The 144,179-nt window shown below is 44.6% G+C and overlaps 1 protein-coding gene across 1 annotated transcript; it reads left to right on the forward strand.

Annotated features, from left to right (window-relative positions):
• Positions 1 to 9,587: 9,587 nt before the first annotated feature.
• On the forward strand, positions 9,588 to 74,237 carry PHAX (phosphorylated adaptor for RNA export). Its single transcript, XM_069753864.1, has 5 exons — positions 9,588 to 9,727; positions 28,903 to 29,495; positions 48,453 to 48,573; positions 49,946 to 50,029; positions 71,936 to 74,237. The coding sequence occupies exons 1-5, from the start codon at positions 9,611 to 9,613 to the stop codon at positions 72,194 to 72,196; spliced, it is 1,176 nt and encodes a 391-aa protein (XP_069609965.1). The 5' UTR covers positions 9,588 to 9,610; the 3' UTR covers positions 72,197 to 74,237.
• Positions 74,238 to 144,179: the final 69,942 nt, after the last annotated feature.

Genomic DNA, 144,179 nt, shown 5'->3' on the forward strand with positions numbered 1-144,179 from the left:
TTTAAGATGGAATCCATTAGATCCACTTTAAAACTCCTCTTTCCAAAACTGTATGATGGGGGGCATTGATTTAAAAGATGCTTATTATCATCTCCCTATCCATGACAGATACCAAAAATTCCTCAGAGTAGCAGTGACAATCAACAACGAGATGTGTCATTTCCAGTACGCGGCCATGCCCTTCGGCCTTTCAACAGCGCCAAGGATCTTCACCAAGATAATGCTAGAGGTGATGGCCTACCTTCGCCAAAAGGAAACCTTAATTGTTCCCTATCTGGATGACTTTTTGGTCATAGGAAATTCAGTTACTCAATGTGCTGATCGTTTGGCTCACGCAATTTCCTCTCTACAGGATCTAGGCTGGATAATCAATACCAACAAATCCAGACTCACTCCGCTTTCCTGTCAGGCGTTCTTGGGGTTCCATCTAGACTCCATATCTCAAAAGTGTCTTCTGCCTCAGGTAAAAATACTACTGATCAAACACAAAGTCCTAGCTGCAATAGATAATCCACGTATATCCCTAAGACAAGCTATGTCCTTACTAGGATCCCTTATCTCTTGTATACCTGCAGTAAAATGGGCTCAACATCATACCCGTACACTGCAACGCCAGATTTTACAAGAAGATAGACGGTTATTTGGTCACCTAAATGCAAAAATAACCTTATCACAGGAAGTTTTAACTTCCTTAACGTGGTGGCTGAATTCAGACCATTTGATGTGTGGTGTTCCATGGGTAATAGCGCCATCTCATACCATAACCACTGACGCCAGTCCTAATGGATGGGGCGCTCATATGGGGAATGATTTTTGCCAAGGGTTATGGAACATGGAGGAAAGCTGCAACTCCTCTAACGTTAAAGAATTAAATGCAGTAAAATACGCCCTATACCATTTTCTCCCACAGCTTTGAGGGAAAGACGTCAGAATCCTTTCCGACAACACCACCACAGTGGCATATCTAAACAGGCAAGGAGGCACGCGATCAGAGACTCTGATGTCTTCTGCTACAGAAATTTTGAATCTATCAGAAAGTCACCTAACATCCCTTACTGCACTGCACATAAGAGGAGAAAACAACCAGCAGGCAGACTTCTTAAGTCGACACACCTTGAAACAGGGGGAGTGGTGCCTAAACCAGCAGATTTTTCAGGGCATAGTATCCCTATGGGGTCGTCCTCAAGTAGATCTCTACACCACAAGAAGAAACAAAAAAGTCCGGAGATTTGCCTCCCTATCTCCAGCGGATCATCCGGACATTCTGGACGCTCTCCAAGCCCCTTGGCAGTTCAGTCTGGCATACGCTTTTCTGCCGATCATATTACTACCCCAAGTCACACGCAAAATCAGAGACGAAGGAGCGAGAGTGATACTGATAGCTCCATTTTGGCCCAAGAGACCATGGTTCTCGTGGCTGCAAACCATGTCGGTCTCAGATCCTTGGGTCCTCCCCTCAACACCCAATCTTCTCTTCCAGGGTCCGTTTTTCCACCCTCAAGTGGACAATCTACATCTGACGGCCTGGAATTTGAGAGGCAGATGCTAAAATCAAGGGGGTTCTCGGAGGGATTGATAAACACACTCCTCCAGAGTAGAAAACCTTCCACTACAAAAATTTATACAAGAATATGGAAGAAATTCCTACAATTCCATACATCTTCAAACACGTCAGAAATTCCAATACAATCTATCCTGGAATTTCTTCAAAAAGGGAGAGAACTTGGTTTAACTGTAAACACCTTAAAAGTTCATGTTTCAGCACTAGGAGCCCTCTATGGCCATAGCATTGCGGGGGATAGATGGGTATCCCGATTTATTACAGCCTGCGAACGGATAAATCCAGTTAATATACCTAGAGTTCCTCCCTGGGATCTAAATTTAGTTTTACAAGCCCTAACAGATTCTCCATTCGAACCAATAGATTCAATACCAATCAAAAGCCTATCACTAAAAACGGCCCTCTTGGTAGCACGGACTTCAGCCAGAAGAATCAGTGACATCCAAGCACGCTCTATAGATCCACCTTTCCTGCTAACTTTTCAGGATAAGTTGATCCTTAAACCAGACCCTTCCTACCTTCCCAAAGTAGCAAAGAAATTCCATAGGTCTCAGGAAATAATCTTGCCCACTTTCTTCAGTGATCCTTCCACTCCTGAAGAACAGAAGTACCACACTCTAGATGTTAAAAGAGTAGTGTTAAAATACATTGAAAGAACCAATAGCTGGCGACAGTGTAGGGCTCTGTTTATTTCCTTCCAGGGTCACAAGAAGGGTCATGGAGTAACAAAAAGCACCTTATCCCGGTGGATCAGAGAGTCTATCAGACTGGCCTATTCCGCGAGTAAAGAAAACCCTCCGGAAGGCATAACAGCGCACTCTACCAGAGCTATGGCATCCTCCTGGGCAGAAAGGGGAGAGGTCCCAATTGAGACTATATGTAAGGCCGCAACTTGGTCAAATCCCTCTACCTTCTATAATCACTATAGGCTTGACCCATCGTCAACTTCTGACCTAGACTTTGGCAGGACTGTCCTCAGCACGGTGGTCCCCCCCTAGGTGATGGTCTCTGAAAGATCTCCAGTGGGGTGCTGTCGTGGCGAAAGGGAAAAAGCCGGATTACTTACCGGTAATACTCTTTTAGTGAGTCCACGACAGCACCCTCTTACATCCCTCCCTAGATTAATATAGTACTTACTATTGAGTAAAATTCTTTTAATCATACATAAGCAAATAAGTTTTAAGAAATGAAATAAATGATATTTGCCTAATACTGGCGGTCCTCCGGGTACTCTGAAATCAAAACTGAGAAGCGGACCGCCCCCTTTTATTTCTCGGTAGGTTTCCTGTTCCTGCGGTGCGGATCCCTCTCTCCAGTGGGGTGCTGTCATGGACTCACTAAAAGAGTATTACCGGTAAGTAACCTGGCTTATTATACTCACCGGCAGGGCGGTCCGGTTTGGGGGTATCTCTATTCTTGATCCAGCACCTCCCTGGAAAGGTCAGAGAGGCCCAGCGGCTGCGCACTGCAGGACTTTACTCTGCCCTCAACAGGACAGATAAGTACGCCTGCGCAAGAGTGTGAGGCCAAGCAGACTGTGGATGATGCAGGGATGCGTCATCCACACAAAGCAAGCAGCAGGACGGCATCGCAAGAAGAGCGACACCCCTTGGACTGAAACGCCTGCCGGTGAGTATAATAAAAGTTATTTTTCCTCTCTTACAAGTCGGGTTGGGAGCAGATATACAGCATTATACACTGCTCAAAAAAAAGGAGTGGTTCGGCAGGTGCGGACCACAGACCACATCCCAGTACCAATGCTTTCTGGCTGATGATTTGGTCACTTTTGAATGTTGGTTGTGCTTTCACTCTCGTGGTAGCATGAGATGGACTCTACAACCCACACAAGTGGCTCAGGTAGTGCAGCTCATCCAGGATGGCACATCAATGCGAGCTGTGGCAAGAAGGTTTGCTGTCTGTCAGCGTAGTGTCCAGAGACTGGAGGCGCTACAAGTAGACAGGCCAGTACACCAGGAGATGTGGAGGGGCCGTAGAAGGACAACAAGCCCTTTCCATTTCCTGCCACCTTCAACTCAAAAATATTTTACAAATCTGTACATTCCTAAACCAAGAATCTGAAAAAAGCCTAGTCCATGCCCTCATCATCTCCCGCCTCGACTACTGTAACCTCCTGCTCTGTGGCCTCCCCTCTAACACTCTCGCACCCCTCCAATCTATTCTAAACTCAGCTGCCCGACTAATCCACCTGACACCCCCGCTATTCCCCGGCCTCCCCTCTGTCAATGCCTTCATTGGCTCCCCATTGCCCAGAGACTCCAGTACAAAAGCCTAACCATGACATACAAGGCCATCCACCACCTGTTTCCTTCATACATCTGTGACCTCGTCTCCCGGTAATTTCCTGCACGCAAGCTCCGATCATCACAAGATCTCCTTCTCTACTCCCCTCTTATCTCCTCTTCCCACAATCACATACAAGATTTCTCTCGCGCATCACCCCTACTCTGAAACTCTCTACCACAACATATCAGACTTTCACCTACCATCGAAACCTTCAAAAAGAACCTGAAGACCTACCTCTTCCGGCAAGCCTACAACCTGCAGTAACCACCGATCCACCAAACCGCTGCACGACCAGCTCTATCCTCACCTACTGTATCCTCACCCATCCCTTGTAGATTGTGAGCCCCCGCGGTCAGGGTCCTGTACCAGCTGTGACTTGTATTGTTCAAGATTATTGTACTTGTTTTTATTATGTATACCCCTCCTCACATGTAAAGCGCTATGGAATAAATGGTGCTAGAATAATAAATAATAATAATAATAACCCAGCAGCAGGACCGCTACCTCAGCCTTTGTGCAAGGAGGAACAGGAGGAGCACTGCCAGAGCCCTGCAAAATGACCTCCAGCAGGCCACAAATGTGCATGTGTCTGCACAAATGGTTAGAAACCAACTCCATGAGGATGGTCTGAGTGCCCAATGTCCACAGATGGGGGTTGTGCTCACAGCCCAACACCGTGCAGGACGCTTTCCATTTGCCACAGAACACCAGGATTGGCAAATTGGCCACTGGCGCCCTGTGCTGTTCATCTGAAAGCAGGTTCACACTGAGCACATGTGGCAGACGTGACAGAGTCTGGAGACACCGTGGAGAGCGATCTGCCTACAACATCCTTCAGCATGATCGGTTTGGCAGTGGGTCAGTAATGGTGTGGGGTGGCATTTCTTTGGAGGGCTGCACAGCCCTCCATGTGCTCGCCAGAGTAGCCTGACTTCCATTAGGTACCGAGATGAGATCCTCAGACCCCTTGTGAGACCATATGCTGGTGCGGTTGGCTCTGGGTTCCTCCTAATGCAAGACAATGCCAGACCTCATGTGGCTGGAGTGTGTCAGCAGTTCCTGCAGGAAGAAGGCATTGAAGCTATGGACTGGCCCGCCTGTTCCCCAGACCTGAATCCAATTAAACACGTCTGGGACATCATGTCTCGCTCCATCCACCAACGTCATGTTGCACCTGACTGTCCAGGAGTTGGTGTATGCTTTAGTCCAGGCCTGGCCGGAGATCCCTCAGGAGACCATCCGCCGCCTCATCAGGAGCATGCCCAGGCATTGTAGGGAGGTTATACAGGCACATGGAGGCCACACACACACAACTGAACATAATTTCCTTGTCTTGAGACATTTCCACTGAAGTTGGATCAGCCTGTAACTTCATTTTCCACTTTGATTTTGAGCATCATTCCAACTCCAGACCTCCGTGGGATATTAGTTGTGATTTATGTTAATCATTTTTAGGTTTAATTATTCTCAACACATTCCACTATGTAATCAATAAAGATTTCTAACTGGAATATTTCATTCAGTGATATGTAGGATGTGGGATTTTAGTGTTCCCTTTATTTTTTTGAGCAGTGTAGAATGCTGTAGATAAGCCCTGAAAGGTGATGGCCGCATCTCATATCAGCCAAACCTGGTGCCAGGTTCCCTTTAAGCTGATGTTAATGAGGCCAAAACCCCGCTCACCCATGATAGAAACTCCACCCACTTGCTTGTATCCAATAAATTGACAAGTGGGTAGAGTTTTGTTTGGGCGGTTATGTCTGCTGAACAGGATTTTACGCTCAGTGATAGTTATTCTGAGAATTTAGTGGCTCTTGCTGGAGACCACATGGGTCCACTGCATCCTGATAGTGCATTTGTTTAGAGGCCTAGGCAGGTAAGCATGTCTGCCTCGTTTTGCTGTTTTTTCTAATTTTTGGAGGATCGCTGAATCCTCTTCTTGTGCTCTTGCTGTTTAGAATTATGGCTCTTGCTGGAGAGCCAGCTCTTTGTACCGAATCATTCATGAACGACCCACCACTAATCAGCAGGAACCCAGGGCACCTGCATATGGTCGCACAATGAGGCCGAGATCACACATGCGAGAAATACCCCCGAGTCTTGCATGTTAATACCCGGCACTGCCGCCAGCACTCGGGAGCGGAGCGTGCGGCTGCATGTATTGCTATGTGGCTGCACGCTCCGCTCCTAAGTGTCGGTGGCAGTGCCAGGTATTAACATGCGAGACTCGGGGGTATTTCTCACATGTGTGATCCCGGCCTGATTCTGAGGATCTCATGTCGGTAGCTCTAGCTACAACATGGCTGGCAACCAATGTTGCTTTATATCTGGACAGCTTGATTTCACAGAAGTGTGATTGACTTATTACATTGTGTTGTTTACGTGTTCCCTGTATTTATATATACATATACAAACACCTCCCAACCGCCACGGATCCAGCGGGACTGTCCTGATTTTGACCGTCAGCCCTGCGATCCCAGGCCGGACATTAGTTGTCCCCCACTGGTTGGGAGGTATGCAATATCACCCGGTCAGCTCCCTGAGTTCCGGCACCCGCAGAGCAGCACACCACATATTGGCTGCTCTGTGTGCACAGGACCTGTGATGAGGTCACATGATGGGAGGAATCAGGGGTCACATGATCGGGAGGACCTCCGTGTACAGGACTCTGCTGGTTGCCATGGCGCCGGACGAGGGTAAGCGTATGTGTGAAGTCAGGAGGTGTTTACAGTGTGGATGTAGCAGAGCCGTGTGTGTACGAGGTGTATGGATCGGAGCAGCGTGTGAAAGGTGTATGGAGCGGAGTTGTGTGTGTAAGAAGTGTATGGACCCGTGTGCATGAGGCGTACGGAGCGGAGCAGCATGTGAAAGGTATATGGAGTGGAGTCGTGTGTGTGTGTAAGAGGTGTACGGATCCGTGTGCAGGAGGTGTACGGAGCGGAGCAGCGTGTGAAAGATGTATGGAGCAGAGTCGTGTGTGTAAGATGTGTACGGAGCCGTGTGCATGAGGTGTACAGAGCGCAGCCGCGTGTGTATGAGGTCTACGGATTGGAGCAGCATGTGAAAGGTGTACGGAGCGGAGTCGTGTGTGTAAGAGGTGTACAGAGCCATGTGGACGAGGTGTACGGAGCGTGTGAAAGGTGTATGGAGCAGAGTCGTGTGTTAGACGTGTACGGAGCGGAGCCATGTGTGTAAGAGGTGTGCGGATCGGAGCAGAGTGTGAAAGGTGTATGGAGCGGAGCCACGTGTGTACAAGGTGTACAGAGCAGAGCCATGTGTGTACGAGGTGTGCGGAGCGGAGCAGCATGTGCAATGTGTATGGTGCAGAGCCGTGTGTGTATGAGGTGTACGGAGTGGTGCCGTGTGTGTTTGAGATGTATGGAGAGGAGCCGTGTATGAAGTGTACGGAGCGGAGCAGCGTGTGCAATGTGTATGGAGCGGAGGCGTGTGGGTACGAGGCATACGGGGAGGAGGCGTGTGTGTACGGGGCGTATGGGAAGGAGGCGTGTGTGTACGGGGAGGAGGCGTGTGTACAGGGCGTACGGGGAGAAGGCGTGTGTATACGGGGCGTACAGGGAGGAGGCGTGTGTGTACGGGGCGTACGGAGCGGAGGCGTGTGTGTACGAGGCGTACGGGGAGGAGGCGTGTGTGTACGGGGAGGAGGCGTGTGTGTACGGGGCGTACGGGGAGGAGGCGTGTGTACGGAGCGGAGGCGTGTGTGTACGAGGCGTACGGGGAGGAGGCGTGTGTGTACGGGGCGTACGGGGAGGAGGCGTGTGTGTACGGGGCGTACGGGGAGGAGGCGTGTGTGTACGGGGAGGAGGCGTGTGTGTATGGGGCGTACGGGGAGGAGGCGTGTGTGTACGGGGCGTACGGGGAGGAGGCGTGTGTGTACGAGGTGTACGGAGCGGAGCCGTGTGTGTAGAGGTTTACGGAGTGGTGCCGTGTGTGTACAATCTGTATGGAGCAGAGTTGCGTGTGTACAAGGTGTACGGAGCAGACGCTGGCTGAGTCAGATCGGAGCAGATATTGTTCCTCGCTCTGACACTGACTGGCACAGGAGACACCGAGAGGTCTTTAAATATAAATAGTAAAGCCGCACCCTATAATGGCAATGTCTCTATGGACAGCAGAGTGCATGTCCTCCCCAGGGGATCCATCCCAGTAGGTAAATCCAGAAGCACATGAAGAAAAGGACAGCACCACAGCAATTGTGAAAAGACAGCTCCAAAGTTTATTCTGCCATCTGCAACGTTTCGGTCCGTGGACCTTTTTCAAGCTTGAAAAAGGTCCACGGACCGAAACGTTGCAGATGGCAGAATAAACTTTGGAGCTGTCTTTTCACAATTGCTGTGGTGCTGTCCTTTTCTTCATGTGCTACCGAGAGGTCTTTATCAGTGGCGTATGACAGCTGCAGCGACGTGAGCAATCAGCGGCGCAGCTGGATGACACCATTCAGCGCCGTGGGAGTGGAAGCTGACGGCTGCTGCGAGGGTGCGCCGTGAAAGGTGTGTGTGTGTGTAGTGATGGAGAAGGCAATGATGGGGGTGAGGTTAACCATGTTTGGCCATTATACTGTACCCAGCATTGTGTGAGGCCATTATACTGTACCCAGCATCGTGTGGTGCCATTATACTGTACAAAGCATCATGTGGGACCATTATACTGTATGGACCATCACGAGGGGGCAAATATACTGTACGCAGCATCATGTGGGGCCATTATACAGTATGGAGCATAATGTGGCCATTATGCAGTATGGAGCATTGTCTGGCCATTATACAGTATGGAGCATCATGTGGAGCCATTATACAGTATGGAGCATCATGTGTGGCCATTATACAGTATGGAGCATCATGTGTGGCCATTATACAGTATGGAGCATCATGTGGGGCCATTATACAGTATGGAGCATCATGTGGGGCCATTATACAGTATGGAGCATCATGTGTTGCCATTATACAGTATGGAGCATCATGTGGGGCCATTATACAGTATGGAGCATCATGTGTTGCCATTATATAGTATGGAGCATCATGTGGGGCCATTATACAGTATGTAGCATCATGTGGGGCCATTATACAGTATGGAGCATCATGTGGGGCCATTATACAGTATGGAGCATCATGTGTGGCCATTATACAGTATGGAGCATCATGTGTGGCCATTATACAGTATGGAGCAGTGTGGCCATATTTTTTTGTTTATAATTATTGTTTATGAAACATTGAGATCAGAAGTGCTAAATGGGTGTGGTTGGGGCGTGACTAGTTGTGAAATGGGTGTGGTCATAGGTGTGGCTTAAAATTTGCCCTCCTTCCCTTCCTCAAAAGTTGGGAGGTATGTATACATACACAATAATTTATTTTCAAGCTAAAACCCTACTGTAATATCATCATTACTACACCTCAATCTTCACTTCTGTCACTGCCCGTTCTGTAATGAGGTGACAGAATGGAGTCTATCAGGAGCTCCTGGCATCCCCTCCTGTCTAGTCCGGTCAGTGCTGAGCTCTAGACTGGAGCTGTTCCTGTGTGGACCCCTTTCCAGCAGGACCGGTCACCACTGCCCTGTCTACAGTGCAGGTGCTGGAAGGAGCCTCACAGGCGCATACGGTCTCTATACACAGCCGTGGCGGAGGGTTCCCCGCTCCTCTATGGCTGATTTCCCGCCTTTTTCTCTTCCGGAAGTGACACGTTCCCCTCCTCGCTGCAATGTGACGTCATTCCGTCTCAGCCGAGTGTCATGGCGCAGGAGAGCACTAGGGGAATGATGGAGGATGAAGAACTAGAAGACGGAGAACTCAGTGGCTCTGACACCGACATGAAGGTGTCCAAACCGGCAGAGAATGCTGCAGGGCCGGTAAGTTCCGGAGCCGTGAGGTGACATTTTGCGAGCTGCATGTATATGTACAGCACAGCGCTATCCTCTGCGGCGGAGCCGTGCTGGGACCTGTAGTGCAGCAGTGTACGGCATTGGAATCTGGTTAGAGCTCAATGGGGAGTACTGGAGCGGCCCAAGATGACCAATCAGATCTTTTGTTTCTTTTGTATTTTGCGCTCGTCCAATGAGGTGACAGATGTGGTTGCTATGGGTAGTTACTACTCTGCCTGCAGTAGTGCACGTCGTGTGAGGAGACTTGTCAGTCCTCTGCCTGTGTGCAGGTGTCCACAGTGTCCTATGTGTATATATATCCGGTCCTCTGCCTGTCTGGGCATACAGCACATGTCCACAGTGTCCTATGTGTATATATATCCGGTCCTCTGCCTGTCTGGGCATACAGCACATGTCCACAGTGTCCTATGTGTATATATCCGGTCCTCTGCCTGTCTGGGCATACAGCACATGTCCACAGTGTCCTATGTGTATATATCCGGTCCTCTGCCTGTCTGCACGTACAGCACATGTCCACAGTGTCCTGTGTATATATCCGGTCCTCTGCCTGTCTGCACGTACAGCACATGTCCACAGTGTCCTATGTGTATATATCCGGCCCTCTGCCTGTCTGCACGTACAGCACATGTCCACAGTGTCCTATGTGTATATATCTGGCCCTCTGCCTGTCTGCACGTACAGCACATGTCCACAGTGTCCTATGTGTATATATATCCGGCCCTCTGCCTGTCTGCACGTACAGCACATGTCCACAGTGTCCTATGTGTATATATCCGGCCCTCTGCCTGTCTGCACGTACAGCACATGTCCACAGTGTCCTATGTGTATATATCCGGCCCTCTGCCTGTCTGCACGTACAGCACATGTCCACAGTGTCCTATGTGTATATATCCGGCCCTCTGCCTGTCTGCACGTACAGCACATGTCCACAGTGTCCTATGTGTATATATCCGGTCCTCTGCCTGTCTGGGCATACAGCACATGTCCACAGTGTCCTATGTGTATATATCCGGTCCTCTGCCTGTCTGGGCATACAGCACATGTCCACAGTGTCCTATGTGTATATATCCGGTCCTCTGCCTGTCTGCACGTACAGCACATGTCCACAGTGTCCTATGTGTATATATCCGGCCCTCTGCCTGTCTGGGCATACAGCACATGTCCACAGTGTCCTATCTGTATATATCCGGTCCTCTGCCTGTCTGGGCATACAGCACATGTCCACAGTGTCCTATGTGTATATATCCGGTCCTCTGCCTGTCTGGGCATACAGCACATGTCCACAGTGTCCTATGTGTATATATCCGGTCCTCTGCCTGTCTGCACGTACAGCACATGTCCACAGTGTCCTATGTGTATATATCCGGTCCTCTGCCTGTCTGCACGTACAGCACATGTCCACAGTGTCCTATGTATATATATCCGGCCCTCTGCCTGTCTGCACGTACAGCACATGTCCACAGTGTCCTATGTGTATATATCCGGTCCTCTGCCTGTCTGGGCATACAGCACATGTCCACAGTGTCCTATGTGTATATATCCGGTCCTCTGCCTGTCTGGGCATACAGCACATGTCCACAGTGTCCTATGTGTATATATCCGGTCCTCTGCCTGTCTGGGCATACAGCACATGTCCACAGTGTCCTATGTGTATATATCCGGTCCTCTGCCTGTCTGGGCATACAGCACATGTCCACAGTGTCCTATGTATATATATCCGGCCCTCTGCCTGTCTGCACGTACAGCACATGTCCACAGTGTCCTATGTGTATATATCCGGCCCTCTGCCTGTCTGCACGTACAGCACATGTCCACAGTGTCCTATGTGTATATATCCGGCCCTCTGCCTGTCTGCACGTACAGCACATGTCCACAGTGTCCCATGTGTATATATCCGGTCCTCTGCCTGTCTGCACGTACAGCACATGTCCACAGTGTCCTGTGTATATATCCGGCCCTCTGCCTGTCTGCACGTACAGCACATGTCCACAGTGTCCCATGTGTATATATCCGGTCCTCTGCCTGTCTGCACGTACAGCACATGTCCACAGTGTCCTGTGTATATATCCGGTCCTCTGCCTGTCTGCACATACAGCACATGTCCACAGTGTCCCATGTGTATATATCCGGTCCTCTGCCTGTCTGCACATACCGCACATGTCCACAGTGTCCTATGTATATATATCCGGCCCTCTGCCTGTCTGCACGTACAGCACATGTCCACAGTGTCCTATGTGTATATATCCGGCCCTCTGCCTGTCTGCACGTACAGCACATGTCCACAGTGTCCTATGTGTATATATCCGGCCCTCTGCCTGTCTGCACGTACAGCACATGTCCACAGTGTCCTATGTGTATATATCCGGTCCTCTGCCTGTCTGCACGTACAGCACATGACCACGGTGCATACTAAAACCCTATGTGGCAAATTCACCTATGCCTATGGTAGATATTTTAGTCGTATTCATCTCTGCCTATTTTAGATTTTTTTTTACCGTTTCATTTTCTTAATTTAGTTTTCCTTTCCACTTCACTCCATTTGAAGCAGAGTAACCAATTTATTTACATATGTATTTATTTGACATAAAGTTGCAATACATGAATGTAGGGGTCAAATTTTTTGGAAACGGAATAACGGTTTTGAGCTCCGTTTTTTTTATTGGAATATGTTCATGTTAGTACAACAACGTTATCTTCCAAGTTTCATTATGATCTTTTTAGGGATTCAGTCGTTATGCGCCATTTTCTGCCATACCTATGCCTAGTGTGTTATCACGGTTGGAAACGGAAAAACGGTTTTGAGCTCCGTTTTTTTTATTGGAATATGTTCATATTAGTACAACAACGTTATCTTCCAAGTTTCATTAAGATCTTTTTAGGGATTCAGTCGTTATGCGCCATTTTCTGCCATACCTATGCCTACAGTGTTATCATGGTTGGAAACGGAAAAACGGTTTTGAGCTCCGTTTTTTTTATTGGAATATGTTCATATTAGTACAACAACGTTATCTTCCAAGTTTCATTAAGATCTTTTTAGGGATTCAGTCGTTATGCGCCATATTCTGCCATACCTATTCCTATGGTAGTTTTTTTTCTAAAGTTGAATTTTTTGAATCTATTTTTTCTTTCCACTTCACTATTTAAAAATAAATTAGCGGAGGTTAAACTTTAATTGCGTTTTCCACAAGGCAAACCCATACATTTCTATATAGTAACTTTACATTTGAAATAAACACTGAATCCCTAAGAAGATCTTGATGAAACTTTGAAAATAAGTTTGTCATTAATATGAACTTTTTCCAGCAAGAAAAACAAAGCTTAAAAATGTAATTCTGTTTTCAACAATGTTAATTCATACATTCCTATATAATAACTTTACATTTCAAATAAACAGTGAATCCCTAAGTATATCTTTATCGAAAATGTTTGCCTTAAGGTACCTTCACACACAACGATATCGTTAAGGATATCGTTGCAACGTCACGCTTTTTGTGACGTAACAACGATCCCGCTAACGATCTCGTTATGTGTGACAGCGACCAACGATCAGGCCCCTGCTGGGAGATCGTTGGTCGTGGGGAATGATCAGGACCTTTTTTTTGGTCGCTGATCACCCGCTGTCATCGCTGGATCGGCGTGTGTGACGCCGATCTAGCGATGTGTTCACCTGTAACCAGGGTAAATATCGGGTTACTAAGCGCAGGGCCGCTATGGGGGCCAGAAAAATACGGATTACACACAGACCAGCAGTGTGACTTGTGAGAAATACGCAGCGGTGTTCTATAGAAAAGCCGGCAATTCAGTGCGCTGTACAGTAAAATCACACTGACAGGTTAGAATAGAATAGCTAAGATAAATGTCTACACATAGTATGTGTGTGTGTATATGTGTATACACACACACACACACACACACACACACACACACACACACACACACACACACACACACACACACACACACACACACACACACACATATACACACACATATACACACACACTAGATGGTGGCCCGATTCTAACGCATCGGGTATTCTAAAATATGCATGTCCACGTAGTATATTGCCCAGCCACGTACTATATTGCCCAGCCATGTAGTATATTGCCCAGTCACGTAGTATATTGCCCAGTCACGTAGTATATTGCCCAGTCACGTAGTATATTGCCCAGTCACGTAGTATATTGCCCAGTCACGTAGTATATTGCCCAGTCACGTAGTATATTGCCCAGTCACGTAGTATATTGCCCAGTCACGTAGTATATTGCCTAGCCACGTAGTATATTGCCCAGCCAGGTTTGTCACATTTAAAAAAATAAAAATATACTCATCTTTCTGAGGGCCCCTTGTAGTCCACGGCAGCTTCCGGTCCCAGGGTTGGTATGAGCGCAGGACCTGTGATGACGTTGTGGTCACAGGCAATATACTACGTGGGCTGGGCAATATAGTAGGTGGCTGGCCAATATAGTACGTGGGCTGGCCAATATACTACGTGACTGGGCAATATACTACGTGGCTGGGCAAAATACTACGTGGCTGGGCAGTATACTACGTGGGCTGGGCAATATACTACGTGGAGACACAAAAGAGAATAGTAAAACCAAAAACACTCAGTTTGAAAAAATGTTGCAGTAATCCGCAAGTGCTAGTAAAAGATGTAAAAAACAGGGTATTTGGTTGATACGTTTTTTGCAAAAAATGTATACTAAGCTGCTCTACCAATCTTCACGGTATACCCTTATCAGAGCAGTCCTAATTAATGTATGCAATCCCTATCTGATGTATTTAAAAACCTGATCATCTGTATATAACCTGTGTGAACAGGGTTCAGAGAGGAAAAATCCATGTGTGCATACAGGGTAGAACAGCTTTTGTGCAGATAGCCCAAGAGGAGTGGTGGAACTCCCCAGTCTTGTAGACACAAGAGAACAATTATGGAAACAGGAACACATGGGCTACTTGCACAGTGAACAAGTCTGTATGATCATGTTCACACACCACCAAGAAACCTGAAGACACAAAAGAGAATAGTAAAGCCAAAAACACTCAGTTTGAAAAAATGTTGCAGTAATCCGCAAGTTAAAAACCTGATCATCTGTATATAACCTGTGTGAACAGGGTTCAGAGAGGAAAAATCCATGTGTGCATACAGGGTAGAACAGCTTTTGTTCACACAGGTTATATACAGATGATCAGGTTTTTAAATACATCAGATAGGGATTGCATACATTAGTTAGGACTGCTCTGATAAGGGTATACCGTGAAGATTGGTAGAGCAGCTTAGTATACATTTTTTGCAAAAAACGTATCAACCAAATACCCTGTTTTTTACATCTTTTACTAGCACTTGCGGATTACTGCAACATTTTTTCAAACTGAGTGTTTTTGGTTTTACTATTCTCTTTTGTGTCTTCAGGTTTCTTGGTGGTGTGTGAACATGATCATACAGACTTGTTCACTGTGCAAGTAGCCCATGTGTTCCTGTTTCCATAATTGTTCTCTTGTGTCTACAAGACTGGGGAGTTCCACCACTCCTCTTGGGCTATCTGCACAAAAGCTGTTCTACCCTGTATGCACACATGGATTTTTCCTCTCTGAACCCTGTTCACACAGGTTATATACAGATGATCAGGTTTTTAAATACATCAGATAGGGATTGCATACATTAGTTAGGACTGCTCTGATAAGGGTATACCGTGAAGATTGGTAGAGCAGCTTAGTATACATTTTTTGCAAAAAACGTATCAACCAAATACCCTGTTTTTTACATCTTTTACTAGCACTTGCGGATTACTGCAACATTTTTTCAAACTGAGTGTTTTTGGTTTTACTATTCTCTTTTGTGTCTTCAGGTTTCTTGGTGGTGTGTGAACATGATCATACAGACTTGTTCACTGTGCAAGTAGCCCATGTGTTCCTGTTTCCATAATTGTTCTCTTGTGTCTACAAGACTGGGGAGTTCCACCACTCCTCTTGGGCTATCTGCACAAAAGCTGTTCTACCCTGTATGCACACATGGATTTTTCCTCTCTGAACCCTGTTCACACAGGTTATATACAGATGATCAGGTTTTTAAATACATCAGATAGGGATTGCATACATTAGTTAGGACTGCTCTGATAAGGGTATACCGTGAAGATTGGTAGAGCAGCTTAGTATACATTTTTTGCAAAAAACGTATCAACCAAATACCCTGTTTTTTACATCTTTTACTAGCACTTGCGGATTACTGCAACATTTTTTCAAACTGAGTGTTTTTGGTTTTACTATTCTCTTTTGTGTCTTCAGGTTTCTTGGTGGTGTGTGAACATGATCATACAGACTTGTTCACTGTGCAAGTAGCCCATGTGTTCCTGTTTCCAATATACTACGTGGGCTGGCCAATATACTACGTGACTGGGCAATATACTACGTGACTGGGCAATATACTACATCGCTGGGCAATATACTACGTGAGCTGGCCAATATACTACGTGACTGGGCAAAATACTACGTGGGCTGGGCAAAATACTACGTGGGCTGGGCAATATACTACATGGCTGGGCAATATACTACGTGGGCTGGGCAATATACTACGTGGGCTGGGCAATATACTACGTGGCTGGGCAATATACTACGTGGCTGGGCAATATACTACGTGACTGGGCAATATACTACGTGGACATGCATATTCTAGAATACCCAATGCGTTAGAATCGGGCCACCATCTAGTATATCTACATATATATATATATATATATATATGCCTATTCTATGTGTACACATTTATTCCACCTATTCTACTGTAAGCTGTCAGTGTGATTTTACTGTACACCGCACTGAATTTCCGGCTTTTCTCTCTAACACCGCTGCGTATTTCTCGCAAGTCACACTGTTGGTCCGTGTGTAATCCGTATTTTTCTGGCCCCCATAGACTTTCATTAGTGGATTTTTTGCGCAATACGGTGACAAACGCAGCATACTGCAATTTTCTATGGCCGTAGAAGACCTTATAATACGGATCAGTAAAACACGGCTGATAGGAGCTGGGCCATAGAGAAGCATTGTACCGTATGCAATCCGTATTTTATGAACCACTCATACGTCCGTAAAACTCGCAGGTGTGAGGTCGGCCTTAGGCAAAAATTTTCGATAAAGATATACTTAGGGATTCAGTGTTTATTTCAAATGTAAAGTTACTATATAGCAATGTATGGGTTTGCCTTGTTGAAAACGCAATTAAAGTTTAACCTCCGCTAATTTATTTTTAAATAGTGAAGTGGAAAGAAAAAATAGATTAAAAACATTCAACTTTAGAAAAAAAACTACCATAGGCATAGGTATGGCAGAATATGGCGCATAACGACTGAATCCCTAAAAAGATCCTAATGAAACTTGGAAGATAACGTTGTTGTACTAATATGAACTAATTCCAATAAAAAAAACGGAGCTCAAAACTGTTTTTCCGTTTCCAACCGTGATAACACACTAGGCATAGGTATGACAGAAAATGGCGCATAACGACTGAATCCCTAAAAAGATCTTAATGAAACTTGGAAGATAACGTTGTTGTACTAATATGAACATATTCCAATAAAAAAAAACGGAGCTCAAAACCGTTTTTCCGTTTCCAACCGTGATAACACACTAGGCATAGGTATGGCAGAAAATGGCGCATAACGACTGAATCCCTAAAAAGATCTTAATGAAACTTGGAAGATAACGTTGTTGTACTAATATGAACATATTCCAATAAAAAAAACGGAGCTCAAAACCGTTTTTCCGTTTCCAACCGTGATAACACACTAGGCATAGGTATGGCAGAAAATGGCGCATAACGACTGAATCCCTAAAAAGATCTTAATGAAACTTGGAAGATAATGTTGTTGTACTAATATGAACTAATTCCAATAAAAAAAACGGAGCTCAAAACCGTTTTTCCGTTTCCTACCGTGATAACACACTAGGCATAGGTATGGCAGAAAATGGCGCATAAAGACTGAATCCCTAAAATGATCTTAATGAAACTTGGAAGATAACGTCATTGTATTAATATGAACTAATTCCAATAAAAAAAACGGAGCTCAAAACCGTTTTTCCGTTTCCAACCGTGATAACACACTAGGCATAGGTATGGCAGAAAATGGCGCATAACGACTGAATCCCTAAAAAGATCTTAATGAAACTTGGAAGATAATGTTGTTGTACTAATATGAACTAATTCCAATAAAAAAAACGGAGCTCAAAACCGTTTTTCCGTTTCCTACCGTGATAACACACTAGGCATAGGTATGGCAGAAAATGGCGCATAAAGACTGAATCCCTAAAATGATCTTAATGAAACTTGGAAGATAATGTCATTGTATTAATATGAACTAATTCCAATAAAAAAAACGGAGCTCAAAATCGTTTTTCCGTTTCCAACCGTGATAACACTGTAGGCATAGCAGAATATGGGGCATAAAGACTGAATCCCTAAAATGATCTTAATGAAACTTGGAAGATAACGTTGTTGTACTAATATGAACTTATTCCAATAAAAAAAACGGAGCTTAAAACCGTTATTCGTAATTCTTACCAAAGTGATGATGGGAGAGCCTGGTGTTGCAGCTTGACTTCAGTAAGGTACAGTCACACATAGCGACGCTGCAGCGATATAGACAACGAGCCGATCACTGGAGCGTCGCTGTTTGTCGCTGTAGAGACGTCAAACAGAACGATGCAGGAGCGATCCAGTGACGTAACGGCGACTCGCTTATTGTTCTCGCTCCATGTAAAACGTTGCTGGCGTAGTTGTTTTTGATGTCAAACATGACGATACGCGCCGATCTAGCGACCAAATGAAGTTCCGGACTTCTAGCTCCGACCAGCGATGGCACAGCGGGATCCAGATCACTGCTGCGTGTCAAACACAACGAGATCGCTATCCAGGACACTGCAACCTCACAGATCGCTGTCGTTCTCGTTGCAAAGTTGCTGAGTGTGACGGTACCTTAAGATATGCCCCAGCTAGCATGTCCACTTACTCTGCATTCTGTGGTTGCTGGGTACTGGATGTGTGAGAGGAGGGTTTATAAACTATCTAAAGGTAAACAATATTAGGCTAGGTTCTCATTGCGTCAGGGCAATCCGTTTAGCGCTAAGCGCTAGTGGATTGCGCTAACGCAATGTCTTTTTAGGGGTCGCGTTAAATGTCCCCGCTAGCGCTAGCTGCAAGCAGCGTCTGAGGCGCGCCACAAAAGAACGGCACATCGCTAGCGCGTGCCGAAAATGGCACGCACTAGCAATGCGCTTTAACATTGCTGGCAATGGGAGCGTTAACGGACACGTTGCACGGCGTTAATTTCGCCGTGCAACGATGTCTGTTAGCGCTCACCCGAAAACGAAATGAGAACCTAGCCTTAATATTATCTCACTCAAAACATCCCCCTCCCTCTCTCAGTTCAAGTACACAGAGAAGGGAGTTGTAAGGCTATGTGCACACGTTCCGTATTTTTCGCGGTTTTTTTCTATAAAAATGCGATAAAAACGTGAAAAAAACGCTTACATATGGTTCCCAATCATTTCAATGTAATCCGCAAAACTTGTGCAAATGTTGCGATTTTTTTTTCCGCGAAAAAAAACAAATCGCGGAAAAAAAAGCAACATGTTCATTAATTCTGCGGAATCGCTGATTTCCCGCACACTGTAAAAAATCTACCATAGGTATAGACTAATATGACTAAAAAAATCTACCTTAGGCAAAATCTACCATAGGCATAGGTATAGACAAATGACACATAGGGTTTTAGTATTTTCCCATGTCCACAGTGTCCTATGTGTATATATCCGGTCCTCTGCCTGTCTGCACGTACAGCACATGTCCACAGTGTCCTGTGTATATATCCGGTCCTCTGCCTGTCTGCACATACAGCACATGTCCACAGTGTCCTATGTGTATATATCCGGTCCTCTGCCTGTCTGCACGTACAGCACATGTCCACAGTGTCCTATGTGTATATATCCGGTCCTCTGCCTGTCTGCACGTACAGCACATGTCCACAGTGTCCTGTGTATATATCCGGTCCTCTGCCTGTCTGCACGTACAGCACATGTCCACAGTGTCCTATGTGTATATATCCGGCCCTCTGCCTGTCTGCACGTACAGCACATGTCCACAGTGTCCTATGTGTATATATCCGGTCCTCTGCCTGTCTGCACGTACAGCACATGTCCACAGTGTCCTGTGTATATATACGGTCCTCTGCCTGTCTGCACGTACAGCACATGTCCACAGTGTCCTGTGTATATATCCGGTCCTCTGCCTGTCTGCACGTACAGCACATGTCCACAGTGTCCTATGTGTATATATCCGGTCCTCTGCCTGTCTGCACGTACAGCACATGTCCACAGTGTCCTATGTGTATATATCCGGCCCTCTGCCTGTCTGCACGTACAGCACATGTCCACAGTGTCCTATGTGTATATATCCGGTCCTCTGCCTGTCTGCACGTACAGCACATGTCCACAGTGTCCTATGTGTATATATCCGGTCCTCTGCCTGTCTGCACGTACAGCACATGTCCACAGTGTCCTATGTGTATATATCCGGTCCTCTGCCTGTCTGCACGTACAGCACATGTCCACAGTGTCCTATGTGTATATATCCGGCCCTCTGCCTGTCTGCACGTACAGCACATGTCCACAGTGTCCTATGTGTATATATCCGGTCCTCTGCCTGTCTGCACGTACAGCACATGTCCACAGTGTCCTATGTGTATATATCCGGTCCTCTGCCTGTCTGCACGTACAGCACATGTCCACAGTGTCCTATGTGTATATATCCGGTCCTCTGCCTGTCTGCACGTACAGCACATGTCCACAGTGTCCTATGTGTATATATCCGGCCCTCTGCCTGTCTGCACGTACAGCACATGTCCACAGTGTCCTATGTGTATATATCCGGCCCTCTGCCTGTCTGCACGTACAGCACATGTCCACAGTGTCCTATGTGTATATATCCGGTCCTCTGCCTGTCTGCACGTACAGCACATGTCCACAGTGTCCTATGTGTATATATCCGGCCCTCTGCCTGTCTGGGCATACAGCACATGTCCACAGTGTCCTATGTGTATATATCCGGCCCTCTGCCTGTCTGCACGTACAGCACATGTCCACAGTGTCCTATGTGTATATATCCGGTCCTCTGCCTGTCTGCAGATACCGCACATGTCCACAGTGTCCTATGTGTATATATCCGGCCCTCTGCCTGTCTGCACGTACAGCACATGTCCACAGTGTCCTATGTGTATATATCCGGTCCTCTGCCTGTCTGCACGTACAGCACATGTCCACAGTGTCCTGTGTATATATCCGGTCCTCTGCCTGTCTGCACGTACAGCACATGTCCACAGTGTCCTATGTGTATATATCCGGCCCTCTGCCTGTCTGCACGTACAGCACATGTCCACAGTGTCCTATGTGTATATATCCGGTCCTCTGCCTGTCTGCACGTACAGCACATGTCCACAGTGTCCTGTGTATATATACGGTCCTCTGCCTGTCTGCACGTACAGCACATGTCCACAGTGTCCTGTGTATATATCCGGTCCTCTGCCTGTCTGCACGTACAGCACATGTCCACAGTGTCCTATGTGTATATATCCGGTCCTCTGCCTGTCTGCACGTACAGCACATGTCCACAGTGTCCTATGTGTATATATCCGGCCCTCTGCCTGTCTGCACGTACAGCACATGTCCACAGTGTCCTATGTGTATATATCCGGTCCTCTGCCTGTCTGCACGTACAGCACATGTCCACAGTGTCCTATGTGTATATATCCGGTCCTCTGCCTGTCTGCACGTACAGCACATGTCCACAGTGTCCTATGTGTATATATCCGGTCCTCTGCCTGTCTGCACGTACAGCACATGTCCACAGTGTCCTATGTGTATATATCCGGCCCTCTGCCTGTCTGCACGTACAGCACATGTCCACAGTGTCCTATGTGTATATATCCGGTCCTCTGCCTGTCTGCACGTACAGCACATGTCCACAGTGTCCTATGTGTATATATCCGGTCCTCTGCCTGTCTGCACGTACAGCACATGTCCACAGTGTCCTATGTGTATATATCCGGTCCTCTGCCTGTCTGCACGTACAGCACATGTCCACAGTGTCCTATGTGTATATATCCGGCCCTCTGCCTGTCTGCACGTACAGCACATGTCCACAGTGTCCTATGTGTATATATCCGGCCCTCTGCCTGTCTGCACGTACAGCACATGTCCACAGTGTCCTATGTGTATATATCCGGTCCTCTGCCTGTCTGCACGTACAGCACATGTCCACAGTGTCCTATGTGTATATATCCGGCCCTCTGCCTGTCTGGGCATACAGCACATGTCCACAGTGTCCTATGTGTATATATCCGGCCCTCTGCCTGTCTGCACGTACAGCACATGTCCACAGTGTCCTATGTGTATATATCCGGTCCTCTGCCTGTCTGCAGATACCGCACATGTCCACAGTGTCCTATGTGTATATATCCGGCCCTCTGCCTGTCTGCACGTACAGCACATGTCCACAGTGTCCTATGTGTATATATCCGGCCCTCTGCCTGTCTGCACGTACAGCACATGTCCACAGTGTCCTATGTGTATATATCCGGCCCTCTGCCTGTCTGCACGTACAGCACATGTCCACAGTGTCCTATGTGTATATATCCGGTCCTCTGCCTGTCTGCACGTACAGCACATGTCCACAGTGTCCTATGTGTATATATCCGGTCCTCTGCCTGTCTGCACGTACAGCACATGTCCACAGTGTCCTATGTGTATATATCCGGTCCTCTGCCTGTCTGCACGTACAGCACATGTCCACAGTGTCCTATGTGTATATATCCGGCCCTCTGCCTGTCTGCACGTACAGCACATGTCCACAGTGTCCTATGTGTATATATCCGGCCCTCTGCCTGTCTGGGCATACAGCACATGTCCACAGTGTCCTATGTGTATATATCCGGCCCTCTGCCTGTCTGCACGTACAGCACATGTCCACAGTGTCCTATGTGTATATATCCGGCCCTCTGCCTGTCTGCACGTACAGCACATGTCCACAGTGTCCTATGTGTATATATCCGGTCCTCTGCCTGTGTGCACATACCGCACATGTCCACAGTGTCCTGTGTATGTACAGTATATATATCCGGCCCTTTGCTGCACATACAGCATGATACAGCTGTATACAGTGTTAATGAGCTGTATGCTCTGGGCTCCTTCATTAATAGTTCTTATTCTCACAGCAGTGTAATATGGAGGAAACCCCACACCAGACCCATCATGAGAAATGTCAGTCTTTTCCACTCAGTGACTGTTCACCAGTGGGTACCCATGCCCTCAATTTCCCAAGACATTTTGGGATTAGTTTCCCGACAGCTTGAGAGCTAGAGATTGTATGTGGAAGCCATCACGCCGTGTTCACTATACATCGGACCCCGACATCACTCTGAGGACCCCATTAACTAGTCGCGAGGTTTGTTGCGGTTCTCGCTTTCCTGACAGGATGAAATTAGTATACAAATTTCTTCTGTTGTATAGCTGACACAATGGGCCCGATTCATCACTTGCTAAATATTGTAGTCACTTTTCTGTCTTTGTCTTGTGGGGCTCTTTGGCAATTTTTTTGCCAAATTAAAATGGGACACTTGGTCTTGGCGCCAAGTAAAAAGAAAAATACTTTTTTCCTTTTTTTTTTTTTTCAACAATTTTTTAAGACTTCTTAACATCAGAAGTAGAAAATTATTTTAAGAAGTTGCTTAACTGTACCAAAATAAAAAACTTCTTCAAAAACTTACTCGGGTGGGGGTTTGTGTGTGTGTATGCGACTGGAGTTGAGTGCGCTAAAAAAGCATTTCGGGAATCTGTCTAAAATATCTGGATAAGTAAAGCGAAATAATAAATACTTAAACAGACAACTTAAAAAGTGTAAATAAAAAGGTGCAAATACTGATAAAAAGAGCAGATTACTCCAGAAATGTGGAAAATAAGCAATCGTGAATTGGGGCCATTGCCTTTTGCTATTTTCTCCTTGATCCCTGAGCTTTAGGTCTATATAATGAAGAGAATAGATAGATATTCTTTTTATTTTACTCAGCTATATAGCACCATTAATTCCACATCGCTTTACAGACATCATTACTGTCCCCATTGGGGATCACAATATACACTTCCTATCAGTATGTCTTTGGAGTATTGGAGGAAATCTGAGAACCCAGAGGAAACCAATGCAAACACGGGGAGAACATATAAATTCCTTGAAGCTGTTGTCCTTGGTTGGATTTAAACCCGGGACCCCAGCGCTGCAAAGCAACAGTGCTAACCACTGAGCCACTGTTCCATTGCCCCAAATTCATCATTTGCAGGCTTTTTTTTTTTTTTTATAAATCACTCTTCTTGTTTCTCTTGTGGTATTAGTTTGGCGCTAAATTCATCAATATGGCAAATGCGATTCATGAATTTGGCGCAAAGTAAAAAAAAAAATTGGCTTTCTTCCTGTCTTCGTTCTGGCACATTGGTGTCAAGTAATCCAAAGGAAGATGAACAGCGCTCCAGCCGGGTGTCTTGGTATCAAAAAGGAAACTTTATTGGTCCATGTAAAAGCAACGTTTCGACCAGTATCCTGGTCTTTTTCAAGCATGTAACACAGTACAAAGTGTCGGCTTAAATGGTGTGGATACCACACAGGGCACCAATCACCAACCAGCCACTAATTACATATATAAATACAAAAAGTAACATCAATCAAACCCTATATGATTCATTAAAATAGATACATACAATGTCTGCAGCTTTAGAAACAAAGAAAATCAAAACTCAAAAGCATATAACATGATATTGCTGCATTGTTTATATTTCGTCCAGCCAATAAGGTTCAGGCATACCCGTAGTCACGGCTACAAGGCTCCAATGAAACAGTCCTTGCAGCGATCTTCTTGTCCAATCCGGATCAATTCTGCAGTGGGCGCCAAAATTCAACCAGCCTATCAAACCCCATCATGCTTCCAAGTATATCCCAGATAACCAATCAGGCAAACACTTATATCATATACCATGACTACATCACAATCCTGCGACTCACTGCGGCAAGCCACCTGGCCGCAGAGGACTCAGAAGCAACCTGGTAAGTATAACTGTGCGTCATGGCAACAGCCCGCCCACCTCACGTGATCACACAACAGGGTCCGCCCCACGGTGACGCAACCATCCCTCCCCCATGCACAGGAGAAGCCGTGGATACGCGCAGATGCAGCACCGCCGGAAACCGCCGCATCGTAAACCACGATACAAGCAGATCCAGCGGCACAGTGAGATGCCACGCCCCCCTTCAGCCCCCATGCAAGGAGGACGCCGGCGCGTCAGTCAGGACGTCCCAGATGCGACGTCACAGTCGGCTAGCCAGATGCCAATACACAGGCGCCCACAACCATTGGATCTGCGCAGCCACGGCCACAACGGGTTGCCAAGGGAACCTAAATAAATGTAAATAGATACAATTAACCATCTATAAGGTGTGACTCAAGAAAAAACATGTAAGATCTAGCTGATATAGCATAGGTACGCAATACTTTATCTAAGAAAATCACTGTCTGATTAAATAGAGAGCCCCTCCCCGACACAATAGGCCTTCCGGGGGGGTTTTCCAGATCCTTATGAATTTTCGGTAGTATATATATCACCGGTATCACTGGTGCATCAACGATCAAAAATTCTGACAACTTGTGGTCAATGAGTCCCATGGCTAGGGAGTCACTGACCACAAGTTGTAATTCCTTCTGAAAACGAGTAGTGGGATTACTTGGTAGTTTCTCATAAACACATCGATCCCCCAGTCGCCGCAAGATCTCTGCTTTGTATTTTACACTGTCCATAACGACAACCGCCCCGCCTTTATTGGCCTGTTTAATGGTCAACAAAGTATTTTCTTGACAATAAACACTGTCAATCAATTACGCTTTAGGGTAATAGATAGTGTTCCGGTTCTGAGGAGAGGTGGGGATAGATTATCGTTGCTTAGGAAGAAAGAAATGAGATGTATTTACTCATTGGGGACTTTACAACCTGGAGGCCTTAATTTAGACTTTAACTTACAGGTCTGCATTCCTAGGTAATATTTTCTTTTACATGGTTTACTGTTCTCTCTCCCCTTGGTTATGGCATTATTCATCGGTATATTGTTTTTATAGTGTTTTTGTCGTTTTTTATTGTTTTTAGCGATTGATTATACAATGTCTTTTTCCGTCCTTAGGTAGTGTTACTCTATTGATCTATTTGATCAAAATGGATGCTTCCATGTTTTTTCTTGAGTCACACCTTATAGATGGTTAATTGTATCTATTTATATTTATTTAGGTTCCCTTGGCAACCCGTTGTGGCCGTGGCTGCGCAGATCCAATGGTTGTGGGCGCCTGTGTATTGGCATCTGGCTAGCCGACTCTGTGACGTCGCATCTGGGACGTCCTGACTGTGACGCGCCGGCGTCCTCCTTGCATGGGGGCTGAAGGGGGGCGTGGCATCTCACTGTGCCGCTGGATCTGCTTGTATCGTGGTTTACGATGCGGCGGTTTCCGGCGGTGCTGCATCTGCGCGTATCCACGGCTTCTCCTGTGCATGGGGGAGGGATGGTTGCGTCACCGTGGGGCGGACCCGGTTGTGTGATCACGTGAGGTGGGCGGGCTGTTGCCATGACGCACAGTTATACTTACCAGGTTGCTTCTGAGTCCTCTGCGGCCAGGTGGCTTGCCGCAGTGAGTCGCAGGATTGTGATGTAGTCATGGTATATGATATAAGTGTTTGCCTGATTGGTTATCTGGGATATACTTGGAAGCATGATGGGGTTTGATAGGCTGGTTGAATTTTGGCGCCCACTGCAGAATTGATCCGGATTGGACAAGAAGATCGCTGCAAGGACTGTTTCATTGGAGCCTTGTAGCCGTGACTACGGGTATGCCTGAACCTTATTGGCTGGACGAAATATAAACAATGCAGCAATATCATGTTATATGCTTTTGAGTTTTGATTTTCTTTGTTTCTAAAGCTGCAGACATTGTATGTATCTATTTTAATGAATCATATAGGGTTTGATTGATGTTACTTTTTGTATTTATATATGTAATTAGTGGCTGGTTGGTGATTGGTGCCCTGTGTGGTATCCACACCATTTAAGCCGACACTTTGTACTGTGTTACATGCTTGAAAAAGACCAGGATACTGGTCGAAACGTTGCTTTTACATGGACCAATAAAGTTTCCTTTTTGATACCAAGACACCCAGCTGGAGCGCTGTTCATCTTCCTTTGGATTATTGTATATATCCAGGTGGGTTCCCTGGACAAGGAACGAGCGCCCGTTTGTGTGAGTGCTGTCAGCCCGATTTCTTTTTTTCTACTACATTGGTGTCAAGTGTCACAAAATGTGTACCAAGTTTTGTGACAATTTAAAAAGTGACAATTTAAAAAGTCACAATTGATCAGGATTAAAGATGTGGATTTTGGGGGGAAAAAAAGCAAGCACAGATACGTAAAATAGACTTGGAAAAAGCCCAAATAGAACAATGAATTTGGGTATCAAAGAGGCACAAAGGCAATGATGAATAGGGTCCTTAAAGGGCCACTGTCACCCCCCTCCAGCCGTTATAAACTAAAAGAGCCACCTTGTGCAGCAGTAATGCTGCATTCTAACAAGGTGGCTCTTTTAGTTTTGTGTTCATGTATTACTAAAATAAAGCGTTTTGAAACTTTTCAAAAATACCTGTCTTTGTCCATGGAGGCGGGTCTGAAGCCTCCTCTGTGAAGCGCCCAACTGCCGTCAGTCATCTCTTCTGGGGCGATGGTCGCCTCCCCCTGCGTGCTGTTTTCTTCTGAAATCCGGCGCCTGCGCTGTGCGTGCCTGCCTGGGGCAGGCGCAGTGAGAATTGGCCGTTATAGCTCTCAGATGCCGGGGTTCCTGGCTGTGCGGGCAGTGCGGCAACCCTGTTACTGAATCCCCGCCCCACACTGTTATGCATTATGCACAGTGCGGGGCTGGGATTCCTGGGCAGATTCCTGCACAGACCGACGCTGGAAGGCGGGGAACCCGGGGGAGCGTCTGACAAGCGCAGTGCGCATGCCCAGGAATCCCAGCCCCGCACTGTGCATAATGCATAACACAGTGCGGGGCGCGGATTCAGTAACAGGGTGGCCGCACTGCCCGCACAGGCGCAGGCAGGAACCCGGCATCTGAGATCTATGACGGCCAATTCTCACTGCGCCTGCCCCAGGCAGGCACGCACAGCACAGGCGCGGATTTCAGAAGAAAACAGCGCGCAGGGGGTGGCGACCATCGCCCCAGAAGAGATGAGTGACGGCAGTTGGGCGCTTCACAGAGGAGGCTTCAGACCCGCCTCCATGGACAAAGACCGGTATTTTTGAAAAGTATTAAAACGCTTTATTTTAGTAATACATGAACACAAAACTAAAAGAGCCACCTTGTTAGAATGCAGCATTACTGCTGCACAAGGTGGCTCTTTTAGTTTATAACAGCTGGAGGGGGGTGACAGTGGCCCTTTAAAGTCAAATCTGCTACATATTGATGCTGCTCTTATTATCCTAAACTTCAAGAGGTCATGTCACTTGTTAAGAATAAATTACTTGGATGCCTTGTAAAAATCCCTCATCTTCTCTGATTCTGCACCTTTTTTTTCCATTTTACACTTTGTCACGCCATTACAGAGATTCGCTTTTATATTTTCTGCAGCACACTATGAGAAATCTCTGCTTTGCAGCCCCACTCAGCGTTTCTTTAGTCTTCTCTGTGGTTGTGTGCTTTCACCCTTCCCTCCCAGATGCTGTTGATCTGTGATAGGCAGTGTCTGGGAGGGAGAGATAAAAAGTGAACAACCCCAGAGAAAACTGTAAAGAAATGCGTAGTTGGCCTGCAAGCAGAGATTTCACATAATGTGATCCAAAAGCAATAAATGTGCATATCTCTGCATTTGAGCATCACAGCACAAAATGGAAAGGTGTGGTGAAATCGGGAGGCAATAAGGATTTTTATAAAGTATTTAACTCAAATTTTGAGCTAAATCCTGAATTAGGCACAGTATGCACATCAACACTTATACCATAATTATTTTTTCTATTTTCACAGAAATTCAATGTTGGCAGCGATGATAAAGGTTACCGGAGCAACACGTCACTTCCAACCAGTATCCCTTATAGGAATATCAAAAACGTTGATTCTAGTGATGATAGCGTGAGTGACTCTGATGAGGATGATGGTTCTCCATGGAAACGTAAGCGCCAGAAGACTTCCAACCCTCCTCGTATTATCCCCAGACCGACACCGTTTATGTTTCCTGGTCAAAACAAGCAGCCAAAGAATAATATCTGGGGGGCAGTGCTGCAAGAACAAACCCAAGAGGCCGTGGCAAATGAACTTGGGATCATGGACATGGATGGCCTAATAGATATGAGCAGGCAGTCAGAGACTTATAATTATGTCCTCGCCAAAAAGATGATGACAAAGTCAAGTGAAGACGAAAAGTTGAGCTTGGACAAAGAATTGGAAGAGTATATGAATGAAGATAGAGAGCACGTAGCAAAGGAAGAAAATGGACACTTAAAGAGGAAGCGACCTGTGAAGGAGAGATTAGGTGAAAAGTTAGAAATGGACTACAAGGGCCGATATGAGATAACCGAGACAGATCCTCGAGACAAGGTTGCCGATGAAATCGCGTACAGGTCAGATCTCAGGATTTCATTAAAATGTTAATCCTAAATCCTTTATGAATGTGTCTGCGAAATTGGGAAATCCTTATTGTGCACATTTTCCGTGGTCTCCAAATATGAGACAATTTTATTAACACTGACAAAATGAGTGCTCTAAAGCTAGCCATTAGTGATCAGCGAAAGTGCTTGTTACTCGAGTTTGCCTAGAGTGCTCGGGTATGCGCAGAGTATTGCGGGTGTTCAAGTGGCATGTGTGAGTCCCCGCACCCGCATGTTGTGCGGTTTTAAATCGGTGCATAACATGTAGGGATTGCCTGACAAACACTGGCAATCCCCTCATTTTAGTGGCTGTCTAACGGCCGTGAAACATGTGGGCGCAGGGGACTCGAGCACTTGTGCTCATCACAACTAGTCATGCGTTGTGTTATAGTGTGTGCTCTCATCTTGGGTCAAGATGTTTTAAGGCAGTGTGCACAAATGGCTGATTTTCAGTCATTTTGGTTTTTTCTCTCATAACCCCCACGGCAGCACACCAGAGGATGTTACCACTTTCCTAATAGGGACAGGAAATACCAAAGAGGTTAAATAACTCCTCCCACATCCTCCCCTCAGTGTTCTTTCCTGTCCCTACTAGGGATCAAGAGCTCATCCGCAGTGGTATGTGCCGGCAACAGTCAGCGGGGGAAATGGAGACCAAGCCGAGCAGCAGGGGACCGAGCAGGCTTACCTCTCCTTCCCGAAGAGCTGCTCCCGTCTCCGTTCAGGATTCCCCTCCAGTCTGCACATTCGGGCAAGGTCCGGGGGTATTCTTCTGCTGCAGGCCTCTCAGAGCTCTCCAGGCAGCGTGTTGCACTTGTATGTAGACGAGAGAACTTCTGGGGTGAGGCCGGCGGCAGGAAGTGATGTCACATGCCGGCTTCAGTGTACCGGATGCAGGGATTCTTGTGTTCCACGCTGGAACACATCGGAGGTATCTGCAGATCCCAATACAGAGCAGATCGGTGTCGACCGATACACACACACACACACACACACACACACACACACACACACACACACACACACACACACACACCGAGAGGGAGAAGGTCCTCTAATGAGAGGATAAGAGCCCTGGACAAGGAAGATATCTAAGGTAGGACAAACCCTGTAACAAAGAGAAAAAGAGTTTGTAGCCAGCTCACCGGTAAATCACCGCAGGTGCACGGAACTCCGCTGCAGGAAGACGATCCAATCATCAGAGAAACAAAAAAGTTGAGTTCCAGCTCCTTAAAACATGACGTTTATTATATCCAAATATAAAATCCAAATGTCCATGGTGTGCAACCTCCCACCGGTAAGTGCCTGGGATGACAGAGATAAACGGCATAGCCATGCTGATATGTGAATAATGATAAAAGAAAAAAAGGCTCTGTATCCCTTGGCAACTAAACCGGTAATAGACAGTACATTTGTCCGCAATAACTTTATCAGGGAGTAGTACCAGGAGCACGGCAATCCAGCAATATAAATAGTAACAAAGAGAAAAAGAGTTTGTAGCCAGCTCACCGGTAAATCACCGCAGGTGCACGGAACTCCGCTGCAGGAAGACGATCCAATCATCAGAGAAACAAAAAAGTTGAGTTCCAGCTCCTTAAAACATGACGTTTATTATATCCAAATATAAAATCCAAATGTCCATGGTGTGCAACCTCCCACCGGTAAGTGCCTGGGATGACAGAGATAAACGGCATGCTCCTGGTACTACTCCCTGATAAAGTTATTGCGGACAAATGTACGGTCTATTACCGGTTTAGTTGCCAAGGGATACAGAGCCTTTTTTTCTTTTATCATTATTCACATATCAGCATGGCTATGCCGTTTATCTCTGTCATCCCAGGCACTTACCGGTGGGAGGTTGCACACCATGGACATTTGGATTTTATATTTGGATATAATAAACGTCATGTTTTAAGGAGCTGGAACTCAACTTTTTTGTTTCTCTGATGATTGGATCGTCTTCCTGCAGCGGAGTTCCGTGCACCTGCGGTGATTTACCGGTGAGCTGGTTACAAACTCTTTTTCTCTTTGTTACTATTTATATTGCTGGATTGCCGTGCTCCTGGTACTACTCCCTGATAAAGTTATTGCGGACAAATGTACTGTCTATTACCGGTTTAGTTGCCAAGGGATACAGAGCCTTTTTTTCTTTTATCATTATTCACATATCAGCATGGCTATGCCGTTTATCTCTGTCATCCCAGGCACTTACCGGTGGGAGGTTGCACACCATGGACATTTGGATTTTATATTTGGATATAATAAACGTCATGTTTTAAGGAGCTGGAACTCAACTTTTTTGTTTCTCGGACAAACCCTGTGTCGTGGTAGCATGGAGATGTCAGGTTCCTCCTGCTCTGCATCTGCAGATCCCAGCACAAGGAACTTGCACCAGGAAGCAAGTCCAAGACTTCACGGAGGTGTGAGGTCTAAACAAAAAACCTGGCCTCTTTACTTAAAGGGAACCTGTCACCTGAATTTGGCGGGACCGGTTTTCGGTCATTTGGGCGGAATTTTCGAGTGTTTGATTCAGCCTTTCCTTACCCGCTGGCTGCATGCTGGCCGCAATATTGGATTGAAGTTCATTCTATGTCCTCCGCCTGCGCAAGCAAGATTGCCAGGTAGACAGCACACTGTTCGACAATCCCTGTGTTTGTGATAGATTGCCCTATCTGTTCCCCTAATAATTGAATCTCCCACTACAGCACCTGTCTGGCCTGTCCTGCTCTCCTATTTCCCTCCTTACTGTAGCAGTCACTCCTTTGGCTTTCAGCGGACATGCCTTGCTGCAGCAGTGCTACCCCTGTACTGTCACCCCCCTCATCAGCACACTTGGCAAACTTATTGGGGTGTGCCAGATCAGGATTAGCCACTCTGGCACTCTTCCCTCTACCCGGCCTTCTGTCACCCAGCTTGCTGTTTCACTGTCCTGCAGCTCCATCTTACCATCCCCCACCCCTCTTCTATCCCATTGAGTGTCTGCTCCGTGAGCAGAAGACTCCTTTCCATATTGTCAATGGATCTCGGCGGGGTGGATTTGATTTAAATCTAACTGATTTAAATCACGATTTAAATCACAATTTAAATCACTAGTCAGTAAGGCTTGATTTAAATCAGTGATTTAAATCAAAGTTTCTACCTAACTGAATTTGACTCCGCAGAGGTCCCAGCCTCTTCTTCACGGCAAAAATGTTACAATATGAACAGAGTTGAGAAAAAGACCTTAATCCTATTGTTCTACAAACCTATGAATACAGAATCAACCCCTTCAGTGCCAAGTCCAAGAAGTTAGACAATATGTTTCTGATTGTTTGGAGTGGAATAGATCTGCACAACACAAGAAGAATGTGAATCTAAGTGTGAGGAGGAGGAAGGGCAAGCAGACAAGAAATTGAAAGTGAAACTTTGAGCACAATACTGCAGCATAGCCACAGACAGACAAGTCTGGATCTGTTTGTGTGTACGATCTGAGGTTTATTACATTCTTTCCTTATAATGGCAGCAGGCCGTAAAAGAGACCCAGTTTGGGAATATTTTAATGAAGCTCCTTCGCCTATCGGTAAGGCAGGCATGCGTGCAAAATGCAAACGATGCAACAAAGAGATGCAAGGCCTGGTGGCGCGAATGAGGCAACATCATGAGAAGTGCGGTGATGAAGATGACTCATCTGCTTGCCCTTCCTCCGCCTCACACTTAGATTCACATTCTTCTTGTGTTGTGCAGATCTATTCCACTCCAAACAATCAGAAACATATTGTCTAACTTCTTGGACTTGGCACTGAAGGGGTTGATTCTGTATTCATAGGTTTGTAGAACAATAGGATTAAGGTCTTTTTCTCAACTGTAACATTTTTGCCGTGAAGAAGAGGCTGGGACCTCTGCAGAGTCAAATTCAGTTTTGAGAACTGCGTAAGTAAAGCAAGCGTCTGTGATAATAAAGGAGAGAAACTGCCCACTAATCCTACAGAAACCTCTGGAAGAGCATGGCATTGTGAATGTTACACATATACAGCCTTTATTCTACTGAGTTAAACAACTCAGCTTTATCTCATGATGGAAGAACCTTTGGATGGTAAAATATTTTCCTCAAAAAGCAGTTTATTGAAAAAATCCGATTTAAATAAAAAAAAAAAATACGATTTTTTTTTTTTATTTAAAAAAAAACAAACATTGATTTTTATCCACCCTGGATCTCGGTGTTGCCAGACGCACATTTAGATTCAGAATCTGGGTTTCCAAATGCTCAACGTGCTCACATCTCGCACAGCAGTATGCACCCTCGACCGGCTGCTCAAGGACTGCATACATGTGGCAAGATGTGCACTGGATGGCATTAACAATAGTGGAGCACATTTCCTAATGGGGATTGCACCAGACATAAAAGTTAAATAAAAAATAAATGCAAAGTATTAAGTATTCAGTAATTCCTCCCTTGGAAACTCCCTGAATCCAAAGTCACTGATTCAGGTCACACACTTACCGCCGTTCGCACTTACGCTCAAGTCAAACTCAGCTCGTTCACACTTGCTAAGCTGAAGATTTAAAGAGATTTTTTTTTTTCTTTTTCCCCTTAGCAGCATTCCACCTTGCTGTTCAATGTACTTCCAAAAAGGGAAGACAAAGCACTAAATACTGAATGAATCAACAAGTAGCAGTTTATAAAAAAAACTAGATGGTAGCCCGATTCTAACGCATCGGGTATGCTAGAATATGTAGTTTATTTATGAAGATTTTAGAATAATACATTGAATACACAGGATTTGGCCGGCCGCGACCAATTAGCGAAGCGTGGTTCAAATCCCACGCTAATTCGCGGCCGGACTGCGCCTGTAGTATTTTGCACAGCCCACGTAGTATATTGCACAGGCCACGTAGTATATTGCACAGCGAGACCGCTACGTCATCATCTCGCGAGATCGCAGTGCATGGAGCGGTCACCGGAGCGTCGCGAGGAGCGGGAAAGGCCTGTTGTGGATCCGAGGGGCCAAAAGACGGTGAGTATATAACGATTTTTTATTTATTTTTAACATTAGATATTTTTCTATTGATGCTGCATAGGCAGCATCAATAGTAAAAAGTTGGTCACACAGGGTTAATAGCAGCATTAACGGAGTGCGTAACACCGCGGCATAATGCGGTCCGTTAGCGCTGCCATTAACCCTGTGTGAGCACCGCTGACTGGAGGGGATTATGGAGCGGGCAGTGACTGCGGGAAGAAAGGGGCGGCCATTTTGCCGCCGGACTGTGCCCGTCGCTGATTGGTCGCGGCAAAACAGCCATGACCAATCAGCGATTTGGATTTCCATGACAAAGTCCGCGACCAATGAATATCCGCGACAGACAGACAGAAGTGACCCTTAGACAATTATATAGTAGACTAGATTGTGGCCCGATTCTAACGCATCGGGTATTCTAGAATATGCATGTCCCCGTAGTATATGGACAATGATGATTCCAGAATTCGCGGCAGACTGTGCCCGTCGCTGATTGGTCGAGGCAACCTTTATGACATCATCGTCGCCATGGCAACCATTATGACATCATCGTCGCTGTGCCCGTTGCTGATTGGTCGAGGCCTGGCGGCCTCGACCAATCAGAGACGCGGGATTTCCAGGACAGACAGACAGACAGACGGGAAAACCCTTAGACAATTATATATATATATAGATGCTCTGTCATTATGTATGCATACTAAGCCGATAGAAGCAAAGAGGTAGAGGAAGGTAAAGATCAATCAAAATATAAATCCCTCTCCAAATTGATGTATAAAGTGCCTCAGTGCCTGTAAACTAATGGTGATGTGTAAAGATCAATCAACACATAACCTCTCCAAATGGATGCATAAAGGGCTTCAGTGTATATAACCTAAATAGTAATCTGGGCTAGCAGCAAAGGAAAACTACCAAATGACAATAAGAACATATTAGGCTACGTTCACATTAGCGTTGTGCGCAACGCACACAAAAATGCACCAAAACGCATGCAAAAACGCTGCGTTTTGCGACGCATGCGTCGTTTTTTGCCGAAATTTGGCCGCAAGAAAAATGCAACTTGTTGCGTTTTCTTGGTCCGACGCTTGCGGGACAAAAGACACATGCGTCGCACAACGCAACAAACAAAAACGCATGCGTCCCCCATGTTAAATATAGGGGCGCATGACGCATGCGTCGCCCGACGCAAACCCGACGCAAACTAGCATAACGCTAATGTGAACGTAGCCTTAGTCTTTTTACCTTAGTGGTAAGCAGAAGTTTGCCTTGTCTCCCACCTTGACGCACGTTTTGCCTATTCTTCTGTGGGCATGTGTAATAGGATTGGCTAGATGTCATTTAAAAAGCCCGCGGACCAAACCGGATGTTATCTATCATGTCAGGTGACCTCCTGAAAGAATGACACTGTGCCCAGTCGAAAAAAAGCCCCTAAATATCCTTATATATACAGTGATAGTTGCCGGCGAGATAACGGTGCATCCGGCACTAACGTCAATGCTCTGGAAGGACCTCTGGCCACGGTGGATCGCATGCGTTCCACCCAGCTTACTCCAGGCGGAAGTTACGGTCACACCTTTTGCCAGAAGCAGGACGGTCCAGCGTGACGACTGCAGCGCATGCGCACTTCCCAGCATACTAAGTGTAATATGTGCAACAACTCGGAAGTCCATTTGTATTAAGTTTTAACCCCTTTACCCCCAAGGGTGGTTTGCACGTTAATGACCAGGCCAATTTTTACAATTCTGTCCACTGTCCCTTTATGAGGTTATAACTCTGGAACGCTTCAACGGATCCCAGTGATTCTGACATTGTTTTCTCGGGACATATTGTACTTCATGATAGTGGTAAAAATTCTTTGATAGTACCTGCGTTTGTTTGTGAAAAAAACGGAAATTTGGCGAAAATTACCGTATATACTCGAGTATAAGCCGAGATTTTCAGCCCAAATTTTTGGGCTGAAAGTGCCCCTCTCGGCTTATACTCGAGTCAAGGTGGGTGGCAGGGTAGGCGGGTGAGGGGGAGAGGGCGCCGAGGCATACTTACCTAGTCCCGGCGATCCTGGCACTCCCCCTGCCGTCCCACGGTCTTCGGTGCTGCAGTTCTTCCCCTCTTCAGCGGTCACGTGGGACCGCTCATTAGAAAAATGAATAGGCGGCTCCACCTCCCATAGGGGTGGAGCCGCGTATTCATTTCTCTAATCAGCGGTGCTGGTGACCGCTGATAGAGAAAGAGGCTGCGGCACCGAAGACGGCTGTGACAGGCAGAGGGAGCCGGACGTCGGGACCAGGTAAGTATGTCATATTCACCTGTCCGCGTTCCAGCCGCCGGGCACCGCTCCATCTTCCCGGCGCCTCCATCTTCCCGGCGTCTCCATCTTCCCGGCGTCTGCGCTCTGACTGTTCAGGTCAGAGGGCGCGATGACGCATATAGTGTGCGCGGCGCCCTCTGCCTGATCAGTCAGAGCAGAGACACCGGGAAGATGGAGGCGCCGGAACGAGACGCCGGGAGCTGCAAGCAAGAGAGGTGAGTATGTGTTTTTTTTGTTTTTTTTTATTGCAGCAGCAGCGGCACAGATTTATGTGGAGCATCTATGGGGCAGTATGAACGGTGCAGAGCACTATATGGGGCACAGCTATGGGGCACAATGAACGGTGCAGAGCACTGTATATGGGGCACAGCTATGGGGCACAATGAACGGTGCAGAGCACTGTATATGGGGCACAGCTATGGGGCACAATGAACGGTGCAGAGCACTGTATATGGGGCACAGCTATGGGGCACAATGAACGGTGCAGAGCACTGTATATGGGGCACAGCTATGGGGCACAATGAACGGTGCAGAGCACTGTATGGGGCACAGCTATGGGACAAAATGAACGGTGCAGAGCACTATATGGGGCACAGCTATGGGACAAAATGAACGGTGCAGAGCACTATATGGGGCACAGCTATGGGGAAATATGAACGGTGCAGAGCACTATATGGCACAGCTATGGGGAAATAATGATCTATTTTTATTTTTGAAATTCACCGGTAAATGCTGCATTTCCACCCTAGGCTTATACTCGAGTCAATAAGTTTTCCCAGTTTTTTGTGGCAAAATTAGGGGGGTCGGCTTATACTCGGGTCTGCTTATACTCGAGTATATACGGTATGAAAATTTTGCAATTTTACAACTTTGATTTTTTTATACAATTAAATCACAGAGATATGTCACACAAAATACTTAATAAGTAACATTTCCCACATGTCTACTTTACATCAGCACAATTTTGGAACCAATTTTTTTTTTTTTGTTAGGGAGTTCTAAGGGTTAAAAGTTGACCAGCAATTTCTCATTTCTACAACACCATTTTTTTTTTTAGGGACCACATCTCATTTGAAGTCATTTTGAGGGGTCTATATGATAGAAAATACCCAAGTGTGACACCATTCTAAAAACTGCACCCCTCAAGGTGCTCAAAACCATATTCAAGAAGTTTATTAACCCTTCTGGTGCTTCACAGGAATTTTTGGAATGTTTAAATAAAAATGAACATTTAACTTTTTTTCACAAAAAATTTACTTCAGCTCCAATTTTTTATTTTACCAAGGGTAACAGGAGAAAATGGACCCCAAAAGTTGTTGTACAATTTGTCCTGAGTACACCGATACCCCATATGTGGGGGTAAACCACTGTTTGGGCGAATGGGAGAGCTCGGAAGGGAAGGAGCGCCGTTTGACTTTTCAATGCAAAATTGGCAGGAATTGAGATGGGATGCCATGTTGCGTTTGGAGAGCCACTGATGTGCCTAAACATTGAAACCCCCCACAAGTGACACCATTTTGGAAAGTAGACCCCCTAAGGAACTTATCTAGAGGTGTGGTGAGCACTTTGACCCACCAAGTGCTTCACAGAAGTTTATAATGCAGAGCCGTAAAAATAAAAAAATTTTTCCCACAAAAATTTTTTAGCCCCCAGTTTTGTATTTTCCCAAGGGTAACAGGAGAAATTGGACCCCAAAATTTGTTGTACAATTTGTCCTGAGTGCGCTGATACCCCATATGTGGAGGGGAACCACTGTTTGGCCGCATGGGAGGGCTCGGAAGGGAAGGAGCGCCATTTGGAATGCAGACTTAGATGGAATGGTCTGGAGGTGTCACATTGCGTTTGCAGAGCCCCTAAAGTACCTAAACAGTAGAAACCCCCCCACAAGTGACCCCATATTGGAAACTAGACCCCCCAGGGAACTCATCTAGATGTGTTGTGAGAACTTTGAACCCCTAAGTGTTTCACTACAGTTTATAACGCAGAGCCGTGAAAATAAAAAATCTTTTTTTTTCACACAAAAATAATTTTTTAGCCCCCAGTTTTGTATTTTCCCAAGGGTAACAGGAGAAATTGGACCCCAAAAGTTGTTGTCCTATTTGTCCTGAGTACGCTGATACCCCATATGTTTTTTTTTATTATTATTTAGATAAAGAAATGTATTTATGGGAATAATATTTTTTTTTTTTTTCATTATTTAGGAATATTTTTTTTTATTTTTTTTTACACATTTGGAAATTATTTTTTTTTTACTTTGTCCAAGGTGGGGACATCACAGATCGGTGATCTGACAGTTTGCATAGCACTCTGTCAGATCACCGATCTCACTTAGAGCACCGCAGACTTCACAGTGCGTGCTCTGAGCAGGCTCTGTGAAGCCACCTCCCTCCCTGCAGGACCCGGATGCTGCGGCCATCTTGGATCCGGGGACTGCAGCGAGGAAGGAGGTAGGAGACCCTCGCAGCAACGCGATCACATCGCGTTGCTGCGGGGGGCTCAGGGAAGCCCGCAGGGAGCCCCCTCCCTGCGCGATGCTTCCCTATACCGCCAGCACATCGCGATCATGTTTGATCGTTGTGTGCCGGGGGTTAATGTGCCGGGGGTGGTCCGTGACCGCTCCTGGCACATAGTGCCGGATGTCAGCTGCAGTAGGCAGCTGACACTCGGCCGCGATCGGCCGTGCTCCCCCCGTGAGCGCTGCCGATCGCATATGACGTACTATCCCGTCGAGGGTCAGATAGGCCCAGGGCACCTCGACGGGATAGTACGTCTAAGGTCAGAAAGGGGTTAATGAGTCATAACATTATTAAGTAAATAGAATCAACCACCCATATGTATACATGGTGATGTGTTAAAATGCTTGAATGTGTATGTGAATAAATGATGGAGATGTGAATTGATGATGAGAAAATGTATATCCATCACAAAGTGAATATAATGTGAAACAACAATTGAATGAGTGAGTGGAAGCAAGGTGAAAAATAAAAAAAATGAAACTAAAAATAAATATAAACAAAATGATAAATGAATGCAATACCTGCTATGACAAAAAATTAAAGGGGCAACCAATCTGTCTATTCAAAGTGATAAAGATGAAAAAAGAAAATAAAGTGATAAAGATATCAAAATGAGGTCTCATATTTTATATAAATACATATATGTATATACACACATGTGCAGTTGTGGCCAAAAGTATTGACACCCCTGCAATTCTGTAAGATAATACTCCGTTTCTTCCTGAAAATGATTGCAAACACAAATTCTTTATTATCTTCATTTAATTTGTCTTAAATGAAAAAACACAAAAAGAATTGCCCTAAAGCCAAATTGGATATGATTCCACACCAAACATAAAAAGGGGGTGGACAAAAGTATTGGCAATGTTCGAAAAATCATGTGATGCTTCTCTAATTTGTGTAATTAACAGCACCTGTAACTTACCTGTGGCACCTAACAGGTGTTGGCAATAACTAAATCACACTTGCAGCCAGTTGACATGGATTAAAGTTGACTCAACCTCTGTCCTGTGTCCTTGTGTGTACCACATTTAGCATGGAGAAAAGAAAGAAGACCAAAGAACTGTCTGAGGACTTGAGAAACCAAATTGTGAGGAAGCATGAGCAATCTCAAGGCTACAAGTCCATCTCCAAAGACCTGAATGTTCCTGTGTCTACCGTGCGCAGTGTCATCAAGAAGTTTAAGGCCCATGGCACTGTGGCTAACCTCCCTAGATGTGGACGGAAAAGAAAAATTGACACGAGATTTCAACGCAAGATTGTGCGGATGTTGGATAAAGAACCTTGACTAACATCCAAACAAGTTCAAGCTGCCCTGCAGTCCGAGGGTACAACAGTGTCAACCCGTATTATCCGTCGGCGTCTGAATTAAAAGGGACTGTATGGTAGGAGACCCAGGAAGACCCCACTTCTTACCCAGAGACATAAAAAAGCCAGGCTTGAGTTTGCCAATACTTACCTAAAAAGCCTAAAACGTTTGGAAGAATGTTCTCTGGTCAGATGAGACAAAAGTAGAGCTTTTTGGGCAAAGGCATCAACATAGAGTTTACAGGAGAAAAAAAAAGGCATTCAAAGAAAAGAACACGGTCCCTAGAGTCAAACATGGCGGAGGTTCCCTGATGTTTTGGGGTTGCTTTGCTGCCTCTGGCACTGGACTGCTTGACCGTGTGCATGGCATTATGAGGTCTGAAGACTACCAACAAATTTTGCAGCATAATGTAGAGCCCAGTGTGAGAAAGCCGGGTCTCCCTCAGAGGTCATGGGTCTTCCAGCAGGACAATGACCCAAAGCACACTTCAAAAAGCACTAGAAAATGGTTTGAGAGAAAGCACTGGAGACTTCTTAGGTGGCCAGCATTGAGTCCAGACCTGATTCCCATAGAACACCTGTGGAGAGATCTAAAAGTGGCAGTAGGGAGAAGGAACCCTTCAAATATCAGGGACCTGGAGCAGTTTGCCAAAGAAGAATGGTCTAAAATTCCAGCAGAGCATTGTAAGAAACTCATTGATAGTTACCGGAAGCGGTTGGTCGCAGTTATTTTGGCTAACGGTTGTGCAACCAAGTATAGGCTGAGGGTGCCAATACTTTTGTCTGGCCCATTTTTGGAGTTTTGTGTGAAATGATCAATGTTTTACTTCATTCTCTTTTGTGTTTTTTCACTTAAGACAAATTAAATGAAGATAATACCAAAGAATTTGTTTGCAATAATTTTCAGGAAGAACCTGAGTATTCTGACAGAATTGCAGGGGTGTCAATACTTTTGGCCACAACTGTATATAAATACTAGATAGGAACATATACATAAGTGCAACAAAAGTAAATCAGTCCTTATACATAAAAATAGGTCCATAATCATATCAAGTTCAAACCCAGAAAATGTCCTTTTTGACAAGGTGTAAGGGTACCGTTACACACTGCCATTTCGATCGCTACGACGGTACGATTCGTGACGTTCCAGCGATATCGTTACGATATCGCTGTGTCTGACACGCAGCAGCGATCAGGGATCCTGCTGAGAATCGTACGTCGTAGCAGATCGTTTGGAACTTTGTTTCATCGCTGGATCTCCCGCTGTCATCGCTAGATGGGTGTGTGACACACCGATCTAGCGATGCGATCCAGCGATGCGTTCGCTTGTAACCAGGGTAAACATCGGGTTACTAAGCGCAGGGCTGTGACTGCCAGCCGTAAAGTGAAAGCAGAGCACAGCGGTGACGTGCTTTCACTTTACGGCCGGCAGTCAGTGAGTGCGGGAAGCAGACGGCAAGGGACCTGACGGACACCAGAATGTAAGTATGTGCTGTTTGTTTTTTTTTTAGTTTTACGCTTGTAACCAGGGTAAACATCGGGTTACTAAGCGCGGTCCTGCGCTTAGTACCCGATGTTTACCCTGGTTACCCGGGGACCTCGGCATCGTTGGTCGCTGGAGAGCTGTCTGTGTGACAGCTCCCCAGCGACCACACTACGATTTACCTACGATCACGGCCAGGTCGTATCGCTGGTCGTGATCGTAGGTAAATCGTATAGTGTGACGGTACCCTTACAGTGTTAAAGGAAACCTGTCTCCCCCAAAATGGAAATTGAGCTAAACCCACCGGCATCAGGGGCTTATCTACAGCATTCTGGAATGCTGTAGAGAAGCCCCCGATGTAACCTGAATGATGAGAAAAAGAGGTTAGATTATACTCACCTGTGCGGGCGGTCTGATCCGATGGGCGTCACGGTCCGGGGCTTCCCATCTTCTTACTATAACGTCCTCTTCTTGTCTTCACGCTGCGGCTCCGGTGCAGGCGTACTTTGTCTGCCCTGTTGAGGGCAGAGCAAAGTACTGCAGTGCGCAGGCGCCGGGAAAGGTCAGAGAGGCCTGGCGCCTGCGCACTGCAGTACTTTGCTCTGCCCTCAACAGAGCAGACAAAGTACGCCTGCAGCAGAGCTGCAGCGTGAAGACAAGAAGATGACGTCATCCTATGAAGATGGCAGGCCCCGGACCGCGACACCCATCGGACAGGACCGCCCCTGGGTGAGTAGAATCTAACCTCTTTTTCTCATCTTTTATGATACCTCGGGGGCTTATCTACAGCATTCCAGAATGCTGTAGCTAAGCCCCTGATTCCGGTGGGCTTAGCTCAACTTCCATTTTGGGGGTGAAAGGTTCCCATTAAATAAAGAGGTAACCCATCGGGGTGAGGGGGATTAGGAACCTGTTTGGTTCACTGTCCATAAATCTTCCAGGATTCCCAAAAATTCCTGATGACAAAGGAAGGTGGAGGCAACAAAGATGTGATGGTCAGATCCATACAAAAAGGCGGCACAAGACATCTGCATAAAGAAAAAATAATTATTAGACAAAAAATAAACACAATTAAAAACACCCTCACCCATAAAAACAGTTACACCAGAGATTGAAAAAATGCTATGTTAATCCAAAAACAAATATTCTCGTCCGAAGAACACCTCTCCCCGTCTGCTCTACACTTACAGGGTGCAGTATTTTCTGAACCGAACAGAAATCCTTCCAGGGGAATGGAGTCTAAACCTCGAGGTCTTTCAGAAACTGACCAGAAGATGGGGCCATCCAGAGGTTGATCTCTTCACAAGTGGGCAGAACGCAAAGACGGATCAATATTATTCAATAAATCCAGCTGATCCTTGCTTGGGCGTAGATGCTTTAGCCCACCCATGGAAATTCAGACTGGTGTATGCCTTCCCTCCAATACCAATCCTACCAAGAGGTCTAGAGAAAATAAGATTAGAAAGGGTCAAGATAATCCTGGTAGCACCATTCTGGCCCAAAAGAAGCTGGTCTGGTACTCTGTCCAACTTGAGTATAGAGGGACCGGTAGCACTACCCCCAGTCAGAAACTTCCACCAGGGACAAATCTTCCGTCCGGATCCCAAAAGTTGCCTGGCTTCTGAGTTCACAATCCTGAAGACCAGAGGATTGTCAGAAAGGTTCATTGTGACGCTACAGAAAAGCAGTAGCAAATTCTATATACCAGAAGATATGGAAGACCTTCATCTCATGGAGTGGACCCAAACAGCCTGACCTGCACCAACCAAACATGGCACGGATCCTGGTTTTTCAGCAAGAAGGACTAGAAAAGGGGTCTCGGACCTAGTACACTCCAAGTCCAGGTGACGTCTCTAAATTCTTACTTTGACCAGACGTTAGCTGACCACCGATGGATCAAAAGATTTATGACAGCAGCATTTCACGTTTGTCCAAGAGCTACAAATTTAGTACCTTCCTTGGATCTCAATGTTGTCCTAAAAGGGCTCACACTACCACCCTTTGAGCCCTTGTCATCTATAGACAGACCAACTCTCCTGGAAGACAGCCTTCCTGAAGGCAATAACTAGTGCCAGGAGAGTGGGTGAGTTACAGGTGCTTTCAATCAACGAACCCTACATGAGAATCTTACAGGACCGACTTATTCTGCAACTGGACCCGTCATTCCTTCCTAAAGTGGTCTCAAAATTACACAGGTCCCAGGAGATATTTCATGGGCCTTGATAGAAGGAAGAACTATGAAAAGTTCCACACTCTGGTCGTTTGGAGAACGGTGCTCCACTATCTAAAGGAGATGGAAAAAGGAAGGACCAAAACCTGTTTGTTCACCTTCGAAGACAGAATATGGGGAAGAAAACTTCAGATCCACAATCGCCAACTGGATCAAGAGAGCAATTTCTGAGACGTATCACATCCAGGACCTTCTACCACCAGAGAAATTTACGGCTCACTCTACTAGAGCAATGTCTTTCTCCTGGGCCAAGAAAGCCAGTACTTCCATCAAGCAGATATGCAGAGCTGCTACCTGGTCCTCAGTCCATACTTTTTCCAAGCATTACAGGCTAGACATGATGCCTGTCAAAGACTTGGCCTCCGGGAGAAAAGTCCTCCAAGCTATAGTCCACCCCAACCCCCCCCCCCCCCCCCCCACACACACACACGCACACACACACACACACACGCAGAGCATTTACAGAACACATGTAGATTTTAGGTGATTTCTGTGTGTCCACTCAACCTAACACTGTTTATGTTACAATTGGCAGCACACCTCTTCACAAAGGTAATCTGACTTGGCATGTATCCCTGGTCATGTTACAAGTCTCCTTAAATGGACAAGTCTTGACTTAAAGGAATCCTACTTCTCTGAGGTTGTTACTGTGTAAAAGAGTCTCTTGTACTGCAAAAGGACTAATTTGCGTACTTTCTCCAATGGAGCATTGGCTGTAACATTCCATATGCAGCCATCTTTTTAATAAGAATCAGTATTTCCCCAGTGAGTATTGAGCACAGGTCCTATTATTTAGAATACTAACTCTCACCAAGTGTGAAATTGTTCCCCTCGTAAACGGTTATTTTATTATGCTTATTATTTTGCTTGTAGTGCCATTAATTTCACATCACGTTACATACATTATCATCACTGTCCCCATTGGGACTCACAATCTATATTTCCTATCAGTATGTCTGTCACGGAGTCCTTCTCCGGCACCACACAATCAACAGAGCTAGAGTATATTAAACAATTCCATGACCTTTATTTAGACAAAAATACGAAAAGGTCCATACACGATCCATCACACAAAGGATAAAATAGTCCAGAACACGAATGCAGTTCAGTAACAGGATAAAAGTCCAACAATCCAGCAGACAGAGGATGGCATAGTCCATATACTCTTCTTTCTCTCTGAGATGCTGTGAACACATCATCATTCCACACTGGACTGTTCTGTGTCTCACCTCCCTGATATTTACAAGTCTTTCTCCTCATTCACAGGTCAGGAGGGGGGAAGGTCACAGGGGCTCATTGTTTCAACAAGCTAGGTCAGTATGTCATTAGCATATTAACAAACAATACTGTGGGGGCTGATATCAGATGGCAGCAACAGCCATTCATCAATTAGCAAACAACTCACCCTACAAGAGAACACCATGAAAACAAGTAAAATAGAAATATACAGAAAAATGATACTCGCATAGCATATCACACCATCACAACCTCTCCCCCCTCTGGTGGGGGTGGTGGTAGCGCTTCCTCAGGCGGTATGGAGTGCACAAGATGTACTGGACGAGGTGGGGCTCCCTCCGAATCCTGGAGGGACAGCCAGACTGCAAATGTCCAGGTTGCCCACACCCATAACATCTCCTCTCTGTAATACCCCCAGGTCATGGTCGGAATTGTTAAGGCCCAGGATTGTGAGGTGTGATTTGTCATCGGCTTGCAACTAGGTGGAAGGACAGATATAATCGGAGGGGGACGGGGTGCAGGAGCAGCCTGTGGTTCATTGTGCAGAAGCCTCTTCCATTGCGGTCGGATAGTAAGGGCTTCATCAGCCCGGGCTGCAGCTCTATCCACGGTGCACAGCGTGCGCTCCCGGACCCATTCCCGTACCTCTGCTTGGCACTTGGCAAGAAATTGTTCTATAATGAACGCCTGTATAGCATCTTCCACAGTAAAGGAGTTTTCTGCTTCCAGCCATCTCCTACATGCCTGGGAAATCTTATGTGCATACATCCTAATCGTTTCCCCCCGTAGTGCAGGATGTCTCGGAACTTGGCCCTATACGAGTCTGGGGTGATAGCATGGTAATCCAGGATAGTCTGCTTTACAATGTTATAATCCCGATTCCGCTGTGAGTCAATGGTTCGGTAAGCCTCCGCCAGGCTACCGTTCAGGAGTCCCACTAGCAAACGCATCTAGCCAGAGTGGGGCACCTCCATCACAGGACACTGCTGCTCAAAGTCCTTGAAGAACCCCTCCACATCTCCAGAAGCCTCATCAAATGGCTTAAACACTGTCCGGGTGATCCGTACAGGCTCCCGGATCGTTGGGTTTACATTCCACATTGCATTACTCCCTCTTTCAAGCTCCATTGCTTCTTGTCTCCGCTGTGCCCGGCGGGCAGCCTCCTCCTTGTACTCCTGAGAGACGCCTGGGCCCAGAACCGCCATCTCTTCTTCGTACCACACCACCCACTGGCTTTTTGGGGTGGGGTCCTCGTCTCCAGTGCTCGTCCTTCAGACATATGGGAGGAGGTGGCCGGGCTGGCACCCACCAGTAGGTCAATTAAGGCCTCTTTAGTCAGTCCCTGGTTGTTCAGGCCCAGGTCTCTGGCTCTCTCCTGTAAACTGGATACAGTCCAATTTCTGTACTCTGTAGGTGGTTCTCCATTAGGTTACGCTCTGTTGCTCCCACTGCTTGTCACCAGTTGTCACAGAGTCCTTCTCCGGTACTACACAATCAACAGAGCTAGAGTATAGTAAACATTTCCATGACCTTTATTTAGGCAAAAATATGAAAGGTCCATATATGAACCACCACACAAAGGATAAAATAGTCCAGAACACGAATGCAGTTCAGTAACAGGATAAAAGTCCAACAATCCAGCAGACGGAGAGGATAGCATAGTCCATATACTCTCTCTCTGAGATGCTGTGAACACATCATCATTCCACACTGGACTACTCTGTCTCACCTCCCTGATAATATACAAGTCCCTCTCCTCATTCACAGGTCAGGAGGGGAAGGTCACAGGGGCTCATTGTTTCAACAAGCTAGGTCAATATGTCATTAGCATATTAGCAAACAATACTGTGGGGGCTGATATCAGATGGCAGCAACAGCCATTCATCAATTAGCAAACAACTCACCCTACAAGAGAACACCATGAAAACAAGTAAAATAGAAATATACAGAAAAATGATACCCATATAGCATATCACACCATCACAATGTTTTTGGAGTAATGTGAGAGTAAACCCATGCAAATACTGGGAGAACATGCAGATTCCTTGCAGATGTTGTCCTTGGTGAGATTTGAATCCAGGACCTCAGTGCTGCAAAGAAACCATGTGAATTACTGAGCCACCGTGCTGCTCGAGATCTACCCTTCAGCATGCAGTAGTCTTTCCACACTTTCTGATCTTGAAGTAGAAGTCCAGCAATGGGAGGAGACCCATAAAAACTTCCAAGTTTTATTAAAAAAAAATCTACAAATCAATAAAATTCTCTATGGTAATGAACCACTGCAGACAAGTTTCAGATGTAGTCCTTATTCATTGCTCATACAGGTTTTTATGGAATTTGTAATTTTTTTTTTTTTTCAATAAAACTTGAAGTTTTTATGGAACTCTTCCCTTTGCTGTTTTTTCTTTCTTCTTCTGCTAATTTCCCTTTGATGCACTGCAAGGTTCCGTGCATTGAGAATCCTGCCCTGGATGTGCTGACGTTGTCTCTGTTTCCTCTCTAGATTTTAACTATGGTACTTCCGTTTCTTGTCTCCACCTAGAGCAATTTTCCAAGTAAGCAGTCCACTGTAAACTGACCATTATAAGTTGAGACCTCAGTGTTATTTTGCTTGCCGCGATACTAGAGTGTAGAATTTTTATTGTAAACTTTTATGGGTTTGGGCAGAATTTATTTTTTTTTTTTTAAATATCACAGCCATGGGATAAAATCCAATATAAAGGGACTGCTAAATTCATTTCTAAAAGTTGGGTAAACTGTTTAAGGTTTTTTAGTTGCCTAAGCACCTAGCAATCCTATATTTTTTACGGGACTAAATAGGACCATTTTGATTTGTTGTGTTTCTCAATCTTGTGTAGACTCCAAGAGCCAAAGAAAGATCTGATTGAGCGAGTTGTAAAAACTATTGGCACAAAGAAGGCAATAGAGCTACTTATGGAAACGGCAGATGTGGAACAAAACGGTGGACTTTTTATCCTGGTAAGTATTTTATTTTCAGCTAATGTCTTCATGTTCTCGGGGCCTTTCAAGTCAAGTGTTTTCTGTGCTTCCCCCTTCCTGACCTCCGCCATACTATTAGGCTGCTGTCACACTAGCAGTATTTGGTCAGTATTTTACATCAGTATTTGTAAGCCAAAACCAGGAGTGGGTGATAGATGCAGAAGTGGTGCATATGTTTCTATTATACTTTTCCTCTACTTGTTCCTCTCCTGGTTTTGGCAAAGTATGGAATTTTTTTTACCACTTAGATAAAACGTAACCTAGACATGTTTGGTGTCTATGAACTCGTAATAACCTGGAGAATCAAAATGGCAGGTCAGTTTTAACATTTAGTGAACCTAGCAAAAAAGCCAAACAAAAAACAAGTGTGGGATTGCACATTTTTTTGCAATTTCACCGCACTTGAATTTTTTTTCCTGTTTTCTATTACACGACATGCTAAAACCAATGATGTAGTTGAAAAGTGCAACTTGTCCCGCAAAAAACAAGCCCCCTCATGGCCATATTGACGGAAAAATAAAAAAGTTACGGCTCTGGGAAGGAGGGTAGCGAAAAATGGAAAAGGGCAAGGTCGTGAAGGGGTTAAATTTATTTCCATTCCTTGTAGGAAGATATTAAAATGGATTTCACATTTCTTAGTATACCAACGAGCATTGTTGAATCTGTTACTGGTTACATACCCGATTCTACCCTAAACTTAGGACATAACCTCACAACATAAACTTAGGACATCACACTCTGAGCTTTCCTCTACTAATACTTTTGTAATACCCAACGGTATGTTTGATTTTTTCAGTATAGTTTCATCATAAATCTGTTTAAACTCCAGCTTTAGAGGCTTGTATACACTCCAGCTAAACTCATCAGGTTGTTCCAAAGTTTTGACTTCCTAGTACTTCTTTATAGCAACGAGCTCTCCACATCACCCTGAATGAGCATAATAAACATAGATGTACAGCCCTGCAAGTAATTCTGAAGGTCCATTTATGTACAAGAGGTAAATGTGGCACTAGCAGTTATGACAGTACGATTGGAACTTGTATTCACCTGAACAAAAACCAAAGTTTATTTTCTGAATGTGAGCTTTTACTAAGTTGAAGAAAAGTTCTACCCTAACTTTAGCCATAACAGACTCCTGTGGTCTTTTTCACCCATCAAACAGGTGAATATAATATAACATATTGGCTTCTTGAAGCCATCACTAGTAGAAGGTGATAACTTGGTGCAGGCAAACAGCATGTTATTTTTCACATCTTTCTGGTATAGATATCCATATCTGCTGCATGGACAAGCAGCGCGCGCCAACTTTTGTATCTACATTTCCTTCTAAATTCAATTGTTTGACTTGCAGAATGGAACCAGGAGGAGGACTCCCGGAGGTGTTTATTTAAATCTCCTGAAAAGCACGCCAAGTATTACGTCTGATCAAGTGAAGGTACGTGCTATGAATATAGTGGTGGTGGAAGCCATAGAATTTATAACTAGTTGTTGCTTTTCCCCATCATAATGCACTGAAAACAGAAAAAAATAATTTTAGCTTGGTTGAGACTCATAGCATTGGATTATGAATTTAGTTGCTACGGCATTCATCATAAGGTAAAAATAATATTAATCTTCAAAATCTATTATACACAAGTGGGTGCAGAAGTTATCAACTGGTCATGTTTTTCCACTGCCACAGCCTCTGTCCCCGACACTGAAACGAAGCATCATCAGTGACCTCCATTTCCGGAGCTGGGTTAGTCAGTACTGTACAGAGCATGCATGGGTAGTCAATTCTGATGTATGCTCAGTACGAGCATCCTTACAATATTCTACTCCATGCACTGTGACAGTGTTCTCCCTTGCTGACTCTTATTAGAATCGATAAGCTGGCAACAGAGCGCACTGTCTGTGCGCATTGTAAAGCGAGAAAGTGGCGTGCAGAGACCAGCCCTGTCCAAGTGATGTCTGTTTCGGGTGCGGAGCTAGTCTCCGCTTGCCGGATTATCTCTTTACAGTGCGCACTGACAGCTTGTTCTGTTGCCACCTCATCACTTCTAATTATCCCAGCGTGCACTGGTTATTCTCAAACTAATTGTCATTGGAACATAAATATGTAAAAAATACAATAAAGCAGTTAGATTAGAAAAGGAAGAGTAGAGCCTTTAATTTAACCATATTAGAAAAACCAATTAACTTATATACTCGAATATAAGCGGACCCGAATAAGACAAGTCACCTAATTTTACCACAAAAAACTTGGAAAACTTATGGAGTTGAGTATAAGCCTGGTATGCATGGCCCCCCTCATCCCTATCTTGGTGTGCGAGGCCCCCTCGTCCCCATCTTGCTTACATTCCCAACGTGCCCTCGCAGTGTCATGTTCTGATGCCAGCAGCTGATATATGCTTGTAAGCAGTACATGGCAGTAAGGTCATGTGCTGCTTACAAGCAGAGGACAGCTGCCGGAATACTCGCTGCTCTCCACACCGGGACTATGTGCGTGGAGAGCAAAGAGTATTCATAACTCTTTAGCAGCGGGCACAGTAGCAGCAGCCGCCAGCTTCCTGCAGCTGTCGGGCGATCACATGTGCCTGCTACAGACCTCCACGCCCATGGGAGTGGAGGGCAGTAAATATTCACTTATGTAGCAGCCACACATGATCACCCGGCCGCAACTTTGCACGCTATTAAAGAGAAATTAATTTCTTTCTCGCCTCATTGGGGGACACAGGTAACCATGGGGGACACAGGTAACCATGGGTGTATGCTGCTGTCACTAGGAGGCTGACAGTATGCAAATAAAGAAGTATCTCCTCCCCGGCAGTATACACCCTCCGACAGGCACCAGGCAACTCAGTTTTTGCTTTAGTGTCTGTAGGAGGCGGACCTGGATCTAACACCAGATCCGCATTTCTTTTACAGGGATTTGTTGTTTGTTATTAATCATTTCCCCTTTCTTTTTCAGATATTTTCCTTCAGGGTAACAGGGTGCAGTTTTTCTCACCCTGTTTTCCCCACTTTGAGCGACCGAGAGAGCAGTGTGGTATCACCCACATCGCACCCTCTCGGACCCGCTGGGCAGGACTTGTCCCCTGTCACCCATTCGGGTGTTCAGGGTGACCTTCTTCTCGGTGGCCAGTCCTGCCCGTTTTCCCCTCCTCATCCATCTCCTCGGAGTGGGCTGAGAGGAAGACGGCGGTCACTTCCAGTGACCCTCTCCCCCTAGTTAGGGGTCGACGCCGTCTTCTGCGCCGGAGTTCGTGGCGCGGGAAGGAGGACTTCTTCCAGGACCCTCTACTCCACCAGGGATCCTGATGTTTCCTCATCTTCAGGTAGGGGATCTTCAATCAACAAACCCCCTTCCCCCTCCCTCCCCTCCCCTCCCCTCCACCACCTGCCCAGCAGTGATCGACTCTTACCACCTTCCTTCTGATAGGGGGACCGAGGAGGGAGAGGGCCGCATTCTCAGCGCTGGGACGCGCTATAGCCGCAGGAAGGGGAGCAGAAACGCTGGCATCTTTTTCCCCCTCTGTATTCAAACGCGCCCGCCATTTCTCCCTGACTCCCGGTCTTTTTCTTTCTTTTTGGCGCTTGAGTACCCTCTTGTGGCAGCCGGCGGTATTGCGGCCGGGACGTTCTCAGCGTCTTAGGGGGCGTTCCTTTCTATCTCCCCTCCAGTGTCTGTGCACGCCCACGGCGTCACACTGTCCCCGCGCTCTTTTCTCCTGCTTCCTGCTCCCTGTCAGCGTCTGCTCACCGTGTGGGACACAGGATTTTCTCTGGGAACACAGGCACCTGCGGCTACCTCTGTTGCTGTCCGTCAGCAGGCTCAGCGCTACTAGTACTCCACCTGGCAGTATTTCTCCGTGGACAAGGTAATATCCACCTATGTCCGACCCCACCCCGGCCTTTGCCCCCTCGGCCATCCATTACGCCTGCGCTCACTGTAAGAAAAAGTGGGCCTCAGGTCAGCCTTCACCCTTCTGCCCGTCCTGCGTTCCTCCCATCATGTCCGCCCCTCAGGAAGCTCCTAGGTCCCGGGATGAGTGCACCCCCCCTCCCCCGGACTGGGCTGTTGCTATGTCTCAATCAGTGTCTGACCTGACTAAGGTGTCTCAGTCCCTGGTCCAGGCACTTGAACGTATCCCGCTTCCCTCTAATGCCACCAGTGCCACGAACGCTTCACACGGCGATTCGCTCGCACCTGTCCTGGACCCTCACAGAGGCAGACCGGACAAAAGAGACAGAAAACGGACCTTATCTAGATCCTCGTCCAGTTCCCTGGACGGGATTCCCCTATCTGCCTGTTCCCCCTCCTCGCAGGCGGACGTCGGGTCTGTCGTAACCTCTCAGTCGGAATCTGACTCTGATGCAGATCAGACTTCCGGAACACAGGAGATGGTTGATAGCCTTATTTCGGCTATCATTCAGACCCTGGTTGATAGCCTTATTTCGGCTATCATTCAGACGCTTAATCTTAAGGAGGATGAAGCGAGCTCTCAGGACGTCTCCGTTGCGTTTAAACAGATTAAACGTTCCCCTAGGGTTTTTCCTAATAACAGGGAGTTTGACAACACTACCTCTACACACTGGGAAAACCCTGGCAAGCGTTTCCCTGGCAGGAAACGGCTTGACGTATTATACCCTTTTCACTCTGACCTTGTCTCCAAATGGTCCGAGTCTCCTAAGGTCGACCCACCGGTGTCCAGGCTATCCTTTCAGACAGTTCTGTCTATCCCGGACGTGGCTTCCCTTAAGGACCCCACGGACAGACAGATCGAGGCACTAGCAAAATCAGCATTTGAGGCTTCTGGAGCCTCCCTTTGCCCTAGTTTCGCCTCGTCATGGGTAGCCAAGGCTGTGTCAGCCTGGGCCAAGACCCTGCGCAGGGGCATTTTAGCTTCTTCTCCTGCTGAGGAACTGTCCGAATTAGCGGATCAGATTTCGCTGGCAGGAAAATACCTCATGAATGCCTCCCTTGATGCAGCGGCCTGCTCTACCAGGGCTAACGGCAATATTGTCGCCATTCGCCGGATTCTTTGGCTGAAGGCGTGGAACGCTGACCCCGCTTCTAAGAAATCGCTCACTGGTCTACCTTTCCAGTGTTCCAGACTCTTTGGCACACAACTAGATCAACTGATTTCGGACGCTACGGGTGGTAAGAGCACCTCTTTACCCCAGTCCAAGCCGAAACGTCCCTTCAACAGGAGGGGCCCTCAGTCTTTTCGTACCTTTCGGTCCTTTGCCTCTTCTGGAAATCCCACCCAGGACCGTTCCTCGTCACAAGGGGACAGAAGAAAACCTTCTTTCAGGCCTCCACCACGTTGAAGAGCCACCCCGCAAAACAATCAGGATCTCGGGGCCACAGGTTTTCTAATAAATGACGGGTCGCCCCCACCTGGAACTCCTTCCAGGGTGGGAGGCCGCCTTCTTCTGTTCTCAGAAGTTTGGCTTTCAGTAGTCGACGACGCCTGGGTCAGGGAGATCGTCACGTCAGGCTACAAAATAGAATTTTCTTTGCCCCCAGGAAGCCGTTTCATGCTCTCTCGTCCTCCCATACAGCCCTCTCATCTCCAAGGGCTTCTCCAGGCCGTCGAGTCACTCCTCACCTCAGGAGTCGTAGTACCTGTGCCTTCTTGCGAACGATTTTCGGGTTTTTACTCAAACCTGTTTGTGGTTCCAAAAAAGGACGGCTCTCTACGTCCGATTTTGGATCTCAAGCGATTGAACCGCCATCTTCGGATTCGGCACTTCAAAATGGAATCTCTGCGCTCAGTCATCGCGTCCATGGAGCCGGGAGAGTTTCTGTGCTCAGTGGACATTCGGGATGCGTACCTTCACGTTCCGATTTGCGTACAGCATCAGAGGTTCCTCCGGTTCGCGATCCACGAGCATCATTACCAGTTCACGGCCCTCCCTTTCGGGCTGGCGTCTGCTCCCAGGGTCTTCACGAAGGTCATGGCAGCTGTCATGGCCATTCTGCGCTCAAAGGGGATCCTAGTAATCCCATACCTCGACGACCTCTTGATCAAGGGCTCGTCTCATCGGGATTGCAGCCAGAGCCTCCAGCTTACTCTGGACTCGCTAGTTCGCCTCGGCTAGTTAATCAACTACCAGAAGTCTTCCTTGATTCCAACCCAGCGTCTGGAGTTCCTGGGCATGGAATTCGACACCTCTCAGGCTCAGGTCTACCTCCCCAAGGGGAAGTTCCTTTCTCTTCGTCGGGGTGTCAAAGCACTAAAGGGCCCGAATCCTCCGTCTCTCCGCCTCGCTATGAGGGTTCTGGGGGAAATGGTCGCTTCTATCGAGGCGATCCCCTATGCCCAGTTCCACTCTCGTCCCCTCCAGCTGGCCCTTCTATCTGCCTGGGACAGGAATCCATTTTCCCTGGACCGTCCTTTTCGCCTCTCTTACAAGGTGAGGCAGTCCCTCTCTTGGTGGACGCTGTCCACCTCCATTCTGCGCGGGAGGTCATTCCTCCCTCCCCACTGGCAGGTGATTACCACCGACGCCAGTCTCCAGGGTTGGGGCGCGGTCTTTCTCCACCTCACAGCCCAAGGCCGCTGGACGGCTCGGGAGGCGCGCCTCCCTATCAACCTTTTGGAAATCAGAGCCATCTTCCTAGCCCTCATCCGCTGGGAGCCCCTCCTCTCTGGAAAGCCGGTCCGCATTCAGTTGGACAACGCCACGGCCGTGGCATACATAAACCACCAGGGAGGGACTCGCAGCAGTCATGACGGAAGTCCCCTCTCTGTCAGCCGTCCACATTCCAGGGGTGGACAATTGGAGGCCGACTTTCTAAGTCGCCAGGGCATCGTTGCGGGCGAGTGGTCTCTTCTTCCCGCAATCTTCAGCCAGATTTGCCAGCGGTGGGGCGTTCCAGACGTAGACTTGATGGCCTCCCGGGCAAACCACAAGGTTCCCCAGTACGTCTCCAGATCTCGGGATCCGAGGGCCGTCGGATGCGACGCTCTCGTGATTTCATGGGTCCAGTTCCGGATGCCCTATCCCCGCCTCTCCCCTTGATCCCAAGGGTAGTAGAAAAGATCAAGACAGAAGGAGTCCCCGTACTCTTGGTAGCGCCAGATTGGCCTCGCAGGGCCTGGTACGCGGAACTGGCGAACATGCTATCGGACGTTCCGTGGAGGCTTCCGGATCTTCAGGACCTTCTTTCGCCAGGGGCCTCTCTCCCACCCGAATTCTCGGTCTCTGAATTTAACGGTATGGCCGTTGAGGCCGCGGTCCTGAAGAACGCGGGTTTTTCGCATAGCGTCATCCAGACTATGATAAGGGCGAGGAAACCGGCTTCCTCAGATGTTGGAAGGCCTTTTTCCGGTGGTGCCAGGAAAGCAATCTGTTTCCTATGACCTTTTCCCTTCCTTCCCTTCTCAGCTTCCTTCAAACGGGTCTAGATGCGGGTCTTTCCCTTAGCACCTTGAAGGGTCAGATTTCTGCTCTATCCATTCTTTTTCAAAGAGACCTAGCTTCTCTACCTCAGGTGAGGACCTTCATCCAGGGGGTTGCTCATATAGCTCCCCCTTACCGTTCTCCTGTCAACCCTTGGGATCTCAATCTCGTCTTAGACGCCCTCCAGCGGGCGCCCTTTGAACCGCTTCAGGACGTTTCCTTCTCGCTTCTATCCTGGAAGGTAGCCTTTTTGGTCGCCATCACCTCCATCAGAAGGGTGTCAGAGCTGGCGGCATTATCCTGTCGTTCTCCCTTTCTAGTCCTGCATCAGGACAAGGTGGTTCTTCGTCCGGTTCCTTCCTTCTTACCGAAGGTAGTCTCATCCTTTCACATCAACGAGGACATTGTCCTCCCTTCCTTTTGCCCTTCCCCGGTTCATCCCTTGGAGAAATCGCTTCACAAGTTGGATGTGGTCAGGGCTATCCGGATTTACCTCGCCAGAACTGCCTCTTTTCGTCAGGCCGATCCTCTGTTCGTCGTCTAAGATGGGCGTCGAAAGGGACTTCCCGCCTCCAAGTCCATGATTGCTCGTTGGATCTGTTCGGCGGTTCTGGAGGCATACCGTGCCCAGGACAAACAGCCTCCTTCGGGGGTGAGGGCTCGCTCTACCCGGGCAGTGGGAGCTTCCTGGGCAGTTTGTCACCAAGCTTCGGCCTCGCAGGTTTGCAAGGCCGCTACTTGGTCATCCATGCACACCTTTGTTAAATTCTACGGGGTGCATACTCAGGCTTCCGCGGACGCGAGCCTGGGTAGGAGGATACTGCAGGCAGCAGTTTCTCACCGGCCGACCTAACTCCTCCTTTCTCAGTCGCCCATGACAGCACTACCAGAGAGAGGGGATCCGCCCTTCAGGGACATGAAACCTACAGGATAAAAGGGCGGTACCTCTCCCCTGCATCAGTTTGGTTTCCTGTCCCTGACGGGGAACCTTCTCGGACGGTACCTGTACATGAACGACCGGAAGACTAACCTGGCGAAGATCCGGAACCGGCCAGTCCGAGTTCTGGCGGCGGGGAGGCCCCTGCCACGGCTGATCCGGTATCCGAGGCCACCACGACTTCGACCGAGGGGTCTGGAAGCGTGAGCGGGGGGAAGCGCCGCCGCCACTCCGGATAGGAGTTGGAGCGCTCCAGCACACTGCCGCAGGACGCCAGGATCCAAGATGGCGCCGCACCGGAAGTAGTGGAGGGACTTCCGGTTCGGGGGCAGTGAGGTGAATGGCTACACCAAGATGGCGCTGCCCCGGAACCGGAATCCATCATTTCCGGGTCGTCTAGCTGCGCGCGCATGCGCAGTGGCTAGAAATGAAAAAAAAAAAAAAAGCGCTTCCCCCAAACAGTGCAGCCACGGGGGTAGGGGGCCAAGCGCCACCCTTTAAAAGAAGGTGCGCTTGACAGACCCTTGCTGCATGCTGTTCCAAGATGGAAGACAGCGATCAGCAGCTCCAGCCACCGCAGCAGCAGCAGCGCCATCGTCAGCGCCAGAAACCAGATGCCCAGGGGAAGAGAACTTCTGCAAGTAACCGAAGTTCCCGATCCAGTAGCCATTCCACACCATGTAGTTCCAGTGTGGTAAACCTGCGGCCGGCCACGGATCATACGCCTCAGGATCCTACCCCTCCTCCAGAACCGGTACCTGTGGCTGCGTCAGATTGGTGAGTGATCTTCGTGAAAGCTCATTTTTTGTAATTGGGGTTCCCCTTCTCCCTTATCTAGGCAAGGAAGAGAACGGGGAAGATGAAAAATAGAACATGCCCCTTATGTGAGAAAGCATTACCACAGTCCTGGGAGAAGAAATTATGCGACTCCTGTATTGAGCGAGTCCTCTGTGAGGAGACCCCGAACTTCGCCTCTGAGTTACGCTCTGTAATTAAAGCGGAGGTTGAGACGGTGTTTAACTCCCTTAAAAGCGACAGGAGATCTACTAAGAAATCAGTTCCTGATAGAAATTCCGACTCTTCTAGCTCCGAGAGTAAAAACTCGGATACGCAAGATTCATCCCTCTCCTCTTCAGACAGTGAAAGTGGGGGTCGTCATTGCTTCCCCCTAGATGAGGTTGACGGCCTTGTAAAGGCTGTAAGATCGACGATGGGGGTGTTAGATCCTCGTCCTGATAAAACGGTACAGGACATTATGTTTGGTGGTCTTTCCCAAAAAAAGCGTAAGGTGTTTCCCCTTAATGAAAATATTCAAACGTTAATTAAGAAGGAGTGGGAGAAACCTGAGAGGAGAAATGCATCGGTTCCCTCTATTAAAAGGAAATACCCCTTTGAAGAAGAAGCTTCGGTCTCGTGCGATAAAGCCCCCAAACTCGACGTTGCGGTAGCTAAGGCCTCGAAAAAGTTCGCATTACCATTCGAGGATATGGGAACCTTGAAAGACCCTCTTGACAAAAGAGCAGATACCTTTCTTAAAGGGGCCTGGGAGTCAGCCGGAGGATGCTTAAGGCCAACTATAGCAGCGGCATGTACGTCACGTTCCTTAATGATTTGGGTCGACAACTTAGAGAAACAGATTAGAGATGGGGTCCCTAGGAATAAAATTTTAGAGTCCATCCCTATGATTAGAGGAGCCGCGGCATTCTTGGCAGACTCTTTGGCCGACTCCATCAAATTAACATCTAAATCAGCAGCTCTCTCAAATGCGGCACGTAGAACCCTATGGTTAAAAAGCTGGCCGGGGGATTTACAAACTAAACACAAACTGTGTTCAATCCCCTGTGAAGGTAAATTCCTCTTTGGAGAGACTTTGGACGACATCCTGCAAAAAGCAGGTGATAAAAAGAAAGGTTTTCCCATCCTGGCCCCAACATATAATAAACGGCCCTTTCGGAACAGAAAATTTTTTAGAAGGAGACCACCGAAGGAGCAAAACCGATGGGATGACGGAAGAAGGAAAGACAGAGGTTTCCTCTTTGGTAACTCCCCTCGAGATAGAAAACCCCCCCCAAGTGACGTCTTCCCCAGGGTGGGAGGGAGATTGACTCAATTCCTCCCGGCCTGGGAGAAAATTTCGACCAGCCCTTGGATATTGAAATTAATAGGAGAAGGGCTTCGCATAGAATTTTTATCCCTACCCCCACGGAATTATGTGGTAACACCGCTGAGATCATCTCAACAACAAGAAGCTCTAGAACTAGAAATTGTAAAACTAGTAAACAAGGCTGTCATCCAAGAAGTCCCCCCTCTGGAGAGAGGGAAGGGATTCTACTCTCCATTGTTCCTGGTTCCCAAACCGGACGGAACCTTCTGAACTATAATAAACTTACGGAAGTTGAATACCTGTGTAAAAAACTACAGATTCAAAATGGAGTCAATAAAATCAACGATAAAAAAATCTGTTTCCCAACTGTTTTATGATAGTTCTAGATCTCAGCGACGCATATTATCACGTCCCCATCCACAAGACCTCTCAGAAATTCCTCAGACTGGCAGTAGTCATAAAAGGACAGACCAGGGAATACCAATACAGGGCTCTTCCCTTTGGCATATCAATTGCTCCCCGCATCTTCACAAAGTTGATAGCGGAGATGATGGCACATCTGAGAGAGGAAGACGTCTTGATTATTCCATATCTAGACGATTTTCTGATTGTGAGCAACTCGGCCGAACTCTGCCGTCAACAATGCGACAGAGTCATAGACACCTTAACAAAATTGGGCTGGCTGGTGAACCTCCAAAAATCAAAACTGGAACCAACCAAGGTTCAAGAATTCTTGGGTCTCATCCTGGACTCAAGTTCTCAGGTTTGTTACCTACCAGACAAGAAAAAACAAAACATAATCCACCTAGTGTCACAAGCGCGTGCAAACCCTACCATGACTCTAAGAAAGGCAATGTCATTACTGGGATCCCTCTCTGCCTGTCTCCCAGCGATTCAGTGGGCACAGCTCCACACAAGGACACTTCAGTGGGATATTTTAAGGAACCAAAAAATACTAGGAGGACGGTTAGAAAATCGAATGACTCTAAGTTTACCCACTATTCATTCCCTGGGCTGGTGGCTGAATCCCAACAACTTATCAAAAGGGATTCCCTGGGTAATAGAGGCATCTCAGATAGTTACCACAGACGCAAGTCCTACAGGGTGGGGGGCTCACCTAGACGACAGAGTCACTCAGGGGATATGGATAATTCAAGAGCTCAGATCTTCCTCAAATCAAAAAGAGTTGAGGGCCGTGAATCATGCACTACTGTACTTCCTAGACCAACTGCAAGGCCATCATGTCCGAGTATTCTCGGACAACAAAGTAGTAGTAGCTTACTTAAACCACCAGGGGGGAACCAGGTCTCAATCATTAATGGAAACCACCTTCGAAATTTTCAGCCTGGTACAAAACAACTTCCTGTCCCTATCAGCCCTACATATAAAGGGGGTGGAAAACCAAAAAGCGGACTTTGAGTCGTACCCAACTAAAGCAGGGGGAGTGGTCTCTAAATCAGGGCATATTCAACAAAATTACAGATCTATGGGGGATCCCTGTAATAGACCTCTTTGCCAATATGCACAACAAGAAAGTGGAAACTTTCTGTTCCCTAGATCCCAGGGGGAATCCTCAGGCCGTGGATGCATTCACAATACCCTGGACACAGACCCTAACATATGCATTTCCCCCTACTATTCTCATTCCAGCAGTTCTGAGAAAGATCAGGCAGGACAAATCCAGACTCATCTTGATAGCCCCCTTCTGGCCCAAGAGAGCCTGGTTTTCATGGCTGAGGATGTTATCAATCACCGATCCCTGGGTGCTTCCGGATCTTCCGGACCTCCTGTCTCAGGGACCGGTGTTCCACCCTCAATCAGAAAATCTCCATCTGACAGCGTGGCTTTTGAGAGGTCACTATTGAGGAAAAGAGGGTTTTCTGACAAACTAGTGTCTACACTAATGAAAAGTAGAAAACCTGTGACCACAAAAATATACGGTAAAACATGGAAAAAAATTTTGTCCTCCTCTGGGGTAAAATTGCAAGATGGTGTTCCAGTGTCTGAAATACTAGAATTTCTACAGAAGGGCATAGACTTAGGCCTTTCGGTAAGTACCTTAAAGGTACAGATAGCAGCTCTAGGAGCTTTATACTGTGAGAACATAGCAGCCAACCCTTGGGTTATACGGTTTATCAGAGCAGCCGCAAGGTCTAAACCGCTAACTATAAGTAGATTACCAACCTGGGATCTGAACTTAGTTCTGTCAGCCTTAACAGACTCCCCGTTTGAGCCCATAGAATCGGTACCCCTTAAAATTCTTTCTCTTAAAACGGCCCTCCTAATAGCCCTGACTTCGGCCCGTAGGATAAGTGATCTCCAAGCCCTGTCTGTAAACCCTCCATTTTACCCAAATTCTGGATGATAAAGTTATATTAAAAACAGACCCTTCCTATCTACCGAAAGTTGCGTCAACATTCCATAGATCCCAAGAAATAATCCTTCCTTCTTTCTGTCAAAACCCTAAAAATAAGAAGGAAGAGAAATTCCATACACTAGACGTTAAAAGGTGCCTGGTCCAATACATAAAAATCACCCAGCAGTATAGGAAGGAATGGTCTCTTTTTATCTGCTTCCAGGGACCCAGGAAAGGACTCAAAGCTTCTAAGGGCACTATAGCTCGATGGGTCACAGACGCAATAGCTTTGGCGTACTCCTCCTCCGGGAACGCCATTCCGCAAGGACTGAAGGCACATTCTACAAGGGCTATGGCGACCTCCTGGGCCGAAAGGTCAGAGGTACCATTAGATCAGATCTGTAAGGCGGCCACCTGGTCATCACCTTCAACCTTTTTCAGACACTACCGCTTAGACCTAGCCTCTTCGTCTGACCTAACCTTCGGGAGAAGGGTTCTGCAGGCTGTGGTCCCTCCCTAAGCAATGATCTCTGTAATTCTCTCTGGTAGTGCTGTCATGGGCGATTGAGAAAAGTGTAGTTACTCACCGATAACGGTGTTTCTCAGAGCCCATGACAGCACCTGCTTATTCCCCCCCCTCATCACGTGTGCGGTGAGCACATTATTTGTGTGAAGTGGTTTTTTACATATAGACACAGTGTTCACTGTTAAGCATTATGATTAAATTGCGTATTTTTTGTGTTGTTGTGACTAACCTGGAGGACCTCCGATGCTCTGTAAACAAAACTGATGCAGGGGAGAGGTACCGCCCTTTTATCCTGTAGGTTTCCTGTCCCTGAAGGGCGGATCCCCTCTCTCTGGTAGTGCTGTCATGGGCTCTGAGAAACACCGTTATCGGTGAGTAACTACACTTTTTCTCCAGAATATCCCGCCCTAGGGACTGCTTTTGGACGTCCCATGGTTACCTGTCCCCCCCAATGAGGCGAGAAAGAAATGGATTTTTGGTTCTTGCCGTAAAATCTTTCTTGGAGCCTTCATTGGGGGACACAGCACCCTCCCTTGAAGTTGTACCGTGTTGGCTAACGTGCCGTTGTTGTGGGTTGGTACATAGGTTGAGTTTTATATTACCTGTTCCTACTACTGCTTTTGCACCAACTGAGTTGCCTGGTGCCTGTCGAAGGGTGTATACTGCCGGGGAGGAGTTACTTCTTTATTTGCATAGTGTCAGCCTCCTAGTGACAGCAGCATACACCCATGGTTACCTGTGTCCCCCATGGTTACCTGTGTCCCCCAATGAAGGCTCCAAGAAAGAGATTTTACGGTAAGAACCAAAAATCCCTCTTTTCACTGCCAGCGCAGTGAATAGTCATTTCTCTTGAGCAGCGGGCACAGGCGTTAACTGCAGCAGCTGGCTCCTGCTTCCTGTGACCTGCAGCTCCCCCTCCATCTTGTGGGACCCTCACTCGAGTATAAGCCGAGAGGGGCTTTTTCAGCATTAAAAAAATGCTGAAAAACTCGGCTTATACTAGAGGAGTATATACTGTATAGTGTTAAAGTAAATAGACATTAGGATAAAAATGAATATTTGTTTCAGACCATAATTTTGAGTTGTAGTGTTTTTATTTTCCTACTGATGGAGCTGAGTGAGGGCTGTTTTTTTTTGTTTGTTTTTTTTTTGTTTTTTGCGCAATTCGTTATAATATGTATTGGAACCAATTTGAAGTTCAGAATATTTTTTGATCGCTTTTTATTCTGAAGTTTTGAGAAGTCAGAATGAACCCAAGACAGCATATCAAAAATTGTTTAGATTTTTTTTTTTTTCCCCCTGATGTTCAGCATACAATAAGTAATAAGGCCACTGTTGTTCTGGTTATCATTTTTATATCAGATTTATATAGTGCTTTATTTGTTTTGCTACTACTTCAGCACATTAAATAGCACTTTTTTGTAATTTGTTATTGCACAGTCATATTCTGTTTTTTATTTTCCATTGAGTGCCATTTGAGGGCTTGATTTTAGCAGGACGAGATTACTTTTTCAGTGATGCCATATTTGAACCAATTGTGAAACCATATGAATATAATCTTCTAAAATATATTACTGTAAATCATTTAATAAATGTACATTGTATCATTCCTGTAATTTAAACCATTTGGTTGATTAGTTTACTTCAGCTCTCTGGTGTTAAGATTTTTATGTCACTCTCCTCTTTCGGGTCTTTTGACTAACATAAGTTTAGACTTTTAACCCCTTAGTGACGGAGCCAATTTGGTACTTAACCACCAAGCAATTTTTACAATTCTGACCACTGTCACGTTGAGGTTATAGCTCTAGAACGCTTCAACATATCCCACTGATTCTGAGACTGTTTTTTCGTGGCATATTGTACTTCATGTTAGTGGTAAAATTTAATCTATATGACTTGAGTTTATTTATGAAAAAAACGGAAATTTGGCAAGTTTTGCAATTTTCATACTTTTAATTTTTGTACCCTTAACCCATTTCTGGGGTTAAGGGTACTATCCCGTCGAGGTGGGGTGGGCCCGTATGACCACCGATGGGATAGTACGTCATAGCGATCGGCCGCGCTCACGGGGGGAGCGCGGCCGGGTGTCAGCTGACTGTCGCAGCTGACATCCGGCACAATGTGCCAGGAGCGGTCACGGACCGTTCCCGGCACATTAACCCCCGGCACACCGCGATCAAACATGATCCCTGCGGGCTTCCCTGAGACCCCCACAGCAACGTGATGTGATTGCTTTGCTGCGAGGGTCTCTTACCTCCTCCTTCTCCTTGCAGGCCCAGATCCAAGATGGCCGCGGCATCCGTGTCCTGCATGGAGGGAGGTGGCGTCACAGCGCCTGCTCAGCAAAGTGCACAGCGAAGTGTCAGATCAGCGATCTTATACTATAACATGATGTTATAGTGTTAAAAATATATATATATATATATATATATATATATATATATATATATATATATATATATATATATATATATATATATATATATATATATATATATATATATATATATATATTTACATGTGTAAGAAAAAATTTTTAAAAAAATACCCCCCAAAATCTCCCCCCCCCCCCCCCCCCCCAAAAAAAAAAAAATGTTCCTATAAATACATTTCTTTAAATGGAAAAAAAAAAATAAAAGTACACACATTTAGTATCGCCACGTCTGTAACGACCCCACCTATAAAATTGTCCCGCTAGTTAACCTCTTCAGTGAACGCGGTAAAAAGAGGCAAAAAACAATGCTTTATCATACTGCCAAAAAAAAGTGGAATAACACGTGATCAAAAAGACCGAAATTAATAACCATGGTACCGCTGAAAGCGTCATCTTGTCCCGCAAAAAACGAGCCGCCACACAGCATCATCAGCGAAAAAATAAAGTTATAGTCCTCAGAATAAAGCGATGCAAAAATAATAATTTTTTCTGTAAAATAGTTTTTATCGTATAAAAGCGCCAAAACATAAAAAATGATATAAATGAGGTATCGCTGTAATCGTACTGACCCGAAGAATAAAACTGCTTTATCAATTTTACCAAACGTGGAACGGTATAAACGCCTCCCCCAAAAGAAATTCATGAATAGCTGGTTTTTGGTCATTCTGCCTCACAAAAATCGGAATAAAAAGCGATCAAAAAATGTCACGTGCCCGAAAATGTTACCAATAAAAACGTCAACTCGTCCCGCAAAAAACAAGACCTCACATGACTCTGTGGACTGAAATATAGAAAAATTATAGCTCTCAAAATGTGGTTACGCAAAAAATATTTTTTGCAATAAAAAGCGTCTTTCAGTGTGTGATGGCTGCCAGTCATAAAAAGCCGCTAAATAACCCGCTATAAAAGTAAATCAAACCCCCCTTCATCACCCCCTTAGATAGGGAAAAATTAAAAATTTTTAAAAAATTTATTTATTTCCATTTTCCCATTAGGGATAGGGCTAGGGTTAGGGTTGGGGCTAAAGTTAGGGTTTGGATTACATTTACGGTTGGGATTAGGGTTAGGGGTGTGTTTAGGGTTACCGTTGAGATTAGGGTTAGGGGTGTGTTTGGATTAGGGTTTCAGTCCTAATTGGGGGGTTTCCACTGTTTAGGCACATCAGGGGCTCTCCAAACGCGACATGGCGTCCGATCTCAATTTCAGCTAAATCTGCGTTGAAAAAGTAAAACAGTGCTCCTTCCCTTCCGAGCTCTTCCGTATGCCCACACAGGGGTTTACCCCAACATATGGGGTATCAGCGTACTCGGGACACATTGGACAACAACTTTTGGGGTCCTATTTCTCCTGTTACCCTTGGGAAAATACAAAACTGCGGGCTAAAAAATAATTTTTGTGGGAAAAAAAAAGATTTTTTTTATTTTCACGGCTCTGCGTTATAAACTGTAGTGAAACACTTGGGGGTTCAAAGTTCTCATAACACACCTAGATGAGTTCCTTTGGGGGTCTACTTTACAAAATGGTGTCACTTGTGGGGGGTTTCAATGTTTAGGCACATCAGTGGCTCTCCAAACGCAACATGGCGTCCCATCTCAATTCCAGTCAATTTTGCATTGAAAAGTCAAATGGCGCTCCTTCCCTTCCCAGCTCTGCCATGCGCCCAAACAGTAGTTTACCCCCACATATGGGGTATCGGCCTACTCAGGACAAATTTTACAACAACGTTTGGGGTCCAATTTCTTCTCTTACCCATGGGAAAATAAAAAAATTGGGAGCGAAAAGATCATTTTTGTGAAAAAATATGATTTTTTATTTTTACGGCTCTGCATTATAAACTTCTGTGAAGCACTTGGTGGGTCAAAGTGCTCGCCACACATCTAGACAAGTTCCTTAGGGGGTCTACTTTCCAAAATGGTGTCACTTGTGGGGGGTTTCAATGTTTAGGCACATCAGGGGCGCTCCAAACGCAACATGGCGTCCCATCTCAATTCCAATTTTGCATTGAAAAGTCAAATGGCGCTCCTTCGCTTCCGAGCTCTGCCATGCGCCCAAACAGTGGTTTAACCCCAAACGTGGGGTATGGGTGTACTCAGGACAAATTATACAACAACCTTTGGGGTCCATTTTCTCCTGTTACCCTTGGTAAATTAAAACAAATTGGAGCTGAATAAAAATTTTTGTGAAAAAAAGTTAAATCTTCATTTTTATTTAAACATTCCAATAATTCTTGTAAAACACCTGAAAGGTTAATAAACTTCTTGAATGTGGTTTTGAGCACCTTGAGGGGTGCAGTTTTAAGAATGGTGTTACACTTGGTTATTTTATATCATATAGACCTCACAAATTGACTTCAAATGAGATGTGGCCCCTAAAAAAAAAATGGTGTTGTAAAAATGAGAAATTGCTGATAAACTTTTAACCCTTATAACTCCCTAACAAAAAAAAAATTTGGTTCCAAAATTGTGCTGATGTAAAGTAGACATGTGGGAAATGTTACTTAAGTATTTTGTGTGACATAGCTCTGTGATTTAATTGCATAAAAATTCAAAGTTGGAAAATTGCGAAATTTTCAAAATTTTCACCAAATTTCCGTTTGTTTTTTTTTTCATAAAATTTTTTTTATAATAAAATATCAAAGAAATTTTACGACTATCATGAAGTACAATATGTCACGAGAAAACAATGTCTGAATCACCGGGATCGGTTGAAGCGTTCCAGAGTTATAATCTCATAAAGGGACAGTGGTCAGAATTGTAAAAATTGGCCCGTTCATTAAAGGGAAGGTACCGCGTTTGTAGGTCATTAATAAATCACTGTAATGTAGCATAACATGCTGCTATAAGCAAGTTTGAAATGCATGTGAAACAGATTTCATGTGTTATATGAGTTTACAGAATGCACTGGGGGCTGATATCTTGGTTTTGCAGCAGTAGCAGGGCACTATCAGTGTCAGATTACGGCACCCCATGGAAATAGGAGATAATAGACCGGCGCTGACCCTATCTGTAACATTGCAGCAGCATTAGCAGTGAGCTGGGCACGCCATTGTGGGCTGCACAACTCACTGCTGTAGGTGTGAGTGGCTGCCATTTTATTATAGCCCTGTGCTATCTGCCGAGCTCCACTAAAGGTACCTTCACACTAAACGATATCGCTAGCAATCCGTGACGTTGCAGCGTCCTCGCTAGCGATATCGTTTAGTTTGACACGCAGCAGCGATCAGGATCCTGCTGTGATGTCGTTAGTCGGGGCTAGAGGGCCAGACCTTTCTTTGGTCGCTGGCTCTCCCGCTGACATCGCTGAATCGGTGTGTGTGACACCGATTCAGCGATGTCTTCGCTGGTAACCAGGGTAAACATCTGGTTACTAAGCGCAGGGCCGCGCTTAGTAACCCGATGTTTACCCTGGTTACCATCCTAAAAGTAAAAAAAAACAAACGCTACATACTTACCTACTGCTGTCTGTCCCCGGCGCTGTGCTTTCCTGCACTCACTGTGAGCACAGCGGCCGGAAAGCAGAGCGATGACGTCACCACTCTGCTTTCCGGCTGCCCGGCGCTCACAGCCAGAGCAGAGAAGCAAAGCGCCGGGCACAGACAGCGGTAGGTAAGTATGTAGCGTTTGTTTTTTTTACTTTTAGGATGGTAACCAGGGTAAACATCGGGTTACTAAGCGCGGCCCTGCGCTTAGTAACCCGATGTTTACCCTGGTTACCGGCATCGTTGGTCGCTAGAGAGCGGTCTGTGTGACAGCTCTCCAGCGACCAAACAGCGACGCTGCAGCGATCCGGATCGTTGTCTGGATCGCTGCAGCGTCGTTTAGTGTGAAGGTACCTTTACTCTTTCGCAGGACAGAAGAAGCCCTCACTGCTCCTCTGTACTCCAAGCAGGCACGTCCTCTGCTCCTCACACGCTGCCCTGTGTGCTTCTCCTGCTGTGTCTCCCCCTCACGCACAGTCCCTGTGATCTCCGGTAAGCTGCACTCACAGCCTGCAGAGAGGGAGGTGACACCTGGAGAGAGAGCAGGGCAGCTGACAGGACAGGGATTAAGGTGGGGGAAGCGGGATGGCAAGAATGTTATTCACAAAAAATGCTGCTGAGTCCACTGTGTTCTGCTCCTCTGTAAACAAGCTGTGCCTCTGATGCAGTAACTGCTGGTGATAGCAGGTCACAGGGCAGTCACACACAAAATGGCTCTGCCCTGTGATGCTGCTCTTCATTCTGCCCCAGGGATATTAGACCACCCAAAAGGGGAGGGAAATGGTGATGTCAGCAGCTACTGCCCCAATTTTGCTGCTGGTAAATCTTACTATAGCTGCTTGAGGTCTAAAACGGAAAATGCTCCCCCTAGTGGTAAATATGTATATAAAATATATAATATTTAGAAATCGTGCAAACATTGCATTAATACATTTTAATTACTATTTTAAGCTTAATTTCACAAAAAAACAACATACAAGAAAACTGGTGGCACCTTCCCTTTAACGTGCAAACCACCCTTGGGGGTAAAGGGGTTAAAGACTTCTGTAAAAAGGTTTATCAGTGGTATTAATGGATCAATTAATCCAAAAGGCGCAACTTTTCAATAGGTCAAGATCAAAAAATATTTTGTGCCTATAGCTGCGGTTAACCCTGTGTAGTCTGATTCTGCAGCCGTACAGTTCTGTCGCTCCCATTCTTAATATAAATATAGGTTAGCTGAAAGACCAGAACTGACTACTCGGGGGTTTGTTTGTTGTCTGTAACCATGAAGACAGATATTTCTAAATAGCAGGTAGGTGTGGGCAACTATTGGGTAACTTTCAGGGAATATTCAGATGTCATTTTTTTCACGTACAAGTGATAGGTGATTAGCACAGGCAAATTGCCACTTCTGAGAAGAAGAGGACTAGAACTCTAGTGCCACCTATTTGAAATAGCAATCCTAATAGAAAGGGGTTAAAAGATATGGACTGACATCAGGCATAATAGTACGCCAATGTCGGACTCCCCTTTCTGGGCACATGTCAGCTGATATACAGCTGACGAGTCCGCAACAGCAGCAGGCTGCATTTAACTGGTTAAATTCTGCTTTCAATTTCCAACAGCGGCATGTAACTCGTGCTTACAGGGAGCTCGTCACTAATCCCATCCATTGGTGTCCCCATCACATGATCGCTGGTCACAGTGGGTCGGCATGACAACCAGAGGTCTTCAGCAGACCTCTATGGTTGTCATAGCCGGATTGCTATGAGCGCCGCCTGGTGGTTGGCACTCATAGCAAGTGAGCATTTCTGCTACACACAGGTGATCTGATCATCAAAGTAGTGCAGCTTCTAGTCTCCCATGGAGACTATTGAAGCATGTAAAAATAAAAAAAGAATACGTTATAACCCCTTACTGACATCGGACGTATTAGTACGCCGATGTCAGTATCCCCTGCTTTGATGCAGGCTTCGGCGGTGAGCCCACATCTTTACGGAGACATGTCAGCTATTTTGAACGGCTGACTTGTTCCCGCAAAAGCTGCGGGTGGAATCACGATCCACTTGCGGCTATTAACTAGTTAAATGCAGATGTTAAACTCTGACAGCGGCATTTAAATCGCGCTTCCAGCCATCGGGCCGGAAATACGTGCATTGGTGTCCCCGCGTCACGTGATCGGGGGGTCATCGGTTCGTTGGCAAGACAACCAGAGGTCTCCTTGAGACTTCTATGGTTTTCAGTGCCGGATTGCTGTGAGTGCCACCCAGTGGTCGGCGCTCATAGCAACTCAGCAATTCTACTACATAAGAGCGATCTGATAATCGCCTCTATGTAGCAGAGCCAATAGTTGTGCCAGCTTCCAGCCTCCTATGGAGACTATTGAAGCATGGCAAAAGTAAACAAAAAAAAGTGTTTAAAAAAAAATTTGAAATCACCCCCCTTTCGCCCCATTCAGAATAAAACAATAAAAAAAAATCAAACCTACACATATTTGATATCGCCGCGTTCAGAATCACCCGACCTAGCAATAAAAAGGGATTAACCCGATCGCTAAACGGCGTAGCAATAAAAAAAAAAAGGAAAAATGCCAGAATTATGGTTTTTTTTTTTTTTGGTCGTTGCTACATTGCAATAAAATGCAATGGCGGCTGATCAAAAGACTGTATCTACACGAAAATGGTATAAATAAAAACGTCAGCTCGGCACGCCAAAAATAAGCCCTCACTCAGCCCCAGATCACAAAGAAATGGAGACTCTACAGGTCTCAGAAAATGGCTCCATTGTTTCTTTTTCTTTTATGAAACTTTGGATTATTTTTTCACCACTTAAATAAAAAAGGAACCTAGACGTGTTTGCTGTCTATGAACTCTTAATGACCTGGAGAATCATAATGGCAAGTCAGTTTTAGCATTTAGTGAACATGGAAAAAGAACACCTGTGGAATTGCACTTGTTTTTGCAATTTCACCGGACAAGCAATTTTTTTCCCCCCATTTTCCAGTACACTACAGTATTTATTAAAACCAATGGTGTCTTTCAGAAGTACAACTCGTCCCGCAAAAAACAAGCTCTCACATGGCCATATTGACTGGAAAATATAAAGTTATAGCTCTGGGAAGAAGAGGAGCAAAAAATGAAAGCGCAAAAACCAAAAGACCTCTAGTCGTGAAGGCGTTAATGAGCCTTGCCATATGATTTAAGATAATGGCCAAACCATCAACACAGATGGCACTTGTGCACCTATGCTAGTCAGTGGGGATGTTCATTTGTACATGATGTTTTGGAGAGCAATTGATTTGAGTGTCAGATCGAACTCTTCAATACAAATCTCTTGGTTCATGAAAAAAATCGGACTGCACTTTATTGATGCAATTTACCGACCATTAGGTAGGAGAAGCTAGAGAAACTTTTCTACAGACGAGAAAAACTGATGAAAATCAGATTAAACTCTGATGATACTCACTAATTAAAACTTGGTCCCTTTTTCTTGTACGTGAAGAAAATCTGTATTTTCACGTTGCTACCTAATCAAGACCTAAAACATGGACGTACTCTAATAAATCTGATTGTAAGCTTTATCAGAAATGGGAATAACTTTTTATTTTTAGCCTAAAAAATAAAAATTGTATGTCTAAGGCTGCCGTCACACTAGCAGTATTTGGTCAGTATTTTACATCAGTATTTGTAAGCCAAAACCAGGAGTGGGTGATAAATGCAGAAGTGGTGCATATGTTTCTATTATACTTTTCCTCTAATTGTTCCACTCCTGGTTTTAGCTTACAAATACTGATGTAAAATACTGACTAAATACTGCTATTGTGACGACAGCCTTAGAATTAGGATGTGGGTAGGTTCTGGTAAATAGGTTAATTTTAAGGGCCTTGGTTTCCATAGAAATGAATGGTTTTAACCAATCTGTATAGTACAGCTGTTGAGAAGGCTAAGATGGGAATAAGTTGTGGTGTTGGTGCACACCATGATCTGTTTCCTCAGACTGTAGAACACTGTGGCTGACTTGCATTGTTAATTCTTGTCCTTGTATTCACCGTGTGTATATGAACAGTCAAAATGTTTCCATTCACGGACAAGAAACGCATGATACTGACAAAGTATATTCTTTTATCTTTAAGGAAATATTTTATGTGGAAAACCAGAAAGAATATGAGAGTAAAAAAGCTGCAAAAAAGAGAAGACGTCACTTACTTGGGAAGAAGATGAAAGAAGCCATCAAAGGTCTTAATTTTCAAGAACACGATGACACGTCAAGAGAAACCTTTGCTAGCGACACAAACGAAGCGTTAGCATCCTTAGATGAAGAAAACACTGAAATGAAAACCGAAACGGAGGATGCCTTTGAGATTGACAATTCCCATGATCTAGAAACCTTTTAACTGGAATAAGGCTAGAACAAAGCAGACGTTTAGGCCGTATATTAGTTTTTTGGGGTTTTTTTCTGGGAGCAGGATACACCAGAAAAAAATGTAGAGCAAAGCGTGTGATGACATTGCTTATTAAATGCACTTCAGTTTTTTTGAGGGACAGTTTGGATTTTGTATTTTTCATGTTGTTCATCTGCCTTATACATTTTTTTTTTTGTTTGTTTTAAATTACATATCAAGGTCATCATAATGCTGCTTTTGTGATATATTGCTGTACTGCACGTAACAAACTTATACAAGCTCCCTGTCTGCCAAGCTGTAAGATACTTAGGTAATTTCTTGTGCATCTACTACGTTCTTGAAGGCCATGCTTCTTTTTGACAATTCATCTTGCTTAACGAGCATCTCTATATGTCAACTTTATTTACGCTTAATAAGTAAAGTATTATAGCCCTGATTCATCAAGGTCAGTGATGAGCGAATAGCATGCTCGGGTGGTCTCCCGAGTATTTGTTAGTGCTCGGAGATTTAGTTTTTGTCAGTGCAGCTGCATGATTTATGGCTGCTAGACAGGCTGAATATGTGAGGATTCTCTAGCAACCGGGCAACCCCCACATGTACTTAGGCTGGCTAGCAGCGGTAAATCATTCAGCTGAGGCGACAAAAACTAAATCTCTGAGCACTAACAAATACTCAGAGACCACCTGAGCAACGAGTATACTCGCTCATCTCTACTCAAGGTGATTACACCAGGTTTAGGAAAAGTTTTTTGTGCAACAGGAGGTTGCAACAAATTTTGACACGGTTTTCACAAGTGTCAGTGTGGCAATGTCCACACAACACAGATTGGTGGCGTTCCTTACACCATAAATTTTTCTCCTGTCCTTGATTGGATTAAAATTTTTGGTGCTTGTGCACGTCAGTGATAAGATGCTTCAAACGCAAATGGCATGTGCCTGTCAATTAGGCTCAATCCTATTCCTGCACACTGATTATTAAGATGTTTCCGTCTTAATGAATCGGACTATGTCATCTTTTGAAATCTTGAAAAGCAACATGGCACCAGAAAAAAACTATTAACCTGCCTATATGGGGTTAATCTGCAGGTTAAGAGTAGTGATAAGCGAATATACTCGTTACTCGAGATTTCCGAGTATTTTTTAGTGTTCGGACATTTCGTTTTTCTTGCCTCAGCTGAATGATTTACATCTGTTAGCCAGCATAAGTACATGTGGGGGTTGCCTAGTTGCTAGGGAACCCCCACATGTACCTATGCTGGCTAAAAGATGTAAATCATTCAGCTGCGGCAAGAAAAACTAAATCTCCGAGCACTTACAAATACTAGGAGGTCACCCGAGTGTGCTCGGGAAATCTCGAGTAACGAGCATATTCGCTCATCACTACTTAAGAGCATTATTACTCGGCCAAACGCTGTGGGAAGAAAAAGAACTTTATTCTCCCCAGCAGCATTCTGGCTTGTCACGTGGGCAGCGCAGGTTTAGTCCCCGCTCTGAGTATGCGGAGCAGCAGCTGTAACCGTGCCCCTGGCTCTGACTGACACTGATTCTGCACTAGGGCCATTTTTCAGGCGGTCTCTGGTACACGGATGGAGACATTAATGCTTATGGTCCCAGTGAGGACCACTGGGATAATGGCAATAGAATGGCAAGGTATGCAAAATGTAAGTAGTTTTCTTTATTTCCATCATAATGAACATGCACTGGATGTAATGTAACCAACAATCACTTTTAGCTGACATACTGTTTTTCCCTGGAAAGAAGTTGCCCCCATTAGAATTTCCATTGGATGGTCTGATGAAAGATCCCTCAAAGGTGAGCCATGTTTCCTGGAAAGAAACTTCCCAGCAAGATCCTTCACCCGGTGTTATTCTACATATGGACGGAAATGTGCAGGACTTTGTTGGAGATGGAATTTTTAGATGGACTCTCTAAACCTTTAACGTATTGTAAATTCACATCTTACAGCCTTTATTTTCTTCATCGATTGTTTAAAAATGTTGAATTTCGCAATTTAAACAATTTGTTTTTCTTGCCCTTTGTGTTTTTGACTTTTTTTTATGAAGTTTAAAGTTTCTGTACCTATGCAAACAAATGTGAAATACATTAAAGGAGATTTCCAGCTTATACAATGTACAGGGCAGTACCTAAATGTGCATGAATGTGCCCCCCATTGTGCCATCTTGCTCAAATCTTGTTATTGGTTACTGTGGGCAAAATTGCCAATGCAAACAACTACATTTCCCAGTATTCCCATTAGAGATAGCACTTCTGTACACATCATATTAGAGGTACTAATTTCTTTTTCTACTTACTAAGGCCAGCTTCACATTAAATTTCATCCACACAGTTCTGGCCTCTGTCCAAGGTGCCGTCTGAACACTCAAAAAAACGGGTTTTAGGTGCGCCCCCAAAATACTATGAAAAAATATTCAGCACATCCTGCACTGTACTACTGTGCACAATTTATTACATAGTCTAAGAGTTGGAGTCTGTCAATTTTATACCGACTCCTCCAAATTGGACACAGACTCCAAATCCACAGAACTGAAATGGGAACCTGGCCTAAGACTGCGTGTTATGCTGGCCAGCTTGTGAACACATCCCCTAAAAATGAAGGAGACGAGCGAAGAAGAGGGCAGGATGTGATGCGCTAAGCAGGGACATTGGTGAGAAATGTCATACAAGCAGGAGCTGAGCGCCAGAGGCATCTCTACTCCAGAACGTAGAGGTGACGTCACCGCTGTGCTCTGCTTTACGACCGGCGCTGACACAGTCAGTGCGGGAAGCTGACGCCGGGGGACGTGACAGACATCGGAATGTGAGTATGTAGTGTTGTTTTTTGTTTTTTTTAACTTTTACAATGGTAACCATGGTAAATATCGGGTTACTAAGAGCGGCCCTGCACTTAGTAATCCAATGTTTACCCTGGGTGCTGCAGGGGGACTTCGGCATCGTTGAAGACAGTTTCAACGATGCCGAAGTCTTTCCCCTGATTGTTGGTCGCTTGAGAGAGCTGTCTGTGTGACAGCTCCCCAGCGACCACACAACGACTTACCAACGATCACGGCCAGGTTGTATCGCTGGTCGTGATCGTTGGTAAGTCGTTTAATGTAACGGTGCCTTAACCCTGCTGTTTTGTTCGCATTTACTATACACTTGTAGTGTTCCGGGTCACTATGACCCGTCTTATTAAACCTTGATTTTAGACCCTCTAACTCAATTTTTTTAATACTTTTTGCTTACTAGACTGTTTGTGAACATGTTTGGTAGTAAAAAAGAAAAATGAACTAGAAATCTTTTTTTTTGTTGTTGTTTTTATTCTGAAAAAACAGATCAATGAGCAAAACGAAAATAGAAAACTACACATATTTTGTAAAAAACAAAAAAAAAAACAATCAAATCAAACATTTTGTGATAAAAAATTAAAGATAATAAACATTACAATGTGAAAATATTTACATGATCATATAAATTTACGGATTCTTGCATGAAAAACAATACACATGATTTTTGCATAGAAATGTTTTACAGCCAGAACATGTTATACTCGTCTTGTTGTCACAAGTAGAAGGGCAATAGCTGCATCTTTTTTCTTTTGATGCCGGAAGAGGCCATGGGGGTAGAAGCATCATTTTGAAATGATGTGGTAGACAACACCGTAATAAAAAAAACCTTTGTAAGTAAACAATAATAATAAAGTCTGAGAAAAAAAACAGCTTCAAAAACAATAAAAGCTTCTATACTACATCAAAGCATACCAGTGCTCAATATCCAGCAATCTATCATGCTAAGTGTAGAGCAGTGTATCACACAGTAATAACACTAATTACATGTAATAAAATAAAAGTATTCCTTTACAATATACAATCTATCAATAGAATTGATTAGTAAAAGCATAACAAGCAACATACCTGTAGAAAACAAAGATACTGCCTGGAACAGAGCTATCCTGGAACAGAGGTATGTACACAGCTGCTCTCCAAAGAAACTGAAAGGGTAACATGTCTGGGCTAGCATATGTGTACTGATAAGAGCAGAGAAGATAAGAACCCTTCTGAAAACAAGCAGATAAGCCAGGAAGACAGACTTACTTAGCAAAAAAAAATTATTTGCAAGACTTTACAGCTCAGCTTTACAAAAAAAAACGTCTTGGACAGCGCGTTCTGAGCAGTCCGTTCTGTGCATAATATACACGTGTAGTGCACACCTAGTGATCTCTCCGGATGCACTCTACATTTTAGAATAGACTGCGCACCAAAAATAATCAATATAAAGCCATTTTTATGGTGCGCAGATCTCAATGCATACCCCTGGTAGAGCGCGTGTACGACCCCATTGAAATAATTTAGGAAATAAATCAATTGATATACAATAGTAGATGCAATAAATAGACCCAATTGAGGTTATAACTCCTTTATTTCACTGAAAATATGGCCTCACAGCTCTAAAAAACTATGTCGGGTCACTATGACCCGAACACAACAAGTGTAACTTTTTGCGTGTAGCAAAAAGTAAACGAAAAAAAAAAAATACTCATAGGTAGGTCCCCCCAAATGAGGAAAAGTCAAGGAGTCTCAAGTTTTATAGACTTACAGAAAAAAATCTACAGGGCCACAAAAAGTCTGTTCGGGTCACTATGACCCGAACAGAACAGCAGGGTTAAGGCAATGTTTGATGTTGATTACTACATTAATGGGTGTAAGAATACCAAAGACATTAGAATACCGATGAGCGAACCTGCTTGAGTAACGTCTTATCTGAGCACGCTCAGGTGTTTCCGAGTATCTTGGGAGTGCTCCTATATTTTGTTCGTCTCTGTGGCTGCATGATGTCCAACAGCCACAAATCATGCAACCACAGGGAGTCAAACATAATATACGAGCAATCCGAAGATACTAGGAAAACACACAAGATTTGAAAATTACTGAAATGGTAGAAGAGTAGGTCAGTTGTTCCACCTAATTCTCTGATAGAACCCCATCCTTTGTCCAGGTTGAAAGTAATAACAGCTCCTGATCTTATAGGTCCTCTGAAAAAAATATGTAATCGTAAGAATGGAAAAGGCCTAGTATGATGATAATGAAAATCTGATTAAAAATTTTGTCTCCAGTTATGTCACCTCGGGGGAGAGCTGGGGGACCCCCTCTACAAATTATCTAGTCGGTGTATATGGTTTTTTATATCTTGTATCATGTATGGGGCCCTTTAGCAGCAATGCAGAATCGTAATTTCTTAGCAAACTTCCAGTTAAGAGAGGTTTCAGTTCAATGTATTTACACTTTTTTAAATCTAGTTTTTGGTATTTATTTGCACTTTTTTTTTTTAAGTATATTTGTGTTCTCCTGTTTTTTTTTATGTTTGTCCTGTTGGATGGAGTTTAGGCTTTCCAGATGTTTTCAACTGAATTATCGATTGTAAGCTTTATTTGTTTTTGTACATCTGGACTATTTGCATACATTTTGCAACATTTCTATGGAATGTGCAACTTTTTACTCTTAAAGATGAAGGAAAGTGCGTCTTTTTAATTTGTGTAAAATGAAGAATTTCATGCAAAGAACAACATAGACCACCAGAAGTATAAAAAAATATATATATTTCCCCAAATGATGAATCCGGCTGTAAGTTCTAGGTACAACAAATTCTTATATAGTAAAACCGGCTAATGGTAGAAGCCAAATACACAAAAGCTAAGAATGTAAATATTCAGGAACACTGCAGGCCAAATATAAAGCAAGAAAAATATGTTCTTTATTTTATTACTGCTTTTAAATGTACATTAACAAAAAGACATAGATACAAATTATAGCGGTGGGGGAATTACGTAGGCAAAATAAATGAGGGGGGATTTCCCGGGAATAGAGGGCTTTAAGGGGTGAGAACTACAAAAAAATAGAGTAAGTAGAATGAATAGAAAAATTCCATTCTGTATTTTTCCCATGTTGTATAGTGCAGTGCTTCCCAAGCGGAGGGGCAGACGGAGAGGCAGTTTTGACAGAAGATATGTTGTACTGCACTGATCTCCTGTTACATAGCACAGTTAATATTGTAATGAAACTGGGATAAGTTGTTAATTTCATCATGGTGAGGCCTTCAAAGAAAAAGATTGCGAGGTTCAGAGTTAGTACTTCATATTCAAGTCTACAGCCCACTTCTCTGTTCTACAACCCCTTGCAAAAAATTATGGAATCACCGGTCTTGGAGGATGTTCATTCGGTTGTTTAATTTTGTTGAAAAAAAAGCAGATCACAGACATGGCACAAAACTAAAGTCAATTTAAATGGCACCTGAAACACTAAAAGAAGTCAAGAACAAAAATGTGGTAGTCAGTAATGGTTACTTTTTTAACCAAGCATAGGGTAAAAATTATGGAATCACTGAATTCTGAGGAAAAAATTATAGAATCACCATGTAAATTTTCATACCCAAAAACACCTGCATCAAATTAGATCTGCTCGTTAGTCTGCATCTAAAAAGGAGTGATCACACCTTGGAGAGCTGTTGCACCAAGTGGCCTGACATGAATCATGGCTCCAACACAAGAGATGTCAATTGAAACAAAGGAGAGGATTATGAAACTCTAAGGCTATGTGCACATGTATTCTAGGTCCGCTGCGGATTTACCGCGGTTTTTCTGTGATTTTCACTGCGGTTTTACAACTGCGGTTTTCCATAGGGGCAGTTGTAAAACCGCTGCGGAATCCGCAGAAAGAAGTGACATGCTGCGGATTGTAAACCGCTGCGTTTCCGCGCGTTTTTTTCCTCAGCATGTGCACAGCGTTTTTGGTTTCCCATAGGTTTACATTGAACTCATGGGAAACTGCTGCGGATCTGCAGCTGCGGAAACACTGCAGATTTTGCTGCTGCTGCAAATACCCTTAGGCTATGTGCACATGTTCAGGATTTCTTGCAGAAATTTCCTGTGCAAAACCGGACATTTTCTGCAAGAAATCTGCATGCGTTTTTGGAGCGTTTTTTTTGCGGATTTTTCCGGAGGTTCCCATTGCAATAATATAGTGGGAAATCCACAAAAAATCCGCAAAATTAATGAACATGCTGCTTTTTTTACCGCGGATAAAAACGCATCATGTGCACAAAAATTGCGGAATGCATTCTAAATGATGGGATGATTTCACATCAGTTTCATTTTCGCCGGATCCGTCGCTGGGCGTTTTTTCACAGGACAGAAAAAAAGTTACTCTGTATGTTTTCTCCGTCTGCCGGAAACAGCTTTGTTGATGGATCTGGCAAAAAACGGATGAAACGTGTGGCCATCAGGCGCAATCTGGCGCTAATACAACTATGAGAAAAAAACGGATATGGCGGAAAAAAAATGAATCCATTTTTTTCAAAAACTCGCCGGATGGTGCCTGACTGCAAAAACCTGATGTGTGAAAGTAGCCAGATAGAGATATTTATGTATCTACAGATCTATCTATAAATATATCTATAGATAGATATAGCCATAGTTACATCCATAGATATAGCCATAGATATCCATCCATAGATATCAATCCATAGATATAGCCATAGATATCCATCCATAGATATAGCCATAGATATCCATCCATAGATATAGCCATAGATATCCATCCATAGATATCTATCCATAGATATCTAATAGCAAGGCCGATGATTAATAAACATGTTTAATAAAAAAATGGCGTGGGATCCCGCGCAATTTTCTGCACCAGAGGGGAGCGCCGATGTCCGGGGGCCAATATTTATAGGCTATGAATATCAGCCCGCAGCTGTCTGCGTAGCCTTTACTGGCTATTAAAATAGGGGGACCCAAAAAAAGACGTGGGGTCCCCCTATATTTTATAGCCAGAAAGGCTACGCAGACAGCTGCTGGCTGATATTCATAGCCTAGAGAGGGGCCATAGATATTGCCCCCCCCTGGCTACAAATACCAGCCCCCTGAAATGGCGCATCTGTAAGATGCGCCAATTCCGGCACTTAGCCCCTCTCTTCCCACTCCCCTATAGCAGTGGGATATGGGGTAATAAGGGGTTAGTGTCACCTTTTGATTGTAAGGTGACATTAAGCCCGGTTAATAATGGAGAGGCGTCAAGACGCCTATCCATTACTAATCCTATAGTAGGAAAGTTAAATTTAAAAAAAGACAGCCAGAAAAAAAGTATTTTAATCTTAATTTCACCATACTTACCATTCTCGATCGCCTGCAAAAAATTTAAAATAATAAGCCAACTGTACACTCACTTTCTGCTGTAGTCCAATTAATAACGAGTGTCCCACGACGCTCTCTATAGTCACTGCTCTATAGGGCCTCCAGTGACACACTGATAGGAGACAATGGCTCTTGCAGTGCATCACTGAAGAGGTTACCTGAGTTCATTGGTCTTTATGGCAAAGCTGCGTGGGAATTTTCCCACAGCAGTGCCACAAGTAAGAGTAGGAACTCTTTCTCACAGAGGCGGAGGGATCATCATTGGCTAATGTGTCAATCACTGTCACTGTAGCAGGCATAGCCCAATGGGACCTGTAGTCTCATCGGACGATGCCTGCACGCACACATACACCCCCCCCCCCTGACAGCCCCGCAGACACATCGGCAGACCCCTGACAGCCCCGCACAGACCCTCGACAGCCCCGCACAGACCCCTGACAGCCTCGCACAGACCCCTTGCAGATGCACCAACAGACCCCCGACAGCCCCGCAGATGCACCGGCAGACCCACTGACAGTCCGCAGACCCGGCATACACATAAACGCACACAGTCACCGCCCATATTCCGCCCACACACTTCCCTCCCGATCTGCAGCGTTTCATCCACATCTAAACTGCAGATCTTTTTTACATCTGCGTTTTTGCTGCAGCTGTGCCCGACTCAATGCAAGTCAATGGGTGCAGAAACGCTGCAGATCCACACAAAAAGAATTGACGTGCAGCGGGAAAAAACACGTTTCTGTGCTTTTTTTCCGCAGCATGTGCACAGCGGATTGGGTTTTCCATAGGTTTACATGATACTGTAAACCGCATGGGAAACTGCTGCAGATCCGCAGTGTCAAAAACGCTCCAGATCCGCAATAAAATCCGCAACATGTGAACGTGGCCTTAGGGTATGTGCACACGTCGTGGATTTGCCTTGGGATCCGCAGTAGATTGGACGCTGCGGATTCGCAACTGTTTTCCATCCTGTTTCCAGTACCATGTAAACCGATGGAAAACAAAATCCGCAGTGGACATGCTGTGGAAAATACCGCTCGGAAACGCTGCATTTTATTTTCCACAGCATGTCAATTCTTTGTGCGGATTCTGCAGCATTTTACACCTGCTCCTCAATAGGAATCCACAGGTGTTAAAACGCAGGTGAAATCCGCACAAAAAACGCTGGTAATCCACAGATAAAACGCAGGGCATTGCCTCATTGAAAAACATTGGTCTGAATGCTATCCAGTAAAAAAAATGTGGGATAGCACTCATTCTATGAATATGGCGGTGGTGTGAGTGAGCCCTTATTGTGCAGGCAGGAGGATCTGTAAGGTTGTGCCTGGTGCACACATGTGCCTATTTATTCTGTCCTAATAAAATATTTTACAATGGCTTATTTGCAAAAATAATACTGCAATGCTGCCAAGAAATAAATGTAATTTTCCTTCATGATTTTAAAGTTAAAGGGAACCTGTCCCCAGGAAAATGCAGTCCTATCTGCAGGCGCCATGTTATAGAGCAGGAGGAACTGAGCAGATTGATATATAGTGTTGTAAGAAAAGATTCAGTACAACTTGTTTTAATCCTATAAACTTCAGTTTTTTTCTGGGGTTTATGGTGCGGTGGGCGGTCCTGTCAGTGACTGTAAAAGTTCATACAGAGTTAGCTGCCATTCACTGATAGGACCGCCCACCGGACCATAAACCCCAGAAAATGACGTGGGCACAGATAATTATGTGCTTATTACGTTACCATCACATTAACTGTTATACAGTATAGACTAGAGGAACATGCGGAGACCACCTCCTTAACCAAACCAAAACTACTGTGACAAATTTTCAGTTTCACCATTTATTATTGTAAACTAGCTCTTTTTTTTTTCCAAAATAGTCCATCAGAAGAGATTTCACTTTAGCTGCAGTAGATCTTACATGACATACAGTGGAATGTAAAAGTATTGGCACCCCTGGTCAAAATTACTGTTATTGTGAAAATTTAAGCAAGTTGAAATGATCTCTAAAAGGGCTAAAGTTGAATATCACATATTTCCTTTGTATTTTAGGGGAAAAAAAATATTGTTTTTTTTAATCCCTTCATGATTTTGCGATTTTCTGTTTTTCCGTGTTCGTTTTTCGCTCCCCTCCTTCCCAGAGCCTTAACTTTTTTATTTTTCTGTTAATATGGCCATGTGAGGGCTTATTTTTTGTGGGACGAGTTGTACTTTTGAACGACATCATTGGTTTTACCATGTCATGTACTAGAAAAAGGGAAAAAAAATTCCAAGTGCAGTGAAACTGCAAAAAAAGTGCAATCCTATGCGTGTTTTTTGTTTGGCTTTTTTGCTAGGTTCACTAAATGCTAAAACTGACATACCATTATGATTCTCCAGGTTATTACGAGTTCATAGACTCCAAACATGTCTAGGTTATTTTTTATCTAAGTGGTGAAAAAAAAAATCGAAACTTTGCTAAAAAAAAAAAAATTGCGCCATTTTCCGATACCCGTAGTGTCTCCATTTTTCGTGATCTTGGGTCACGTGAGGGCTGAGGAAAGTGACAACAGGGGAGAATAGCGGCGACTGGGCTACATCCCTGATTGAGGGCAGACACCGGTAGCCGGAAGACTGAGGCTTTTGTGGGACTCTGACACATAGCAGAAACCGGCAGGACAGCGGGATTATACATCACCTGTTCGCCCTAACACCCGGGCGACACAGTGACATATAGAGCCCGGGTCGTAATAGAGACCCTCTAAAAAGACTCGAGTCACCTGTCATACGGGTTTGTGTCCCAGTTCAACAAAGGACAGAGATACCTGAGAGGACCTTGCTACAAAGCCATAGGTAGTAAGGGACTATAACAACACAGCGCTAGAAGGAAGGCTTTTAACTCCACCTGATAAAGCTGGACTCTGAACTCACTTCCAAGCGGGCCGGACCCTGCCTGTACCTGTGATCTGGTGCCCTGGACTGTGGCTGCCTACTACCATCAGTAAACCAGGTAAAAAGACTGCACTACTCTGTCCTTCATTCTTTACTGCACCACTCACATCCTCCATCTATTCACCGGGAGCCCTGGGGACCTATTTCACTTGTGGGAAGTTATACCATCTGGTTTCCATAATATCACCCAGAGGACCCCTTTAAGCAGCGTTGGTCATCCCTGACTGAATACCACAGGTGGCATCGCAAACATTTTTATTTTAAAAATCCCTTTAAAGACCATCCCTTTAACATGGGCGCCCAGGGCCACGGACCGGGTCGCCGCTGCCATGACACATCCCTTTAAGTAACGGCATCGGTACCGATTACCCCACGGCCCTGGCGGGCGACTCATTTTGGCATCACGAACAGGATGGACCGACCCAGCAAACTGGGTCTTGTGCACCGAAGAGACTGTGCTTTATTGAGAAACTAGAGAGACTTTGTTGGATTGTATACCAGAGACTTTAATGAGCTTCTAATCACCATAACTGCGTCACACCATAACTGCTGCCATAACTGCGTCACATGGTACGCGCACTTTGTTTTAAAAATAACCGCCAACAGCCGCCAGAAGGAGCGCTGCGAGGAGCGCAGTAAAAAGGGGTGGGCGGAGCCTGAAGAGGAAGCAGGTGCCGTGCTGCAAGAGGAACCGCAAGTGAAGAGGCTGTGCAGCATAGCTGAAGTGAAGACATAGGGCGGGGAGAAGCACCCTACTGCTGACGAGGAACAGCTACAGCCTCCGGAAGAGAGACGCCGGCCCCTATAAAGTTAGCAGGGGGGAAAAGCCATGTCTGCCCCGGGAGGAGGATTGGCGGCGGTCGCAGCCGCAGGCCCCATAGTATCCCCAGGCCCAGCGGTGGTTGCAGTTGCAGGTCCCATGATGTTCCCCAGGCCCCATACCGCCACCAGGTCCTGCAATGCCCACAGCTCCAATAAGCCGGCAGGACCCCCACCCATAATGCCGCTGTCCATGCCATATGTTCCTGGTGCGGCCTGGCTACCCCAATATTCCGGAGAGTCCCATACATTCAGTGACTTTAACCCCTTTCTCACGTATGATGTACTATCCCATTGAGGTGGGGTGGGTCTGTATGACCACTGACAGGATAGCACGTCATATGCGATCGGCCGCTCTCACGGGGGGAGCGCGGCCGATGGCGGCCGGATGTCAGCTGACTATCGCAGCTGACATCCGGCACTATGTGCCAGTAGCGGTCACAGACCTCCTTCTCCCTGCAGGCCCCGGATCCAAAATGGCTGCGGGGCTGCTTCCGGGTCCTGCAGGGAGGTGGCTTACCAGCGCCTGCTCAGAGCAGGCACTGGTAAAGCTACTTTCACACTGGCGTTTTTTTTAATACATTGCAATACGTCGTTTAGGGGAAAAACGCATCCTGCAAAGTTGTTTGCAGGATGCGTTTTTGCCCCATAGAGTTACATTACCGACGCATTGCGACGTATTGACACACGTCGCAACCGTCTTGCGACGGTTGCACCGTGTTGTGGCAGACCGCCGGGAGCAAAAAACGTTAAATGTAAAGTTTTTTGCAGCCGACGGAACCCCTTTTCCGACCGCGCATGCGCGGCCGGAACTCCGCCCCCACCTCCCCGCACCTTACAATGGGGCAGCGGATGCGCCGGAGAAATGCATCCGCTGCACCCGTTGTGCGGCACAACAAACGCTAGCATCGGAATCTCGGCCCGACGCAATGTGACGGGCCGAATCCGACGTTAGTGTGAAAGTAGCCTAAGCCTGCAGCCCTGCCTGTCAGATCGCTGGGGCAATGTTATAGTGTAAAAAAAAATATTCAAATGTGTAAAAAATAAATAAATAAATAAAATTCCTAAATAAAGAAAATATATATACATTTCTTTATCTAAATAAAAAAAAACAATAAAAGTACACATATTTAGAATCGCCGCGTCTGTAACGACCTGACCTATAAAACTGTCCCACTAGTTAACCCCTTCAGTGAACACTGTAAAAAAAAAAAAAAAAACGAGGCAAAAAACAACGCTTTATTATCATACCGCCGAACAAAAAGTGGAATAACACGCGATCAAAAATACGGATATAAATAACCATGGTACCGCTGAAAACGTCATCTTGTCCCGCAAAAAAGGAGCTGCCATACAGCATCATCAGCGAAAAATAAAAAAGTTATAGTCCTCAGAATAAAGCGATGAAAAAATTATTATTTTTTATATAAAATAGTTTTTATCGTATAAAAGTGCTGAGTACACGAAGAATAAAACTGCTTTATCAATTTTACGAAACGCGGAACGATATAAATGGCCCAACCCCCCCCCCCCCCAAAAAAAAAAAAAGAAATTCTTGAATAGCTGGTTTTTGGTCATTCTGCTCACAAAAATTGGAATAAAAAGCGATAAAAAAAAGTCACATGCCCAAAAATGGTACCAATAAAAACGTCAACTCGTCCCGCAAAAAACAAGACCTCACATGACTCTGTGGACTGAAGTATGGAAAAATGATATCTCTCAAAAAGTGGAGACGAAAAAACTATTTTTTGCAATAAAAAGCGGTTTTTAGTGTGTGACAGCTGCCAATCATAAAAATCCACTAAAAAACCCGCTATAAAAGTAAATCAAATCCCCCTTCATCACCCCGTTAGTTAGGGAAAAGTAATAAATTAAAAAAATGTATATATTTCCATTTTCCCATTAGGGTTGGGGTTATGGTTGGGGTTAGGGCTACAGTTAGGGTTGGGGCTAAAGTTAGGGTTAGGGTTGGGGCTAAAGTTAGGGTTGGGGCTAAAGCTAGGGTTTGGATTACATTTACGGTTGGGATTAGGGTTAGGGGTGTGTCAGGGGTGTGGTTAGGGTTATGGTTGGGATTAGTGTTAGGGGTGTGTTGATTTAGGGGTGTGGTTGGGATTAGGGTTAGGGGTGTGTTGGAGTTAGTGGTGTGGTTGAGGTTAGGGGTGTGGTTGGGATTAGTGTTAGGGGCATGTTCGGGTTAGGGGTGTGGTTAGGGTTATGGTTGGAGTTGGGATTAGGGTTAGGGGTGTGTTTGGATTAGGGTTTCAGTTATCATTGGGGGGTTTCCACTGATTAGACACATCAAGGGCTCTCCAAACGCGACATGGTGTCCGATCTCAATTCCAGACAATTCTGCATTGAAAAAGTAAAACAGTGCTCCTTCCCTTCTGAGCTCTCCAGTGCGCCCAAACAGGGGTTTACCCCAACATATGGGGTATCAGCGTACTCAGGACAAATTGGACAACAACTTTTGGGGTTCAATTTCTCTTGTTACCCTTGGGAAAATAAAAATTTGGGGGGGCTAAAAAACCCTTTTTGTGGGAAAAAAATGATTTTTTATTTTCACGGCTCTGCCTTATAAACTGTAGTGAAACACTTGGGAGTTCAAAGTTCTCACAACACATCTAGATAAGTTCATTGTGGGGTATAATTTCCAATATGGGGTGGGGGGTTTCTACTGTTTAGGTATTTCAGGGGCTCTGCACACGCAACGTGACGCCCGCAGACCAATCCATCAAAGTCTGCATTCCAAACGGCGCTCCTTCCCTTCCGAGCTCTGCCATGTGCCCAAATGGTGCCCCCCCCCCCACATATGGGGTATCAACGTACTCAGGACAAATTGGACAACAATAATTGTGGTCCAGTATCTCCTGTTACCCTTGGGAAATACAAAACTGAGGGCTAAAAAATATTTTTGTGAGAAAAAAAAAAAGAATTTTTATTTTCACGGCTCTGCGTTATAAACGGCAGTGCAACACTTGGGGGTTCAAAGCTCTCACAACACATCTAGATAAGTTCCTTAGGGGGTCTACTTTTCAAAATGGTGTCACTTGTGGGGGGTTTCAATGTTTAGGCACATCAGGGGCTCTCCAAACGCAACATGTCCCATCTCAATTTCAGTCAATTTTGCAATGAAAAGTCAAACGGCGCTCCTTCCCTTCCGAGCTCTGCCATGCTCCCAAACAGTGGTTTACTCCCACATATGGGGTATCGGCGTACTCAGGACAAATTGCACAACAACTTTTGGGGTCCAATTTCTTCTCTTACCCTTGGGAAAATAAAAAATTGGGGGCGAAAAGGTCATTTTTGTGAAAAAATATGATTTTTTATTTTTACGGCTCTGCATTATAACCTTCTGTGAAGCACTTGTTGGGTCAAAGTGCTCACCACACATCCAGATAAGTTCCTTAGGGGGTCTACTTTCCAAAATGGTGTCACTTGTGGGGGGTTTCAATGTTTAGGCACATCAGGGGCTCTCCAATCGCAACATGGCGTCCGATCTCAATTCCAGTCAATTTTGCATTGAAAAGTCAAATGGCACTCCTTCCCTTCCGAGGTCTGCCATGCGCCCAAACAGTGGTTTACCCCCACATATGGGGTATCGGCGTACTCAGGACAAATTGTACAACAACTTTTGGGGTCCATTTTCTCCTGTTACCCTTGGTAGAATAAAACAAATTGGAGCTGATATAAATTTTTTGTGAAAAAAAGGTAAATGTTCATTTTTTTCTTTAAACATTCCAAAAATTCCTGTGAAACACCTGAAGGGTTAATAAACTTTTTGAATGTGGTTTTGAGCACCTTGAAGGGTGCAGTTTTTAGAATGGTGTCACACTTGGTTATATCATATAGTCCTCACAAATTGACTTCAAATGTGATGTGAGGAAAGGACGGATTCTGGAAATATATTTGAGCTGGAGGCGACAGGAGGTGGCGAGAGCTTGGATGTGCGGTTTGAAGGACAGGGCAGAATCCAGGGTTACTCCGAGGCACTGGATTTTTGGGACAGGGGAAAGTGTGATTTCATTTATTTTGATAGATCAGGTAGGGAAGATATGCGAGATGGAGGAAAGATAATTAGTTCAGATTTGTCCACATTGAGCTTGAGGAAACGAGAGAAGAAGGAGGATATGACTGATAGACACTCTGGGATTCTGGAGAGCAGAGAGTTGACATCTGGGCCAGAGAGGTAGATCTGAGTGTCATCAGCATATAGATGGTACTGGAAGCCATAGGACCTTATGAGTTGTCCCAGGCCGAGTGTATATATTGAGAAGAGTAAGGGCCCAAGGACAGAGTCTTGAGGGACACCAACAGAGAGGGGGCGAGATGAAGAGGTAGCATGGGAGTAGGAAATGCTAAATGTTCGATTGGTAAGGTATGAGGAGATCCAAGATAGGGTGAGGTCTTTGACCCCAAAGGAAGAGAGGATCTGTAGTAGGAGGCAGTGGTCAACTGTGTCGAAGGCAGAGGACAGGTCTAGAAGGAGGAGTATAGAGAATTGTCTGTTAGCTTTGGCTGTAAGTAAGTCGTTAGTAATTTGGTAATAGCGGCGACTGGGCTACATCCCTGATTGAGCACAGACACCGGTAGCCAGAAGACCGAGGCTTTTGTGGGACTCTAAGACAAATAGCAGAAACCGGCAGGACAGCTGGATTATACATCACCTGTTAGCCCTAACACCCAGGAGACACAGTGACACATAGAGCCCGGGTCATGATGGAGACCCTCTAAAAAGGCTCGAGTCACCTGTCATACGGGTTTGTGTCCCAGAGATAACTGAGAGGACCTTGCTACAAAGCCATAAGCAGTAGGGGACTATAATACCACCGCGCTAGAAGGAAGGCTCTTAACTCCACCTGATAAAGCTAGACTCTGAACTCGCCTCCAAGCCGGCCGGACCCTGCCTGTATTTGTGATCTGGTGCCCTGGACTGTGGCTACCTGCTCCCATCAGTAAACCAGGTAAAAAGACTGCACAACTGCATCCTTCATTCTTTACTGCACCATTCACCGTCCTCCATCTATTCACTGGAAGCCCTGGGGACCTACTTCACCGGTGAGAAGTTATACCATCTGGCTGCCATAACATCACCCCAGAGGACCCCTTTAAGCAGTGCTGGTCATCCCTGACCGAATACCACAGGTGGAGTCACGAACATTTATTATTTTACAAATCCTTTTAAAGACCGTCCCTTTAACATGGGCACCCACTGCCACAGACCGGGTCGCTGCCGTGACACATCCCTTTAAGTAATGGACCCGGTACCAAGTATCCAACGGCCCTGGCGGGCGATTCAAAATTTCATTGAATCCAGTCTTCCCTCTTCCCATGAAATGTTCCCCGTGCCATTGGCTGCAACACAACTCCAAAGCATGATTGCTCCACCCCAATGCTTAATGGTTGGCGAGATGTTCTTTTCCTGAAATTCTGTGCCCTTTTTTCTCCTCACATACCTTGATCATTGTGGCCCAATTGCTCTATTTTTTACCTCATTGGTCCACAGGACTTGTTTTCAAAATGTGACAGGCTTATTTAGATGTTCTTTTTCATAGTTTTGATGCTGAATTTTATGATGATGACGCAAGAGAGGTTTTCTTCTGATGACTCTTCCATGAAGACCGTATTGGTGCAGGTGTCTGGAAGACTTTTCCAAGGAAGAATGGATGAAAATCCCTCAAACAAGAATTGAAACACTCTTGGCTGGCTACAAAAAGCATTTGCAAGCTGTGATACTTGCAAAAGGTGGTGCTACTAAGTACTAACCATGCAGACAGCCCAAAGTTTTGCATCGGCCCATTTAGCTTTTTGTCATTTTTAAAATGTAAGAAATGACAATATAATATTTTGTGGCCTAAATACAAAGGAAATCACTAATTTTAGGCTTTTAATAGATCATTTCATCTTCAACTTGCTTAACTGTTCACAATTACAGTAACTTTGACCAGGGGTGCCCAAACTTTTACATGCCACAGTAGCTCTTATGAAGTGGCATGCATAAGAGAATAACTCTGAAAGAATCCAAGTGTGAAGGAAGAAAAAAAATGCATTAGGCGAGTCATGTGCAAAGGATTAAACAGTTAAAGAAAATCTGTCATCTGGTTGAACTCTACTGCCTGCTAGTGGAAGCAGCAACCCAAAAAGTCAATGCCACATGACTTGGGATAAAAAGCTAAATCAGACACTTCATTTACAGGCACTGTATGTTGGTGCAGAAGGTCTGCTGAGCACAGTGCAAATGCTAACTATAATATATATCTGGCATCTGCCTCTAACAGCTGCCATGAGCATGGCTGCCGATCGCTGATGTTAACCTCTTAAAAGCAGCTGTTAATTGCTGATAGCGGCATTTAAGATTGACAATCTAGAAAAATACAATCTATGAAAATATAAAAATGAAAAGACTTATCCTAATCAGTAAAAACTGCAAAAGGAAAAATCGAAATGTCAGAATTGTGGGTTTTTGATTGCCATAAATCCACAAAAAAATGCAGTAAGAAGTGATCAAAGTGTCATATCTACCCCCAAAAAAAGCATGAATGCAAACATTTGGTGAACAGGCAAAACAAAAGCCCTCACAGAGCTCCATCACCAGAAAAATAATACTTACAGGTTCTGGAAAATGGCAACACGAGCTATTTAATTTATGAATTTCTGAATTTGCAAATGCATTAAAAACACACGTGCATTTTTTACTTGCAGATTTTCCATATTTAGTGCAATTCTATGGGAAAGATCTGCGCATAAAACTCAGCGTACCTGCAAGAGAAACTGCGCCACAGTTTACGCCGATTAAAAAAAGAACACAGTGGGCATGAGATATCTATAAATCCAATACACTTTGCTGGAACTGGAGGACGGCCATTTCAGGTGATTTTTGAGCACATAAAAGTTTGGCTTTCCTTTGATGTTTTTCTGTTGTCATAAATCAGCATAGAGGCGTTCATTAAAAGAGTTTGAAATCGTTTGGGTGTAACCAGACGGCATTGTTTTCAGACAAATTTCGCCTGGAACCCACCTGAATAATGCTCAATAAATGTTAACATTTTTTTTTTAAAACTGTAGTGTTCAAAATAATAGCAGTCCAATATGACTAACCAGAGTAACCACTTTTTTTGGTATAAATTATATTACAACATGTCAAACCATTTACCAGTCGGTGCAGTAGATTCTAAGAAAACCAACAGACTCCGCATTCATGATCTGCAGGTCTCTGAGTCTTTGTATTAGAATAATTAATTGAAAAGGGGAGTGTTCAAAATAATAGCAGTGTGGCATTCAATTAGGTCAATCATACTGTGAAGAAGCAGGTGTGAATCAGGTGGCCCTTATGTAAGGGTGAAGCCAGGACATGTATATGTATTTCTCCTTGAAAGCATCAGAACTGTGGTCATTTGAGACATTGTTCAGAAGAACAGTGTACTTTAATAAGTTAAGTAGATAGGGTAAAACTTATAAAGAAGTACAGAGAGTGATCGGATGTTCAGCTAAGCGAGTGTGCGCTGCTGGAGGGAGCTCGCCGCTGGAGCGTCGGTCAGGTGAGGAGACTCTGTTTATTTGTTTTATTTTGTTTTGTTTTTTGATCGGTTAACGGTGGGCACACGGGGGGGGGGCAATGCTAGAGGACACATTGGGGCAATGCTGGAGACACTGGGGCAGATTGCTGGAGGACACACTGGGGCAATGCTGGAGACACTTCGGCAGATTGCTGGAGACACTGGGGCAGATTGCTGGAGGACACACTGGGGCAATGCTGGAGACACTGGGGTAGATTGCTGGAGACACTGGGGCAATGTTGGAGACACTGGGGCAGATTGCTGGAGACACTGGGGCAATGCTGGAGACACTGGGGCAATGCCGGAGACACTGGGGCAGATTGCTGGACACACTGGGGGGGCAATGCTGGAGGACACACTGGGGCGATTGCTGGAGACACTGGGGCAATGCTGGAGACACTGGGGCAATGCTGGACACACTGTGGGCAATGCTGGACAATTGGACATACTGGGGCAGATTGCTGGACACATTGGGGGCAATGCTGGACATACTGGGGCAGATTGCTGGACACACTGGAGGTAATATGCTGGACACACTGGGGCAGATTGCTGGACACACCGGGGGCAATGCTGGACACACTGGGGCAATATGCTGGACATACTGGGGCAGATTGCTGGACACACTGGGGCAGATTGCTGGACACACTGGGGCAGATTGCTGGACACACTGTCTGGGGGCAATGCTGGACACACTGGGGCAGATTGCTGGACACACTGGGGGTAATATGCAGGCCACACTGGGGCAGATTGCTGGACACACTGGGAGCAGGACTGGAGGCATGGGCAGAATGTAGACACGGGGCATGATTGGAGACACGGGGCAGAATGAAAGACATGGGGCAGGATTGGATCATGGGGCAGGATGGGGAGATCATATGGTGTAGAATGGATACTCATGAGTGCAGGATGGGAGAACATATGGCTGGAGCCAGGAATGAGACACACGGCGCCAGGGTGGGGAATATTATTACCATAGGGGCTAATTAAGGGATATTATTACTGCAGTGATGTATTTATTAAATTTTTTTAGTATACTGTTTTAAATGGGGGGGGGGGGCGGTCCTGTTACTGTGCAGAGTGACACTATATCGCCTTTTTTTCTTCATGTGGTGTAATGTAGAAGTTGTGCAAAATTAAGTAATGTGTTCTACAAGCGGAGCTCGAGATAACTGTGTTATTTCCTGCAGAAACTAGTCCTGGCTGGAAGAAATGATGGCGATCTGTGCTGGATGAAAGATGAAGGACTTCACCTAGAGACGTCACTGGTGAGTCAGTGTTACCTATACACTGACACTATGCACTGTATACTATATACAGAGTTCCTGTGTACAATGTCACCAGTGATCACTGTATTACCTATACATTATATACAGAGCTCCTGTGTATAATACCACCAGTGATCTCTGTATTACCTATACATTATATACAGAGCTCCTGTGTATAATGTCACCAGTGATCACTGTATTACCTATACATTATATACAGAGCTCCTGTGTATAATGTCACCAGTGATCTCTGTATTACCTCTACACAGACACTGCATACTAAGTACAGATCTCCTGTGAATACTGGCACTTATGGTGATAGTATTGTGTTTTTTTTTATTTTTTATTACTGATCAGTATTGTAGTATTCAGTCACTATGTGGTGGTAATATGTGGTCTGGAAATGGTGTTGTGGTATTTGTCCCTTGTATGTGCTATTTGGTCACCAAGTGGTGGTAATATGTGGTCTTGACATGGTGTGGTGGTATTTGTTCTTTGTATGTGATAATATTCGATCACTGTGGTTGTAATTTGTGGTCTGGTCATGGTGCGGTGGTATTTGTTCCTTGTATGTGATATTATTGGTCAAAATATACTTAAATTGTATTGCAGATTTTAACAAATATTTAATAGGTTACAGTAGAGTAGGGCCCGGCAATTTTTCTGGAATAATCTGGTTCGGGTACATCATGACCCCCGTCACATGACCCCCGTCACATGACCCCCGTCACATGACCCCCGTCACATGACCGGGGGGGCCCACAGTGTCTGAACAGCCCGGGGCCCTGGCTACCCTTAAGCCACCCCTGAAAGACAGTCTCCTGGGGTTACCTGGGAGTTCTGTGACAGTTAAGGTACCGTTACACTAAACGATTTACCAACGATCACGACCAGCGATACGACCTGGCCGTGATCGTTGGTAAGTCGCTTGTGTGGTCGCTGGGGAGCTGTCACACAGACAGCTCTCTCCAGCGACCAACGATCAGGGGAAAGACTTCGGCATCGTTGAAACTGTCTTCAACCATGCCAAAGTCCCCCTGCAGCACCCGGGTAACCAGGGTAAACATCAGGTTGCTAAGTGCAGGGCCACGCTTAGTAACCCGATATTTACCCTGGTTACCATTGTAAAAGTAAAGAAAAAAAAAACTGTACATACTCACATTCTGATGTCTGTCACGTCCCCCGGCGTCCACAGGGTTAAAACTGCTTTCGGCAGGAGCGCTGCTAATGCACGCGCTCTGGCCGAGAGCTTCCCTGCACTGACTGTCAGCGCCGGCAGTAACAGCGGTGACGTCACCGCTGTGCTCTGCTTTACGGCCGACACTGACAGTCAGTGCAGGGAAGCTCTCGGCCAGAGCGCGTGCATTAGCAGCGCTCCTGCCGAAAGCAGTTTTAACCCTGTGGACGCCGGGGGACGTGACAGACATCAGAATGTGAGTATGTACTGTTTGTTTTTTTCTTTACTTTTACAATGGTAACCAGGGTAAATATCGGGTTACTAAGCGTGGCCCTGCACTTAGTAACCCGATATTTACCCTGGTTACAAGTGAACACATCGCTGGATCGGCGTCACACACACCGATCCAGCGATGACAGCGCGTGATCAGCGACCAAAAAAAGGTCCTGATCATTCCCCAACGACCAACGATCTCCCAGCAGGGGCCTGATCATTGGTCGCTGTCACACCTAACGAGATCGTTAGCGGGATCGTTGCTATGTCACAAAAAGCGTGACGTTGCAACGATATCGTTATGTGTGAAGGTACCTTTAGAAGAGGCCTGTGAGAAGCTAGTCTCTTAGCATGAAGTCCCCGCAAAGTCCCACTGTTAAAAAAAAAAAAGACATGTACTGAAGCGGATACAATTTGCTAAAGAACACATCTACTGGCCTAAAGAGAAATGGAGAAACATTTTGTGGACCGATGAATTTCAAATTGTTCTTTTTGGTCCAAGGGCCGCAGACGGTTAGTCAGATGACCCCCAGACTCTGCATTCAAGCCACAGTACACTCTGAAGACGGTGGTGCAATCATCATGATATGGTCATGTTTCTCTTACTATGGTGCCGGACCTATTCACCACATACCAGCGATCATGGACCAGTTTGCGGATATTAAAATACTTGAAGAGGTCATGTTACCTTATGCTGAAGAGGATATGGCCTTGAAATGGGGGGTTTCAACAAGGCAATGACCCTAAACACAGCAGTAAATAAGCAAAATTTTGGTTCCTGTCCAACAAAATTGAGGTTATGGAATGGCCAGACCAATCCCAGGACCTTAATTTGATAGAACACTTGTGGGGTGACATTAAAAATGCCGTTTCTGAGGCAAAACCACCAAGCGACAAAAATTGTGGGATGTACAGTAGTCCAAGCATCCTGGGCTGAAATAACAGTTGTCAGTTGGCAGAAGATGGTTGACTCTGTACAACAGAGATGTGAAGCAGTTCTAAAAAACTGTGGGTATAAACTAAATATTAGGTTAGTGATTCATAGGAATGCTAAATTCACAAATAAAATAGTACATATTGTGATTTGTAAAGACAAATGCAATGTTAATTTTTTATTTTCTGTAAAGTAGTTAAAAATGTTATACATTTCTCTTCATGTTTTGAATTAGAAAACAGTGTGCAATGTTCCCAATGCTGGAAATAATCACAAAATCTTTATACTAGTTCTTAACTCATGTTTTTGAACACACTGATATTATTTTGAACAGTACTGTATTTTCACAGCAGTGTCAAAACGTCTTGTTCTGCATATGTTCCGTCTTGAATTACTTCTCTTAACCGCTTCAGGCTTTGAAAACAGTGAAGCAGTTAGAGAAGTGATGGTTACATTCGTCAGGAGGCTTATATGTAACATTAAAAAGAAATGGCACTGATTGCAAAGCTGTCGCAAAGACAACAAAAGATACCACAAAGAGGACACCAGCAAAAACACGCGGTTGTTTTCCTGTTAGCATCTTCTGCTTCAAAACCAATGCAGTTATACTGGGGTCTAAAGGAATATGTGAACGTATACCCTTAGATCACTGGTCGCCAATCTTTTTGACCTTGAAAGCCACATTCAGCTTTGAGAGAGAGTGGCGAGCCACATCCAGCTCCCACCCCCCTCACATTAGTGGTAACCAAAGCCCCCATTATGGGTATGATAATAACTAAAGCTTTTCCACACAAATCACCCTGAAGCAGTCTACTGAGATCCAAAGGTTTCCACAATAACCCTATTCAGTATTCTCCCAACACACTATCGCTTCCCCCTTCAAACACCTCCTCTGACAGGTAGTATCATCCTGTCTCCAGCGTACCAAACTTAATTTACCTCTAATCTCCTAATACCAGTATATGTGCATCCAGATCTGCTCACAAAATTCACCATTTTGAGATCTGCTCTTCATAGTTGTTTGCTAGACCTGGAACTAATCCAGCAAGCTGGCAGACAGCCGTGGGCCACAGTTCATGGGACTGCGAGCCACATGTGCCTTAGACCAGGGGTCCCCAACTCCAGTCCTCAAGGCCCACCAACATGTCATGTTTTCAGGATTTCCTTAGTTTTGCCCAGGTAATAATTGCACCACCTGTGCAATGCAAAGGAAATCCTGAAAACATGACCTGTTGGTGGGCCTTGAGGACTGGAGTTGGGGACCTCTGCCTTAGACTATGTTTGATATGGAAATTTGGGTTGGATAAATCTATCCCGTGTGTGCTGCGGCCGTTCCCAATAAGACTGAGTATTTGTAGCGCTCATCAAGAATGAGTCTGTACACGATTGTGACAGGAAAGCATTCCATCAATAATAACACTTTATTTCCTGATACACAGTTATATAATTGCATATAGAAAGGAGTGGTTAAGGGTGGTTAGTTAATTAACATATTGTCTAGCTCCTCTGTTATTGGTTATCTGAATATATATGGAATATTGTGATTAATGCACATATGACTGCTGATTAAGCAACTAAAATGAAGTTCTCTGCATCTGGGACAAAGTTGAGACATCTCATCAGCACTTAATACATCTGGAGTTCTTCTGCTTTTCGGGTGGAAATCACCGAACAGTCTGGCTTATATCAGTTTATGTCAGCCATTTTAAGCAATTGATTATAGTGTATATAGATATATTTGCGTTTATATGAGTATATATGATTATAGAGGAGTATACATGCAAGTGAGATCTACATGATATAAATATTTCCATCACAAGCCCCCCTTAGATATCACTTGCCCTAATCCTAGCCTCCTGTCCCAAAGCGCTGCAACTCTTTTGTACAGCCGGCGAACTGACGCAAGGCTAGTGCCTACACCCTACACCGTACAGACGTTTCGCAAATGGGCGGTCAGGAGATCTGTCCCTAACGGGGATTAGTTGCAATCAGTCTCTTAGTCAATAGCATGTGTAGTGTATTCTTTATCAGGTAGGTCATCTGTTCGGTCAGGCAGGGCATCCACAGCATCGTTCTGGCTTGGGTGTCAACTTCTGGTAGGGGAGCGTTCTTGCAATGCGATGCGTGGATCCAAGTGGGTCTTCCCTCCAGCTTCACAGAGGTTGGTGTCATCAGCGGCACTTGGACAGGACCATCAAATCTGGGATCGAGTGGTGTTCTCCTTACAAACTTTTTCACCAACACCCAGTCTCCTGGCTTCAAAAGAGTGCGTACCGGACACTGAATCTGGATCTGGCAATGAAGAAAAAACTCGAGAATGGATGTTAGCAAGTTTCTTGGTGAGTTCAATTACATAAGCAGACAAAGTATCATATTGCATAATCAGCTGCTGAGGGAAAGAATACCCCTAACCTGGGACTAGACCCAAACAAAATTTCATATGGTGACAGCTTTTCTGGGCCTCTGGAAGTGTGCCTTACACTAAGTAGTGTGATTGGGAGTGTCTCATGCCATGGTTTGCGTGTCTCTTAGGCAATTTTCAACATCCTGTTCTTAAGTGTCCCATTCAGTCTATCCACTTTCTCACTACTCTGTGGATTGTAGGGAGTGTGTACGCCTATGTGTGACCCTACTGCTGACCAGATCTCCCGTGTGAGATTTGCTGTGAATGCGGGTCCCTGGTCACTGCCTATCACTTCTGGGATTCCATATCTGCGTATCTCATCTCTGAGGGCAGTCTCTTTGCAGTAGTCTTTGCTGACTGGTTCCTCACTGGGAAAACTTCTGGTCATCCTGAGAACACGTCCACGACCACAAGGGCATATTCGAATCCTCCACTTGGCGGCATCTGGATGTGGTCTATCTGGATCCTCTGGAAGGGATACAGTGGTCTGGCAAGATGATTTGTGGGAACTTTCTCCATTCCTCCAGGGTTGCTTTTGCCGCAGGTCAGACAGCTGCTAGTGAATTTGGCTGTTAGGGTGGAGATCCCTGGAGCGAATCAGTAAGCACCAATCAGATCATTCATCTGTGTCTTTGATCTGTGTGTGGGCCCATGTGCCCACTGGACCACCATAGGATACATGCTTCGGGATAAACAGGGTTCGTAGTCCATTGCGTATACCCTTCCTTCTTCATGTGTTGCTCCATTCCGCATCCAGCATTCCTTCTTATCCTTTTTTTGGGGGGGCTTGCTCTTGCAGCTTTTTGAGCAGATCCCAGGAAGTCATCTGGTCAGGTTCCTTGTCTTCAGTCGTCATGTAGTAGCCGTCCGGCTCTGCGACCTCTCCCACTTCTCCATTTTGCCTTCCTTTGGCTGCTTCTTTGGCTGCTATATCCGCCATGTTGTTACCCCGTGCCTCTACCGTGTTCAATTTTCCATGTGCTTTGACTTTTAGTACTGCCACCTTTTTTTTGGAAGTAGGAGTGCATCCAGCAGGTCCTTGATGGCTCCATGATGCTTCACGGCTGTTCTGCTTGCTGTGATGAAGTCTCTTGCAGTCCAGACGGGTCCAGAGTCGTGTGCTATGCCATGCGAGCACCTTGAATCGGTGTATATGTTCACAGTTTTGCCTTCTGCAATCTGGCAGGCCTTCGTCAGCGCTATCAGTTCTGCTTCCTGAGCTGACAGACTAGGCGGCAGACTTCTGGACCACAGGATCTCTTGATTGCTGGTCACTGCACATCCCGTGTAGAATCTTCCTTCATCATCTGCAAATCTGGAGCCATCCATGTAGAGGATCAACTCTGGTTTGGTCAGTGGCTCTTCTGCCACCTTAGGTAGTCCTGCTGTTTCCTGTTGCATGATGCTGAAGCAATCATGGTCATCTGTCCGGAGCAAATCCAGATCCCTACGGAAGGTATCATGCAGATTTTGATCAGAATTTTGATCTGAGGGTCCATATCTGTATCCCCCCTTGGGAGTGGGAGTAGAGTGGACGAGTTGAGGACTGTGCATCTGGAGATGGTGACATTGTCGGGCAGGAGTAGAGTGCACTGGAGGCAAAGATGCCTGGCGGTGGAGAGATGTTTTGGCTGGGTTCGGTTGAGGATTGCTGAGATGTCATGCGGAGCCAGGATTTCCAATGGATACCCAAGAATGATGACAGCAGTCCTGTCCAGGAGGGCGTATGCTGCAAATGCTGCTCTCATGCAGGAGGGGGCTTCCCTTGCAACTGGATCCAGGCGAGCTGAAAAGTAGTCCAAAGGTCTCTGCTTTCCCCCCTGAAGCTGCGTCAGGACTCTAGTAGCAAGGCCTTCTTTTTCCATCAGGCAGAGACGGAATGGCTTCTCGTAGTCAGGTAGGCCTAGTGCTGGCGCTGAGACTACAGAGCCTTTTAACTTCTTGAATGAGCTGAAGGCTGCATCTGTCAGGAGGAATGGGGTTACACTGACGTAATCACACAGAGGCTGCATTAGGACTGAGGCATAAGGGATCCAGGCTCTGCAATACAAAACTAGACCAAGGAAGGCCTGTAGCGCCCTTGGAGTTGTTGGAGGAACCGTCTTCTCCACTGTGGTCTTCCGGTTATCTGTCAGATGTTTCGTCTGGTGAGCAATACAGTGTCTCTGGAACGTAACTCGCTTCAGACACCATTTGACATTGTTCTTTGAGACCTTGCAGTGCTGCTCTGCCAGGTAGAGTAGGAGAGACAAGGAATGGGTTTTACACGTGCACAAAGGAGTAGATTGTCCAAGTATTGTAGCAGGGTTACTTCTGCATGTTATGTGACCCAGTTGGTGAGGACTGTGGACATTGCTTTGCTGAACTGTGAAGGGCTGTTCTGGGCCCGCTGTGGCATCACTGTCCATGTGTGCTGTCCCCCCTGGTGCGTTATGGCAAACAGGTACTGGTCTTCTGGATGGAGTGAACACTGGAGAAAGCATTAGCCAGGTCGGTCACTGTGAACACTTTGCTGTGGAAGGCACATTTGAGAGCAGAGTGTGCAGATTTGGCACAATTGGAGTTTCAAACACCGTGGCGTCATTCACAGCTCTCAGGTCATGTACCATTTTGAACTTGGCTGGCTCTCCTTTTACAGTCTTTTTCTTGACAGGGAAAAGCAGGGTATTGCAAGGCGATGTGCAAGGAACAATGATTACTATTTCCAGGTACACCTTCAGTTGGTCAGAGGCAGCTTGACTCTAGGCCTGGCCTGGGCCCTACGAGGGTACGGGGTACCTGGCTTGAGTGACACCCATACTGGGGCAACTTGAGGTTTTCCCACATCCTGGGGTCCCTTAGACCATAGACTCTCTGGTACTACGTCCAGTACCTCCTTGGGTAGGCCTCATCCGGTTGTTTGAGGTTCTTGTAGGGCCGCCGCCAGCATGATTCTTCTTGGGTCAGGGATGAAGAAAGTGTCACGGTCCCATCTTCCTGGAACACTGTGGTTGCCTTAAGCTTCTGCAGTAGGTCTGCTCCCAGCAGGTTGAGTGGCAGGTTCTTGACACCACAAACTGGGACAGGATAGAGTGTCCTGGCTGAGTGCACACGCTCAGAGGCTTTGTAGGCTGGGAATGTCTGACTTGACCATCAATGCCCATGTGAGACACAGAGGATTCTGATAGGCAGATGGGATCGGGGAGTTCCACAGGTCTCATCACACTTCTTGCTGCACTGGTGTGCAGAAGAAAAGATCTGACCATGCCATCCACTTTCAGAATAATTTGAGGTGTCGGTCCTGCAGATGGGGTTTTACATGTCAGGAGCATAGTGTCTTGCGGACCTGGCTTGCTTGCCCCTGTCCTATGGACGGGGTACTTCACTGCCTTCTGTACTTCTTGCTTGACCTCTTTCTTTGGACCAACTCTTGGGTTGCATGGGTGCTCTGCACTGGTTCCAGAAATGGCCAAACTTGCCATAGAAGTAACACTTTACACTTCTTCTGTCTTTGTAAGGTGGTTGCACTTCCAGGTCAGTGGTCACCATGAGAGGGGCTGTCTTCTGCACTCCTGGTTGAGACTCAATCCCTTTGGCTACTGTGGACAACGGCATGATGGACACTGTAGCGGCAGCGGGGTCCGGCCTGCTGTTTGAAGCTGCGGTGGTAAGATGGGGCCTGCAGGTGCGTCCGTGGTGAGGCCCTGGGGTGCCATGAGACCGGCGGCAGCATCCAACTCAAGGTCTTGGGGCATTACAGGGGCTGCGGCTGCATCTGCCATCACTTCTTCCCCCTGCTTTGATATAGCTTCTCCCCTTTGCTAACCTTATTGAGGTCGGTGTCTCCTCTCCGGAGTCTGCAGAGGTTCTTCTGGCGTGTCGCTTGACACTTTGCAGCGTCTTCTGGCTCCCCTTCCGGCGTTCTCAGCAGCACGGCACCCGTTTCCTTCTTCGCGCGCTTTGTGGCGCTATAATGGCAGCAGTTTTGGCGACAATTGGCAATAAACAGTCTCCCAGGCGCACATAACTTGTTTTGCTGGGTCAGTCCACTGCTATTGACCTTTTCTCGTGCCTAGCCACTATCAGTGGTTTCCTGATTGGCTGTCTCAGTCCATGCACAAAGGCCTGTGCCAACATTTGCGTGTGTATCTGGTCATGAATGGTGAATCCCAAGTCATGGAATACTTGCATTACTCTGCCATGAAACTTCTTTAAAGTCTCTGTCTTGTCTTGGCTCATGTCATGTAAGCTGAGGGCTTGTCCTGCCAATCAGCCTTTGGTCCACTCTCTGAGCTGTTCAATTAGCTGTGGCCCTGACTCCCAAGCGTGTACATCTAATTCTGCTGGAAGTTTGAATTGTTCCTTCATGATTGGCCAGAGTGCATCACCTGCTTTTATTTCCATTTATGGCCCAGAGATCATTCCAGGTAGCTATATATGTTCGCTGGTTCTGCTACATTCTTCAGTAAAATGGCATGGGATGCATCCCTGGGTCTGAAAGATTGTCACCTGACTTGAAGTGCACATAGTGTAATGGTGGTGCCTCTATCTGCCCCTGCATTCTTGGTGCCTGTGGGTTTCTTTTCCTAGTACTGGACAGCATGTATGATGTTCCCTCTTCATCAGAGGAATACTTGTGATAGCATGTGCAGGGGTCATACACTGGCTGATTTTTGGACTTGGAAGCTCCCCTTTTTGTGTGAGGATGTCTCCCTCCTTGCTGAAGCTGTGGTGGACTAGGCTTATAGTTCTTTGTTGGTGTGAATGTAGGCAGCTCTGACCGGTGCTGAAGTTGCACATTATCAACAGATGATGATGATATCAGTCCTCCCCCCTCTGCACCCAGGGCTGAGCTGTCTGCCGCCTACTGCAGCTTGGGGGGTGCCTTCTACTGCATTGTGTGTAGGGGAATTTTCACCTTCTTTCCCCTATATCACAACTGGCAATGGCTGGACTGTATTGGGAACATAGAAGGGGTGCCTTGTGCTGTAAGCACCACATTGTTTGGATTGGGCGTTGGCCCAGCTGGCAACACAGAAGAAGAAGAAGAGGAAGAAAAAGAAGGAGGAGGGGTTGATGAAAAAGACTATAGGAGGAGGAGGAGGTGAGGAACAGAGGGAGGAGAAGATGGGAGGTGTGGAGGAGAGAAGGAGGAGAAGAGAGGAGTGGAGATGGGTGTGGAGAAGGAAGAGCAGGAGGAGATAGGTGTGGTGGGGGAGTGAAGAAGGAAAGAGGTGTGGAGAAGAAGGAGATGGAGGAGTAGATGTGTAGAGGAGGGAGAGAGGGAGAGGGAGAGGAAAAGAGAGTGAGAGAGGAGAAGGAGGAGAGAAAGAGTGACAGAGAAAAAGGAGGATAGAGAGAAGAAAGATGGAGGAGAAAGACAAGAAGAAAATTCCTTCTTCTTTGATGGCAGATGCAGCCTGAGACTGCATGGTCAGAGCAACAGCTCCATCTCCATGTACAAAGGTTGGGCGGGGCGCACCACATACTGTGCAAAAAAACTCCCCATACCATGGATTCTGCTGAGAGCAGACTGCGCAGATCCAATATCTCCCATCTTATACACACAAAAATCACTTCCTGGTTTGCTCACATATCTCTCTGTACGACCTAAACGATGTAAGCTCTGCTGCTACTGTATACCATGTATCAGCATTCAGCAATGTAACATCAGCTAACTTCCCTTATTTTCCTTTCTACATCATGCCATTCCGCAGCTTGAATTCTGCCGTTCTGATGAATTTCACATACTTTATACCTTCTATAATTCTTCACGTACTTAGCACCTTCGTATTCTGCCACTATCTGGGGGGCCGTTTTCTCATCAGGAAGTAAAAGACCCTCCTGTTGCTTGGCCACCTTATTTCCCATTGCAAAAACAAAAACAAAAAAAAACACAACAAAAAACTTCAAACAAATGGGTATATAAAAATACAAAAAATAATAAAATTAAAAAAAGAAAGGAACACTTCCAAAAATTGGTGCAAGAAGGCGAAACCAAAAGGAAAAAAACCCTTGGTGCACGACCAAAAAGACCTTAAGATTTTGATACACAAGCAAAAACCTTTTCTTCTATATATTTTTTTTTCCAAAAGAAAAATAAAGAGATAGAAAGGAAAACTTTTGGGAACCTAAAAATAAATTTAAAAAAAAATCAAAAAGACTTTAAAATGTCTTTCCTCTTTTTTTTTTTTCTGTGCTGAAACACAGTTAGACACACACACTTCCCCTTTTCTTATGCTGCTATATCGAAAAATACAATACCGAAAACAAGAACCTTCACAAAGAGACCAAAAAATAAAAAATGTATATAAACTTTATTAAGACTAGCATTAAAAACATGTAAGTGCTGGGACAGTGACCACTGGTACAGCAAAACACAGTGAGTCCCACATAAGAACCACCCTCACAAAAATGCAGTATGTCGAGCAAAATGACAAGTTAGATGTAGCCGTGAAATATATAATCATCAATGCCCATAGTATACATAAAAACATACAATTAAACTCAGTACCTGAAGAAAAGTAAATACAGGTACGATAAACGGCACTCTTTTAAATAGTCCATCTGGCCAGTACCCAACCACCCCTTGGACGAAGCATTTCAGTGCGAAACGCGCGTCGGGTGTGGTGGGTCCCCAGTTCCTCCTCCTGGTAACTATACATATACTTAACATCGTATGCAGTACTTTGTTCATCCACGTTTAGGTTATTGTGTGCTCATGTTCTGTACTTTTGGGCGCTATGTTTTAGGTGCCGTTTATCGTACCTGTATTTACTTTTCTTCAGGTACTGAGTTTAATTGTATGTTTTTATGTATACTATGGGCATTGATGATTATATATTTCATGGCTACATCTAACTTGTCATTTTGCTCGACATACTGCATTTTTGTGAGGGTGGTTCTTATGTGGGACTCACTGTGTTTTGCTGTACCAGTGGTCACTGTCCCAGCACTTACATGTTTTTAATGCTAGTCTTAATAAAGTTTATATACATTTTTTATTTTTTGGTCTCTTTGTGAAGGTTCTTGTTTTCGGTATTGTATTTGGTCTCCTTCATGACCACAATAGGGATATTATTTGGTGTTTTCTATATCGAAAAATACCAAAATCATGTATCTAAAACAAGTAGCTAACAGCAAAAATGATAGATACAATTTGTTTCACTTCTTCACAAAAAATGGCTACCCCATAGCCAGAACTGCAGAAACAGGAAACTTAGCAAAAAGGAAAAAAAAAAACAGATATGACAGTGTGATTTACAATGGATATATCTCTACTAGCAGCGTGGAGAAGGAAAAAAAAGAGGAAGAGAAAAAAAACTTCTCTATACAATTATATGCTCTTAAAGCAGCAACATGTGACTCGAACCAAACAGATACAAACGTCCGGGAGATGCCCATTAAATTATTCTGTGACACGTGCAGGTTGCGCTGGGAACAGACTACTGCCAATCGCACTGGGCACACCTGTGCCCGGGCCGCCTGAGTGAGAAACACAAGCGGGAAATCTACCACCCCGGTCCGGTTTACCTAACTGGCTTGCCAGCACTACGGGAATCTGCAGTAGCCCTCTAAGTTATCACTACCCATGTGCCTGGATATGGAGCCACCTGCCCCGGAACTGAGCTGTTCCTCCTATGCACGGGAATCCTGCAATAACTTATCAAGCGATTTGACCTCCTGCAGTCTGTTACCCAGCAACCACAAACAGTCACTGTTCCTTGCTTCTCTCTTACACAAACACAGAACACATACATGGCACACAACAGACACCTTGATCCCAGGGTTTTGGGTACAGGCTTTGGACTTTTTACACTACCTGGGAATGCGGTGGTGACCACACCTGACCGGCAAGAGGTATAGACCCGGACTGGGCACAGGGGACTTTCAGGTAAGATGATAACATTTTCTTACCTTACTTATGGAGCTGCGCAGTCTTCTTCCCATGAACCAAGGCCGTGGCCAACACCTCCGTCTCTCCGTTCAGCAGGGTCCCGTGTGTTTCGTCCACGCCCCACGTTGGGCGCCATTTGATATGGAAATTTGGGTTGGATAAATCTATCCCGTATGTCCTGCGGCTGTTCCCAATAAGACTGAGTATTTTGAGCGCTCATCAAGAATGAGTCTGTACACGATTGTGACAGGAAAGCATTCCATCAATACTAACACTTTATTTCCTGATACATACCGTAGTTTTATAATTGCAAATAGAAAGGAGTGGTTAGGGGTGGTTAGTTAATTAACATATTGTCTAGTTCCTCTGTTATTGGTTATCTGAATATATATGGAATATTGTGATTAATGCACATATGACTGCTGATTAAGCAACTAAAATGAAGTTCTCTGCATCTGGGACAAAGTTGAGACATCTCATCAGCACTTAATACATCTGGAGTTCTTCTGCTTTTCGGGTGGAAATCACCCAACAGTCTGTCTGGCTTATATCAGTTTATGTCAGCCATTTTAAGCAATTGATTATAGTGTATATAGATATATTTGCGTTTATATGAGTATATATGATTATAGAGGAGTATACATGCAAGTGAGATCTACATGATATAAATATTTCCATCACATGTTCACATGAGTTAAAAGTACAGTTTTCAAGCAGAAACTGTTCAGGAAACTCCTTTCTGGAAGATTTCTGGGAGTAGTTTTTCATTTCCTAGAGAATGTCCTTATGGAAAGTGAAAATTATGTCTATTTCAGACAGTCGAACATGACTAGGTTTTTCAAGTGAAAACCACTTCAGGAATCATTGGAGCTTTTTAGCCTTTTTTTTCCTGCTAGTGTATTTTTCCATAGCTTTTATTTCCCTCTAGTGCTTTTTCCATAGCCTTTTGTTTTGTTTTTTTAACAATTCCTGACGTCATTTGTTTTTTTTCAACCAATGTCTGCTAGCTTAGTTTAAATTTTTAAACCCCATTGTGGCCGATCTGAACATGTCACTATATCATCTCCACCCAAACACACACCAATATCTTTGTGTTTAGAGAGCACATTTGTGCAGAAAATCTGATTTGTTTGTAAAATCTTGTTTTTTAATTTTTCGAAACGCGACAGTTGCAAACCAGCCTCCTTGTCTCTCTGACAAGTCTGGACCCTCCTAGCAGATCCATGTCCGTCACTGTCACATGCCCATCTTGGTTGGTATACTATTTAGGTGTTCTTCATCAAACAAGAAACCAGCTATCTAGTTTTTTTTTATTGTAAGCATTAGTGATGTGCATCCTCATACTATCCCAAAAGAACCATGGAGTCTAAAAGAAATATGGAATGGCGGATGATTGCACCAGGGTCACCTTCAGTAGAAAGTATGTCCTAGGCATAAAAACATGATAATTTGGGTCTTTGCTCTTTATGTCTTTTGCAATATTTCACAGCTCCTTCCACTTTACTTTTCACTATTAATGGTGATCACTATCTGCATCTCATCTTTGTTGGAGAGTACTTTCTTATGTGTGAGGCCACCTAGCAACTACTCTACCTATTGCCCTGGTCATATTAAGTGGGGATTGAGATCTAAGGAAAACATATAACGCTGTTGTGTGTCATAAGCATAAACGTCATGCTGGGGTCCTGGGTTGAAATCCCACCAAAGACAACATCTGTAAGGAGTTTATATGTTGTCCCCATGTTTGTGTGGGTTTCCTCCGGGTTCTCTGGTTTCCTCCCACACTCCAAAGACATACTGACAGAGATTCTAGATTGTGAGCCCCTTGGGGACAGTGATGGGAATGTCTGTAAAGTGCTACTGAATATGATGGCGCTATATAAGAAAAGCATAATAAATGATATCTAGTTGGCCCGTGTGAAATTTTCACACATTGATTGTCGGGGGCGCAGGCAATTTCAGGAAAATTAAGCTGGTCAAATGTAAATGTATCTAATGAGATGATGAACACAGAGAGGTATGTGTGTCTCTATATATATATATTTTCACGAATATTTGAGCCCATGGATCCATTATATGTCCATTTCGCAAGCCGGCGAGAAAATCTCCCCATACAGATGTCATACGGATGTCACACGGATGCTTACATGTGAGAAAATCGCATCCTCGCACTGCACACGGATGAGAAAGGAATCACTGGTCAGGGAACATTTCTGCGATTCTCGTCCGTGTAAAAGGGACCAATTTTTTATACATTGTGTGTAACTCCAGCCTAAAGGAGATCCCCCAACATTAAACATAATGGTATTTTACTTACTGATCAGAAGGGGTCTGATTGTCAGGACCTTGCAAAAGAACAGGGGCAGCAGCATTTTTCCCCCTCCACAGCAGCACTGCCATCCATCTGAGGTAGGGAACTGCAACACAGCCCTATGTATGTGAACGGAGCAGCTCCCTGTACAACTGTGCCACTTTGACAGTAAATATGATGGAGAATTGACCCCATAACTGAGCGTATTTACACCATTGCATAATAATTGGGAATATCCCTTTTAAAAAAAAAAGTAATATCTGCAGATTATTTTACCTTTTTTCCCCTACGGTTGGATTTTTTTTTTTTCAATTTTTGCAAGGTTGATTCCAAGGTTCTCTTCCATCGGGAAACAATGTGCAGTCTGAGTTATGTCAACACTGCAGATTTTTACTTGGAACCAGAGTTGACTCCAGGTCACCAATCAGCTGCAACCTTAGAAGGAAGATAGACTTTTCAATTACTGTCCAATAATACAGAAAATCTGATGGTTCAGAACCTGTCTGGTCCCTTTTAGGCTGCATTCATTTATCTGTTCAGTTTTAAAGCTGAAGTGCTAAACAGGTAAAGTTTTACTTTTATTCTACTTCCACATATGTAGCAAATATTTTATATGTACCTGCCTGAAATTGGCTGGGCAAGGAGTTTGGCAAGCTGGAAAGCCCCCAAGGCAAATGTTAGGATTTGTTTCAGCTTTGTGGTAGTATGCATGGGGTAGTGTGGTGCCACCTGCAGGTCATTTTTCCTTACTGCAGGTTTATAAAAATGAATGTTTAAAGTGTATTTTGTGATCATATCATGGATGTGTGGTTTGTTTGGCTATTTTCTTGCTGAAGGGGGCAAGTTTACCTTTCAAATGGTGTATCGTGTGTGTGTGTGTGTGTGTGTGTGTGTGTGTGTGTGTGTGTGTGTGTGTGTGTGTGTGTGTGCAGTATGAACGGAGAACCAAAGGAATCACCGAAAAACAATATAAAAGGATAATAACTGCACAACAGAACTGAGAATTGATGATTTAGGCAAAAAGGAGATTCACTACAGAAACTCAAGGTACTCTGCAGAAAAGAAAGGGCAAGTAGCAAACTGAGACACAGTTATGCCCCATAAAGAGAACTTGTCACCAGTATTCACCATTATAAACCCTTCCCACCACAATGCAGGACCTAGAAAGACCTTTGTTAATTTATGTCTCTACCAGTTCTGCGGGATGTTTGAAAATCTCCAGCGCCATAAGCTAATTATCGTTCTGGTGTTACGTGGGCACATTCAGATCTTGCACGTTTTAAACAGAATTGTTGTCAAGTCAGCCCCTTTTCCTTGACGTTCCCAGTAGACATCATCCATAGGCCGCTCTAGCAGACAAGTGTTGTAGAAGAATCCTAGTTGTAGTTCCCTCCTCATTTCCAGGGTCATTGTCTTTCACATTGACAGGGACCAGCCATGCACTGAACATAGGTGATTAATTTCCCACAGAACAGACAAACCTGCTGCAGATGTGCCAGCTTTGCGGGCTTTCCTTTGACATTTTAGAAAAGGTCAAAGTCAGCAGCAGGATCATGGAGAATAAGCAGAGTAGTAACCTTTAGCCTTGGCATTGAGGAGATCACTGGAAAGCTGACAGTGCTGGGATATGCTGCAACCTGCACCGTCACACCTTACTACATTCCTGAGCTGGATGAAGAAAGAAAATAGTATTGTTCCAGGAGATGCTGCCAAGTGTTTGGGGATAAAATCTAGGCGTGGTTATACAGTAACACTATGTTATCAGATATTGCTTCAGACCTGCTGACTGTAAACTTTAGTTAATATTCAGATTTTATTGGAGTAATATATTTGAGTGCACAAAATGTGAGACTTTACTGAGGCAACATAAAAATAGAAAAAAAGATTGATAAAGAAAATGTAAAAACTAATGGAGTCATAAGGGCCCGAACAGTGTAATTCTAAAGGGACATGTGATTTACTGCAAATTACACTCACTTATGCTTCTAACATGTTTACGAATTGTTGGAGATTCCATCTCACCACACCATCTGCATATTTTACGAGCATATAAATTTTACGTGTGCTGTCCAATTTTTGATCTGACAGCACACTGACCCATGATTTTTCAATAGGACTGTACAGATGAACGATTTTTCTCTCAGTACCACTAACCTTAAGCGAAGAATTACAGTATGCAGTACCTTCATCCAAGCCTCAGATGTGACTCCCCCATTCATATTTATTGGTGCGTAATAAAAAAAATCGCATCCCACACAGAACATCTGAGTAGCATCTGATTTTTACAGATACATTTCCGTTATTAACCTAAATAACTGTATTTGATCAGGTACATTTTTTTTTAATGTAGATGTATGAAAAAGGACCACACACTGACGTAAGTCATGAACACATGGAAGGCACAGTTGAAAATTGGATGAAAATCATGCGAGTTTTAAGGATCCAAGGGGTAATGTTTCTCCTTGCAAAGAGTGACATGTTAAGTTTTGTAGCAAGGCTTGTTAAAGTGGTCGACATTGACTTTTTGGATTGCTACCCTAATAGGTGGGTGGCACTAGAGTTCTAGTCCTCTTCCTCTCTGAAGAGGTAATTTGCAAGTTTTAACCCCTTTACTCCCAAGGGTGGTTTGCACGTTAATGACCAGGGCAATTTTTACAATTCTGACCACTGTCCCTTTATGAGGTTATAACTCTGGAATGCTTCAATGGATCCTGGTGATTCTGACATTGTTTTCTAGACACATATTGTACTTCATGATAATGGTAAAATTTCTTTGATATTACTTTCGTTTATTTGTGAAAAAAACGGAAATTTGGCGAAAATTTTGCAATTTTCCAAATTTGAATTTTTATGCCCTTAAATCTCAGAGATATGTCACACAAAATATTTAATAAGTAACATTTCCCACATGTCTACTTTATATCAGCACAATTTTGGAGCCAAATTTTTTTTTGTTAGGGAGTTATAAGGGTTAAAAGTTGACCAGCAATTTCTCATTTTTACAACACCATTTTTTTTCTTAGGGACCACATCACATTTGAAGTAATTTTGAGGGGTCTATATGATAGAAAATAACCAAGTGTGACACCATTCTAAAAACTGCACCCCTCAAGGTGCTCAAAACCACATTCAAGAAGTTTATTAACCCTTCAGGTGTTTCACAGGAATTTTTTGAATGTTTAAAAAAAATGAACATTTAACTTTTTTTCACAAAAAATTTAATTCAGCTCCAATTTGTTTTATTTTACCAAGGATAACAGGAGAAATTGGACCCCAAAAGTTGTTGTACAATTTGTCCTGAGTATGCTGATACCCCATATGTGGGGGGTAAACCACTGTTTGGGCGCATGGCAGAGCTCGGAAGGTAAGGAGCGCCATTTGACTTTTCAATGCAAAATTGACTGTAATTGAGATGGGACACCATGTTGCGTTTGGAGAGCCCCTGATGTGTCTAACAGTGGAAACCCCCAATTCTAACTGAAACCCTAACCCAAACACACCCCTAACCCTAACCACACCCCTAACCCTAATCCCAACCCTAACCACACCCCTAACCCTAATCCCAACCATAACCCTAACCACACCCCTAACCCTAATCCCAACCGTAAATGTAATCAAAACCCTAGCCCTAACTCTAGCCCCATCCCTAACCCTAACCCTAGCCCTAACCCTAACCCTAGCCCTTACCCTAACCCTAGTCCTAACCCTAGCCTTAACCCTAACCCTAATGGGAAAATGGAAATAAATAATTTTTTTAATTTCTTAATTTTTCCTAACTAGGGGGTGATGAAGGGGGGTTTGATTTACTTTTATAGTGGGTTTTCTAGCGGATTTTTATGATTGGCCGCCTTCACACACTAAAAGACGCATTTTATTGCAAAAAATATTTTTTGCGTTACCACATTTTGAGAGCTATAATTTTTCCATATTTTGGTCCACAGAGTCATGTGAGGTCTTTTTTTTTGCGGAACGAGTTGATGTTTTTATTGGTACCATTTTTGGGCATGTGACATTTTTGATCGCTTTTTATTCTGATTTTTGTGAGGCAGAATGACCAAAAGCCAGCTATTCATGAATTTCTTTGGGGGGGGGGCGTTTATACCGTTCCGCGCTTGGTAAAATGGATAAAGCAGTTTTATTCTTTGGGTCAGTACGATTACAGTGATACCTCATTTATATTTTTTTTATGTTTTGGCGCTTTTATACGATAAAAACTATTTTATAGAAAAAATAATTATTTTTGCATCGCTTTATTCTGAGGACTATAACCTTTTATTTTTTCGCTTATGTTGCTGTATGGTGGCTCGTTTTTTGCGGCACAAGATGACATTTTCAGCGGTACCATGGTTAGTTATATCTGTCTTTTTGATCGCGTGTTATTCCACTTTTTGTTTGGCGTTATGATAATAAAGCGTTGTTTTTTGCCTTTTTTTTTTACGGTGTTCACTGAAGGCGTTAACTAGTGGGACAGTTTTATAGGTTAGGTCGTTACGGATGTGGCGTTACTAAATATGTGTACTTTTATTTTTTTTTATTTAGATAAAGAAATGTATTTATGGGAACAATATATATATATTTTTTTTAGGATTTTTTTTTAATTTAATGTATAATGTAATTTTTTTTTTACACTATAACATTGCCCCAGGGAGGGGGGGGGGGCATCATGTTATAGTGTAAGATCGCTGATCTGACACTTTGCTGTGCACTGTGTCAGATCAGCGATCTGACATGCACTCCTGCAGGCTTCCTGGCGCCTGCTCTGAGCCAGCAGGACACGGATGCATTTTGGATCCGGGGCCTGCAGGGAGAAGACGGTAGGAGACCCTTGGAGCAACGCGATCACATCGCGTTGCTCCGAGGGTCTCAGGGAAGCCTGCAGGGAGCCCCCTCCCTGCTCGATGCTTCTCTATACTGCCGTAACACTGTGATCATGTTTGATCGCAGTGTGCCGGGGGTTAATGTGCCAGGGGCGGTCCGTGACCGCTCCTGGCAAATAGTGCCGGAAGTCAGCTGCGATAACCAGCTGACACCCGGCCGCGATAGGTCGCGCTCCCCCCGTGAGCGCAGCTGATCGCTATGACATACTATCCCGTCAGTGTGCATACGGGCCCACCCCACCTTGACGGGATAGTACGTCTAATGTCAAAAAGGGGTTAAGGTTGATACTTGGACAACTTTTAATGCGCTCATCTGTGCCCGGACTTATGTTCAGGCAACCAGGGATTGACTCAAGCAATTTAAGTTTTGGTTTCCACATAAAAATATTTGGTAATATGCTCCACATTACCTTGTGGATTATAAGTGGGATAATGAACCTCTATTGTAAAATGTTACCAAGAAGTTTCATACTCATACTGTATTTAAGTACAGGGTTGTATAGATTACATTTACGGAGTTTTCCTTGTTAAAGAAAGATTGATACCATTGATCGTAGAATGGTAGAGTTGGAAGGAAGCTCAAGGGTCATCGTGTCCAACCCACTGCTCAATGCAGGATTCACTAAACCATCTCCGACAGATGTCAGTCCAGCCTCTGTTTGAAGACTTCCATTGAAGGAGAACTCACCACCTCTCGTGGAAGACTGTTCCTTTCATTGATCACCTTCACTGTCAAAAAGTGAGCCCCATCTGAATGGAGCAGTAGTTGGACATGTGCACCTCTGCTCTATACATTCTCTCTAGGGCTGCTGGAAAAAGCAAAGTCTTGTTCTCCGCTATCTCCATCAGTCCCATAGCAGAATGGTAGGTCAGTGGTTAGCACTGCTGCTTTACATCACAAGGGTCCTGGGCTTAAATTTCAAAAAGGAGAACGTCTGTCCTTGGTTTGATTGCTCTCCTCATGATTGTGTGGGTTTCCTTCTAAACACATGCATACAGTATAGGAATTGGAACTCAGATTCTGAGCCTGAATGCACACAATATCTGTAAAGTGCCACTGAATATGTTTGCGCTAGCTGCTGGCCTAATAAAATAGAGTGGTGGTGCTCCTGTCTGGCTCTGTCCAGATGTGGCGCTGTTTTTAAGATTGTTGAGTGTCCCTGTGGATAGTTGTGAGTAATCCATTGATTCTCCTCTACTGACATAAATCTGATTATGAAAACATAAAATAAATGGGATATTCACTATTTACAGGACAATATTCTTTATATCATACAGTCATCCACTGCTGCACAACTGCTTTTTGAAAAGATAGCTGAAACATCCTATCAATTGATTGATAGACATAGAGCAACCACATTCTTTCCTCAAAGAAGTACTGCAGCAGCTGAGGTGTGTATAATGTTGCAGCAGCTCAGACACAAACCTATTTAGTACACACCGCAGCAGCTGAAGATTTTCGATCTCTTTGTCAATCAGTTTTCGACACAGTAGAGGGGACTGTCCACCAAGAGATATTCAGGAGTAAATGCTTAGTGTCTATGTCGCACCATTCACCAATTGTATTCATGATGTTTATGTGAATACAATTTTTCTATAAATATTTCCTTGATGTCTATTATAATAACATCACCTAAAAAAATAAAATTATTAAAAAATGTTTTATTTTTAATTTTTCCAAAAATATTTTTACTATAAGAAAATAATCACAATAGCCCACTGTTTCTAACAAAAATCAGGAAGTTGTATGAACTCGGCAGGGAACATTCCCTGTGTCTGCGGCTGTCCTTATGTCTGGTCATTTGCAAAGTCAAGAATTCACTAGGATTACATAGGTCAAACTTCATGTAAAAGGTGGTGGTTATAAAAGGCAACATCAAGGCTCCGCGTCTAGCTTTGAGCTTGTACAATAACTTCATATTGTTCAGTCAATCTTATTGTTGCTGCAGATCAAGGCCAAGTACATCTTTACTACGCTATAATTTAGACTTAAAGGGGTTGTCCACTACTAGCACAACCCCTTCTTGGTCAAAATGTTTGGCCTCGATAAAATAATAAAGCTTATACTCACCTCCCGTGCTAACGCCGTTCCCGCGGATCAGCACTCACTGTCCCTGGGGCTCTTGTGCAGTGTTGCGACACATGACGCCGGCATCCAATCAGCGCTGGCATCACTGTTTCCGCCTTTGGATAAATCAAATATAAAGAGGAAGCCATTAGTAAATTACCCCAACTCATTAGCGTATACAACAGTTTTCATTAAACACTTTGAAAAGTTGCAAAAGTTTTGAGCAACGTGGAGTTTTTCCAATTTAAGGGAAGTTTCGGTCAGCTCTGCCAAAATCGGCAAAGTTGGGGAGGACAGGGCATGGAAACATTTGTCCATCTAATTAATCACTAAAAAATGTTACTTCAGTCCTTGATTTGAAGTAGCATTTCTTGGGGGCAAGGAGATGCACGCCACTGAGAAGATATGCTGAATTCATTAACCCCTTCACGACATTTGACGTAATAGTATGTCATGATCATGAAGGGGTTCCCACAAATTGACATACACTTACGTCATGGTGATCTTCCAGTGCCCACGCCATCATCCTTCGGGAGCTCAGCTTAAGTGATAGCTGAGCTCAGGTTGTAACAGCCAGGACCAACGCCTGCACGGCAACCCAGGTATTTAACTCCCTAAATGCTGTGATCAATAGCAATTGAAGCATTTACTGTAAAAGCTTAGGAAAGGGAAGGTGCAATTGATGGTAGTCATGGCAACCGGTTGTCAAATGACAACCTCTGAGTCTGCTAGCTATGATGGCCTATTAGACGATGCCAGGAGTATGGTTTAAAGGTGTTTTGTTAGTATAACACTGACATGTGTAATGCATTGCAGTGCTGGTGCATTGCAATGCACTATTCCAGTGATCAGAGTAATCAAAGTTAAACTCCCATAGTGGGACTAAGAAAGGTGAAAATTAAAAAAAAATGGTAAAACTACTTTAAAAAATCACTAAATGAAGAAAAAAATGAAAAAAATATTATACCAATAAATATGTATATTTATGTTAAAACATTTTTTCTATGAAAAGTTTTTATTGTGTAAAAGCAGCAAAATATAAAAATATACAGTGGGTACGGAAAAGTATTCATACCCCTTTAAATTTTTCACTCTTTGTTTCATTGCAGCCATTTGGTAAATTAAAAAAAAAAATCATTTTTTTCTCATTAATGTACACTTTGCAACCCATCTTGACTGAAAAAACCCAGAAATGTAGACATTTTTGCAAATGTATTAAAAAAGAAAAACTGAAATATCACATGGTCATAAGTATTCAGACTCTTTGCTCAGTATGGAGTAGAAGCACCCTTTTGAGCTAGTACAGCCATGAGTCTTCTTGGGAATAATGTAAACAAGTTTTTCACACCTGGATTTGGGGATTCTCTGCCATTCTTCGTTGCTGATCCTCTCCAGTTCCATCAGGTTGGATGGTAAATGTTGGTGGACAGCCATTTTCAGGTCTCTCCAGAGTTGCTCAATTGGGTTTAGGTCAGGGCTCTGGCTGGGCCAGTCAAGAATGGTCACAGAGTTATTCTGAAGCCACTCCTTTGTTATTTTAGCTGTGTGCTTAGGGTCATTGTCTTGTTGGAAGGTGAACTGTTGGCCAAGTCTGAGGTCCAGAGCACTCTGGAAGAGGTTTTCATCCAGCATATCTCTGTACTTGGCCACATTCATGTTTTCTTCAATGACAACCAGTTGTCCTGTCCCTGCAGCTGAAAAACACCCCTATAGCATGATGCTGCCACCACCATGTTTCACTGTTGGGATTGTATTGGGCAGGTGATGAACAGTGCCTGGTTTTCTCCACACATACCGCTTAAAATTATCACCTAAAAGGTCTATCTTCGTCTTATCAGACCAGAGAATCTTATTTCTCATAGCCAGTGAGTCCTTCATATGTTATTTAGCAAACTCTATGCGGGCTTTGATATGTCTTGCACTGAGGAGATGCTTCCATCAAGGCCACTCTGCCATAAAAGCCCGACTAGTGGAGGTCTGCAGTAATAGTTGACTTTGTGGAACTTTCTTCCATCTCCCTACTGCATCTCGGGAGCTCTGTCACAGTAATCTGGGGGTTCTTCTTTACCAGTCACCAAGGCTCTTCTCCCACGATTGCTCAGTTTGGCTGGACAGCCAGGTGTAGAAAGACTTCTGGTGGTCCCAAACTTCTTCGATTTAAGGATTATAGTGGCCACTGTACTCTTAGGATCCTTGAGTACGACAGAAATTCTGTTGTAACCTTGGCCAGATCTGTGCCTTGCCACAATTCTGTCTCTGAGCTCCTTGGCCAGTTCCTTTGACCTCATGATTCTCATTTGGTCTGACATGCACTGTGAGCTGTGAGGTCTTATATAGACAGGTGTGCGCCTTTCCAAATCAAGTTCTATCAGTTTAATTAAATACAGCTGGCCTCCGATCAAGGAGTAGAACCATCTCAAGGAGGATCACAAGGAAATGGATAGCATGTGACTTAAATATGTGTATCTGAGCAAAGTGTCTGAATACTTATTACCATGTGATATTTCCGTTTTTCTTATTTTATTAAATTTGCAAAATTACTACATTTCTGTTTTTTTCAGTCAAGATGGGGTGCAGAGTGTGAAAAAATGAACTTTTTTGAATTTACCCAATGGCTGCAATGAAACAAAGAGTGAAAAATGTAAAGGGGGCTGAATACTTTCGTACCCACTATATATAAATGTGGTATAGCTGTAATTGTACGGAGTCCCGAGTAACTGTGCTGTCTTGTTATAGTGAATGGATTCCTCAGGGCTTTCATCTGAATCATGTAATTTGAAGATTTGGATGAAATCCACGCTGTAAGTGCTCAGCGTACAGCACTGGAAGAATGTGATCCAAAATTTTATGTGAAATGTTCCCAATAAAAGGTTCAACTCAATTTACAAAAAAAAAAGGCCCCATTAAGGTCCTTCATCTGTCAAAGGATGTATACAAGGCTTTCACATTATTGATGGCACAAAGGCTCTGGAAAAGCTGTATGGCTCCTCTCCCTTAAAAAAAAAAATCGAATTCTGCGTTCCCAAAGCCAAATGCCCCCCTTCATTCTGAGCCTCACAGTGTGCCTAAACCAAATTTAGTGTCCACATGTTTGTCCCGCTTAATTTATGGGGTGTGTGTCTCCAGAAGCACAGGTTAAGCACAATGTACAAGCATTACAATGTACTGGGTACCATAATGTGTGAGCACTACAATGTACTGGACACTGCAATGTATGGGTGATACAAGGGAGGATTTGCAATTTTCACTCAGCAACATCCATTGCTGCTCATTTCTGGAAAGCATCCATGGAGTCAATATTGTCACAACACCTGTAGATAAATTCCCAGAGGGGTGTAGTTTCCAAAATGGGGTCACTTGAGGGAATTTTGCAACATAGGGGCTCTGTAAATGAAGTCCGCAAACTCTTCTATTATTTTTTTTCTCCAAAAGTCAAATAGCGCTCCTTCCCTGGTGAGTCTCTCCGTATGGCTAAGCAGTACTGTACAGCCTTATGTGGGGTATTTTCACGTTCAGCAGAAATTATGTGACAAGTTTTGGTGCCATTTTAACTCATTTCCAGGTGTGAAAATGTAAAATCTGGGGCTAAAAATGTTTGTGGTAAAAAGTGGTGGCGTCACGCACAGTGTAGGAAACACTAAGTGCAACATGAAGGGATGAGGGGAAGGAAACCCAACACTAGGGAAGGGGAGAGTGGGGACTCCTAGGCAGATCTAACCTCACCCTGTCTGCCCTAAACGTCTCTATATAGGTTCTGCACCTATTGGCGAGCAGGAACCTAATCCCTGCCCGGCCCGGGAATAAGCCCTGCTTAGGCAAGGACGGGGCATGCACTTGTAAATCCCCACTACAACTAAAGACAGCTGGGATAGACAAACACCCAGGGGAACACTTATCTTGAGTAGACTCAGGTAGGTAACACAGATGTCCTCAAGCAGCACCAAAGAGGAAGATTGCCGACTGCTATAGCTCCAGACCTCAACGGGGAAAATGGAAATATCACCAGCGATTCCCAGAAGCAGACAGGAAGTCTATAAACACTCAGTCCAGGTGTGTCAATTAAAGCAGGGGGGAGGTTGCCACTGGGTCCAAGAGTCAGAAGGACTAGGAAGGCGTCTGCAAAGCCAACCGCAGAGACCTTCTACAGTCAGATGCTGCGCGACTGCCTGCAGCCTCTGACACACCCTTGACAGGTGGACACCTATGGTGTCAGTATGATCAATGTGAATTCATTGAGAGGTGTCATTTGTAAAATGGGGTCACTTGGGGGATTCTGCTGTTCTGGCACCTCAGGGGCTCTGTCAATGTAACATGGCACCCACAAAACAAAACTGAAAAATCTGCACTGTAATATGGCGCTCCTTCCCTTCTAAGCATCCCACTGTGCCTGAAAAGTAGTTCCCGATGACATGAAGGGTATTGGGGCGCTATAGAGAAATTGCACAACAAATTGTTCAGTCCATTTTTTCCTATTAGTCCTTATAAAAATTAAAAACTTGGGGCTAAAACAACATTTTAGTGGTAAAAATGTAATTATTGGGATGGAAATTTACCCTTCGTCAGGCCTATTATTTATTCATTAGGCTTTGCTTATATAGCGCTCTCTTATTCCGCATCGCTTTACATACAATATCATCGCTGTCCCCAATGGAGCTCACAATCTAAATTCCTATCAGTATGGCTTTGGAATGTGGGAAGAAACTGGAGAACTCGAAGGAAACCCAGGCAAACACCTATGAATAGGTTACGAGTGGAATGTTTTTCTTGGATGAAAAAAATGCAGAATGTCCACTTGTACCAGTATATGAAGGGATGGAATCACTGGGCAGTCTAAGGATCCAGAGAGAGAGAGAGAGAGAGCGAGTGCAAATGACTATTGTCCATAGGTAAAGAGACTAAGTGCTACAATATGCAGTGCACATTTTGTATTTTTTTCATCCAAGAAAGACATTCCACACATATCCTATTCTAGACTGACGGAGAGTACATTACCCAAAACATTGCGATGTAAAACCTTTTGGGGAAATGAGGGTGGAAAATTGAAAACATTCAAAAAGCTTCTGTTTTATGCCTATTCTTGGTGTGCAAAACTCAAGCTGATGTAAAACAGACATGTTGTAAATGTTATTTATTATTTTTAGTGGTATAACCATCTGTTTTAAGGGCATAAAAATAAAAAAATAAAAATTGCTAATTTTCAAAATTTCCATCAAATTTCCAATTGTTTCATAAATACACACAAATCAAATGAACAGAAATTTAACAATAACATAAAGTACAATGTGTCATGAAATAACAGTCTCAGAATCACTGGGATCCGTTGAAGAGTTTCAGAGTTATCACCACATAAAGTGACAGTGGTCAAAATTGAAAAATTTGGCCTGGTCAAGAAGGTGAAAACAGGTTTGTGAGTGAAGGGGTTAAGTGGAGTGCTCTTCTTTAATGAATTAAGGGCAAAAAATGGACAGCATACAGATGCAGCATGAATGGGCAAACTGGACCAAACTTGGAAATGTGAAAAAGACCCAAGTATATTTTGTGTCCATTTTCTATGTGTTACAAAATGGGACCTTACTTATATACTTCTGTTACGAAAATTCCTCCAATGTCTTTATTTCAACCTCAGTCTTGTCAAAGCCACTTCTTGCCCTGTACTCAAAGAGTTTCTTGTGTTGGCACATCATCAGAGCTGTGTGTGAAGGGGGCTGGCTGACCGCAGGTAAGATGGGGGCATAATACATTAGTCAGTTATCTAGAAATGCACATAATAAACAAATGTAGACAGATTTAGTGTTTTTCTCAATATGCGAATATCCTTTTCAGCAAGGCTGAGCAAGGAAGAGGACTTGAATTTTTGTGCCACCTATTCGAATCAGCAATCTTAAAAGTGAACATTCTGTAGCAAAAACAGGACTCAAGACCTTGATGAAAAAAAAACAAGCAGCAAGACTTTCAGAGAATTGGAGGATTTATCACACTATGTGCTGCACTCTGCTTTTTCAGAATTATCTTCATAAAAGTTACTATTGACTCTTTAAAGTACCTTGCCAAATGACTTAGGCTACTTTCACACTAGCGTTGTTTGCTGTACGTCGCAATGCGTCGTTTTGGAGAAAAAACGCATCCTGCAAATGTGCTTGCAGGATGCGGTTTTTTCTCCACAGACTTGCATTAGCGACGCATTGTGACGTATGGCCGCACATCGCATCCGTCGTGCGACAGATGCGTCGTGTTTTGGTGGACCGTCGGCACAAAAAAGTTACATGTAACGTTTTTTTGTGCGTCGAGTCCACCATTTCCGACTACGCATGCGCGGCCGAAACTCCGCCCCCTCCTCCCCGGACCTTACAATGGGGCAGCGGATGCGTTGTAAAACTGCATCCACTGCCCCCGTTGTTCATTATTTTCGCAGTTTGCGTCGGTATGTCGGGCCGACGCATGGCGACGGCCCCGTACCGACGCTAGTGTGAAAGTAGCCTTAGGATAAAAAGTCAAACCGGATACTCCATTTGCAGTGTTTTAGGGTTTTTGCCCCTCCTCAGTGCAAAGCAAGAGAACTGGTTTGGCTGGGTGAGAAGCCTCTGACGGGGTGTCTAAGGTATGAGGTTTCTCCTTTTGGAGAGTGCAAAGTTGACATAAAGAGACATATAAGCTACACACTGAGAATGGCTAAAATTGTCCTCTGAGAATGTAAATATGCAATTTACCACTTCAGAGAACAAGATGACCAGAACTCTACTGCCACCCATTGGAAGTAGCAAACCTAAAATTCGACATTAACCCTGTAAAGAACCTTGCTACAAAACTAATGATAAGAAGCCAATCCAGAAACTGGTTTCTTCAGGACACTAATGTGTTGATTGAAGTCTGGATGCCTCCTCTTTTTAATTTTTCTATCATTTTCTATTGTTCCTAATACTAAGTTTTCCAATTAAGCCTATCAGAGTATTACATGAATATGGCATCATGGTGCCTTTTACTGGAAAAAGTTTTAAACATTTACACCATTCACACAATGAAGAGTTTATTTTTTATACCATTGAAATTTATTGCTGCTGTTTTTTATTGCAATATTATTTATCCTACACTTCATTTATTGATTTTTGGCAGATGTATGGCAATAGAGACAACTATGGTAAGAAAAAAAAGAGACACGAACAAAATTTTATATATAAGAAAAAGGCTTGAGAAAGGATCAGTGTGAGCCGAAACGTCGCCATGCCATGTGGGTCTGAATAAATATCCACTTTTTTTCACCTGAAGTATATGGAGTGCTGCCTTCTTTTCCTCTTTTTTTTGTATATAAGAAAAAGATATAAAACTATTTTTTCATTGAAAAATAACACGAAAAGGTATAACTTTACTGGACAAGTGTCAAATGTTTGTATTTCTTCTCTAACAAGGTGTGGTAAGTTTTGAACCTTCACCTTACAGCAGTACAAACAGGGGCAGAAATAGCCAAGAGGAACATAGATGATGAATTCCATTCATACCTCAAAATACCTGTAATCTACAAGAATTTTTGTTCTTGGGCCCAGTGAAGAATGTGCATATTTTAGGTATCTGGAATACCAGGCGATGACATCTCCTGAATTGTCCACCTCGTCAGTATGTGAAGCATCTTGCTTATATTGAAATCTTAGAATGAAAGTACAGCTCTGTATTTATTTTCTTAAAATGAGAAATGGTCAAAATAACCAAAAAAAGCATTGCTTGCAGACCTCAAATAATGCAAAAAAAACAAGCTCATAATCATTTAGAAACAACAATACTAATGTTTTAACTCAGGAAGAGTTCAGACATCAATATTTTGTGGAATAACCATGATTTTTAATCACAGCTTTCATGTGTCTTGGCATGCTTTCCACCAGTCTTTCACACTGCTTTTTGAGTGACCTTATGTCACTCCTGGTACAAAAATGTAAGCAGCTCTTCTTTGTTTGATGGCTTGTGACTATCCATCTTCCGCTTGATTACATTCCAGAGGTTTTCAATGGGGTTCAGGTCTGAAGATTGGGCTGGCCATGAGAGGGATTTGATGTGGTGGTCCTTCATTCACACCTTGATTGACCTAGCTGTGTGGCATGGCGGGTTGTGCTGCTGGAAAAAGCAGTCCTCAGAGTTGGGAAACATTGCCTGAGCAGAAGAGATCAACTGTTTTTCCAGGATAACCTTGTATGCGGCTTGATTTATACGTCCTTTGCAAAGATTAACCTGCCCAATTCCAGCCTTGCTGAAGTATCCCCAGATCATCACCGATCCTCCACCAAATTTCACAGTGGGTGCAAGACACTGTGGCTTGTACGCCTCTCCAGGTCTCAGTCTAACCATTAGATGACCAGGTGTTGAGCAAAGCTGAAAATTAGACTCATCAGAGAAGATTACCTTACTCCAGTCCTCTATGGTCCAATCCTTATGGTCTTTGGCAAACTTCAGCCTGGCTCTCCTTTGCTTCTCATTGATGAAAGGTTTTTTTCTAGCTTTACATGACTTGAGTCCTGCCTCTAGGAGACTGTTACGAACTGTTCTTGCCATGCACTTCATCCCAGCTACAATTTGCCAGTCCTTTTGTAGGTCACTTGATGTCATCCTGTGGTTGCTGAGTGACATTTGAATAAGATGACGGTCATCCCAGTCAGTGGAGAGTCGTTTTTGCCCTCTTCCGGTCTGTAGCTTCGTTGTCCTCAATGTCTGCTGCTTGACCTTGTTGTAATGGACTGCCATCTTAGAAATTTTAAGGATGGAGGCAATATGACTCTCATTGTGTCCCTCTGCTTGTAAAGCCAGAATTGAGCCCTTCTGTTCCTCACTCAAGACTTTTCTTTTTAACTCCTTTGGCATGGTTAAAAGTTATTTTTTCATTCTTATTACTTTTGGGATATCACTAGCACATGTTTTGCCATCCAGCTTGTCCTATTGCAAGAGGATTGTGAACACCACAGCAGTGTTTTTTATACTTTCCTTCGCTAGATAAGATTTGATTCAGCTGATCAACTAATCAGAAGCACGTTAAGTAGAATGAGGTGTACTCTGGTTGTAATTCAACTGACACTGGAACGGAATGGTTGTCAGACATGTAGAGAAGCTGATTTTTATAAAACTGTGCAGCGGTCTCTTAATTTTTGCTAGAGCTGTATATGAAAAAGTTTTCTCCTTTTATTTTAATGCCAGGATTATTTCAACAATAAGGCTGGGTTCAGACAAGTGTATGAAAAATCATCCAATTTTCATCCAAAAAATTCTGTATTGCCATCTGTGTGTATGTTGTACGTTTGTGTGACATATGCATGGCATCTGTATTTATATATCAACATTTTAAACGTACGTGATCAAATACCATTTCCTAGGCTAATAATGGCAATTGTGTAGCAGTGAGGGGAATCATATACAAGGACCGGAATGTGTCCTCCAGGATGCACATAAAAGCGTACTCAACATGCTGGAGTGCATTGTGATTACAGCCACAGCTGTGGTTACAATGCATAATAAAAGAGAGAATGAATATGGTCAACCTATTTGACCAAGTCAGATTTTAGGAAAACCTGACATAGTCTTTTATTTTTGGGGAGACCTGCAGGATGCTAGTGAGGCGGATCTCTCCCTCCACTCTGTGTCTTGGGAGTGGCCCATGTCCACAATTCCCATTTAAGCTTTCAGTTAAGGTTTGGGTGCGGCAGTGTGTTGTTTGCAAGCATCTGACATGGAGCTCTGTACAGACAGGTCTGTGTAAAGATTGAACACAGGCCAGATTAGACAAAGACATTGACACATTCACGAGTGATACGGTGGTGCAGTCGCCCACGGGAACAGATTTTATGTGGACTGTTATGGATGACCTGGCTGCGATCTAGAGTTTAACATTAGCCTTTATTTTGTGAGTTTTTGAAAATAAAGACATTTAGGATGAACTTTCTTGGGTCACTGCCTCATTGCTGCACAGACACGAAAGCCGCTGTCTCACATAATACACATAATACAGCTCTGGCAAAAATTAAGAGACCACTGCAAAATGTTCAGTTTGTCTGATTTTTCTCTTTATAGGTATACTTGTGAGTAAAATGTAAATTGATCTTATATTTTATAAACTTCTGACATCTAATCAGGTCTATCTAATAGACCTGACAGAATAACAAATCTGCAGGTGGTTGGGCATTTAGGAAATAGCGACCACAATATTGTGCAGTTTCACCTGTCTTTCACTAGGGGGACTTGTCAGGGAGTCACAAAAACATTGAACTTTAGGAAGGCAAAGTTTGAACAGCTTAGAGATGCCCTTAATCTGGTAGACTGGGACAATATCCTCAGAAATGAGAATACAGATAATAAATGGGAAATGTTTAAGAACATCCTAAATAGGCAGTGTAAGCGGTTTATACCTTGTGGGAATAAAAGGACTAGAAATAGGAAAAACCCAATGTGGCTAAACAAAGAAGTAAGACAGGCAATTAACAGTAAAAAGAAAGCATTTGCACTACTAAAGCAGGATGGCACCATTGAAGCTCTAAAAAACTATAGGGAGAAAAATACTTTATCTAAAAAACTAATTAAAGCTGCCAAAAAGGAAACAGAGAAGCACATTGCTAAGGAGAGTAAAACTAATCCCAAACTGTTCTTCAACTATATCAATAGTAAAAGAATAAAAACTGAAAATGTAGGCCCCTTAAAAAATAGTGAGGAAAGAATGGTTGTAGATGACGAGGAAAAAGCTAACATATTAAACACCTTCTTCTCCACGGTATTCACGGTGGAAAATGAAATGCTAGGTGAAATCCCAAGAAACAATGAAAACCCTATATTAAGGGTCACCAATCTAACCCAAGAAGAGGTGCGAAACCGGCTAAATAAGATTAAAATAGATAAATCTCCGGGTCCGGATGGCATACACCCACGAGTACTAAGAGAACTAAGTAATGTAATAGATAAACCATTATTTCTTATTTTTAGTGACTCTATAGCGACAGGGTCTGTTCCGCAGGACTGGCGCATAGCAAATGTGGTGCCAATATTCAAAAAGGGCTCTAAAAGTGAACCTGGAAATTATAGGCCAGTAAGTCTAACCTCTATTGTTGGTAAAATATTTGAAGGGTTTCTGAGGGATGTTATTCTGGATTATCTCAATGAGAATAACTGTTTAACTCCATATCAGCATGGGTTTATGAGAAATCGCTCCTGTCAAACCAATCTAATCAGTTTTTATGAAGAGGTAAGCTATAGACTGGACCACGGTGAGTCATTGGACGTGGTATATCTCGATTTTTCCAAAGCGTTTGATACCGTGCCGCACAAGAGGTTAGTACACAAAATGAGAATGCTTGGTCTGGGGGAAAATGTGTGTAAATGGGTTAGTAACTGGCTTAGTGATAGAAAGCAGAGGGTGGTTATAAATGGTATAGTCTCTAACTGGGTCGCTGTGACCAGTGGGGTACCGCAGGGGTCAGTATTGGGACCTGTTCTCTTCAACATATTCATTAATGATCTGGTAGAAGGTTTACACAGTAAAATATCGATATTTGCAGATGATACAAAACTATGTAAAGCAGTTAATACAAGAGAAGATAGTATTCTGCTACAGATGGATCTGGATAAGTTGGAAACTTGGGCTGAAAGGTGGCAGATGAGGTTTAACAATGATAAATGTAAGGTTATACACATGGGAAGAAGGAATCAATATCACCATTACACACTGAACGGGAAACCACTGGGTAAATCTGACAGGGAGAAGGACTTGGGGATCCTAGTTAATGATAAACTTACCTGGAGCAGCCAGTGCCAGGCAGCAGCTGCCAAGGCAAACAGGATCATGGGGTGCATTAAAAGAGGTCTGGATACACATGATGAGAGCATTATACTGCCTCTGTACAAATCCCTAGTTAGACCGCACATGGAGTACTGTGTCCAGTTTTGGGCACCGGTGCTCAGGAAGGATATAATGGAACTAGAGAGAGTACAAAGGAGGGCAACAAAATTAATAAAGGGGATGGGAGAACTACAATACCCAGATAGATTAGCGAAATTAGGATTATTTAGTCTAGAAAAAAGACGACTGAGGGGCGATCTAATAACCATGTATAAGTATATAAGGGGACAATACAAATATCTCGCTGAGGATCTGTTTATACCAAGGAAGGTGACGGGCACAAGAGGGCATTCTTTGCGTCTGGAGGAGAGAAGGTTTTTCCACCAACATAGAAGAGGATTCTTTACTGTTAGGGCAGTGAGAATCTGGAATTGCTTGCCTGAGGAGGTGGTGATGGCGAACTCAGTCGAGGGGTTCAAGAGAGGCCTGGATGTCTTCCTGGAGCAGAACAATATTGTATCATACAATTATTAGGTTCTGTAGAAGGACGTAGATCTGGGTATTTATTATAATGGAATATAGGCTGAACTGGATGGACAAATGTCTTTTTTCGGCCTTACTAACTATGTTACTATGTTACTATGTTACTATGACATGTCTTCGAATTTCCAAGCAATAAATTTTGTATTTTTTTTTTTTTGAAAAGGAGAAATTGTCAAAATATAAAACAAAAACAGTGCTTTCAGACCTCAAATGATGCAAAGAAAACAAGTTCATAATCATTTAGAAATAACAATACTAATGTTTTAATGTTTATTTTGTGGAATATTTTGTGCAATTGTTACCATCCACCTCTCGTGTCTCCCCTTTTCCCCATAGTTTGTAAGCTTGCGAGCAGGGCCCTCACTCCTCCTGGTATCTGTTTTGAACTGTATTTCTGTTATGCTGTAATGTCTATTGTCTGTACAAGTCCCCTCTATAATTTGTAAAGCGCTGCGGAATATGTTGGCGCTATATAAATAAAAATTATTATTATTATTATTATTATTATAACCATGATTTTTAATCACAGCTTTCATGCGTCTTGGCATGCTTCCCAGTAGTCTTTCACACTGCTTCTAGCGCAAACATTTAAGCAGTTCTTTGTTTGATGGCTTGTGATTATCCATCATCCTATTGATTACAATGGGGTTTTCAATGGGGTTCAGGTCTGGAGATTGGGCTGCCTATGACAGGGTTTTGATGTGGTATTTTTGCCAGAACTGTATATAATATTGGTTTGATATTGCACTTTATGTATCCTCTGTACACTTTCTTAGTTATATGTTTTGGCAGAATCATTTTGAAACTATTTTCATAAGGTTATCTTTCTCTTAATATAAACTCAGCACATCATGTCGTATATTGATTCAGGTCTCAGGGAACCACAGGTTGGGTGGACTTGAGTCCTATACATACTAGGTTGGTTCTGCTATATTATGGCCATTTTTCTGTACCTTTTTAAATGTTTTTTAATCTTTTCTTTGGCTTGTCATGTTATTGGAGCACCCGCTAGGACTGTAGGATACTTGGTACCGGTTCGGCACAGTTCTTAAAGGGGAAGTCATGGCGGCAGTGACCTGACCCGTGGCCCTGGGTGTCCATTTAAAGGAAATGAATGGACGTGGATATAAACTCTAAAGCTGTGTGCACACGTTGCGTTTTTTTGCGGTTTTTCCCGATAAAACGCTATAAAACCGCAAAAAAAACCGCATACAATAAGCATCCCATCATTTAGAATGAATTCTGCATGTTTTGTGCACATGACGTATCGCGGTAAAAACTGCACCATGTTCACTAATTTTCCGTTTTTTTTGCGGATTTCCCACTCCAAAATGCATTGGGAAGTGTCCGGAAAAAAACGCGGCAAAAACGCGTTAAAACCGTGGCAAAAACGCGTCAAAACCGCGGCAAAATCGTGGCAAAAACGCATGCAGTTTTCTTGCGGATTTCTTGCAGAAAATGTCCAGAATTCTCAGGAATTTTCTGCGAGAAATCCTGAACGTGTGCACATAGCCTAATGTAGTAATGTTTGTGACGCCACCTGTGGTATTTGGCCAGGGATGGCTGATGCTGCTTAAAGGGTCCACTGGGGCTGATGGTAATGCAACTTAGATTGTTTCACTCTCCACAGGTGGAGCAGATGTCCCAGGGCTACCTGGACAGTCTATGAGGAGTTGTGGATGTTGGGATGCAGGAAATAATTGGAGGACACAGGATTTGCAGTCTCTTTACCTTTTACTGGTGCACAGGTTACAGGTGATCTTTGAAATCCGGGCAGCTTGGAAGCGGTTCGGAATCCCCCTAGCCAGGTGGGGTTGGAAGCCTTCCTTTCTGCCCTGAATTCTGGGTTCTTGAAACTCTGAAACCGGGTTTAGAGCTCCCCCTTCTGGCCTGGAGTCAGGAAAGTGTTGTATGCTAGTGTTACCTGCTAGGGGACAGCTTCTCGCTTCCAGGCATGGCATCACCCTCCACGGGAGGCAGGCAATGCCACTGTGGCATCTGGACTCCTGGGGTGCCACATTATTACATAGTTACATAGTTATTAAGGTTGAAGGAAGACTATAAGTCCATCTAGTTCAACCCATAGCCTAACCTAACATGCCCTAACATGTTGATCCAGAGGAAGGCAAAAAAAAACCATGTGGCAAAGAGTAAGCTCCACATTGGGGAAAAAAATTCCTTCCCGACTCCACATACGGCAATCAGACTAGTTCCCTGGATCAACGCCCTATCAAGGAATCTAGTGTATATACCCTGTAACATTATACTTTTCCAGAAAGGTATCCAGTCCCCTCTTAAATTTAAGTAATGAATCACTCATTACAACATCATACGACAGAGAGTTCCATAGTCTCACTGCTCTTACAGTAAAGAATCCACGTCTGTTATTATGCTTAAACCTTTTTTCCTCCAAACGCAGAGGATGCCCCCTTGTCCCTGTTTCAGGTCTATGATTAAAAAGATCATCAGAAAGGTCTTTGTACTGTCCCCTCATATATTTATACATTAAAATAAGATCACCCCTTAGTCTTCGTTTTTCCAAACTAACTAGCCCCAAGTGTAATAACCTATCTTGGTATTGCAGACCCCCCAGTCCTCTAATAACCTTGGTCGCTCTTCTCTGCACCCGCTCTAGTTCAGCGATGTCTTTCTTATACACCGGAGACCAGAACTGTGCACAGTATTCTAAGTGTGGTCGAACTAGTGACTTGTATAGAGGTAAAATTATGTTCTCCTCATGAGCATCTATGCCTCTTTTAATGCATCCCATTATTTTATTTGCCTTTGTAGCAGCTGCCTGACACTGGCCACTGAATATGAGTTTGTCATCCACCCATACACCCAGGTCTTTTTCATTGACGGTTTTGCCCAGAGTTTTAGAATTAAGCACATAATTATACATCTTATTACTTCTACCCAAGTGCATGACCTTACATTTATCCCCATTAAAGCTCATTTGCCATTTATCAGCCCAAGCTTCTAGTTTACATAAATCATCCTGTAATATAAAATTGTCCTCCTCTGTATTAATTACCCTGCAGAGTTTAGTGTCATCTGCAAATATTGAAATTCTACTCTGAATGCCCCCTACAAGGTCATTAATAAATATGTTAAAAAGAAGAGGGCCCAATACTGACCCCTGTGGTACCCCACTGCTAACCGCTACCCAGTCTGAGTGTGCTCCATTAATACCCACCCTTTGTTTCCTATCCCTGAGCCAGCTTTCAACCCACTTGCACATATTTTCCCTATCCCCATTATTCTCATTTTATGTATCAACCTTTTGTGTGGCACCGTATCAAAAGCTTTTGAAAAGTCCATATACACTACATCCACTGGGTTCCCTTGGTCCAATCCGGAACTTACTTCTTCATAGAAACTGATCAAATTAGTCTGACATGAACGGTCCCTAGTAAACCCGTGCTGATACTGGGTCATGAGGTTATTCCTCTTCAGATACTCCAGTATAGCGTCCCTTAGAATGCTCTCCAGGATTTTACCCACAGTAGAGGTTAAGCTTACTGGCCGATAATTTCCGAGTTCAGATTTTGTCCCCTTTTTGAATATTGGCACCACATTTGCTATACGCCAGTCCTGTGGTACAGACCCTGTTATTATGGAGTCTCTAAAGATTAAAAATAATGGTCTATCAATGACTGTACTTAATTCCTGCAGTACTCGAGGGTGTATCCCATCCGGGCCCGGAGATTTGTCAATTTTAGTGATTTTTAGACGACGCCGCACTTCCTGCTGGGTTAAGCCGGTGACATTTAATTGGGAATTTTTATCACTAGTCATTTTGTCTGCCATGGGATTTTCTTGTGTAAATACTGATGAAAAAAAGTCATTTAGCATATTTGCTTTTTCCTCATCCTCATCCACCATTTCACCCAGACTATTTTTAAGGGGGCCAACACTATCATTTTTTAGTTTCTTACTATTTATGTAGTTAAAGAATATTTTAGGATTATTTTTACTCTCCCTGGCAATGAGTCTCTCTGTCTCAATCTTTGCTGCCTTGATTTGCTTTTTACAGAATTTATTTAATTTTTTGTATTTATTTAATGCCTCATCACTACCTACTTCCTTTAATTCTCTAAATGCTTTCTTTTTGTCACTTATTGCGCTCCTTACAGCTCTATTTAGCCATATTGGTTTCCTCCTATTTCTAGTATGTTTATTCCCATACGGTATATACTGTGCACAGGTCCTATCCAGGATGCTAATAAACGTCTCCCATTTTCTTTGTGTATTTTTGTGTCTCAGGATATCGTCCCAGTTAATTGCACCAAGATCCTCTCTCATCCGTTGGAAATTTGCCCTCCTGAAGTTTAGTGTCCTTGTAACCCCTCTATTACACATCTTTTTAAAGGATACATGAAAACTTATTATTTTGTGATCGCTATTTCCCAAGTGACCCCCAACCCTTATGTTTGATATGCGGTCTGGCCTGTTGGTTAATATTAGGTCTAGCAGTGCCCCCCTTCTTGTTGGGTCCTGAACCAGTTGTGAAAGGTAATTGTCTCTCATAGTTGTCAAAAACCGATTACCTTTGCTGGAACTGCAGGTTTCTGTTCCCCAATCTATTTCAGGGTAGTTGAAGTCCCCCATAATAATGACTTCTCCTTGAGTCGCAGCTTCATCTATTTGCTTTACGAGGATATTCTCCATTGCTTCCATTATTTTTGGAGATTTATAACAAACTCCTATCAGTAATTTATTATTTTTTCCCCCTCCCCTTATCTCCACCCACAGGGATTCTACATTTTCATTAAATTCTCCTATATTATCACGCCGGATGGGTTTTAAGGACGATTTTACATACAGACACACCCCTCCCCCTCGCTTATCTGTACGGTCATTTCTGAACAGGCAATAGCCCTGCAAGTTAACAGCCCAGTCATGGCTCTCATCCAGCCACGTTTCAGATATCCCCACCATGTCATAATTATGCTCCAACAACATTAGTTCTAATTCGTCCATTTTGTTGGCGAGGCTTCTGGCATTAGTATACATGCACTTGATGTTCCTCTCTGTACCTCTATTCTTTCTTAAATTATTAACTGTTCTATCCCCACCCCCCATGCCACCGCCACCCCCAACTTCCTTATTTTTGCCCAGGTCTCTGTCTGCACTATCTTCCCCTCCTATAAATTGAATACCCTCCCCCCCAATTCCTAGTTTAAACACTCCTCCAACCTTCTAGCCATTTTCTCCCCCAGCACAGCTGCACCCTCCCCATTGAGGTGCAGCCCGTCCCTAGCGTAGAGCCTGTAGCCCACTGAGAAGTCGGCCCAGTTCTGCAGGAACCCAAACCCCTCCTTCCTACACCAATTCTTGAGCCACTTATTAACCTCCCTAATCTCCCGTTGCCTCTCTGGCGTGGCACGTGGTACAGGCAGTATTTCGGAAAATACCACGTTGGAGGTCCTTGCTTTCAGCTTGCGGCCTAAATCCCTGAAATCATCTTTAAGGACCTTCCACCTACCTCTAACTTTGTCATTTGTGCCAATGTGCACCATGACCGCTGGGTCCTCACCAGCCCCTCCCAATAATCTGTCCACCCGATCAGCGATATGTCGGACTCGAGCACCAGGTAGGCAGCACACCGTTCGACGATCCCTGTCTTTGTGACAGATTGCCCTATCTGTTCCCCTAATAATTGAGTCTCCCACTACCAGCACCTGTCTGCCCTGCCCTGCTCTCCTATTTCCCTCCTTACTGGAGCAGTCACTCCTCCGGCTTTCAGAGGACATGCCTGGCTGCAGCAGTGCTACCCCTGTACTGTCACCCCCCTCATCTGCCAACTTAGCAAACTTATTGGGGTGTGCCAGATCAGGACTAGCCTCCCTAGCACTCTTCCCTCTACCCAGCTTCCTAACTGTCACCCAGCTTGCTGCTTCACTGTCCTGCAGCTCCATCCTACCATCCCCCCCTCATCTGTCCCATTGAGCGTCTGCTCCGTGAGCAGAAGACTCCTCTCCATATTGTCAATGGATCTCAGTGTTGCCAGCTGCACATTTAGATTCAGAATCTGGGTTTCCAAATGCACAACGTGCTCACATCTCGCACAGCAGTATGCACCCTCGACCGGCTGATCAAGGATTGCATACATGTGGCAAGATGTGCACTGGATGGCATTAACAAGAGTGGAGCACATTTCCTAATGGGGATTGCACCAGACAGAAAAGTTAAATAATAAAAAAAAAAATAAATAAATAAATACAAAGTATTAATACAAAACAGACAGCAATTCAGTAATTCCTCCCCTGAAAACTCTCTGACTCCAAAGTCACTGAATCACAAGTCACACTTACCGCCGTCCACACTTACACTCAGCTCACACTCAGCTCGCTCACACTCGCTATGCTGAAGATTTAAAGATTTTTTTTTTCTTTCTCTAGTTCCCTTAGCAGCAATCCACCTTGCTGTTCAAATGCACTTCCAAAAAGGAATTGAATTTATTGTTAAATTCAATAAAATATTTCCAGGTTATCATTATTGTATATATACAGATGCTTCTCACAAAATTAGAATATCATCAAAAAGTTAATTTATTTCAGTTCTTCAATACAAAAAGTGAAACACATACATCATATAGAGTCATTGCAAACAGCGTGATCTATTTCAACTGTTTATTTCTGGTAATGTTGATGATTAAGGCTTACAGCCAATGAAAATCCAAAAGTCATTTCTATATCGGTTGATCCCTCCTATAACTACCTAGACCACCTAATGAATTTGGCGCATCTCATAATTGACGTGCGCCTCACCAGAAATGTTCCTACTGTCGGGGACTGGAAGAACATTTCTAGAAACACTGCTATTTTTTAAGAATTTGTTGGGCGGTCATAACCTGCCCTGTCTCCTCCCCATCTCGGTAGAGCTGCCAAAACATACGTTTAAACACCAAAAGTCGCTACATTTTTCTACTACTTTGCATTGTGCAAACAGTTTTGTGACTTTTCAAAGTGTTCTGCCATAAACACTTTGATGTATCGACCCCTATAAGTTTAATAGCACAGATACTGGCTGGAGATGAGCAGCAATTTTAGGTTTTGTGTTTCTCCTCCCATCGCCTCTGTGTAATAAGGCAGAATATTATCTTCAGTCATTTCATATTTGCTTCCCGTGTGAGCAGTGGGAGTTATAGCCTAGAAAATAACATTTGCTTTGGAAAGTGAATAATATTATCATTTTGAAAATGCAATTTTTTTCATTGGAATTCAGAGAATGTCTGTGCGCGTCTCTGGCTGAAGAAATGATCTGTTTTTTTCTCATTTAGTGAGATCAGCAACACAAGCTAGATGACTTTCTATGGTCAATATAAGCAATATCAATCAGCTGACGAGTCATGCACTGTTCTATAATTCCCCATAGATAATTCTACAAGGAATACTTATTGGTAAACTCTGAGTTTGATTAGAGATGATACAATTGCCAGCCTGGAGGCCATTTGGCTCAGATTGCTCACATTCGAAGAATTCACTGTAAATAGCTGAAAGATCTCATATACGATCATCAGTGCTATAGACCATCTGTTTCCTCCCCCCAATTCTCTCATTAGCCATGGCTGGCCGGCTATGCTGGATTCCCTTATAAGGAGCCTGCCCAAATCCAGAGAGCGGCCTCGTCTCTAAGGTCCTGCGGTATATGCCTCGCTCTGGGAACAGCCAGTACCTTTACTTGCCAGCAATGCATGAAACTGATGAGGAGAATTCGAATTAAAGCATTTAAGGTAAAATGCTAAGTATTTAGGCAGTCCTACATGTCTGGGACTTGATGACGATTCTCATGAAAATCCACATTATATCCATTAACCATTACTTATTTCTCACTGCAAAATGCAAATAAATGTATACACTTTGTACAATGTGATTTTCTGGATTTTATTTTTGATATTCTATCTCTCAATATTAAATTTAACCTACCCTTAAAATTATAGACCGTTCATGTCTTTGTCAGTGGGCAAACTTACAAAATCAGCAAGGGATCAAATACTTATTTCTCCCACTGTAATGTATTTGTTGTGCTTGCTTATACAGCTCCAAATATTCCACAGTGATTTACAGACATCATCAATCGATGCTGTCCCCATTGGGGCTCACAATCTACATTCCCTATCCATATGTCTTTGGAGTGCGGGAGGAAACCGGAAAACCTGGAGGAAACCCACACAAACATGGGGAGAACATGCAAATTCCTTGTAAATGTTGTCCTTGGTGGGAATTGAGTCCAGGACCCCAGCGTTGCAAAGCAACAGTGCTAACCACTGAGTCACCGTGCTGTCCCATATTTATACGTAGATTTATTTTGCTTACTTCTATAGAGCCATCATATTCCACAACATATATGTACGGTGTATATTCTGTAAATATATATTATATACACACATATGGCTATAGTATGTTTTACCGAAAGACTTTTTTTTAAACTCAATATGTTTAATCCATAAACTGCAGATGTGAAATGAGAAATCTGTACGACCTGCAAACTCAGCAGGGACTATGTGAATTTCATAGCAGTGAAGTGTGAATGGCTTATCTGGCCGCTCATTTCCTGCACGCTTCCTGCAGGCAGAGTTATTCAGTCTGGCGTTGGCCACTTTACATTAGTATTGTGAGCATTTCCTTATGGAAACATTCAGAAATGTATTTGGAAACACTCCTTTTATCCATCTAGCCAAGCACTGACATTTTACAATCAGGGTAGGTTAGAGTACTATTTCCCTACGGGGATTGTCGATGAGTCATGTTAGTTGCAGTAGAATTTTCTCCAATAATAATAATAATAATAATAATTTTATTTCTATAGCGCCAACGTATTCCGCAGCACTTTACATTTCCATTAATGATATTTCATAAATAATCTTTCCTCCTAATGCTGCTGACTTTCTGACTTGGGGAAGAGGCAGACTGCCGTATTTCTCGTGCCAGAATCGCATAGCACTGCTAACTGGCCAGGCACCTCTCCTGACCTGAGCAAGACAGCGTGATGGATTACTATGCAGCTGTCAAGCTCCGGTCAGAAGAGCAAACATCCAGTACGAGGTTTACGATGTGATTCTCGCACGAGAAATACGGCAGTCTGTCTCTGCCCTTAAGAATAGAGTTGCCATTCACACTAATGTCCCACCTTCATTCAGCTGTTAAGGCTGCAAAGCACTGGGGACTAGAGTTGAGCGACCTTGACCTTTTTAGAGTCGAGCCGGGTTTTGCGAAACCCGACTATGTCCAAAGTCGGGTCGAGTGAAATCGGCCGATTATGACGTAAAGTCGGGATCGACCGAAACACGAAACCCAATGCAAGTCAATGGGGCAGCATAGTCGGCAGTGAGTGGGGGCCAGGAAAACACCTAGAGTGGCCATTTTAATGTCAAAACCATCCATTCTTCTTAATGAAGCTTGTCAAGCGTAATTTACCTTATAATAATTGGAAGGCATTTGAAATTGGGGGTCATTTGGCTAAAGTTGTGGGGGGTAGGGCTGGTTCAAGTAATTAGTGGGCCCAGGAAATCTGGACCACGTCACGGCAGTGGAGCAGGGAGAGGTAAGTATTTCAACTTTGCAAGTGCTGTGAACCTGAGCAAGCAGGGGGGGCCCACTCGTTGGCATTGGCACTGGCACAGGGCCCCTCAAAGTACAGCGGTGTGTTTGCACGGCGGGGGCGCCTCCCACCGGCAGCAACACTTTTGCGTACTATGAGAGGCCCTGTGCCAGTGACGTCGCCAACTAGTATTCCTCCCCCCACCTGATGAAGGAACCTGCACTTTCATCTGCACCTTCCTCTTTGTCCCCGTGTAAGGTGGTATGGTATGCGGGAAGAGCAACCTGACTTTCAGCAGGGTCACAATGTTGTTGTGTAGCGTGCACGGGGAATGTTGCGTTATGGGTCAATGTACCAGCAGACTCATCTATCACTGGCTGGGCAATGGGCACGATGAAGTGGAAACACAGATATAGGCCCAAAGAAGAAAGTGGGCTAAATGCAGTTCAAAATTGGTAACACAGGAATAACCAGGGGGCATTGCAGTGGAGGACAACTGGAATGAGAGGCTGACACAGAGAGTAGGGCCAAATCAGTAAGTAGTCGAAATGCAGTTCAAAATTGGCAACCGTAGTAAACAGGCGGCACAGCTTTGTTCAGTGGAGGAGAACAGCAAGGAGTGGCAGACACCGATAGTAGGCCCCAAACCAACTAGTACGCCAAATGCAGTTGTTCCATTTAACCACAATTTAATGAGAGCCTGAAGATAGAAGCTCAGGAAAGGCAACCTGGGGAACACCTTGGAGTGTAACACACCATCTCTCTCCACCCCATACCCATTTTGTATGGCCTAATGCAGTGTACTTTTCTACAACTACTAAACGAGAGTCGGAAGACCGAAGCAATGGCAAGGAAACCTGGGGAACACCTTAGAGTGTAACACACCCTCTCTCTACACCCCATACCCAATTTGAAGGTCTAATGCAGTGTAGTTTCCAAGAACTACTAAACGAGAGCCGGAAGATCGAAGCTCAGGAAAGGCAACCTGGGGAACACCTTGGAGTGTAACACACCCTCTCGCTACACCCCATACCCAATTTGAAGGCCTAATGCAGCGTAGTTTCCAACAACTACTAAACGAGAGCCGGAAGATCGAAGCTCAGGAAAGGCAACCTGGGGAACACCTTGGAGTGTAACAAACCCTCTCTCTACACCCCATACCCAATTTGTAGGCCTAATGCAGCGTAGTTTCCGACAACTACTAAACGAGAGCATGAAGATCGAAGCTCAGGAAAGGCAACCTGGGGAACACCTTGGAGTGTAACACACCCTCTCTCTACACCCCATACCCAATTTGTAGGCCTAATGCAGCGTAGTTTCCGACAACTACTAAACGAGAGCCGGAATATCGAAGCTCAGGAAAGGCAACCTGGGGAACACCTTGGAGTGTAACACACCCTCTCTCTACACCCCATACCCAATTTGTAGGCCTAATGCAGCGTAGTTTCCGACAACTACTAAACGAGAGCCGGAATATCGAAGCTCAGGAAAGGCAACCTGGGGAACACCTTGGAGTGTAACACACCCTCTCTCTACACCCCATACCCAATTTGAAGGCCTAATGCAGTGTAGTTTCCAAGAACTACTAAACGAGAGCCGGAAGATCGAAGCTCAGGAAAGGCAACCTGGGGAACACCTTGGAGTGTAACACACCCTCTCGCTACACCCCATACCCAATTTGAAGGCCTAATGCAGCGTAGTTTCCAACAACTACTAAACGAGAGCCGGAAGATCGAAGCTCAGGAAAGGCAACCTGGGGAACACCTTGGAGTGTAACAAACCCTCTCTCTACACCCCATACCCAATTTGTAGGCCTAATGCAGCGTAGTTTCCGACAACTACTAAACGAGAGCATGAAGATCGAAGCTCAGGAAAGGCAACCTGGGGAACACCTTGGAGTGTAACACACCCTCTCTCTACACCCCATACCCAATTTGTAGGCCTAATGCAGCGTAGTTTCCGACAACTACTAAACGAGAGCCGGAATATCGAAGCTCAGGAAAGGCAACCTGGGGAACACCTTGGAGTGTAACACACCCTCTCTCTACGCCCCATACCCAATTTGTAGGCCTAATGCAGCGTAGTTTCCGACAACTACTAAACGAGAGCCGGAATATCGAAGCTCAGGAAAGGCAACCTGGGGAACACCTTGGAGTGTAACACACCCTCTCTCTACACCCCATACCCAATTTGAAGGCCTAATGCAGTGTAGTTTCCAAGAACTACTAAACGAGAGCCGGAAGATCGAAGCTCAGGAAAGGCAACCTGGGGAACACCTTGGAGTGTAACACACCCTCTCGCTACACCCCATACCCAATTTGAAGGCCTAATGCAGCGTAGTTTCCAACAACTACTAAACGAGAGCCGGAAGATCGAAGCTCAGGAAAGGCAACCTGGGGAACACCTTGGAGTGGAACACACCATCTCTCTACACCCCATACCCAATTTGAAGGCCTAATGCAGAGTAGTTTCCAAGAACTACTAAACGAGAGCCGGAAGATCGAAGCTCAGGAAAGGCAACCTGGGGAACACCTTGGAGTGTAACACAACGTCTCTCTACACGACGGAAGGGCTGATTCTTAGGAAGGAAGGCTGTTGGAAATAAGCATTGCGCGTCCGAGGGTGATTATATTCTTATTAGGTATATACTCACCCTCGGACGCGCCCTGCTTCTTTATTTGGAATGAATGTTTATTTGCAATGTGGTGTTGACTTTCTCTATTATTTTGGTAATTAATGATTTTATTATTTTCATTATTTTGCATCTTCTCGGCAATAATATAAAGAAGACGCGACAGGACAACACTCGGTGGATGCCATATGTGTGTTTTCAATTTAAAAAAACTTTCAGTTAACTACTTGCAGGAGAAAGTAATTGTAGCTGGTGGCCATTTTTAGTACTGTACCAGATTTTAGTTGTGTGTTTGTTTTTAATGTTAAAATGTCTGCATTTGATATCTCACCAGTATTTTCTTTTTTATAAGCAAAATACTTATTTTTATATTTTCTGATGTTGGTTCCAGGGGTACACGGCCAGCAGTGCCCTGGTCAGTGTAGTAGTAGTTGAAAGAATGGACCGCAGACAGGCATCGAAGGCCTAAAATAATAACACATGGCTGTAGGCAATTTTAAATTGGTTCCAGGGGTACACGGGCAGCAGTGACCTGGTCAGTGTAGTAGTAGTTGAAAAAATGGACCGCAGACAGGCATCGAATGCCTAAAATAATAACACATGGCTGTAGGCAATTTTAAATTGGTTCCAGGGGTACACGGACAGCAGTGGTGTGGTCAGTGTAGTAGTAGTTGAAAGAATGGACCGCAGACAGGCATCGAAGGCCTAAAATAAAAAAATTGGGCTGGCTGTAGGCAATTTTAAATTGGTTCCAGGGGTACACGGGCAGCAGTGGTGTGGTCAGTGGAGGCCTAGTGGAAGGAGTGACCGCAGACAGGCATCGAAGGCCTAAAATAATAACACATGGCTGTAGGCAATTTTAAATTGGTTCCAGGGGTACACGGGCAGCAGTGACCTGGTCAGTGTAGTAGTAGTTGAAAAAATGGACCGCAGACAGGCATCGAATGCCTAAAATAATAACACATGGCTGTAGGCAATTTTAAATTGGTTACAGGGGTACACGGACAGCAGTGACCTGGTCAGTGTAGTAGTAGTTGAAAGAATGGACCGCAGACAGGCATCGAAGGCCTAAAATAAAAAAATTGGGCTGGCTGTAGGCAATTTTAAATTGGTTCCAGGGGTACACGGACAGCAGTGGTGTGGTCAGTGGAGGCCTAGTGGAAGGAGTGACCGCAGACAGGCATCGAAGGCCTAAAATAATAACACATGGCTGTAGGCAATTTTAAATTGGTTCCAGGGGTACACGGGCAGCAGTGACCTGGTCAGTGTAGTAGTAGTTGAAAGAATGGACCGCAGACAGGCATCGAAGGCCTAAAATAATAACACATGGCTGTAGGCAATTTTAAATTGGTTCCAGGGGTACACGGACAGCAGTGGTGTGGTCAGTGGAGGCCTAGTGGAAGGAGTGACCGCAGACAGGCATCGAAGGCCTAAAATAATAACACATGGCTGTAGGCAATTTTAAATTGGTTCCAGGGGTACACGGACAGCAGTGGTGTGGTCAGTGGAGGCCTAGTGGAAGGAGTGACCGCAGACAGGCATCGAAGGCCTAAAATAATAACACATGGCTGTAGGCAATTTTAAATTGGTTCCAGGGGTACACGGACAGCAGTGGTCTGGTCAGTGGAAGTCTAGTGGAAGGAGTGACCACAGACAGGCTTCCAAGGCCTAACATAACAAACTTGGGCTGGCTGTAGGCACTTTTAAATTGGTTCCAGGGGTACACGGGCAGCAGTGGTCTGGTCAGTGGAAGTCTAGTGGAAGGAGTGACCGCAGACAGGCTTCCAAGGCCTAACATAACAAACTTGGGCTGGCTGTAGGCACTTTTAAATTGGTTCCAGGGGTACACGGGCAGCAGTGGTCTGGTCAGTGGAAGTCTAGTGGAAGGAGTGACCGCAGACAGGCTTCCAAGGCCTAACATAACAAACTTGGGCTGGCTGTAGGCACTTTTAAATTGGTTCCAGGGGTACACGGGCAGCAGTGGTCTGGTCAGTGGAAGTCTAGTGGAAGGAGTGACCGCAGACAGGCTTCGAAGGCCTAACATAACAAAATTGGGCTGGCTGTAGGCACTTTAAATTGGTTCCAGGGGTACATGGGCAGCAGTGTATGGTCAGTGGAAGTCTAGTGGAAGGAGTGACGGCAGACAGTCTTCGAAGGCCTAACATAACAAAATTGGGCTGACTGTAGGCACTTTTAAATTGGTTCCAGGGTAACACGGCCAGCAGTGGCCTGGTCAGTGTAGTAGTTGTAGAAAGAAGGGACCGCAGACAGGCTTCGAAGGCCTAACATAACAAAAATGTCAAAACAATGGTATTGTCAGTGCCAGGCATTGAAGGATGTCAGCGGCTAGACTACACATTGGTGAAGCTGTGAGAGATAATTTTGCTAGTGGTAGAGCACTGTTTGAGCTGGGGGGGGGGAACTGTCTTGTGGCCGGCGGTACAGGCACAGGGCCCCTCATATTACAACGGTGTGTCTGACGTTGGGTGCGCACCACCACCGCCAGAGACACTTTATTGTACTATGAGGGACCCAGTGGCAGTGCCGTCGACCAAAAGCGGCCACACCCACCTCTTCAGACAAACAGCACTCTCAAGGGTCCAAGCGCAAAGTGGCGATAGCACGGCCCCGTGTGGGGAGTTTGGCCATTTCGTGAGGTGGAAACATGTCGTATGCTGGACAATCAGGTGAAGAAAATTACGAGATTGGAAAAGTCATTCAGAATAGTCCACAGGCAAGACCTTTTCATAGGAAAGCTAGGTGTCAGCCGGGCAGGGTGGGGCAAAAGATTTTGAAATCCAGTTGTGGTTCATTTTAATGAAGGTTAGATCATCTACATTTTGGGTAGCCAGACGAGTCCTTTTTTCTGTTAGTATTGAACCTGCAGCACTGAATACTCTTTCTGATAGGACACTAGCTGCCGGGCAAGCAAGCTCCTGCAATGCATATTCTGCCAATTCTGGCCAGGTGTCTAATTTGGATGCCCAGTAATCAAATGGGAATGACGGTTGAGGGAGAACGTCGATAAGGGATGAAAAATAGTTTGTAACCATACTGGACAAATGTTGTCTCCTGTCACTTTGAATTGATGCTGCAGTACCTGTCCTGTCTGCGGTCATAGAAAAATCACTCCACAACCTGGTCAGAAAACCCCTCTGTCCAACGCCACTTCTGATTTCTGCCCCTCTAACACCTCTGGTCTGCTGGCCCCTGGAGCTCGTGTGAGAACGATCACGGGCGCTGTGTGCAGGGAATGCCAGAAGCAAACGGTCAACAAGAGTTGATTGTTTTGTTGCTAATATTAGTTCCAAGTTCTCATGTGGCATAATATTTTGCAATTTGCCTTTATAGCGAGGATCAAGGAGGCAGGCCAACCAGTAATCGTCATCGTTCATCATTTTTGTAATGCGTGTGTCCCTTTTGAGGATACGCAAGGCATAATCCGCCATGTGGGCCAAAGTTCCCGTTGTCAAATCTGCGGTTGTGCTTGGTTGAGGGGCAGTTGCAGGCAAATCTACGTCACTTGTGTCCCTCAAAAAACCAGAACCCGGCCTTGCCACGCCACCAATTTCCCGTGCCCCCGGGAAAGCTTCCTCATTAAAAATATACTCATCCCCATCATCCTCCTCATCCTCCACCTCCTCTTCGCCCGGTACCTCGTCATGTACACTGCCCTGACCAGACAATCGCTGTCATCAAGGCTTTCCTCTTCCTCTGGTGCAGACGCCTGATCCTTTATGTGCGTCAAACTTTGCATCAGCAGACGCATTAGGGGGATGCTCATGCTTATTATGGCGTTGTCTGCACTAACCAGCCGTGTGCATTCCTCAAAACACTGAAGGACTTGACACATGTCTTGAATCTTCGACCACTGCACACCTGACAACTCCATGTCTGCCATCCTACTGCCTGCCCGTGTATGTGTATCCTCCCACAAAAACATAACAGCCCGCCTCTGTTCGCACAGTCTCTGAAGCATGTGCAGTGTTGAGTTCCACCTTGTTGCAACGTCTATGATTAGGCGATGCTGGGGAAGGTTCAAAGAACGCTGATAGGTCTGCATACGGCTGGAGTGTACAGGCGAACGGCGGATATGTGCGCAAAGTCCACGCACTTTGAGGAGCAGGTCGGATAACCCCGGATAACTTTTCAGGAAGCACTGCACCACCAGGTTTAAGGTGTGAGCCAGGCAAGGAATGTGTTTCAGTTGGGAAAGGGAGATGGCAGCCATGAAATTCCTTCCGTTATCACTCACTACCTTGCCTGCCTCAAGATCTACAGTGCCCAGCCACGACTGCGTTTCTTGCTGCAAGAACTCGGACAGAACTTCCGCGGTGTGTCTATTGTCGCCCAAACACTTCATAGCCAATAAAGCCTGCTGACGTATGCCAGTAGCTGCCCCATAATGGGAGACCTGGTGTGCAACAGTGGCAGGTGCGGATGGAGTGTTTGTGCGACTGCGGTCTGTGGACGAGCTCTTGCTTCTGCAGGAGGACGAGGAGGAGGAGGAGGAGGAGGAGGGGGTGCGAACGGCTACAGACAACTGTTTACTAGACCGTGGGCTAGGCAGAACTGTCCCAAACTTGCTGTCCCCTGTGGACCCTGAATCCACCACATTTACCCAGTGTGCCGTGATGGACACGTAACGTCCCTGGCCATGCCTACTGGTCCATGCATCTGTTGTCAGGTGCACCTTTGTGCTCACAGATTGCCTGAGTGCATGGACGATGCGCTCTTTAACATGCTGGTGGAGGGCTGGGATGGCTTTTCTGGAAAAAAAGTG

Source organism: Ranitomeya imitator, chromosome 1, assembly GCF_032444005.1.
Source record: "Ranitomeya imitator isolate aRanImi1 chromosome 1, aRanImi1.pri, whole genome shotgun sequence".
NCBI lineage: Eukaryota > Metazoa > Chordata > Amphibia > Anura > Dendrobatidae > Ranitomeya > Ranitomeya imitator.

Coding starts and splice junctions, on each gene's coding strand:
- PHAX (XM_069753864.1), top strand. CDS start 9,611: ATGGCGCAGGAGAGCACTAGGGGAATGATGGAGGATGAAGAACTAGAA. Junction 29,496..48,452: donor GCCGATGAAATCGCGTACAG/GTCAGATCTCAG, acceptor AATCTTGTGTAG/ACTCCAAGAGCCAAAGAAAG. Junction 48,574..49,945: donor ACGGTGGACTTTTTATCCTG/GTAAGTATTTTA, acceptor TTTGACTTGCAG/AATGGAACCAGGAGGAGGAC.